We start from the raw sequence: 121,896 nt of genomic DNA on the forward strand, positions 1-121,896 counted from the left end.
TGCACTCAATATACCAGCAAATTTGGAAAATTCAGCAGTGGCCACAGGACTGGAAAAGGTCAGTTTTCATTCCAATCCCAAAGAAAGGCAATGCCAAAGAATGTTCAAACTACTGCACAATTGCACTCATCTCACACACTAGTAAAGTAATGCTCAAAATTCTCTAAGCCAGGCTTCAACAGTATATGAACCGAAAACTTCCAGATGTTCAGGCTGGATTTAGAAAAGGCAGAGGAGCCAGAGACCAAATTGCCAACATCTGCTGGATCATTGAACAAGCAAAAGAGTTCCAGAAAAACATCTACTTCTGCTTTATTGACTATGCCAAAGCCTTTGACTGTATGGATCACAACAAACTGTGGAAAATTCTTAAAGAGATGGGAATTCCAGACCACCTCATCTGCCTCCTGAGAAATCTGTATGCTGGTCAGGAAGGAACAGTTGGAACTGAACATGGAATAACAGACTGGTTCCAAATTGGGAAAGGAGTAGGTTAAGACTGTATATTGTCACCCTGCTTATTTAACTTCTATGCAGAGTACATCATGTGAAATGCTGGGCTGGATGCAGAACAAGCTGGACTCAAGATTGCTGGGAGAAATATCAATAGCCTCAGATATGCAGATGACACAACCCTTATGGCAGAAAGCAAAAAAGAACTAAAGAGGCTCTTGTTGTAAGTGAAAGAGGAGAGTGAAAAAGTTGGCTTAAAACTCAACATTAAGAAAACTAAGATCATAGTATCTGGTCCTATCACTTCATGGCAAATATATGGGGAAACAATGGAAACAGTGACAGACTTTATTTTCTTGGGCTCCCAAATCACTGCAGATGGTGACTGCAGTCGTGAAATTAAAAGATGCTTGCTCCTTGGAAGAAAAGCTATGACCAACCTAGAGAGCATATTAAAAAGCAGAGACATTACTTTGCCAACAAAGATCCATCTAGTCAAACCTATGGTTTTTCCAGTAGTCATGTCTGGATGTAACATTTAGACTATAAAGAAAGCTGAGCACAGAAGAATTGCTGCTTTTGAACTGTGGTGTTGGAGAAGACTCTTGAGAGTCCCTTGGACTGCAAGGAGATCCAACCAGTCCATTCTAAAGGAGATCAGTCCTGGGTGTTCTTTGGAAGGACTGATGCTGAAGCTGAAACTCCAATATGTTGGCCACCTGATGCAAAGAACTGACTCACTGGAAAAGACCCTGATGCCTGGAAAGATTGAAGGCAGGAGTAGAAAGGGATGACAGAGGATGAGATGGTTGGATGGTATCACCGACTCAATGAACATGAGTTTGAGCAAGCTCCGGGAATTGGTGATGGACAGAGAAGCCTGGTGTGCTGCAGCTCATGGGGTTGCAAAGAGTCGGACATGACTGAGAAAGTGAACTGAACTGTACTGATTGAAGACAGAAAATGCAGCTAGTTAATAGACTCAAACCACTAAACAAATACAACTTGTTTTCACTGAGGTTTGTTGAATTTTGGAGTGAATTTCCCTAAATACCCTAAATGTTTCTAGTTTCTAAAATGTGTACATATATTAATAAATATATTTCTTTTAAAAATAATACAAAGAGGAGACAAAAATCTGTGTCCTAGATTCCACCCAGGAAATGGCCAAAGAGCACTGCTTCTGCCTGGAAGCGTGTGGGCTTTTCCTCTGGTGCCTAAGTTCCGTGAGCAGCCTTCTGGTGACTGGGTCATACTTGTTGAGCAGTCTGGGTGTCAATGGCTTTTCTCTACTCTACCTGGGTCATCAGTGACAGGCTGGGGCACTTGAAGGAGGCATAGGGTATAGCAGGCTAGGAAGTGAGAGCTTCATGCAGCTGGGGACATCAGCCCAGGCAGCCCAGACCATGGTGGGGTGACAGATCACCCTCCTATCTGGCTTTCTCTTAGCCTTGAAATGCAGGTTAAATTACCACGAGCCACTGATCTCTTCATAGGCATCACCTTTGTCTCATGTGTGTGTGTGTGTGTGTGTGTGTATGCACACACTTTCCCCCTAACTTCAGTTCAGTTACTGAACTTATATACTCTGCATATAAGATAAAAAACAGGGTGACAATATAGGCCTTCACGTACTCCTTTCCCGATTTGGAACCAGTCTTTTGTTCCATGTCCAGTTCTAATTGTTGCTTCCTGATCTTTCCTCAGGCATTCCCTTGGAATTATTTGTGTACATATCCATCTCCTTCACCTCCTTCTCATCCTTGGGCACAGCAAGTGTCTCTATGACTAATGAATAGATACATGGCTAATGCACCCTGATGGGCATAAGGAGAACATGCGAAGTTGCTCCCCGATTGTACATGGCACGACCTCTATTACAGCCTTCCGCCCTTCCCCCAGCTCCTCTACCGTTTCTCCTAAAGTCAGCGATACAGATACTTATAATTTCCTGAACACACCATGTTATTTCATGCAGCTCTCTGCCTTTAAATTTTCAAATTTACACATGCCCCTACTTTGGGGAGGGGAGGGCTTTCTAGTCTCAGTTTATGTATCATTTTTGCCAAGGAAAAACCTCGCATCTCTCTCCACTCTCCCTCCTTTCAAAGTCGAACTGGATATCCCCTCCTCTGTGCCCCCACAATATCCTTCCTTTTCATTTACTGGCCAGTTTAATCTGTGCTCTCCATTTCTTCAGGGAAAGATAATGACCGATGCCCACAGCACACTCTCAGTGCTCTTTGACAATGGGACACCCACACACTTCAGCACTTGCACTCCCTAGGAGCTGGGTGCTGGCTGAGATCCACTGTGTTTGTTCCCAAACTCATTTATGCCACTTGTACCTGTTAGTGTAATTAATTTACTTAGATGCGACTTAAGTGAATAGTATATGAGTGGGGAAAAAAGAGATGTGTTTTCCATGAGCACAGATGGATGCTTTGGAAAGACGAGCTGCTAAAAATGTGTCCTGCTGAATGAGGGCCAGGCAAGAGAACAGATGAAGATGGGGGAGGAGTATATAGACATCTTGAAGAGGTCTTCTCTCAAATTATTTCCTCCCTTAGTATTTATAAAATTCCAAACTGGAAATTGTTGAAGATGCCTTTGGAGAGTGGTTTTGGGAATTCCCATCAGTATACCCACACCACAAGAGAAGCCTTTAGCCCTACCTCAAAGATTAGTGAAGTGCATGTGTTTTTAAGTTAAAATGTCTAAGTTATCCATGTATCCTTGTACCTGTCCCAGTAATATACTGTGGGCTTCCCACGTGGCACTAGTGGTAAAGAACGCACCTGCCAATGCAGGAGATGTAAGAAGCATGAGATCACTCTCTGGGTCAGGACGATCCCCTGGAGGAGGGCATGGCAACCCACTCCAGTATTCTTGCCTGGAGAATCCCATGGACAGAGGAACCTGGAGGGCTACTGTCCATAGGGTCCCAAAGAGTCAGACAAGATTGAAGTGACTTAGCATGTACCCATGCAGTAATATATTGCAGTGTATTGGGGTGGAGTTGGGAGGCAGAGACTGTCTCCTTTTGATTGTTTCTTGAAGACAGGGACGGTGTCTTGCTTGTCTTGGTATTATCTGTGCCTAAGACTGGGAAGAATATTTGAATCCTAGAGAACTTTCTGTAAGGATTTCTTGACCCAAGGGGATTGCTGTTCTTATTATTGTACAGGTACTTGTGTGTGCTCAGTTGTGCCCAGCTCTTGATGACCCCATGGTCTGCTGCATACCAGGCTCCTATGTCCATGGAATTTTCCAGGCAAGAATACTGGAGTGGGTTGCCATTTCCTTCTCCAGGGAATCTTCCCAACCCAGAGATCGAACCCAGGTCTCCTGCATTGCAGGCAGATTCTCTACCATCTATACCTCTCCGGAAGGCTTAGGAAGTGCTTAGTCGCTCAGCCATGTCCGACTCTTTGCAACCCAAGGACTGTGGCCTGCCAGGCTCCTTTGTCATGGGATTCTCCAGGAAAGAATACTGGAGTAGGTTGTCATTTCCTTCTCCAGGGGATCTTCCCCACCCAGGGATGGAACATGGGTTTCCTGCAGGCAGATTCTTTTACTATCTCATCCACCAGGGACGTTTCAACAGTAGGTTTCTTTTATGCATTACAGCAGGAGAAGGCAATGGCACCCCACTCCAGTACTCTTGCCTGGAAAATCCCATGGACGGAGGAGACTGGTAGGCTTCAGTCCATGGGGTCGCGAAGAGTCGGACACGACTGAGCAACTTCACTTTCACTTTTCACTTTCATGCATTGGAGGAGGAAATGGCAACCCACTCCAGTGTTCTTGCCTGGAGAGTCCCAGGGATGGAGGAGCCTGGTGGGCTGCCGTCTATGGGGTCGCACAGAGTCGGACACGACTGAAGCGACTTAGCAGCAGCAGCAGCAGCATGCATTACAGCCACTAGGCGGCAGTGCAGCTGCATTCCTTGGGAAAGGCCAACCCAGGGAAGATGCCTCCAAGCTAGACCCCCAAAATGTGATGAGCTTCCCTAACGTGTATTGGTGGACAAGGCAATGGCACCCCACTCCAGTATTCTTGCCTGGAAAATCCCATGGACAAACGAGCCTGGTGGGCTGCAGTCCATGGGGTCGCTAGGAGTCAGAGATGACTGAGCAATTTCACTTTCACTTTTCACTTTCATGCATTGGAGAAGGAAATGACAACCCACTCCAGTGTTCTTGCCTGGAGAACCCCAGGGACGGGAGAGCCTGGTGGGCTGCCATCTATGGAGTCGCACAGAGTCGGACACGACTGAAGTGACTTAGCAGCGGCAAAGTGTATTGGAGAATCTGTGGCATAAACATCTCACTTTGTATATGTGTTTCCCTTGTTTATTTGGGGAAGTTGACTCCATTGTTTCTAAATAATGAAAAGCCCAAGTAGTAATCACCACCTCATTAAGTTAGTTATTAAAGCCAAGCCAAGTCCTGGAAGGGAAAAAAAAAGAAAAGAAAATAGGAAGAAAAGCTTACTATCCTCGTGCAAATGTCACGACCAGCATCAAGGATTTTAAATTGATACCAGCAGGCCACAGTGTCTTACAGTGGAGTCTCACAGGCAACACTACTGAGAAAGTTACGGAGACTGGTCCAGATGACTAGACAAATCCCAATCCTGCCTTCCTTCCCTGAATGAGTCTTCTCCAGTTCTGATGTGCTAGAGTCACAGATTCCAAAACTTAAGTGCTAGTTGCTCATATCTTTGTGAAGCAGTGTCCTCTCCCAGAAGAAAGAGCATAGTAAGATGAAAAAGAATTCCAAACATCACCATTAAAAGAAAGACCTTGGAAAAATAAAAAAGAATGATTATTTTACTTTTCAATGGGTTGTCAGGCTGAATTACAACTACACTGATGATCTGTGAAGTGAAAGGATCTTAATGCAGTTTGGGTCCAAGGGAGCTGAGGCATCCTATTTCCACAAGTCTTTGGAAGCAATGAAAGAATATCTGTTCCAAAGTACTCTGAGAATTAAATAAATCTGAAACAAGATAAAACAGTCCAGTTTATAATTATCATGCGGGCTTTGAAATAATTGACCTAGAGGCTAAGTGATTCACTGCATCTGGGGAGCCAAGTGACCGAGATTTGAGACTGAGCACGGCCCCTGATGGTGACCAGACAGCTCACCTTTCCTCTCTCAGCATGGAGAGGGAAACTGGACAAATGATCTCAAAACCTCCCCCGGGTCTAAACAATCACATATTCCTTTTCCGGGAAGTTACCCTTACAGTTACACTTGACTTCCTTCTGTTTCAGCTTAAAAAAAAAAAAAAAATTTATTTATTGGCTGTGCTGGGTTTTGGCTGCTGTGCAGGCTTTCTCTAGTTGTAGCGAGCAGGAGTTATTCCCTAGTTGTGGTGCCAGGGCTTCTCAATGCAGTGGCATCTCTTGTTGCAGAACACAGGCTCTAGAGCCCATGGGCTTTAGCTCTAGAGAGTGGGCTCAGTAGGCATGGTGCACAGGCTTAGTTGCCCCTCAGCACATGGAATCTTCCCAGACTATGGATTGAACCCATGTCTCCCGCATTGGCAGGTGGATTCTTAACCACTGGACCACCGTGGAAGTGCTGTTTCAGCTTTGAAAGACGTAATATGAAATAAACCAAACATAAAAATTGCTATTTCTCTATCCAAACTTAGTTTTCTTTTAGGGCAGGATCTGGCAGAGTTCAAAATACGGTTGGAACTGATACCAAAGGATTTTTTCAATAAAATTAGAATGAGATGTTACAGTTTAAACCCCATAAAATCCAAACATGCTAGCTCGTGTGCAGAACAGAAACTCAAACCCAGCATTTGCCCTCCAGTTGCTCACAGTTGAAGGGAGTGGTGGCAGCTTACTCTAAATGAGTAAGAAAATAAATATACTGATATTTCAAGACTGGACAAACATACGAGTTCCCATTTAGGTTTCTGACTCCTGATTTATTTTCCCACTTCCCCATGGAGAAGGGCAGTCAATGAACGAATACTCAGATCTTCAGTGTCTGTCTGGAAAGCTGGCAGTCTTCCAGAAGTACAATTGGATATGAAAGCAAAGTTCCAGTCCTCACCTCCTTAGGCCATCACTTCAAGCTTTTGACAGAAGGAAGACCAAAGTTGGAATGGGCAGTGTGGCCCTCATTGATCTGTTTGTCACATTGTGCACAGACTTAAGGTACAAAGGGTTGGCCTTGGGACTGCCCTCAAGGTGTTGTCCCTAATCCTAGCTTCTTCCTTCCTTTTGACTGTCCCAGATATTTGAGTTAAAAGAGCTGCCCTCTGATAAAACTTTAAAGCCCTAGGATGTAGTCCATAAGCCAAGACAACTGGGCCTTCTCCTACTTTTCCTCCTCAGGGCCCTTCCTGGTTGCTGACCACAGGGAAGTACTATAAGAAAAGGTTTGGAACAGGGATTGAAACAAGCCGCTGGGCTACTATTTACCACTTTCAGGGGCTGGGCTTGCTTACTCAACTTGGTAAATAGGAGCAGCGCTTCAGCCCGCCCATCTGCAGCAGGAGGAAAATATTGTGGGCTCCAAAGGAGTGATTGCATGTAGACCCCTCAGTCCCAGGCCTGGCGCAGAAGATGCAGGCCGGCCTTGCCCGTCGACATTTCTTCATCAGCGTCATCGATGATGATGCTGGTGCAGAAAGACTTAACAGTGGAGGCTGACCTGGGCCTGGGCGTGAATCCCCTCACTTGGAATATCATCTTGAGAAAGCCTGAAAGCCTCCACTACTTCATGGGAGAAGGCAGGATTCGATGCCTGGGGGGAGGGGTGCAGGAGGCTTAAGGCAAAGGTCAGCGGAGCGCAGAGTGAGGACGAGAAAATGTTAACTCTCGCTGTGATTACTGCCCAGGAAGACGAGCTGGGGCAGCGGTGCCCACGGAGGACCCTGACGACCAGCTTGGCGGTTTCAAGCAGGTCCCAGAGGCAGGAAGCCTTCCTTGAGAGGCGCACGGGTGGGGTGAGAGGTGAGGGGACGCTCAGGCACCCGCTGGGAGTGGGAACTGGGAGAAGTGAACTTGACCTCCGACTACGCGCGGGGCGTGTCTGTCCGCGCCTTCGGCTGCAAGGTCCTGCCTCCAACCTCGGCGGGCCCAGCGGAGCCGCTCCCGGGAGTCGGGGGCTGGGCCCGGGACCCCGCCCAGGCGGCGGCAGGGTACCCTGGGCTGGGCGCTGCTGGCCCAGCCGACGGGGCGGAGAGGAGCGCGGCGGGAGGAGGAGGAGGAGGGGGCTGGTCAAGGGAAGTGCGACGTGTCTGTGGAGCCTTTTTATACCTCCTTCCCCCGGAGTCCGGCAGCCGCCGCCGCCGCCACCCGAGCGTCCTAGAGCCTCCGCTCCAGGGGCTGGGCTCCGAGTTCCAGCGCGCCGGGCACCGCCGTAGCCAGCCAGCATGTCCGAGGTTAAGAAGCAGAAGACGGTAGGCTGCCAGTCGTCTGCCTTCCTCCTCCGCTCTCGGCCCCGGACGCTCGGATCCCATCCTCCCCGGGAGGAGGCGAGCAGCCCCGGCGCGGAGGCTGGGGCGCGGGGAGGAGGAAGGGGTGGAGGGAAGCAGGAGGGAGAGGCTGAGCCGGGATTCCCGGGGCAGCCCTCGCGGGGCAGTCCCTCCCCGCCCCGCGCCGCAGGGAACCTGCGCCCGGTGGGGTCTTCACGACCGAGCTAGACCTCCGGAGCCGGAGACATGGGTCCCCATCCAGAGAAAGGTCCAGAGGTGGGAAATTTCCTTTCTTCCCCCGAGAACTTTTTCTAGACCCGTCTTTTCTTTTGAATGAACTCCGCACGGGTCCACGCGGTGGGGGTTGAGGGACTGAGGGGACCCCGGTACTGCCAGGTCTGGACGCTGGCGACACGTCAGGGACAGTCATTGGGGTTTTGTCCACGGAACCTCCTTGGAGTGGACTTGAGTGACAGACGTTCATAAAGGGAGAAGGCAATGGCACCCACTCCAGTACTCTTGCCTGGAAAATCCCATAGGCGGAGGAGCCTGGTGAGCTGCAGTCCATGGGGTCGCTGAGGCTCGGACACGACTGAGCAACTTCACTTTCACGCATTGGAGAAGGAAATGGCAACCCACTCCAGTGTTCTTGCCTGGCGAATCCCAGGGACTGGGGAGCCTGGTGGGCTGCCGTCTATGGGGTCGAACAGAGTCGGACACGACTGAAGCGATTTAGCAGTAGCAGCAGCAGTACGAGGGAGGGAAATTGCCTTTCTACATACTGGCAGGGTTCTAGTTCCTTGTTGGGATCGGATGGCACCTTAAGTTCAGCCATGGGAGGTGGGGTGGCGTGGGGGGCTCCTCAGCTTGGGGGAGTGAAATGAGCGGACTGTTTTGAGGAGGTTCAGTTTTATCCACAATGAATCCGGGCCATCCCCATTTGTAGGTAGGAAATAGAAGGTTGTTGAAAAATGCCATTCCCACTTAGTGATAGGGGCTCCTGTAAATTCTACATCCTTAAAAATGGCAGCGATGATCACAGACTCTTTTAAAGTTGGAAAGAGCCTCGTATAGACAGCACTGGGGCCACACCAGGGGTGGTGTGCAAGCCAGCCTCTGATGGCTGAACACTCATCTTTTTTTAACTACCAGACTGAAAGCCTCAGGTGATTATGGAGATCAGGGAAGGGGCTGACCTCTCTCAAACAGATTTGTGCTCGGCACATAGTAGGTGGTCAATAAATGTTTTATTACTATTATGTAATACTTAATCACTGAAATCTCTTTGAGGTGTTTTTGTGGCAGAAGAGATGAAAAAACGTAAATTGGGGAAGGGGAGTGGAGGGGGCACACACAGGCTGGGAGTGTGGGCTTGAGCGCAAGGGAAAGGGGGGCTCTGTGGTTTCAGGGGCCACACAGCCCTCAGGAAGGCCCAGGAGGAAGGAGGCATCTATTTGAGAAGGGAGAATGGTCAGGATTCTGTTGCCCTTTATAGGAGCAATTTTAAAGTGGGGAGTCTCTTGGTATTGTATTTGAAAACACTTAAGTGCAAATCACTTGTGTTTTATTCCTATTTAATTTCTGTATTAATTTCTGTAACATTCTAAATGGTGTCTTCTAAGCGACAAGCTGCTGAGGCACTTTGCAGTGAAGTGAAGTGGCTCAGTTGTGTCCAACTCTTTGTGACCCCATGGACTGTAGCCTACCAGGCTTCTCAGTCTATGGGATTTTCCAGGCAAGAGTACTGGAGTGGGGTGCCATTTCCTTCTCCAGGGGATCTTCCTGACCCAGGGATCGAACCCCCGTCTCCAGGCAGACGCTTTACCCTCTGAGCCACCAGGGAAGCCCTTCTATCAGTGAGGTTTCAATTATTACCTCCGGCTAGCATCAAGAATTCCTTCCAAATGAGATTGCTTTCTCAAGCATCAGTAATGAAGGGGCAGGTGATCTCTCCCTTTCTTGCCTCCAGTCTGCAAGAGCCTGTGAAATGAAAGGCTTGAAAACAGAGGCTTTACACACAAATCACGGCAACTGCACAGACAGAGAGAGTGAGAAACTTGAGGACCAGAGGATTTGGTTTTTGTACTTAGGCATTTAGAACCCTCTGTTTTTTTTTTTTTTTTTTTTTGAGGTGTGTTTGTGTGTTCTGCATAGGATTAAATTAACACCTAAAACAGCTAGCACAGCTTGGGAACTTTTATATAGCTGACATGATTATAACCCAGGGGACCAGTACAAGTCCCCCAAAGCGCCAGATAGATCCTATTGGGTAAAACGAGGCAGCTGTAAATGCATCTGAAATCTCTCAAGCTTTAAATGTTCAAAGCAAACTGTGTTTTGAAATTTTGCAGGCCAAAACAAAATCTGCCCACATGTGCGACCTCTGAACTAATCAATTATTTGAGAAATGAGTCTTGCTGATCTAGGAAGCTTTCCTGGAAGTGAGTCTGTGATCTGAGTTTCTGATCTTTTTCAGAAACTCACAGAAATCATTGCCTTATTTTCTGTATTGTCAACTGAGGATGTCAATTCACACCCCAGTGACTGCAGTCACTCTAAATATTTGTTGAGCCCCTACTGTGTGCCAGACAGTCTACTAGGGTGAACACATTGTCCCCAGATTTTTTTTTTTTTTTTGCCTCACTCTCTGGATGAATATAGCCTTTCAGTTCAGACTACTCTAAGAAGAGTAAGTAGTTCTGGTTTAAATGTGAGAATGTAAGATAATTTTCTCACAAACTTGAAAAAATAAAAAAGGAAAAGTTCTGTTATGAGGGAAGGTAGTACATTCCTGCTGAGTTAGGCATCTTTACCATGGAAACCAAAGACAGCTAGGTGTCACAGCCCTCCCCGCTACCCTTGACTTCCCTCCGAACTTGGCCACCTCCCATCCCCTTGACACACACATCAATCCCAGGAGAAGGAAGGAGGCAGACAGCAGCCAGAGGATGGAAAGAGACGCAAAGGCCTGGTCCTTTCTTCTTGAATCATTTCCTGGATTAGCATTTTTCAAGGTCCACAGACAATGTTATTATGTCCTGGAGACAACCAATCTGAAAATTCTGAGAAAGTCAACTGAGATATTAAAGTATTTCCCAAAGGGTCAAAGAAGCCAGTGTTTGGGAGGGAGTGAAGAGCTTTGAAAAGTTAAAACTCCCCATAAATGTAAGCCATTATTCATCTTTTATTATTTTAAAGATTCTGTACAATATCACATTATCTTCCTGGAAGTGGCTACTTTTAAAACTATTTGAAGATACTGTGTGAGGCAAGACATGAATTTCCAACTGGAAGGAAGGAGAAACAAGTACTTCCCAGAGGCCAGGCCCTTTGCCTCATCCTTACAGCAGCCTTTACCCAGAAAATGGAGCCTCACCTCTAGGAGAGGAGAAATGCCAGCAGCAGTTTAGGATTTAAATTCAAGTTTGTCCAGGGACTTCAATAGTGGTCCAGTGGTTAAGACTCCATGCTTCCATTGCAAGGGGCACATACGTGTTCGATCCCCGGTTGGGAAACTAAATTCCAGTTTGTCCAACTTTGAAGTTCCTGCTCCTTTTAGTCCCTCTATTTCTCAGGCCCATAAATTTTCTCATCCATAATGACCTGCCCCTTACAGTCACTGTGAGGAGTAAATAGCTCCTAAACACTGGCTCGCTCAGTCCTAGACCCATATGCAGTAGCTACTGTTACTATTTTGTATTACACCATATTGTCTTGGTTTGCCCAGCAAGGAGAAGAATGTACAGGTCAGATCATTCCAAAGGCTCAGTAAATGACAACCACCAGAATATCTAATGACAGCAAACAAATACAGAAGTGGAGAGGTGATGACTTGAATTCTAATTGTAAAAAGCTGAATAGAAGATACTCGATGGACATGAGTTTGAGTGAACTCTGGGAATTGGTGATGGACAGGGAGGCCTGGCATGCTTCAATTCATGGGGTCACAAAGAGTCGGACATGACTGAGCTACTCAACCAAACTGAACTGATGATTCAGTTCTTTCTTCTGATTTTTGCTTTATGTATCTTTGTTTCTTTGTTGTTAAGGTATCTAATGATTTATCATGTCTATCTTCTTTGTGAATTGTACCTTTTATGATTAAAAATATTCATCTTTGTTTCATTTAAAATAAATAATTAATTAAAAAAAAGAAGAAGAAGATAAAGGTTGATGATCAGTGCAGACTTACCAGAGAAACCCAAATAATCAGCAAGATTTTGTCAACAACCTTGGCCAAGAAAGGCAATCTTTATATCAGTAAATATTAGACCAACTCCTCTCCACCCTTCCTGCAGCTTCAGCTATTTCCAGATTTATCTTAAAATTAATGTTGTCCGATTCATGCTGTTATTCCACGACCATCTCTTTGGACTTTTGCCGTTAAAGATAAATGTAGCTAACTATGAGTTTTATGTCTCTGAGATAGTTATCTTTATCTTTCAGCCCTTTGTCTTCCTGTTCGTGTGCGTGGTTATCTGGTTTGCCGAGGGGATAATTAGACTGAACTCAAGCCTGGAAACCTGAGGGAATGAGAGTCTGAGAAAGGAATCAGTGATGTCAATCTTGGCCTTAGATTACTGTTTATTTCAAAACCTGTCACTAAATAATAATGGGCACTGTCTTCGTGTTTGGAAGTCTTCAGAAAACACAAAAAGTGAAAGTAAATATACATATAATACCATTTCAACTAACCTTTCATCACTTGGGTGCTTTGCTCATGACATGTGAAATGACATATTATCTCGGCAATCTTACATACAGCCTGGCACAGAGTAGGTGCTCAGTAAATATTTTTTCCATATTAGGCTATAAAATTGATTCGTGGATGAATTTGTTTTTGGACATCTCTATTGTTAGATTTCTCCCAGCCCCTCTTGTCTGTCTGCTCTCATGTGCTGGCTCATTTTCGCCTGGAAATCCATCATTACCACTGAAAACTTACCCGTAGGGATTCTTGAGGCTGAGAGTGAATTACCTCCCCACCCCACCCCAGAGGAGCTACTTTTGTTTCTGCCAGATGCCTGGTGACACTACTACTCTGGCACCACTTTGGGGATTCTCGGGGAAAGAATACTGGAGTGGGTGGCCCTGCCCTTCTCCAGGAGATCTTCCCAACTCTGGGGATCAAATCCGCGTCCCCTGTATCTCCTGCAATGCAGGCAGATTCTTTACCCACTGAGCCACCTGGGAAGCCCCCTTTAACCTAAAGGTACCACTTAAAGGTTTTTAGGCCACCCAGGTGATGACAATTTGAGTTGCACTTTTACACACAGGGACCGACTTGTGCAGGCGAGTTCTCATGGCCCACCAACCCCACCCCTCCCCTTTTGTAGCCTTTCCGTGTCAAGGACACGGTTCAATCTTATTTTAGGGGGTGACTCTTAGGAACCTCAGCTTACGGTAGACAAAAGCCTTTTTATTCTCCGCACTTGGGTATGTTCGAGGCTTTGTTGTCTCTTTCACCTCCCCCGTGAGGTTGTCAAAATCAGTGCAGAAGCCCCCTGTGCTTGCTTACATCTGAGGTTCTGGCTTTCCTGCAGATTTTGGCCAGGTGGTTCCTTACTATCTTATTGGCTATTTGATGTTTCTAATTAGGTTATTTTATATTATAACCTGAATTTTATTTTTTAATTTTTCTGAAGCCTTTATTGAATTTGTAACAATATTGCTTCTGTTTTATGTGTTGGTTTTTTTTGCCACAAGGTATATGAGATATTACCTCTCTAACCAGGGATTGAACCCACAGCCCCTGCATTGGAAGGGAAAGTTTTAACCACTGGACTATTAGGGAAGTCCCCATAACCTGCATTTTAAATTTGTTTTTATGGAAAGTTTGGATGGTTTAAGCTAAAACCAGCATTGGTGGAAACAAAAATCTCTGCCTTTTCTCAATTCCTGATTATCATTAACTTATGATGTGTATATAGAGAAGGCGATGGCACCCCACTCCAGTACTCTTGCCTGGCAAATCCCATGGACAGAGGAGCCTGGTAGGCTGCAGTCCATGGGGTCACTAGGAGTTGGCGACGACTGAGCAACTTCACTTTCATTTTCACTTTCATGCATTGGAGAAGGAAATAGCAACTCACTCCGATATTCTTGCCTGGAGGATCCCTGGTGGGCTGCCATCTGTGGGGTCGCACAGAGTCAGACACTACTGAAGCGACTTAGCAGCAGCATGATGTGTATAGCATACCTTTCCCTTCTACCTATAACACTTATAAAAGGAGTACTTTCAGAACAAGTAAACTTAAGTTGGGTTGCTAGTCAGAAATATTTAATTGAATCCTTTCTTCCCCTACAAAGTGCTAAAGTCTGGGCTAGGGAGAGAGGGGGGTTGGTGCTCACCTTATCTTAAAGTTTCTGCCTATATGGACATCCTTAGAGCTGTGCATTGTCCTGTCTCATCCTCAGTTGCTGGTCCAGGTCAAGTGCATTCCTGTCTGAAAGCCCCCTCAGTTCAACACCTCTCTTGGCTTCTCCCATGCTCTTGTGGGTACCCTGAGGTCACTACACTGCAACTCTTGGGGTAACTCAGTGAGGCTATCTAAGATACTTGATGTTGTCCCCTGACTTCCAGCAGGGTGAGAGCTGTGCTCCTACTCCGGTGTGACCATGCTGGGACTTTGAGCAGCTCTAGGGGCTCTCGAGTCTGTCCCTGCTTCCTCTCCCTAGGGGGTCTGTCGAAGGTCAGAAGCACAACCAGTGCCCGCTCCTCTCAGAGTCCCCAAAGCTAGTTGATTCCTCTTACCCCAAGCCCAGCACCGGGCCCAGAACACCACTCCCCTTCTCAGACTCAACTGGCATCTGAGCTCCTTCTGCTTCTAATAAATATTAAATAGAGCTTTTCCAGAAAGGTTATTTAACATTAACATTGGGTTCCTTACAAATGTGGTCTTCTTGTTCCTCTTTCCTGCCTTTTGATCATTAAATATTTCTTTTCAATTTAGAATAAATTGGCACACAAGATGGAAATATCTTTTTCTATCTGCAAAAGAACCATTGTATTAAAACCTGACCTCTTGCCTCTGATAACACATGGTGTGTAAACTGACGTTCACCAGTTGGCTGATGTGACTTCCTTTAAAATCTAATCAGAAGCTCTTTCTGCACTTTACTTTTACTCCTAAAATGGATTTTGCTATTACTGGTATTGTGAAAACATGACTGCAGCATAAACATGGCAAGCTCAATCTGTCTAGCACCAAATAAATTTTGGTTAAAAAAAAAAAGTTACCTGTTATAAAACTTCCCCAAAATATATCAAATGCTAATCATGAAAAGTGATCATTTCTATGCTAGGTTAGTATTTGTTTTAAATATATAGTTAACATCTTTGTATGTTTTATTAAAAAAATACGGATTTTTATCTACCAAGCATCTATGTCCAGTCTAATAGTACAATTACTTTTTCTTTTCTTTTTAATGTGTGCCAAGTGTGGGCTTGAAAAATTATTTGCAGACTTTGTTTGGAGACTTAAACCACCTGCAGTGAAGATTCTGTCTCCATTACCTCATTCATCTACACCTTCCCCAAACATTTATTTGTGGGTAATTCGTGCTTTCTCAACTTTTAGCAAAATAAGCAACTAAGATGTTGGTGATGACTTTTATTTTCATATATTTCTTACTGTTAAAAACCTGAATTAACTTTTGGTCCTCTACTATGATCCCATTTTGTTTTCCTTCAAGGGCTCTGAAAACCTTTCTTTTTATTTCCTGTCTGATCCTCACTTATGAATTTGTTCACTTCATTTACTCAACAGATATTTTTTAAATGACCCAACCAGGACCTGTGCTTGCCATAATTTACCAGAGCTACCAAAGCCTTATATTCGTTAATTATAGTTTTTTAGATTGTTCAAATACAGTCTTTAAACTACTCTAAACATAGCATTTACTTTTTTCTAATTGCAACACCCCACCCACAAACTTTATATTCTTCCAACCTTCTGCCCAGTCAGTATTACAGTGGCCTTGAGCCAAAGCAATAAAATTCTCAACTGATTTTTCATACATTTTTAAAAATCTTTTTCTCCCCCAAATTAAAATTTTATATTATTTACTTTTTATTCAAGTTGTTTCTACTTTAAAAATGTATTTTTTTCCCTAAGACCCCTAGCATTTTCCTTCTGGGAGGAAAAATGAAGAGCTCATCTCCAAGCCATACAGGTTGAGACACAGAGCTTTGCTGAGGCACATGACCATCTTCCTGGCCAGCTGGTGGTGATACCACCACTGAGCTGGAACTCTCCTCATATAACTACAGGCCTAACACTTTTCTCTTTTTGGCATGCCCTTCAAAAGAGGCCTTGCCCATTTTCTGTAGCTCTGTCTTTTCTTTTACATACTGGGTACTATTTTCCATAAATTAAAAAAAAAACACAAAAAACTTCCAAGTTGGTTATCAGTGAATCACAGTTATACTTTAATTTAGCTGTAGCATCTTGTTCTGATAATCTGAAGATGGAAAGCATGGACCAGAGAGAAGTGTTTGAAAAATGAACTACCCTGTTGGTCCAGTGGTTAAGATTCCATGCTTCCACTGCAGGGGACACAGGTTTGATCCCTAGTCAGGGAACCTAAGATCTCACGTGCTGTGAGGCATGGCCAAAATGAATGAATAAATAAATTTTTAAAAAAGAGAAAAAAATGTAATTGACCATTTTGGAATATGTTTAATGGTCCAGTCTGTTTCTCTTTAGAAAATTCAACTTATACCCTCTTCAGCTCCTCAACCTCATTCACTCTTTCTTAAGCCTTCTCAAATAGTTTAACCATTTTATCAAAAAAAGATAGTAATGATTGCATAGTGTGCAATACAGATAAATTTATATTAGGCAAAATTTCAGGCAAATTCAGTTGTACACTGAATCCTCAGTTCTTGCCGTAGAATTTCCAGTTTTATCTCTTAATCCATTCATTTCCATTGTTTTCTAAGTTCATGAAGTACCGTGAAGTTGGTTACACCTAACTGTGTGGTTCAGCCAACTAAATCTACCAACTAAATTGCTGAGTTCCAATATTCTTTTCTTAAATAGTATGAATAAGTACAGCTGTTGGGCCATTGTGTCACTAATACAACAATGCTTTAAGTAGTTGCTGCTGCTGCTACTGCTAGGTCGCTTTAGTCGTGTCCAGCTCTGTGCGACCTCATAGACGGCAGCTCACCAGGCTCCCCCATCCCTGGGATTCTCCAGGCAAAAACACTGGAGCGGGTTGCCATTTCCTTCTCCAATGCATGAAAGTGAAAAGTGAAAGTGAAGTCACTCAGCTGTGTCTGACTCTTCGCAACTCCATGGACTGCAGCCCACCAGGCTCCTCCGTCCATGGGATTTTCCAGGCAAGAGTACTGGAGTGGGGTGCCATTGCCTTCTCCGAAGTATTTACTAAAAAAAAAAAAAACCAAAATAAAATAAAAAACTTACATTCATCTGTTGTGTTTAAATTCACCATGTGAATGAGAACTAATAAACATAGATATTAAAATTCTCTCTATGGAATTTGCATATTTACCAGGAGTTTCAATTTTTAGAACATGTTTTGTTAGAAAATTCCTACTGTGTTGTGACTTGTTTATCATCTGAGTTGACCCCTTATGATGTGGCAGGCACCATTTCACAGCTTGGCCTGTGCATTAACTCATGTAGTCCTCACGGTCTCCTGAAGGAAGTTAGTGAGCAAATAGTCAGGAGGGAACTCATTTAACCGAAATAAGGCTTTAGAGAGTTCCCCACAGGAGAAGCTAAAATCTTATTAGCTGCTCTGTAGTTAATAAGTTGTTTATTTCATAGAGGGAATGAGACAAACGCCGAGAAGCAAACGCAGCAGGATTAGGCAACTAGTAATATACTACTGTTTCATTTGTGAAATGTTTTGGCAGCTGCCTACTGCTAATATCTCAAGATAGTAATAATGAATTCTATTAAGAGACATGCCCCAGCACTTTTGTAAAAAGAGGAAATGGCACATATTTGCAAACGCATGTTACCCTTGTGGTCACACACATTTCTTTCCTTATGGTGACATAAAGCGAATAATTGGAAAGTAAATTTTCTTTGTGCTCAGACTCAACAAGTAGGGGTAATAGTTTTTATTGCCTAGTTTTACCACTGGGTCAGTATTCAACAAATGTGAACGGAATGATTTGTTTCCACTAAAGCTCCTAATACCTGAGCCAAGTTGTAAATGTGATTTGTCGATGATAAAAGGAAACCAGGCCACCCGTGTGTTTTTCACAAAATAAAAATTTGACCTAGCTGGAAGTCAAGGCTTAAGGATGTTGGCAAACCAGATAATGCTTCCATTTTCACTGGGGACCAATGAGGAGTGCCTGGAAATTGTGAGATCGTGAATGACAGTTTCCAAGATGTTTGGAAGGAATGTTTGGGGGAGTTTGTCTCATTCTGTCATCATAAGTTGGAAAAGTTTAAGATTTCAGCAATCCTGAGCCATAGCCACAGTGACCACTTCTAGGAGGGCCTGGATTCAGACTGTCAGAAGACCATGGTGTTAAGAGGGCCAGAGCCCATGCTCACAGGGAAGAGAGCAGCATTGGCTGCCTGTGATTGTAGTGGCTGAAATGGAAGTCTTTTAACAGAGAGAGGTCACCTCATTTAAAGGAGAAGGAAATGGCAACCCACTCCAGTATCCTTGCCTGGAGAATTCTATCGACAGAGGAGCCTAGTGGGCTATTGTCCCTGAGATTGCGAAAGAGACACGACTTAGTGACTTCATTTAAAGGGGACTCCCAGATGGTTCAGTGGTAAAGAAACCGCCTGCCAAGCAGGAGACTCGGGTTCGATCCCTGCCTTGGGAAGATCCCCTGGAGAAGGAAATGGTAACCCATTTCAGTATTCTTGCCTGGGAAATCCCATGGACAGAGGGGCCCATTGGGCTTACAGTCCATGGGGTCTCAAAACAGTTGGAGGCAACTTAGTGACTAAACAACCTTATTTAAATAACAGGAGTGGTAGTAACAAATGGAAATTAAACCACAAAATCCATTGTTTCACAGTGTGAGACACCTTGGATACAAAATTCTGTCTGAAGGATGTGTTGTCTCTGCTTAGCTGTTCAGTGAATGGAAAAATCCGGTCATAATAAACACCGGGTTTCTTTTATTTTCTTCTCAGTGTTGAGGCTCTGGTTTAATAAGTCCTTTACACTTCCCACTATGATATGTATTCCTTTTATTTTTTTTTTCACTCAAATCTCCATTTTATTGACAACATGAACAGGCTAAAAAGATAAAACTTCAGAGATTTCCCTTTATACAAGTATTTTTCTTAGCTCTCAAATACACCAAACATTTTAAAGTCTCTTTGAAGAAAGAATACAAAATATGTGTTATCTCCCCCTTTCTTTTCATTTTTGACATTATTTTCTTCAAAGATAAAAATTTTAAAGTATCTTATTTTGGAATATAGCCAATTAACAATATCATGATAGTTTCAGGTGGACAGCAACCAGATTCAGCCATACATATACATGTATCCATTCTCCCCCAAACTCTCTCCCATCCAGGCTGCCACATAACATTGAGCAGAGTTCCCTGTGCTATACAGTAAGACCTTTTTGGTTATCCATTTTAAATATAGCAGTATGTACATGTCCATCCCAAATTCCCTAACTATCCCTTCCTCCCACCCTTTCTTCCAGCAACCGTAAATTCATTCCCTAAGTCTGTGAGTCTGTTTTGTAGAGAAGTTCATTTGTATCGTTTCTTTTTAGATTCTGTATATAGGGGGTGTCATAACGATATATCTTATTCTCTGACTTATTTCACTCAACATGACACTCTCTAGGTCCATCCATGTCACTGCAAATGGCATTATTTCACCCTTTTTAATAGCTGAATAATATTCCATTGTATATGTGTACCACATCTTCTTTATCCATTCCTCTGTCAATGGACGTTTAGGTTGCTTCCATGTCTTGGCTGTCGTAAACAGTGCTGCAATCAACATTGGGCTGCACGTATCCTTTCAGATCACGTTTTTCTCTGGGTATATGCCCGGGAGTGGGATTGCAGGGTCATATGGTAGCTAGATCCCTCAAGGTTGAGGAAGGAAACTTGTTGGTCCAGCTAGGTTTCTAAGTAGGAGGAGGGAATAAGCATTTGTTCAGGGACTTTCGATGCAGCCCCTCATGTCCTCCTCATAGTAACCTATGGAGTAGTTAATGTTCTTATCCACATTTTATAGTTGAGAGCAGTACAGCTTAGTAAGTATGCTAAGTCACTTCAGTCGTGTCCGACTCTGTGCGACCCCATAGATGGCAGCCCACCAGGCTTCCCTGTCCCTGGGATTCTCCAGGCAAGAACACTGGAGCGGGTTGCCATTTCCTTCTCCAATGCATGAAAGTCAAAAGTGAAAGTGAAGATGCTCAGTCGTGTCTGACTCTTAGCGACCCCATGGACTGCAGCCCACCAGGCTCCTCCGTCCATGGGATTTTCCAGGCAAGAGTACTGGAGTGGGGTGCCGTTGCCTTCTCTGGCAGTAAAGCTTACTGATATGAAATAACTTGCCTTAGGAGGTGCCAGTGCAAGTGGCAGGGCTGGCTCCCTCCTAATTCTAAGGCCCTGTTTTCAATCATTCTTATCTCTTTCATCTGTTAATGTAACAGATGTCATGTACGCTACAATTGTCAAAATGAAGATTATTCTGATGATTGAAACATACATGTAAACTGTCTTTGTGGATGCAGATGAACGCAGTGAAGAAACTGAGAAGATGAGGCAGTCGCTTTGAAAGTGACTTTCCTCAGGGGCTTTTTGGAATGTTGTGTGTAATCTTTAAAAGATGTGGATTTGAGCAAATGCTGTTAAAAGGCAATAAATGTTAGTCTGGAGGAGGCTCTGCAGCCATTTTTAGAATGGTAGTGTTTGGAACTGAACCCAGCATTTCACCTCAATAATACAAAGCTTCAGTGTTCTAGTGGGTGAATGCATATACTCAGGAATAAGTGTCCTTAGAAATAATCACAGTGACTTACATGTAACTCGACCTGGCCTTGTTCATTATGTGGGAGCTGCACAGTTGAGCATTCATGAGTTACAAGTTCCCAAAGCCCCACAAGCTACGGGCCTGTTCTCTAGACGTACTAGAGGTTTCACTGACATTTCCCCAGCTCAGCACAGAATTTTAATCTTTCATGGTTCAAGGAGCCTGTGTCGTATACACAGGCTCATTACCAGAACAAATTGCAAAAGAATATGAAGAAAATACACTGAGGTAATGAAACACAGCCTTCAGCGGAACATTTACAGGGCTGGTGTTTAGAAGGGCAGCTAAGACCTGTGCTGAACACTATACTTGTGTGGTTCAGAGCGTCTTCTGAAGGTAGTTACACATTTCTAGGGGACTCCATTTGGTATGTGTTGTGTTTCCATGAGGGTAATCGCCACCTCCCAGAATTACAGCGAGGTTCCTCTGGGTATTCATGATACCTTTCTTTCATCATACTCATCAAGGCTTTTTCATGAATTCTTCTTAATTATCCTAGCAACTCTCTGGAATAGGTGGGTATAAATATTATAAATCTTTACTAAAATAAAGCGATGTTAAAAATTCCCTAAGGCCTTCTTGTGAGCCCATATAATAATAGAGACAACCCAAGCTTGCCGAGTTTAGTTGGCCTAGTACTTCATTTAGTCTCAGAACAGAGAGAAGCTCAGGGACACCTGAATGATATTTGGAATGAAATCTTTCTTATTGTGATCACACAAGATGATTGTGTGCTGTGAAACACCATATAGCCTCATTTTCCTTTTGAAAGCTGGTGCTGTAAACACTATAATAGATGAATTAAGTGATTCAGCTCATTATACCCATTTTTTTTTTACATTTACCTACAAAACTAGCATGTGATCCCTGAAATAGAGAAGGTTATACGTTAAAATTTTTCTACCTTTATTTTGATGTGATGTATATGTTTATTTTAATGAGACTGGAAACTAAACCATTTCTTTGCAGCTAATTCATGCTGGATTACCTTCTTATTTCCATGAGACATAAAAATTTTGAAGTATGTCTACATGATAGCACCCTGCTTGGATCTGTGTATAGTTGCTATAAAATACAGAAAGAGTTATTACCTTAAAAAGCTGATACAGACAGGGGCTTGAGGAAAGTGAAGGATACAAGAGTCAAGGAGATATCTAACTTGATCCTGTAGACCAGGAGTTAAGAAATTCAGTCCTGTGGCCAAATCCAGCCCACACAATTTTGGTATAACCTGTAAGCTAAGAACGATTTTAAAAAGTTCTGGGGAACTCATTGTTATGTCTCCATTAATGATACCATTGAAAATATTGTTCACTAATTACAACACATGATATACTCTTTATAAATATCTGTGGAAGAAATTTCTATTCAGTCTTGGTATCAATAGCAGAAAGGTTGTATTTTTTCTGAGGTTTTTTTTTTTTTTTTGTATAATCCTTTGGGACCTGTACATTCCATGACTGTCCAGGTCAGTCCGCCTGCCAGAAAGCTCGGAAGTGGGTTTGTGGCTCATTTTCTATTTTTGTGCCAGTTTCGTGCTTGGTATCACTCACTTTATGGCCCTGTGTTGCTTTTTCTTTTCTTTTCCACGTCCACTCAGAAGTGAGGCTGTGCTATACTATATGGATCTAGTAAGTCATGAACGTATATTAAACATGACACATATATTAAGAACATTAAAATATATATTAAAGGGATTTACCTAGCAGTCCAGTGGTTAAGACTTTGCCTTCCAATATAGTGGGTATGGGTTCGATCTCTGGTCAGGGAGCTAAGATCATCTATGCCTCATGGACAAAAAATCCAAAACATAAAGCAGAAGCAATATTGTCACAAATTCAATAAAGACTGTAAAAAAATCTTTTAAAAATATATGTATATTAAATTAAAAATAAGATGTACTGAAACTTCAGCTCCAGAAACTCACAGAGCATTCCTTATGGTCTCATCTAAGAGAACTCTTCACCTTTTCCCTACTGTTCTATGACTTTCCAGGGCTCTGTGTCTGTAGGACCTTATGGAAACCAATCCTGAAAATGCTTATTAAGTGCTTTGTGGCCTAATGATCTGTCCTTGCTGCAGGCTTATCAGCAAACCCCCTGAAGTTGGATAAAGACATAGATCAGATGTTCATCTAGAGTCCAGAGGACTTAGGAGGGTTGTGAACTTGGATGGAGAAATTATTTTTATAACCTATAATAGAAATTTATCACCTCCTTCAGTGATGATCACAGACAACAAATCATCACATTATTAATAGTGCTTGTGATTATGTCAGCAATAGAAGGCACAGATATTTTCAGATCCCATAGGTTGTTGCTTATGTGTCTGATGTCATGAAAATTTCTGTGTTCTTTATTTCTCTGAAAATAAGATAATTATTATAGCTGCCCATCTAAACATCAGGATCTTTTTATTTAATATCCTGATAAAGAAGTGTATTTATTACCACCCTGTAATTTTTTCTTAATTGATAACTGTAATTCATTTTTTCCTTTGCAATCCTTTGTGTTTTATTTTATGCATTTAAAAACATTTTTCTGAGAAGGGGCAATAGACCACCAAAGGAATTCTTCTAAAAGGACAAGAAAGTTCTGTACATGGGCACACCCATGTAGGCCCACACACACAGTTTTTACAAGCAGTTCCAGAGGGTTCACAGAAGTCCAGACAAGGTTCATGTCTAATAAGCAGTTTAGAAACTCAGGCCCTTGTTAGCTAAAATCCATGATAGAAGATCCATATGAGGGAAGGGGTTTATTTTATTTTTTATTTTTTTGAGGCTCAGTTCAAATGAATCACTTTTAGGAATCAACCTGCAGTGCTTAGTCCTAATCTTAGACTTAGTATTGATTCTGGCTGTCATCATTTAGAATTATCTCTTTCATCAATTAAGCAAGGAATGTACAAATCTTCATAAAAATAATCTCTTGGCTTTTGCCACATCAACTCTTGACATTTTTCAGTGAGGAATTACAAATTTGCTACTTCGGGGACTTCCCTGGTGGTCTAGTGGTTAAGAATTCGCCTTCCAATGCAGAGGACTAAAGTTTGATCCCTGGTTGGGAAGTTAAGATCCCACATGCCAAGGGGCAGCTAAGCCTGCATGCCACACGCAGAGATCCCACAGGTCACAACTCAGACCTGAGGCAGCCAAATAAATAAATAAGTATTAAAAAAAATCTACCGCTTCGCACTCTTTGATTTTTAGTTTGTATTGGAAAGAGCTTTGAGTCTTTGAATGGCCAGAGGTGGACATGTTCATATTTCATAAATTTGGAATTGGATAAAAAATACAAATGCCGCCAGATGTTAAGTACATAATACTTTTCCTATTGTTCTGTTCTGAATGTTTTTGTTGATGGTGTCTGTACTAATGAGCATATTTTTCTGTTCATGAAGCCACAGTTCATTTGAAAGTCTCATTCTGTGCTAATATTTGTGTGTTGTACATCCCTGGTTAGGAGTTGCTTTACAATGCATGACTTTTATGTTTTCTTCTGTTCCTTTTGTTGTACTGGAATTCTGAATTCTCTCCTTATTTTATTGAGATCTGAGGAGGACCTTAGAGATTATCTAGTCTGGTGTTTCTCAACTCTGCTAAACTTTACAAAATATTGATGCCTAGACACCACTCCCAGAGAACTGGATTGAATTGGTCTGCGTGGGGTTCTTCAAAACTTGGGTAAGAGGTTCCTTGGTCTGGCCTGTCTAGAGAACCATCACCTAGCTTACTTCCTACCCCATACAAATGTGGAGCATGGAGACATGCCTGAGGTCCTCCAGCTGGCTAGTAACAGATGGGTTTTCCCTACTTCAGAATGCTATTTGCTCTTTAAAGATTTTTTTTTCCCCAAAAAATGCTAGGCCATTTACGAGCTAACTCGGACTTTTGTGATGGCCACATTCCTCATGGAATATTTAAAATTAAATAGTACAGCTGCAATATTTAAAAACTTAACCATCCTTGTCCTATTTTAACATTACCTAATGAACAGACAGCTTTCTGGAAAAACCTGAAGATCGTTCTTTCTTAGTCAGTTGTTCCTGGCTGTGGTTACAATTTATCCCTGGACATTTGCCCCATTCCTGAATCACAATTAAGAGAGTGGCTTATTTTAGTAAGTAGCTTATAATTCTTAATAATACAAGTCTCTAGACCTTACTGTTGAACCTAATGTGTCCCAATGGGAATAAATCTAAAAAGAGTCCCTTGTCACATTTGATGGCTTTGAATATTAAAGATCCATGTTGGAAGAACTCTCCAAAAATAAGCCTGCCTTTCCATGTGATTTGCCAGCATAAATCCAACATTTCTGGGATATACATATAAGGACCTCATCAGCAGAAATGCTGTTCATTTATATATTTCATGCCTATCATCTGAACTTACTAAAGAAAGAAAGTGAAGTCACTCAGTCGTGTCCGACTCTTGGCAACCCCATGGACTGTAGCCCACCAGGCTCCTCCATCCATGGGATTTTCCAGGCAAGAGTACTAGAGTGGGTTGCCATTTCCTTCTCCAGGAGATCTTCCCTACCCAGGGATTGAACCTGGGTCTCCCGCATTGTAAGCAGATGTTTTACCATCTGAGCCACCAGGGAAGTTACTAAATGAATCAACTTACTAAAATGAATCAAATTAATTTATAACCATCCTGACTTTTTCACCCACACTAATAAACTTCTTGCCTTGTTTTGTCTGATCAAGGATTTTGATCAACTTTATATATCTCGGAGAAGGCAATGGCACCCCACTCCAGTACTCTTGCCTGGAAAATCCCATGGACGGAGGAGCCTGGTAGGCTGCAAGCCCTGGGGTCGAGAACAGTCGGACACGACTGAGCAACTTCACTTTCACTTTTCACTTTCATGCTTTGGAGAAGGAAATGGCAACCCACTCCAATGTTCTTGCCTGGAGAATCCCAGGGATGACGGAGCCTGGTGGGCTGCCATCTATGGGGTCGCACAGAGTCGGACACAAGTGAAGCAACTTAGCAGCAGCAGCAGCATATATCTCATTGAGCTTAAAAATTAATAATGCTTTGCCTTATATAACACATCTTCATAAAGATTATTCATTCTTAATGCAGTAAATGAGAGGGGGAAAAAACAGATTTAATATAGATAATAGGTTTAAAAAGATTATATGACTCAAGCTAGTGCAATTCTTTTTTTCTAATTTATTTTTTATTGCAGTATAGTTGATTGACAATGTTGTGTTAGTTTCGAGTGTGCAGCAAAGTGATTCAGTTTTATGTGTATATATATATATATATATATATATATATATATATATACACACATACATACAGCGGCGGGGAAAGAGAGAGAGAGAGCCACCAGGAAAGCATATATATATATATATATATATATATATATATATATATTCTTTTTTAGGTTCTTTTCCCATATAGATTACTACAAAATATTGAGTATAGTTCCCTGTGCTATACAGTAGGTTCTTGTTGGTTATTTATTTTATATATGGCAGTGTATATATTCTAATACTATCACTGAGTCATGTTTGACTCTTTGCGACCCCATGGACTGTAGCCCACCAGGATTCTCTGTCCATGGGATTGTCCAGGAAAGATACTGGAGTGAGTTGCCATTTCCTCCTCCAAGGGATCTTCTTGACCCAGAGATTGAACCCATATCTCCTGGGTCTCCTGCATCATACGTGAATTCTTTACCTGCTGAGCCATAGAGGAAGTATATATTTTAATCCCAAATTCTTAATTTATCCCTTCCCCTGCTAATGACAATTCTTCAATCAATGGCAGGTTTTCTGATCTACAGTTGGTTTCTTTATGACAGGAGCTTCCATGTACCTTCTTTTTCCTTCTGTCTCATTTTGAAATAAGTTTGGTTATAACATTTTGAAAAAGACCCTGATACTGGGAAAGATTGAGGGCAGGAGAAGAGGGTGACAGAGGATTAGATGGTTGGATGGCATTACCAACTGAGTTTGAGCAAACTCCAGGAGATAGTGAGGGACAGGGCAGCCTGGCATGCTGCAGTCCATGGGGGTGCAAAGAGTTGGACACAGCTTAGCAACTGACAACAATTTTGAAAACAATGTGTCCATATATATTAAACATAACAAAATTCAAATTCTCCTTTTCCTATAATTCTCTTTAAAACTATCAGGACAGAAAATAAACTTCACCTATAGCAGGTCAGAATATCTTAGAATCAAAAATGACATAGATTAACTGGCTTGGCCTCTAGTAACCAGGATAGAGAAGAAAAGGGAATTCTACACTAAGCCCTCTCACCATCCCTGTGTAGAATCAGCATGGAGAATTGCCTCCCCAAGAAAGAGCCGTGTTTCCCTTCTAGATCATCTTCATTTTTGCAGGCAATATAATTTCAAAGTTTTGTAGAGTAGAATCCCTCTATCAAGTTACTCTGGGAGAGCTATCTGCTATCTGTTTATGGGACAACATTATCTATGCAGTGTATAAGGTTTATGTTATACACAGACATGTGGATTGCACTTTGAACCAGTCCGTATCTAGGGCTGATTCTAGATCTGTACCTGCCAAAGGATGAACGTTTTAAAAATGTGATCACAGAGTTGAGAAAACAGTCTTTTATTTGACCCAGAGGGATGGTATGGGGAGGGAGGTGGGAGGGGGGTTCAGGATGGGGAACACGTGTACACCCATGGATGTATGGCAAAACTAATACAATATTGTAAAGTAATAAGCCTCCAATTAAAATAAATACATTTATATTAAAAAAAATAAAAATAAATTTAAAAATAAAAAAATAAAAGCTATGCTTAGCCTTATGAATATAGATAAGCATTTTAATGAATTAATTTTGATAAGACTTCATGGAGCAAAGGTTTAAGCGTAAAAAATAAAACCAAAAAGCTACAAGAAAAAAATATGAATCTTATGATTTCACCTGGGAAGACGTTTCTAAGTGTGACACAAATTCAGATACCACACACACACAAATACACATACAAAATTTTTTTTAAATTAAAATAAAATCAAAAGACAAACAACAACCTGTGGGAAATTTTATAACTCAGAGAAGACATAGTTCTGTTTTTCAAAATATACAGCATTCCTACAATTCAATATTTTAAATTATTGACAATCTAATAAGGAAAAAATTGTGGGAAAAGAATATGAAGTTCACAGAAGAGGAAATGCAAATGATTCTTAAATACATGATAAGATGCTGAGTCTCATTTATTATAAGAAATACCAATTAAAAGTATGAGATTGAATTTTTCACCTATCAGATTGGCACAGGTAAAAACTTAACATGTTATATTGGCAAACGTGTGAGAGATTCTTCTTCAACATTCTTATATATTGCTGCTGCTGCTGCTGCTGCTGCTAAGTCGCTTCAGTCGTATCTGACTCTGTGCGACCCCATAGATGGCAGCCCACCAGGCTCGCCCGTCCTGGGATTCTCCAGGCAAGAACACTGGAGTGGGTTGCCATTTCCTTCTCCAGTGCATGAAAGTCAAAAGTGAAAGTGAAGTTGCTCAGTCGTGTCCGACTCTTTGCGACCCCATGGACTGCAGCCTACCAGGCTCCTCCGCCCATGGGATTTTCCAGGCAAGAGTACTGGAGTGGGTTGCCATTGCTTTCTCCAAACAAAGAGTTGGAAACAGCCTAAATATCAATCAATAGGAGGATTGTTTAAGTACATACTATGTACTCTTCTGTTATTACTATAATATATACATAGTACAAATTAATTTGCCACTGTTTAAAAAGAATGAGGTATCCCTGAATTATACCAATCTGGAAATATTTCTAAGCATTTTACTAAGTAAAAAGGGCCTGATACAAAAGAGTGTCTGGTTACATTTGGGAGAAAAAGGAAAAAAGACGTATATAGTTATAAGCACATAGAATATCCCTGGAAGGATACATAGTAAATTAATAGTATTACTGCCTTCAGCAAAGATAACTGAGTGTCTGGGTAGGAAATTTACTTTTCAAAAGGAGAAAGCTGTATTTATCTATCTTTCTAGATAATGTAGATATAGTCAGGAACTGTGAAGGGTCTGTGATTTTATCCCACTTGCAGTCTAATTACTTTGCCATAATTTCATGGACAGTGGCAGGAAACAGCTCCTGAGTCAGAGACCAAGGGCTTTATTACTTACAGCACAGCAATCATGAATATCAGCTTTTGTGTTGGTTTCTCTTGCCCCCATCTCCCAAAAGGGGCATGCATCTAGATGGATACCTGCACAAGCAGTGAGTTGTATTATAGGAAAGAAACTGTAAGTGAAGGGAACCTGAATCTTTTTTATGATGGGCAGTAGCGAGGCTGGGCTTCCCTGGTGGCTCAGTGGTAAAGAATATGCCTGCTGATGCCGGAGACACAAGAAACTCAGTTCAATCCCTGGGTTGGGAAGATCCCCTGAAGTAGGAAGTGGCAACCCACTCCAGTATTCTTGCCATGAGATCATGGACAGGGGAGCCTCGCTGGCTACAGTCCATGGGCCGCAAAGAGTTGGAATGACTGAGCACACACACACACAAAACTCGCCCTTTGTTCTGGAGGGGATGTTATCTCTCTCAACCAAGACTATTCACTATACAAACATCAATGAAAAGATAATCTGAAATAAAAAGCAATTAACACTCTGCACAGCAAAAGATGGGCAGAGACACAAGAGAACAATGGAGAATTATCTGAATCTCTTATTTATTTGTAATATTGTGCATTCATGTACATTTATGGGCTTTTTTGGGGGGGTTAGATATTTTATATATTTTATAAATGTATATATACACACATACATTTGGCCACTCGGTGCGGCATGCAGAATATTAGTTCCTTAACCAGGAATGGGACCTGTGCCATTAAGTCTTAACCACTGGACCACCAGGGCAGTTCCCATATATGAGGTCTGAAGACTAACAGTAACTCTTGATCATTTGAGCCTCTCAGATAAATTGTGTGGAGTGTGAACTCGTTAGTCATTGGTCACATTACTAGGCCCAGATCTGGTGTTATTTAACTACCTCAATCAAAGAATGCAATGGCCACAAACTGCACTCTGCACCTGGTCCCCTACTATAAGGGTAAGTTACTGGTCAGGAGGAGCCCCAACCAAGAGTAAGAGCGTGCATGAATCCCAACTGCTTCTCCCCCACTGCAACAGACGACAGGACCTGCCACTTTGGGCATTTGTAGTACTCTCAGTTTGGGGGATTAGACCCATTATTTTCTTTAGCACTGGAGTGAATGCTAAAGAAAGTGCTTCCTTTATTTGGCTTCATTTAGCTCAATTTCACACTGAAATCAGTTTTAGGCCTTTCCTTTGCAAAGTATGAATTGAAAATGGGTGATGAGGAGGGAGAGACGTTCTTGGCTTTGGCACCTGGATATCAAAGTAGCCCAGGAACAAGCTTTCATTCATCCGTGGAACACACTGGACTTGTGTCTTAGAGTTCAGGGTGGGCCCAGAGCAGTCACGGTGGGTCTGTGAAGGGATGAATCAGCGTCCTGTTAGAAAGGTGCTGAGCCCCTTCTCAGTCACCTTGAATGCCCTCTTTTTTGCAGCAGCCACAGCAGTGGCCCATATTTTTAAACTTTTTATTGAAGTATAGTATATGTATATGAAAATATATAAATCTTAAGTGTTCTGCCCGATAAATTTTCATAAAGTGAATATACTTGTGTATCTTAATCCAGCACCTGGATTAAGAAACGGAATACTATCCGAATCCCAGAAGCCCCTTTCAATTGCTAACTCTTCCTCCACAGGTAATCATCTGATTATTTTTGCTTGTACAAAATAGAGTACAAATAGAATGGTATACCATACATTCTTTATATGGCTTCTTTTGCCCCAAGTTATGTTTCTGAGAGTCCTCCATATTACCGTACTGTTCGTGTGGGGTTGGAATTTGTTCATCCTTAGTGCTGCATAGCAGTCATTCTCAGTCAGGGTGATTTTCTCCTCAGGATATTTGGCATTGTTTGGAGACATTTTCTCGAGGTTACAACCAGGGAAGGAGGGAAGTTACTGCTAACCATCTTATAATGCGCAAGACAGCCTCCCGCAGCAAAAGCCCAAAATGTCAATAGTGCTGAGGTTGTAAAGCCCTGCTGTATAATAATAATACCCCATCATGTGAAAATACCACATTTTATTTACGCACATATTTCTTAGAGCCTCAACTATAGCATTCATGAACATTATACAACTCAGGCCTGGCTTCAAAGTTCTTGAAACCATGCTTACCACAGTCTCATCAAAATAAAAAATACCAAATAAGATATGCTTTTTATACTTAGAATAAGTGTTAAAGTCAAAATGAATTCCTATGTATAGTCTTAGTCATAGACAAAAATTGTGCATTTTGGAATCACTACAAGAATTTGAAGAGATTCTGAATGAGAGGACGAGATGTGCCAAATCCAGGTTTTTACCAAAGAATAAAGATCTGAAGGACCGTTGTTAAAAACATCTTTATTGAAATAAATTTACATATCATGAAATTAATATAATTTATTAAATAAGTATACAAGGCAAAGATTCTGAGTAGATTTACAGAATTGTGCAACCCTCACCACAATCCAATTTTGGAACATTTTCATCACACCCAAAAGATCCCCTGTGCCCATTTGCAGTCACTGCTGTTTCTACCCTGACATCATTACTTCATTCTTTTTTATGGCTGCGTAGTATTCCATTGCATGGATATGTCACATTTTGTTTATCTTGTCACCGGGTGATGGACAGCCAGGCTGTTTCCAGTTGTGGCTATTATAAAAAATGAACATGACGGTTTTTTAAGTTGAATTATACTTGATCTACAAAGCTGTGTTAATTACTACTGTACAGAAAAGTGATTCAGTTACACTATATATATTCTTTTATATTGTTTTCCATTATGGTTTATCATAGGATATTGAATATAGCTCTCTGTGTTATACAGCAGGACCTTGTTGTGTATCCATTCTATATGTTAAAGCTTGCATCAGCTAACCCCAACCTCCCTCTCCATCCTTTCCCTAATTCCCTCCCCTTGGCAACCACCACTCGGCTCTCTATGTTTGTGATTCTGTCTCTGTTTCATAGATAAGCTCACTTGTGTAATATTTTAGATTCCACGTATAAGTGGTGGCATATGGTATCTGTCTTTCTCTTTCTGACTTACTTCACATAGTATGATAATTTCTAGGTGCGTCCATGTTGCTTCAAATGGTATTATTTTGTTCTTTTTCTTATGGGTGATTAGCACTCTATCGTATAAATGTACCACATCTCCTTTATCCATTCATCTGTTGATGGATATTTAGGTTGTTTGCATGTCTTGGCTATTGTGACCAGTGCTGCTCTGAACATAGGAATACATGTATCTTTTTGAATTATAGTTTTGTTCTGATATGAGCCCAAGAGTGGGATTGCTGGATCATCTGGTAATTCTAATTTTAGTTTTCTGAGGAACCTCCTTATTGCTTTCCACAGTTCCAATACTTTCCACAGTATTGTTTCCACTTGGCTACACTGAGTTACATTCTCACCGACAGTGTAGGAAGGTTCCCTTTAACATGAAGAATTTTGAAGCATAGCTAGGTAATTGGCAAACACAAGTAGGCTTTTGAAGGAAAGACATGATTCTGGGTCAGATAATCTGTATCATTTTCAAGGATAATTTGACTAATTAAAAGAAAATAGGAAGGAAAAAAAAGACAGGAGAATGGCATAAGGAGTATTAGACTTAAAGGAAAAGGAAATATCTGACATTTAACCATACAGACTGTAGCATTTTTGGAGGATTTTATAAACAAATAGGCTAAACTACAGGGCAGCAAAGCTCTGCCTTAAAAAGAAGGATAAGAATAATTGGTTGTACTCAGAGAAGTCATTAAACATGCCTCATTTTAGTATCCTGTGATAAAATAAATCATAGCTTCAAATGATAGACTATATCCATCTACAGAATGGATATGCAAGGGACCACTGTATCCATTAATAAAAAATGATGTAGAGAAAGAGCACTCAGATCAAGTCAGGCTTATACTTCATAAAATTGTGAAGATCACAGACAAAAGCAGAAAGAAAGTGTTCTTTAAACCATAAGACTATCTCCAGGCACATGGGATCATGTGGCTTCATGGAATGAAAGTTGTTCATTTTATTAGACCTGCATAATTACCCAGTAGCTGTGCTTGTGAAGTGTCAGGTGAGAATGAAGAGGGTCAGAACACTTGCTGATGGGTTCCCTCTCCTTTCCTCCCCTTCTCCTCCCTCATTCCTTCCAGGGGATAACTTAAAAAAAATAATATACAAAATTCTTAACATAGCAACTCAATCTCTTTTTTGCAATAGGATAAACAAGATAAGGGACTTTTCACATTACAAAAAGACATCCTTTTCAAGGATTTGTTTATACAGCTTACATATGCAGCATTATATATTCCAAAAGGCAAAATGAAGCTGAACTGTTTAAAAAACTAAGATAAAACAAATCTTATAAGTTTTTCCCCCTCATTGTACTAGAAAGGTAGTTAAGCTATATCACAAATTCAAGCTCATATTTTTGGTGAACCTGTTTAGTGTTTTCAAAGTTTATTTGGCCAATGCCCACTTTTTTATTCCCACAGATGACATAGTATCCCAAGGGACAAGCTGAAGAATGCAGTTTGTGAAATGTTAATGTGGCCAGACTTCATCATTTATGGCTAGTGCCTTATTTACATTACAGATTGAACTCGCAAATGAATCTAGTTTAGATGAGAAATTGAGTAGTCCTTCATCCCCATTCAACAAACTACCAGATTTTTCTAGTGCCTCCAATGAGGTGGATTGGCTCTACTTTTCCTGACCATAGATAATATGATATCCAGCACCACTCATCAGTCACTGCATTGCTGCACCCAAATGAATTATTTGTCATGAAATCTTATCCTCCAATCTAAGCTGAATAAATATTTGTTGTCTTTAGTATGTTTACATTCAGGCTTAGTATACTCTGGCTGCCAGAAAGCATGCAACCTTTGTAAATAACAGAGAAAACAAACTTAAAGTCTAATATTGGAAATTGTAAATGACATTCATGCTTTTTAAATCATGTTTTTATCATGTCAATTCGAAGAAATTCAAGTGTACATTTCTATCCAGGTTCAACAAATGTCTTAAACAAGAAAGAAAGGAAAGAGAGAGGGGGATAGGGGCAGAGAGAAGGAAGAAAGGGAGGGAGTGAAGGAGCAGAGGCAAGAGGTGGGGAAGGAAAGGAAACGCAAAACTGTAACTTTTGCTTACCTGACCCAGGTTCCCATCTTGATAGTTATGTCCATAAAAGCTCTGTGTTTGCTTAAGTTTTGCTGAGTTAGTTTGTTCCTGTGGATCTTGCAGAAGAGCAAAGCTTAACGCCTAGCACCCCACCCCCAGTCTTGCTGGCATGAATCAACAGAGGGGCAGCTTGTAAGGTAAGTACACAGAGTCCAGTTGGAACAGCCTCGAGGCTGATTTTCCCCAGTGGAACCAAGAAGACCCTTGTTTCTGTGGCAGATTTAATAACTAGTATTCAAACAGGACATCTTTATAATTTACATTCTGAGATGATTTCCCTAGGCTATAAAACCACCTTAACTCAATGAAAGTTGTTCTGTATTCTTGCACTGGAGTTTTAAGATGAAGTCCTTAAGATGGAAGGTTACGTACACGATAACCACTCAGAATATTTATAATAGACAAAAGTTATAAAACATGGCATTAAAAAATATGTTGGGAAAAGAAAGAAAATATCTAGAAAAACAAGCATGAAATGATAAAAAAAAAATAGTCCCACCATCAACATCAAGCCATCTGCCCCAAATGAAGCTATGTGGACAGTGTTACTATGGAAGATGTGCAGGGTGTGTAAGTGGGGGTGGCTACAGGGCTCCCTTTTAGCCTGGGCGACATAGGTAAACGCAGGGAACTGCGTGAGTCAGAAGGAGGAGAAGCATAGAGGAAAAACACAGTCAGGCTGAGAGGTTGAGCTGAGCCAATTGACCAAGCCCAGTGTGAGGACAAAGCATCTGGACACCTCACTCATCCATTCAAGGAATGGGGTTAGAGGGTAAGGAGGTTTTTGAGCCCTGAGACGCACTTTGTGCTTCTTCCACAGATTCTGAGGGTAGTGCGGATTATTCCTAATTGTGTAGTTCCTACATGCAAACTAGGCCCAGAAGCATGGAAGTTCAACAGTGTGGGTCTTGTGTCTAAGGGAATAATGCCTTCCGCCTTACATCTGCTCTGTTTGCATCACCTGACAGGAACCAAACAGAACTCTGTGGTGTGAAGTTGTGTTAGTGTGCAAAGTTCCTGTGTGGAACCTGCAGAACTTTGCTTGGAAATATTTTGTCTTGGTGTGGATTCATGAAAGTTTAAAGACATGGTCAGGCATAGAGAATAAGGGAGAGGGATTGGGAGTTTGGGATTAGCAGTGAACTAGTATAGATAGGATGGATAAGCAACAAGGTTCTACTGTATAGAATATACTGTATATTCGAGATCACGTGGTAAACCATAGTGGGAAAAAAAAAAAAAAAAAAAGACTGGGTTAGGCAACCCAGCTGCAGTTAAGAGCCACTTTTCACTTCTACTTATTCAGAAACATCTTGCTTGTACTACCTAGTAGCAAAAAAGTAACAGTTGATATGCTGCCTGCCTAGCCAATTTGAATCCATTTATGGCTACACTGTATCCATACAGTCTAAAAAATGCAGCAAAATAGGGTTGTGGGGTGATCTTAATGCATGACCAGTGAAGACTGGTTAATCCTGTTAATCAAGTTAATCCTGTGTTTAAAAAAGAAAAAAATCATAGTCTTTCCCCTCCAGACCTAGATTTTTGCCTTGACTTAGCTGGATCATTGTTGCAAGAGTCTTTTTCTGTCTGCTTGTGTGAAAGCAGCCGGGAATATAGTTGCATGTGAATCATTTGTCATTCAAGTTGTAGTTGCAAAGGTAAACCATGCTCTGTGTGAGTCCTCAAGCAACAGTTCAGCTGTGCTCATCGCAGGTCTGATTCATGGCATGACATGTCAGTTGCACAGTCAGCTGTCTCAGGAGGTCTGCCTTGTCTTTGAACACTACAGATTATTTGTTTTGCCTGTTTTGAGCTCTAGATAAATGAAATCACTCAGCATGTACTTCTTTGGTGTCTGATTTCTTTCAGCATTGTGTTTGCAAGACCCTTCCTTATTGTTGTGTGTCATTGTACATTGTTCATTCTCATTGTTGGGTAGTGTTCCATTTTAGTGAAACTCCATGATTTACTTACCAGGCTGCTGTTGAATGGCAGTTGGGTGTCTTTCAATATTTATAACAACTTGTGAGGTAGGTGCTTTATTCTGTCCATTTGGGGGAGGGGAAACTAAGGCTTTGAGCGGCTTTGGAATTCATTTATCTCAGGTTACATAGGCCTCTGTGGTCGAGCCAGACCTTGAGGCCAGGTCACTTGACCTGTTGTCTCCCCTCTCATTCTGTTTCTTTAGTGAAGCGCTTCTTTGATCTGCTTTTTGGCATTCTTCTGTCCTTTAAACTGATTCGATTGTGAACCTGTAGGACTGGTTGGTGTTTAGTCCCTAAATCATGTCTTTTTTGCAACCCCATGGACTGTAGCCCTCCAGGGTCCTCTCTCCATGGGATTTCCCAGGAAAGAATACTGGAATATGTTGCCATGATGTACTCCAGAAGATCTTCAGATCCAGGGATCTTCCAGGGATCAAACCTTCCTCTCCTGCATTAGCGCACAGACTTTTTATCACTCCTGTCACCTGGGAAGTGCCTGTAGGACTGGAGCAGGAGACAAGTCCCTGTCACCAAGCTACATGTGGACTCATCCCTTCCCCTGCTGCTGCTGCTGCTGCTAAGTCGCTTCAGTCGTGTCCGACTCTGTGGGACCCCATAGACAGAAGCCCCCCAGGTTCCCCCGTCCCTGGGATTCTCCAGGCAAGAACACTGGAGTGGGTTGCCATTTCCTTCTCCAATGCATGAAAGTGAAAAGTGAAAGTGAAAGTGAAGTCGCTCAGTCGTGTCCGACTCTAGCGACCCCATGGACTGTAGCCCACCAGGCTCCTCCGTCCATGGGATTTTCCAGGCAGGAGTACTGGAGTGGGGTGCCATTGCCTTCTCCGATCCCTTCCCCTAAGACTAAATAAAGCTTTGTTCACGGGTCTGCTTTACTGAGCTTAGAGTAAAGGCTCTCCCAGGTGGTTCCAGTAGTTCACCCGATGTGTCCAAATCCCTATAAATCCTGTATGTGGACCCAAGCTGGGCTCCCCACTTCAAAAATATATTTAAAAGCTGAATCAACTCTGGAGAGGAGAGTTTAGCACATCTATTTTGTTTGTATATCTCTGGCTTTAACTGTTTTGGTTCTATGATATATGAAGAAGTCTGAGGACTGTTTGGGGGGTTTTATTTGTATTTTTCTATATTGAGGATTTTTCCCCCCTGTATTGAGCCTTCCCTGGATATTTGTAGGGAAACAAATGTCAGTTCATGTTTTATTTTTTTAGAAACATTTCACAAATGCATTTTTCTTCCTGTTGCTTCCTGGGAGACATTCAAGGGAAGGCTACAGATTAACACTGGAAAGAAAAACCAATATTCTAGCCCTGGGGTCAGGAATCCAGTATGTTTATAGGGTGGACATGAGAGGCATAGGCAGGACTCCTCACTCCCAAATTCCATCATGCATCTCTTCCCTACTATCTTAGAACAATGCAGAAGTTTGCTATATCTTTGCTGTGATGACAGGATAGAGTCAGAGGAAGCCTGCATCTCCTCGTAGGGGACAGATAATTCCACCCAGAAAGGCAGCTCATTCATTTTGTTTCCTACTTTGGAATGGAAGGGGTAATTTTGACAGCCTTCAAATCTTGATGGAAGTTTTGTCTTTAAATAACAAAGTTAATTGTGCATGTATGTATAGATAGGTTTTAGAAAAACTTTTAAAGGCCTTTAATAAAAGTTAAATGTGCAGTCCGTCCTTTGTAGAATTTCATCATTTTCTTCCAGACCCTTCTTTCTACTGTGGAATCTGTGAGCTGTGCTAGCCAGAAGAGCAGCAGGTTTTTGTTTTGGGGGGGTTTTTTTCTTTTTGAAAAGGGTAATTTAACTGATTGGTAGATAGAGGGGGAGGGGAAAGCTCTTTAAGTGTGTCTGAACTCAGTCTTTCTCCACTTGTGAAATTGCATTCTCTTCTCCCCAGTGTCTTCATGTAGTCATCCTCTTGCCTTACCACACACTCCCTTGCCACACCAGGATTCTGTATTCCATCTCAACCACCTTCTTAGCCAATGAACCTACTCACAACTAGTTTAAGGCAATGTGGAAAGCTGTTATTTCTTAATATAGGGTATTAGGTCTTGCTGGAAAAAATTATCTAAACTTTGAAAAATATTATGTCTGACATTTCAGAACTGGTTGTAAAACTCTAGTCTATTAAGACAAAACAAACCGTTCGCCTATAATGTAGTTGTCTTTAGCGGCTAACAGTTTGGGACCCAGACTTTTAAGCCATCCTTTCCCCCTGGTTGACACCAAAGAAGAAGGGCATTCCTTTGGAAATACTTTATAAAGAGAGAATTTTTAAATGGAGTATTGAAAAAAGAATGAGGCACAAAGATAAATATCTTCAGTGTTCAAATGGCTTACGTATATAATAAAGGCAAGGCTAGAACTTTTTTTTCTGAGATGTAAACTGCTCGTAGTGTGGTAGATAAAATACAGGATGTCCAGTTAAATTTGAACTTTAGATAAACAACACATAATTTTTAGTACAGCCATAGCCAAACTATTGCATACTATATTTTTATTTGTCAAATATGGCAATTCACAGACGGTTAAATATGGTTTCAGCACAATTTCAATCAATATTTTTTGAGCGCTTTCTGCATGACGGTTAAGCTCAGGTAGCCTTAGGCAGGTCTTGTGTGTGTCTTTTATCATTGTACCCACAGCTCCTAGCACAGCTTTTGGCATATAGCTGGTGCTCAATGAACATTTTTTTTTAAATTAATCAAAAGGATAACATAAACTCTAGAATATGATGAATTTATGACACATATAACCTAGGTAGGAATACAAGCTCACACATATAACAAGATAATATGACTTTGTTGTTGTGGGTCAGTCACTAAGACTTAATCCAACTCCTTGCGACCCCATGAACTGCAGCACCCCAGGCTCCATCCAGATTCTGAATATATAAAGGTTTAATCCTACTTCAAAAGGAAGTGATAACTGAACAGGATATTGAACAATAGTCTTATCTGAATTTGATGCAATCTTAATTATCTGATTTAAAGCCACTCTACTGGCATATTACTGAAACAACCCTTTGTTTTTCTCCCTTGCTTGAAGTTATACTTACATTCAATTATTGCAGCAGTTGCATCCAAAGAGTAAAATGGGAGAAAAATTGAAGTTCCAATTGAAAGACTGAGAAATTTAACTACACTAAAAAAAAAAAAAGTATGACAAGCAACACCATAAACAAAGTTATAAGTAACATGATTTATAAAGTCAAAGTACAAAAAACCAATGGGAAGATTACCTACTATATAAAGAGTTTCTATAAATCAATGAGCTAAAGACCAACAATGCAATAGAAAAATGGAGAAAGGGTATAAATTTGAAGAATAAATAAAGAAAATACAAAAATTCCTAAACACAGTCAAAGGTCTACAATCACTCATAATAATAGAAATTCAAACTAAAATCATATTGAAATACCATCATTGTCTATCAAATTGGAAGAAATCCTAAAGTTTTGATAATGCACTCTGTGGCAATGCCATGGGGAATCTGAAACTCCCATGTATTGCTGGTGAAAGTACTGGTAAAATCTTCTGTTGATAGCAATTTGATTATGTGGATCAATATCAAAAATGCCCATACTGATTGACCTAGTAATCTCACTTCTAAGAATTAATCTCATAGACATATGTTCACATGTGAGAAATCAAGGTAATTAATTGTTGCATTGTTTGCAGTAGTAAAAGTTTGGAAACCTTTGAAATGTCTGTCAAAAGGGAACTAGTTAAATAAATTACAATATACCCATACAGTAAAAGCCCCACTCCGGTGTTCTTGCCTGGAGAATCCCAGGGACGACAGAGCCTAGTGGGCTGCCATCTATAGGGTCGCATAGAGTCGGACACAACTGAAGCGATTTAGCAGCAGCAGCAGCATATAGTAAAACAATTTCCAGGAATAAAATGAATAAGAAATCTCTCTGTATTGATGTGGAAAGATTTGCCAACATAGACCAGCAAGGTGTGTCATAGTGTGGAAAAGTGGATTAAACAAATAGTATATACACATTTTAAAATTTACTTCTACTTGCATACAGAAACCGACAGGAGGATTTCCCTGGTGGTCCAGTTGAGATTTTGAGCTTTCACTGCAAGGGGTGCGGGTTTGATCCCTGGTCATGGAAATAAGATCCTGCATGTGGTGTGATGTAGTAAAAAAGAAAAAAGATTCAAGAAACCGACAGGATATAGAAGAAACTAATAAAAGTGGACACCTGTTTGCAGAGGTAGGGAAAGTGGAGATGGGGCACCTGAGTGATGGGGGTGAAAGCAAGACTCTTCCATGTACCTTTTGTATATACCTATATATTAATATTTAAGGTTTGTGAGTCATATAGATAATTACTTATTCAACAACTAAATAATAAAAAAAGAGAATGGCTTGTGTATCAGCCCAGGAGCAGAATACAGCTTAAACTCTGAGGGGAACTTCAGGGATTCAGACTGACAGGTGTGTAGACTATGAAAGTAAAGAGTGTAAGAGATGAGAGGAAACCTGGGAGCTGGCCTGACGCTGAACTAGGTCAGAGCTGGCAGGAGGCAAGGAGTCCAACCAGGCTAGTAAAGGTGATTTCTGAGAAGTTTTAGAACAAATAGACTCCCTTCAGAGGAGGGAGCCCAGGAATGGATTTGGGAAAGGGCCCAGGTGATCTCTAGGAGCCAGATCTAAGTAGAAAGGAGTCAGGGTCAGGAAAGTATGTCATGAGATAAGCAAGATACACATTGTCTAGAGTCCAGACTATACACTCTAGGGTGTGTGTGTGTGTGTGTGTGTGTGAATAGGGGCAGGGAAGACTTCTGTTAGGCAGCATTTGTGTGTTTTAGTGTTTTGTTGGTCAGCCCCAAACACATCTTTATCAAGAAGCTATAGTAACTTCTGACAGTTTATTTGCCTGCTATGGTCTTATTTCTAAACTGAGCTTTTACGATCCCCAAAGACCGCTCAATTTGGAGTAAGAAGACGGATTTGAGACCCTAAGCGACCAGCTGTATGACCTTGGGTAAAACACTTAACTTCTTTGAACCTCAGTTTTCTGTCCGTGAAATAGACATGAAACAAACCATACCCTGCTGTGTTTTGTGAAGCTCACATGCAGCTTTAGAAATTCTGAAGTTGTAGGACAGGTGAGGGACTGAACACTGGTGCTGTTTGTGTCTCTGCTTTAGTTAGTAGACACAGCTGCTCATTCTGCCCTTAAATGGAATGGCCACACACTGCTTGCTCAGTGCTGAGTTAGAAATAGCAGGGTACAAGGAGCTTTCACAGCTGGACAATAAAGGAGAATGCCTTTAACAATATTGCTTAACTCCTTTAAACAATAAAGGAGTTTTGCGGGAAATCAGATTTCTTTCTACACTACATGTTTCAGGGAAGACTGAACAGAGGGAAGCAGTCTTCATAATTTTAACTATCATCATCTGCTTAATTATTATTGTTGTCATTATTCATTACCATGAGTTAACAACTATTTGTCTCATTTTAGCTAACATTTAGTGAGGCCTTGACTACTGGCCAGGCCCCCATGCTGTTGTATGTACATTTCCTTATTTCATCCTCATATGACTTCCTTATGGCAACAACTGTTATGAAAACTATTTTACAAAAGAAGGAACGGAGAGTTTAAGGAATTTGCTCAAGGGCACACAGCTGGGAGCCGTAAGAACCAGGATGCAGTACCAGTCACTCTGACGTGGAGCCCATGCTCTTAACCTTTACACCATCTGTTTCTTTAAGGCAATGCAGCGGAGGCAGGTGGGGTGGGGGCAAGAGCATCCGTCTTTCTGCTTGGTGAGTTTTAATTCAGGTTGTTAATTTCATCAGACAGTACTAGCAGGTTTGGCTGCCTCCAAATCTGTGACTCAGCCAAGATTTTGAAAAAATGTGTGACATCTTTATTGCCCAATCCTACCACCTGGGCATGCATGTTCTTCCAAGACTATCACAGCCCCTGGCCCTCTACCTTGGCCCGTGATAGAATCTGAATAATGAATCAAATTTTATCAAATATCATGGGAATGAAAAATTAGTTTACATAAAAATACTAAACATTCCTTCAGTAAATTCTAAACTTCTCCATGGGCAGAGCAGACTATAGAGTTCCTGGTAGAGCAGACTATCGAGTTCCCAATCAGTGAAGTAGATGGACATGGCAGCAAAGAGTTTGCTTATTTGCCAACCCCCTCATCTGCTGTTTCCCTTCCTGCAGTTTTAGTTTCCTGAAGTGAAGCATAATGTGAAAATATTAAATGAAAAATCCCAGAAATAAACAAGTTATAAGTTTTAAATTGTGTGCTGTTCTGAGTACAGCCTTCCCTGGTGGCTCAGACAATAAAGAATCTGCCTGCAATGCAGAGGACTCAGGTTCAATCCCTAGGTCGGGAAAATCCCCTGAAAAAGGAAATGGCAACCCACTTCAGTATTCTGGCCTGGAAAATTCTAAGACAGAGGACCCTGGTGGGCTATAGTGCATGGGCTTACAGAGTCAGATGCAAGTGAGTGACTACAGTACTGTAGAGTAGCATAGTGAAATCTCACATTGTCCTGTTCCATCCCATATGGGACATGAATCATTCCTTTGTCCAGCATGTCCACACTGTATATAAGCTACCTGCCTGGCACCCCACTCCAGTACTCTTGCCTGGGAAAATCCCATGGACGGAGGAGCCTGGAAGGCTGCAGTCCACAGTGTCTCGAAGAGTCGGGCACAACTGAGCGACTTCACTTTCACTTTCCACTTTCATGCATTGGAGAAGGAAATGGCAACCCACTCCAGTGTTCTTGCCTGGAGAATCCCAGGGATGGGGGAGCCTGGTGGGCTGCCGTCTATGGGGTCACACAGAGTCGGACATGACTGAAGCAACTTAGCAACAGCAGCCTGTTAAGAGGAAAAAGTATAGTCTATACAGGGCTCAGTATCTTGTGCTGTTTCAGGCATCTGCTGGGGGTCTTGGAATGTATTCCCCGCAGATAAGGGGAAACTACCATGACCACAATTAACATGAGTTCTCTAATATTACTAGTGTTTCCTAGATATGCCTGAGCATTAAAATCACCAAAGGCACTTTAAAAACAAACTACAGGTTCCTGGGTCCTAACCCAGACAAAATGAATCAGAATCTCTTGGAGAGGGTACTGGGATTTGTTTTTTAAAAATCCTGTGCTTTTAACAAATACCCTCTGAGTCTTATGTCAGAGTCTTGAGTAAGTTTGGGAAATGAGCTATCAGTAGAAACAGGATACTGTGGGGTCAGAGGAAGAAGCTAAGTCTGTCTGTGTGTGGGGAGATTAGTCAAAGCCTCAGAGCAATGTTTATGCCACACCTTCATGAGTGAGTAAGCAGACATGAGAGAAGGGCACTCGAAGGGCACTCCAAACATGGAGAATATGGGTCAAAGCGCAGAAGCACAGGGGAAAAAAATGGTTGTTCTGGGGTTTGCGTGACTGGAGTTCATGGAGTTCAAGGCCACAGAGGGCAGTAGGTAAAAAGCAAGTCATGGCCCAAAGTGAGGCCTATGTACTTTACCATAGAAGCCAAAGGATTTAAGCAAGAGAATTTTACTGTGGAGGCAAAGGAGAGGATAACTTGATGAGGAAAGAGGTGAGGGGTCCAATTTGAAGGCTGCCAGGAAGGTTCTCATGAGTGATTAGCTAATAACAGGTAGTAAGTTCTTTGGAGAAGGCAATGGCACCCCACTCCAGCACTCTTGCCTGGAAAATCCCATGGACAGAGAAGCCTGGTGGGCTACAGTCCATGGGGTCGCAAAGAGTCAGGACTGAGCGACTTCACTTTCACTTTTCACTTTCATGCACTGGAGAAGGAAATGGCAACCCACTCCAGTGTTCTTGCCTGGAGAATCCCAGAGATGGGGGAGCCTGGTGGGCTGCCGTCTATGGAGTCGCAGAGACTCCACATGACTCCACATGACTGAAGTGACTTAGCAGCAGCAGCAGTAGCAGAAGTGCTTAGTCACTCAGTCATGTCCAACTCTTTGAGACCCCATGGACTGTAACCTGTCAGGCTTCTCTGTCAATGGGATTCTCCAGGCAAGAATACTGAAGTGGTTACCGATTCCGTTCTCCAGGGCATCTTCCCGATCCAGGGATCAAACCTGGATCTGCTGCACTGCAGGCAGATTTTTTACTGTCTTTGCCACCAGGGAAGCCCAACAATAGTGAGGTGATTTCTTAGCTAAAGTTGACAGGACTGAGTAATATATTGATTTTTTTTTTTTTTTAAATGAGGGAGGGAACAGTAGGATGTCTCCTAGCTTAAATAATAGAAGTGTGGGCCATTACAAGTGATGAGAAATATGGGAAAAGGAGTAAGGGGCAATGACAAGAAAATGAATTCTTGATGATTCTGAGTTTCAGTGGCTCTGGGGCAGTATACCTGCTAAGCATTTAATACTTGAAAACAGAGATTTTGCATAGCATTTTGATAGTAAACAAAGCCTTGGAAACAGATGAAAGTCACTGAAGAATGTACAGGGGAAGAGCAGAACCCCAACATTTAAAGGGACATGAGGATCGTGTGAAGGAGCCTATGGAGGAGAAATGAGAAGGCAGAAAGGCACAGGAATAGAATGATATCCTGAAAGCTAAGGAAAGAGAGAATTTTCCAGAAAAGAGTGGTCATAGGGATAAAATGAAAGGGAAACATTGTTTTAGGAATTCTTGGCTGCTCCGTTTCTGTTCCCAATGCCTTGAGTTGGCAGCTTTTGTACAGGTTGTACATGGATCTCTAATCTAAGAAGTGCGTATGTAACTGGCTGGGTGTTTTGTATAGCTGCTTGAAGAATAGGCAGTGTATTGAGGGTGTGGAGAGATTGTTCCAGGTAGGATGGGCTGAATGAGAAAAGTTGCAAAGCCAGAACGAGCTGTATTCAGGAAACCTTGAGACCTCCTGCTCAGAGAAGTTCTGCAGCTCAGAGTAGCAAGCGTGATTGAAAAGGTCACTGAAGCCTGCCAGCGGGGGGCCTAAATTCCAATCTGAGTCAGGACTTTATTCTGTGGACGGACTTTATTCAATGGGGAGCCATTGAAAGCTTTGAATATAAAAGTAACATGATTAAAATATAACTTTAGAAAATTCATCTGATTGTCTGTTGGAAGAGGAAGTGAGAGAACTAAAAACTATTAAAGGAATTCTGAGCCAAGGGGTGGATGTGATGGATGCTTTACAATCCTGGGGAGATCAGAAAGAGCAAGATTCACAGGCAGCTGTGACAAGGAGTAAGGTCTGAAAAGCAGGGCCATTTATTCACAGAGATATTTATTCACAGCAGTGGAGGGTAATCCAGCAGAGGGGACTCCAGATCATGGTCAAGAAGACAAGTAAAGGTCAGATCTGGAGAAAGAGGTCATAGCATCCAGAGATCTGGGGACTGAAAGGTGATTATATTTGAGCAGCGAGCCAGGAGGACCCAGAAAAGTTCTATTGGAGAGAATGACACCAATGAGGCCACTGGTTCTGGACCAAAACTGAAGACCATATGGAGGCCTGCTCACCACATAATGTGGAAATAGGCCACCAAAGTGGCCATGCTGAGTCATGCTAAGAGTCTAAGTCAGGGTGTTAACAATAGAAACTGGAAGAAATATCCTTATATGAGAGATACTATGAAGAAAAACAGGACTTGTGGATGGATGATGCTTAATTAGAGAGGAATGAGAGCAGTGGCTCCTTTAAGTCTTGAGTCATTTTAAGAACAAGTCACCTTCCAAAGATTAACTTGGAGATGAGTTATGTAGGCCTTAGAAAAGTTTCATCCTTAAGAACCTTTCTCCATCATGAAATGGTTTTTTTTAAAATGTCAGTCTAATGTACTAGTCTAATACTGCTGCTAAGTAGCTTCAGTCGTGTCCGACTCCTAGCGACTCCATGGACTGCAGCCTACCAGCTCCTCCGTCCATGGGATTTTCTAATACTGCTACCCGCAGTATAACCATGCGATCTAAACTTCCCCTGGCCTCACGCACCACCTTTCGAGCGGTTTCTCAGTGCCGGTGTGAGCTGTCCCCCTCCAACTAGCTGAAGGAGGCTTTTTGGTCCACATGTGAACATTTGTGAGCATCTGTGGGTGTGGGACTCCCCTCCCTTGGAGGTTCTGAAAAGGAACTCCACACACATACATCCCCAAATTTCAGCCACATATTTTTCCAACCTGGGTACACTCTAGGACTGTAAGCAATTTCAGGATTCTTCGATCCAAAAATATTAACTCTTACCTTGCAATAAACTTCATCTAATAGCTTCTCTTCCACTTTCCTGTTTCTGAAGCAAAAACATAGCCTTTTGAAGGTTTTTTTTTTTTTTCTCCTCCCCTAAGGAGTTTCAGACCTCCTTTTTTCTCCTGTTTTTTCTTTATTTATTCTCCTCCCTCCATATAGAAAATTAAGAGCTATGTGTGTCAAAACAGGAGGTTTGGAGACATAAAGCGGGCTGAAAGAAAATTAATTCACCTTCATTTTAGAGGGACAAAAGGAGTTCAGAAGAGAGAGAACACTGATAGATTTCATCATTTTCCTCTAAAACCAAAATCTCACTTATAATATTTTAGAATGTCCCCATAAACCATGTGGGTATGTCACAACTTGTTATCTATGTATTTAACTCATCAATGTCTTACCTATTTTTCTTTCTGTCCTTCCTCTTTACTCCTCAATATGCTTATAAAAGGATTTCTCAAAAATGCCAAGCAATTTTAATACTTAAATTAGAAGTAAAATAATAAGAGTTGGTGATTTTTAAGAAATATGATCAGGACAGATAAAGAATCCAGCAATGCAGAGGCTAAGGTGATTATGAAATGTACAGGTTTTCACAGATTTTTTATTGCCAAATCTTGTAAAAATGCACTCTTTTAAGAAATAGATTTCTTTTTTTAATAACAGTTTTAGATTTACAGAAAAAATTGAGAAGATGATAGAGTTCCCAAATACCCTGCTATTAGGTTACCCTATTATTAACTTTTACCTTAGTGTGGTACATTTGTTACAGTTAAGGGACTGAAAACACATCATCATTAACTGAAGTCCATGCTTTTTTTCTTTTTTCAGATTTCCTTAATTTTTACCAAATAATTTTTCTGTTCCAGGATCCCATCCCACATTAAATTTAGTTGTGATGTCTCCGTAAGCTCCCCTTGACAGTGACAGCTTTTCCAACTGTCCATGATTCTGATAGCCATCACACTCTTCAGGAGTGCTGCTCAGGTATTTGGTAGAATGCTTGGCGTCTGCCTAGTGTTTTTCTCATGTGAATGGGAAGTGACCCCACCTGGTTGTTCTGCCAAACGTGAATGTCAGGCCATGGCAGGGATCCTGCTGGTCTGCCTACTGTGCACCCTGCCCCATGGGCAACTTCTAACAATTGGACCCAGGACTTCCCAGATGGCGAAGTGATAAAAGAATCTGCCTGCCAATGCAGAAGACACCGGTTCAATCCCTGGTCGGGAAGATCCCCTGGAGAAGGAAACGGCAACCCACTCCAGTATTCTTGCCCGGGAAATCCCAAGGACAGAGGGCCACAGTGGTGGGCCATAGTCCATAGGATCACAAAGAGTCGGACACGACTGAGCACACACGCAAGCAATTGCACCCATAGTGGCTCAGGCCGGGCCTCGCGGCGTCAAGGGGGCGTGGAGAGGCCGGCAAGGGGACAGAGCTGGCATCCTGGCACGTGGGTTCACTGGGTCCCACATTGCACCGCGGTGGGCGTGCAGCCAGCTCCCGGGCTCCAGGGGAACCCCTCTTCCCCTCGCGGGTGGTGAAGTCCAGTCCCGCGCAGCATGGACCTCGGACGCAGACGGCACCAGGGAGCTGCTCACGCTGGTGCCTCCCGAGCTGCAGGAGAGGCTGGGACCGAGTGTGACGCAGGGAGTCGGGTGGAGTCCAGAACCTGAGGAAGAGCCAGATGGCTTTGCAAGCGAGCGCCACAAGGGGCTACAGTCAAAGGAAAATCAGGCTGACTCAGGGGCACATGAGCAGAAGTAAGACCTAAAGCACAGAGCATGTTACGTTCTTGCAGTCACTGGTGTATTAGACGAGTGGAAAGATTCTGTGACTATACAAAGAGAGCTGCAAAGCGTGGAAGATGGTGTCAGAGTTCTCCAGTGTCATAAACTTGTGCCTGCAGAGTATCTGCTGCTGCTGCTAAGTCGCTTCAGTTATGTCCGACTCTGTGCTACCCCATAGATGGCAGCCCACCAGGCTCCCCCGTCCCTGGGATTCTCCAGGCAAGAAGGCTGGAGTGGGTTGCCATTTCCTTCTCCAGTGCATGAAAGTGAACAGCAAAAGTGAAGTCACTCTGTCCTGTCTGACTCTTCGCAACCCCATGGACTGCAGCCTACCAGGCTCCTCCTCCATGGGATTTTCCCGGCAAGAGTACTGGAGTGGGTTGCCATTGCCTTCTCCAAGCAGAGTATCTAGAAAAGCCAAAGCTGAGCTGTTCCCCAACCAATGGACGCTCATAGTCTCTTTCCTTCCCTTCCAGATGAGACGCCACCTCTTGACTGCTGCACAGACTCTAGGTTGCTATCTAGCTGTAGCTTTCCAGGCTTCTCTGTTCATGGGATTTCCCAGGCAAGCATACCTGAGTGGGTTGCCATTCCCTTCTCCAGGGGATCTTTCCCATCCAGGGATGGAACCCGAATCTCTTGGATTGCAGGCAGATTCTTTACCGCAGGAGCCGCTAGGGGAGCCCATCTAGCTGTTAGATGCCCTGAATGGAGAGGACCTCTATCTTCAGGGAGGGGCTTCTTTATTTTCTTTTACAAACATCTGAATGATGCTTGCAGATTGTCTGAACTTGCCACCCAGAATTTCCAAAAAATAGCGTTTCTCAGATGCTTTGAAAAATTATGTAAAATATTTTAATAAGCAAAGCCATGTGATTTTTTTGTTTGTTTGTTTGTTTTTTAAGAAACTTGAACTATACCCTCTCCTTGTACTTTTCCGGTTGTCTTTTTTTTTTTTTTTTTTTTGCATACAAATTCTTGTCATTTGACCTCAGTCTGTGGTTTTATTTCATAGTGCTGGCTTCTAAAAGTCAGACCAACCTAGTTGCAGGTTTATTTTCCCCATAAGTTGTTTTCTCATTCACAGCATTAGCTTATTCAATAAATCCTTCAGTGTGGGAACTGGTGAAAAGTGATCATTTTGGATTTTAAAGAAATTTGATATACATTCTTCTTTTATGGGGCCAAATTTTAATTTATAAATTTCAAATTTGGATCATTTCTATATTGCCCAGTGACTGTTTTTGACAAATGATTTAGTTTGGTCTTTTCAGAAATTTGCCAACTCATTCACTTCCTTTTTCACAACTGGTTGTTTGTCACTGGCTACATGATATGGATATTTCCCTTGTAATTCAAGAGTAGTTTAACACGAAGTATAACCCTATGGAGTTAGTGATTTCATACCATCTCAGGATGGTATGAAGCAAATACATCTTACTGTGAAAACTGTTCCTAGAATTGGATTTAATGTGCTCAGATGTCTAATCCTATCATCTACGATCTCTTTATGCACAATAATTTAGAACAATATTATCTTCAGTATTAGAGAAGGAAATGGCAACCCACTCCAGTATGCTTGCCTGGGAAATTCTATGGACGGAGCAGCCTGGCAGGGCTACAGTCTATGGGGTCACAAAAGAGTTGGGCCCAACTAGTGACTTAACAACTTAACAACAGTCTTTAATATAAACTCCTTTTGAAAACATATTTTCAGTTTTGAATTTAGTGACACTTTTTCAGTTAAAACTTCCTTATCTACCAATAACCACAGGACTGGAGCTGAACCTTAAATGTCATATGGGTAGTGATTGCACTGAAGTTGAGTTAGATGGCCTTCATGATTTTCAGCTGTTTACAGATCTTAGCCCAAGATTGTTGAGGCACCTTTTTCTGGGAGCTTCCCACAAGGGAATCAGCTGACCTAGACTCCGCCTTGTAAATAGAATGTATAGAAGAGTGAACAGAGATTCCCACTTGTGATATCAACTTCCAAAAGCCACAGTTATCTTCTCTATGGGCATTTTTCCTCTGCATGAAATAATGGTATGCCAAAAACAACCATCACTTCTGATCAAGTGAAATAGATTGTACTTTAAAGTTTATCTGTTAGAGTGCAGTGTACTTTATTAAGTATTTTAGGGAGACGTCTCAAATATTTAGTTTCTTAATTTGATTTTGTCTGGTTATTGTTGGTTGTAATGTACCTTGTAACTCAGGTACACAGGTCTGTTAGCCTTCAAGCATCAAACCATTTAGTTTTACCATTTTCTGGTTGAGAAATCCTTTATATTTAAAAATATTTTTATCTCAAAGTTCAATGTAGAAAAATCAGAATGTAAAGATAAGAAGAAATATAATTACTTAGAATTACCTGACCCTCAATGAAAGAGACAGAAAAGACATGAGTTCAATCCCTAGATTGGGTAGATCCCCTGGAGTAGGAACCAGCAACCCACTCCAATATTTTTGCCTGGAAAAATTCCACAGACAGAGGAGCTTTGCAGGCTATAGACCATGGAGTCACAAAGAGTTAGACATGACTGAGCACAACAGAATTTGACAATTACTCTTAGCATGTCCAGATATTTTTCTTTGTAGCCCTCTACATATAGATACATATATTTTATTTTTTTCCTTAAAATGTTCATATTTATTTTTTTAAAATTTTTATGCAAAAGAGACACACAAATATGATAAGTAACTTACCATGTGAAAAAAAATATATATTCTTACTAGTAACTAAATAGGTACAAAGTAATCTGGCGGGGGGGATATTAAAATGCAAACATAACAAATCAGTTGGAATATTTAAAAACAAATATACCATGTAGCCTGGCAACTTGACTTTATCTTACTAAAAAATGAACTGGAAGTACATAATGAGACTTATGAAATAGTTCACAACTCTTCATACTCAGTTGCTTCACTTTGGGTTATAGACCCAAAGGAAATACTCTGAAAGGAAAGAAACATAAATAAGTATCTGTGATTGTAAAACATCTGAAGCTACTCAGGTTAAGTAATGACAATGGTGTAAAAATAATCTTGTGATTCTTTACATTTTTTATGTAGTATCAAAAGCCATAATGGACATGATCTCATTTAGTCCTCATTGAAGAAGCTGTGCAGAGAAGGAAATGGCAACCCACCCCAGTATTCTTGACCGGGGAATCCCATGGAGAGAGGATCCTGGTGGGCTGCAGTCCATAGGGTCGCACAGAGTTGGACATGACTGAAGCGACTTAGCATGCATGCATGCATTGGAGAAGGAAATGGCAGCCCACTCCAGTATTCTTGCCTGGAGAATCCCAGGGACAGAGGAGCCTGGTGGGCTGCCGTCTATGGGGTCGCATAGAGTTGGACACGAGTGAAGCAACTTAGCAGCAGCAGCAGCAGCAGCAGAAGAAGGTTTGACACGGAGGTCACACAGCTGGGACCTGGAAACTAGGGAGTTCTGTCTGGGCAGAGTAAGACCTACACTGAGAGTTGGAAAGCCTGGCAGTGTGTCTTGCGCCTTCCAGGTGTGGGACTTCAGTTAGTAGTTTGATGATCTGTAAATGGGTCACAACGCACAGCCTCCACAGCTCCCAGGCTTTGAGCAATGAGTAAGATAATGCCTAGGAATGCTCCTACTGTGAGCCTGAGAGGGCAGTTACTGAGATCACTGCTTTCGGCACCTGAATCTTTAAATGAATCTTCAGACTGCACATTGAAGTCAGAGAGGTTTGGAGCACTTTTAATAGCAAGAGAGCAATGAAACCATAGCCCAGTAGCTGTGAGGGCCAAGTTCAAAGGCGACAGTGGTGTTGTCTTCAGAGAAGTTAAGTGGATTTGTGTGAACTGTGTGGGAGGCAGGAGGGTGTAGAGAGAATTCAAATCCAGTTACTTGTTTTTGACTGAAAACATTAGGCACATGCCAAAAAACCTTTGAGCATTGAGAAACTCAGAACCTGGCATGTGGTTTCCAGCTTCCTCATTCCTCCAGCGTCCTCTCTTGCATAATCCTGCTCACTGTGACACAGGCTGCAACTTGGCTCCCAGGATGCCCTGCCCTCCATCAGTCATCTGAAGTCCTTTCCCCATGTAGCTACTTTTCTTCCAGTCACGAAAAACCAGGGCTGAGGCAGTCTGCCATGACCCAGAACCCCGAATTCCAGACACTCCCTACTTATTTCCCTTTCGGCATTGCCAATGGGAGTGAGGAGTGGACCTGGCAGAGACACACTCTGCAACCCTGGGCTGGGAGATAAAGTCCCAACTCGATAGCTCATGAGGCTGACTGGGGCAAAGGCCATTTTCGTGCTGATGACGAAGGTTTCATGACTGAAACTGACGCGTGTCAGAGCGACATATTACAGGCTGGGCTTTGGGTCAGAGAAAATGGTAACTGGAATAGCAGCAACATCCTCGTGTGTGTGTGTGTGAGTGATGTTTCAGCCCTACAAAGTGTTCTCCTAGCCATTGTCTGACTTGATCAAGAGCCCCACAATCCCTAGACTTCACTTAGAGTGGACATAAGCCTTAGAACACTCCTAAATCTGGTAACTTCAGCCTCTACCATGCTGTGTCCATAGTAGATTAATGCCACTTTGCTTCACCAGCCTCAACATCTCACCGTGTCCTATGCTTTCTTTGGTACTTTATATAGACAATTATTTAATCCTTTCAGCAGCCCTACAAGTAAACTATTCTTAGCCCCATTTTACAGTACAGGAAATGGAGGTTCAACAATGTTCATCATTGGCCCAGGCTCACTGAGCAAGTAGGTTATGAAGAGGGTTTCAAACCCATATTTGCTTGACTCCAAAATCCATTCTCTGTGACTCCTGTTCATGCTGGAGGGTATTTTTCTGTGTCAGTGACCTGAAAGAAGGTAGGGATTTTTGCCCTTTTTTTTCCCCCTTAGGGATCCAGAATAGAAGTATGTCACCAACTTTGTGGTTTCTGGACCACTTCCTGCTAAGTGACAGTGTTAGACGAGTTGCAGGGCAGAGGGAAGCAAGCATTTTTTTCTTTAACATGTGCTTTGCTTTCCGTAGACAGAATCCTTTTTCTGGCAGCCACTTTCTTTCCAAAGCTTAGAACACCATATGCTTTCAAGAAGGGAGGAAACGTTTCATTCAAGGAAAAATTTTCAGCTGCCCTGCCCCTCTGCAGTTCAAATAGTCTTCAAAACATCTGTTTCTATTTTATTTGTTTGTCTTTTGGAGAAAATCAAGAGTAAATTTGAGGTTAATAAGAAGCAAGATATCTTCCTCCTGAAACAAACGACCCCCCCACCCCACCCCCCGCCACCCCTGCTCCCAGTACCTGGCAATCTGAAGATTTTGTTTGTTTGAAACATTGTTGGAGTAATAGAAAATCTGGACAAACACCCATGATTCAGATGCAGTTAATAAGAACCATAAATTCAGAGATTAACTATTAAATACCATAAGAGAACAGGTCCCTTCCAGTGGACTCTGATGTTTTTGAAAACCAAGCACTTGTTGGGGAAGCAATTAACAAGATCATAACAAAGTTTCCACAGAAAACTAACATAGCCTGGAGTTTATTCTGGATCTCAGCCTGTAGGGAGAGGGAACCACTAAAAGACAGAAATTAAAAAAAAAATCTCTGTGGGCAAACTAAGCTCTGGTGGGCATTCACGTGCCTAGGTGGACAGGAGCCCTTTAGGTCAAACATATTGTGATGGGATCAGAGCCCTCTTCTACAAATGCAGCAGAGTTGAACAATATTATTCCACCATCTGACTCTCTGACTCTCATTAGGTATTTTCTTATTTGGTTACTTGAAAAAAAAAAAAAAGGGGCTGTTTTTTTGAATGTCCCTGGCAGCCCATTGGTGAGACTCCATCTTCCGGTACAGGGGGTGTGGGTTTGACAGCTGGACTGGAAGCTAGGATCCATGCGTCATGGCCAAATAACCAAAACAGAAAAAAAAAAAAAAAAAACAGAAGCAATACTGTAGCAAATTCAATAAAGGCTTTAAAAAAGGTCCATATTTAAAAAAAAATCTTTAAAATGGCTCATTTTTGCATGTGGTAAAATTTACATGTAACGAAATACCCGTCTTAAGAGTACATTCTGTGAGTTCTGGCAAATGCAAACACCTGTGTACCTCAAACCCTTATCAAGATGTACATCATGGCTTTCACCCAGAGACACCTCTTGTTCAGATTTGACAAATTAGTTTTCCCTGATGGGGGATGTCATATAAATAGAATCACATGTAGTATTGTGTGAGGTTTCTTTGACTCAGCAAAATGTTTTCATTTATTATCATCTTTTTATTGCTGACTAGTATTCCATTAGAAGAGTATTCTACAATTTGGGAGTTTTGTTTTGTTGTTACCTATTTTCCTGTGGATGGACATTAGGTTATTTCCAGTTTTTGTCCCAAAAAATCACTAATCATATTCTTTGTATAAGTCTTTTTGTGGATAGAAGTTTTCATTTCTCTTGAGTTAATAGCTGTGAATGCAACTGCTGAGTTATAGGGGATGGTAAATGTTTAATTTTATAAGGAACTTACAAGTTTTTTTTTCTTTTTTCCAAGATGGTTGGATCACTTTACACCTCCACTACCAACATATGAGAACATATCCTTGCTAACATTAGATGTTATCAGTAGCATCTCGTTTTTATTTTAATTTGCATTTCTCTCATGACTAATAGCATTGAGCACCTTTTCATGTGCTTATGGTTCATCTGTGTATCTTCCTTTGTGAAGAGACTGTTCAAATCTTTTGCCCATTTTCCAAAAAGTGGGTTGTCTCTTTATTATTGAATTGCAAATATTCTTTATATATCCTCACATCAGAGGATGGAGGGAACATGAAGTGCCCACTGAACTGAGAAGGCATCTTGAGACCAAAAGAATGAGGCAGGCAACTCCAAATAATCAATGGATCACTTTATTATACGGCAGTTTACAGGGTGGGATCAGGGTTGAGTCAACAGCGATCCAGAGGCATTCACAGCTGTACTTTGTGCCACTGAGGGGCCATTGGGTCAATTTTATAGTTAACCTAGAATGTGGGGGTGGGCACTTGGAAATAGGATATGCATTTCTATGGTAAGATTTATGAATGGGTAACTTTGTGGACATCAGGAATATGTCAGTGCAGGTTTTCATCATTTTTGGGGGACTAATAAGGCATAGAGGTCACCTGATTCTAGTGATTCTTAAACAATATCTGTTAACTAAAAGCCCTTGAGGATAAAGAATTCATTCACTACAGTACAGTTCTGGGTAGGGTCAGCAGAAGAACAGGAAATACCATAAGGGCCCAAGATGGCTGCGGTTATGCTAACAGTCATACACTTCATATAGTAGAGAAATATACATGTCTCAGACCACCCCTCCTCCTCTGATGGGCCCAGGTACATGAATTTTTTTGTCTGTGTCTGTGTGCATGCTAAGTCTCATCAGTCATGGCTGACTCTTCGACCCTATGGACTGTAGCCCACAAGACTGTCTGTCTGTGGGATTCTCCAGGCAAGAATACTGGAGTGGGTACCCATTCCCTTCTCCAGGGGATCTTCCAGATTTAGGGATTGAACCCACATCTCTGTGTCTCCTGCATTTGGCAGGCAGGTTCTTTACCAGTAGCACCACTTGGGAAGCCCAATGTAGCCAGGAATTCTGCTTCGTTTTTTTTACTGTATTCCCAGTATGGCCTCTGGCACTTAGTAGGAGCTCATTTACACAAACATTTACTGAAAAAAAAAAAGTCAACGAATGAACAGATGAATGGACTTTTGGGCCTGATATCCAGACACAGTGTTCTTAAATTTAATGGCAGTGATTAACAAGGAAATGGAGAGAGAGAAAATCTTAATGTTATCCTTGAGTCATAAAGTGTGCTTGACACAAAAGACTCAGGGTACCTTCGGGGGGTTTGTTCACCCAGGGGAAAGACGGCTAGAATATCTCGTGGAGCAGGCTCATTTGCCCCCGTTTCTGAAGCCTCTTGTGCAAGCCAACCCTGCTGACTAGTGTGCTGCATTCTGTGACTGTGTCCCAACCCTTCCAAGTCTTGGATTTCAACTGGGCTTGTGTGATGGATGATTAGAGCCTCTCGCCTTGGAGAGTTTTAGGTAACTTAATGCAGCTGATCCTGGCTTCAACACCTTCCCCTTGGCTGCTGCTGACACTGATAATGCCGTTTCCTGCCAACTGTTCCCTCTGCTGGGCTCTGTGCCTCACTAGCATGCCCACCTCTATGGGTGTGCACTGTCTTTCTGAGCCCCCAGGGGCCAGCAGGGGGCTCCTTCCTCCTTGGTCTTGAAGTGGTTTTCCTGGTCCTAATCCACCTGTCTCCAGACTCTCCTGCTGGGACCATCCACTGAATGATCATGTCAGAATCCACATCTGTCGGGAACTTGGCCATTTACAAAGTATGTTCCCGTCCACTATCTATGTGTGTGTGCATTAGTTGCTCAGTCATATCTGACTCTGTGTGACCCCATGGTCTGTAACCTGTTGGGCTCTTCAGTCAATAAAATTCTCCAGTCAAGAATACTGGAGTGGGTTGCCATTCTCTTCAGCAGGGGATCTTCCTGACCCAGGGATCAAATCTGGGTTTCCTGAATTGCAGGCAGATTCTTTACCATCTGAGCCACCAGGGAAGCCTATTATCTATAGAAGCCTCCAAATAGCCCGATTTGTATTTCCCTTGATTCCCCACCCCCCAAACCCAAGGAAAACCATAAAGAGGTGATTTAATTTGCTCCAGAATATAAAAGTTGCTCATGTGACCCAGAGCTTTCTCAGACTCTCTGGGTCTTGCTCAAAGAATATTGGAGTGTTTTTTTTTTTTTTTTTTTAGCTCTGATAGGTGTACATGTTCAGTGTTTAAAAGGCTTCATAGATTTTTACAATTTTGGCAACTTGGATTACATCTATCATTGTTGTTTAGTCATTAAGTTGTGCCCAACTCTGCGATGCAATGGACTACAACTACAGCACGCTAGCCTTCACTGTCCTTGGATAGCCTTCACTATCTCCTGGAGTTTGCTCAAATTCACATCCATTGAGTTGGTGATGCTATCTAACCATCTCATCCTCTGCCACCCGCTTCTCCTTTTGCCTTCAATCTTTCCCATCATTGGATCTTTTCCAATGTCATTAGAAATATAATTACCATATCAATAACACATACGGGTGGTTCTCAACTTTTAAATTTTTATGTGACCATCATTATGAATTTCCCTGGCCCACCTCCTTTTCTCTCCTTGGATCACATATTCACATATTACTTTTTTAAATGTCCACTACAAACTGTATTTACTGACTCCTTTTACCTTTTTTATTCATCAGACATGTATACCTTCCAGAGTTTAGGGTCAGGATCAGATAATCTGTGCCCTCAAGGGGCTGATTTTATTACAGCCAAAATAAAGACATCTGAGATTTGAGTTAGCCTCCAAGACTAATAAGTGGTACATTTCCATTTCTACAGGGCTTTTTGTAGATTGAAAAGTTAATGCACTGACCCTTGGGAAAGTGGAAGCAGATTTTAGTGCTTGTGAAAAACGAGTCCTATTTCAGGGAGAAACTCTCTAGTCACTAATGTCTATGTCTAGGTGGCAGAGGAAGCAGTATAAGGGTCTTTAACACTTCCCTGTGGCTCTCTAGAGAGTGAAGCTCAACCAGCCTCACCCTAGGACTTCCTCAGTAGCTGGAGTATTTGGGATGTTCATGCTCGGGACTTGGGAAGAACTTGGATTTATAGAAACAAAGACATTCTGCTAACCATTGGCTAAAGGTAGACATTTTAAAATGGTCCTGGGACCAGAAGTTTTACATTGAATCAATAGTTGTCTCTTTCAAATTTTACCTTCCAAGGGCTGTGATGGTTCTTCTAAAGGCAGGGTCTGTTTCTAAGTGAGTACAATTAATTAATGTCACTCTGTATGCCTGTTGAGGTCCTTTAATGGACTGGAACCTGGTGGTCTGGAGTCGATGATAAGAAAGTAAAAAAGAGAAAGAGGCTGATATTCCTTGGTTTACACAGAAAACCAATAAAACCCTTGACACGGGGCTTGCACTGCTTCATATAGGCACCGGGCACCCTCTCGAGGGGGTGAAGGCACTGTGCACCTTCTCGAGAGGGTCTTAGAAGCCCGAGCAAGAAAGTGAGCTCAGTGGGCTTCTGCGCTCCAAAGAATTAGCCTGAGAGAGAGGGGGAGAGAGAGAGAGAGAGAGAAAGAGAAAGAGAGAGACAGAGAGAAAGAGAGAGAGAGAGAGAGAGAGAGAGAAAGAGAGAAAGAAAGACAAAGAAAGAAAGAAAAGACACAGAGACCTGAGAGAGAAAGAAAGAAAGAAAAGACACGGGGACCCAAGCTCTGATGGAGCAAAGGTGTTTTCTTCAACATAGTGTGGGTATATATACAGTCTTACAAGGTAACTATTTTCAGCAAAGATAAAAATCAAAAGTCCAGACTTACAAATTATCAAGGAAACATAAGGCAATCCATATCAAAGAGAGAGGGTTGTAAATAATCACTTTTACCATACGGTTCATAAAAAGGAAGAGGGTCCCAAATAGTTACTTATCACCGAATGGAAAAACTAATGAAGGAAATGCATGCGTTCCTCAGCCCCAGGAGCAGTTTACCAACTACTATTAATTCCTGAATATTCAGGAATTGATAAAGGTCAGAGGATTCACGACAGATCCAATACAGCACACAGGAAGCCTCCTGTTAAATGCTTCCTGACAATTCCCCCCATTGTATTATATTTGTAAAAAAGGTCCTGACCAATTGAGTTTGTTTAGTATGGCAAAGATAGACGACAAATATAATTACCAAGACAATCACCAAAGTTACAGTTCTAGACCCGAGGCAGTGGGTAATACTTTGAAACCATCCTCGTGGGTCTAGCCCAGATAATTGATCAGCTAGTTGTTCAGCTAAAGTTTCCAAGACCTAGAGCCAGACATCCTGGAATGTGAAGTCAAGTGGGCCTTAGAAACCATAACTATGAACAAAGCTAGTGGAAGTGATAGAATTCCAGTTGAGCTATTCCATATCTTGAAAGATGATGTTGTGAAAGTGCTGCACTCAATATGCCAGCAAATTTGGAAAACTCAGCAGTGGCCACAGGACTGGAAAAGGTCAGTTTTCATTCCAATCCCAAAGAAAGGCAATGCCAAAGAATGCTCAAACTACCACATAATTGCACTCATCTCACACGCTAGTAAAGTAATGCTTAAAATTCTCCAAGCCAGGCTTCAGCAATATGTGAACCGTGAACTTCCTGATGTTCAAGCTGGTTTTAGAAAAGGCAGAGGAACCAGAGATCAAATTGCCAACATCCCCTGGATCATGGAAAAAGCAAGAGAGTTCCAGAAAAAACATCTATTTCTGCTTTATTGACTATGCCAAAGCCTTTGACTATGTGGATCACAATAAACTGTGGAAAATTCTGAAAGAGATGGGAATACCAGACCACCTGACCTGCCTCTTGAGAAGTTTGTACGCAGGTCAGGAAACAACAGTTAGAACTGGACATGGAACAACAGACTGGTTCCAAATAGGAAAAGGAGTTCGTCAAGGCTGTATATTGTCACCCTGTTTATTTAACTTATATGCAGAGTACATCATGAGAAAAGCTGGTCTGGAAGAAACACAAGCTGGAATCAAGATTGCTGGGAGAAATATCAATAACCTCAGATATGCAGATGACACCACCCTTATGGCAGAAAGTGAAGAGGAACTAAAAAGCCTCTTGATGACGGTGAAAGAGGAGAGTGAAAAAGTTGGCTTAAAGCTCAACATTCAGAAAATGAAGATCATGGCATCCGGTCCTATCACTGCATGGGAAACAGATGGGGAAACAGTGGAAACAGTGTCAGACTTTATTTTTCTAGGCTCCAAAATCACGGCAGATGGTGACTGCAGCCATAAAATTAAAAGACGCTTACTCCTTGGAAGGAAAGTTATGACCAACCTAGATAGCATATTCAAAAGCAGAGACATTCCTTTGCCAACAAAGGTTCGTCTAGTAAAGGCTATGGTTTTTCCTGTGGTCATGTATGGATGTGAGAGTTGGACTGTGAAGAAAGCTGAGCACCGAAGAATTGATGGTTTTGAACTGTGGTGTTGGAGAAGACTCTTGAGAGTCCCTTGGACTGCAAGGAGATCCCATTCTAAAGGAGATCAGCCCTGGGATTTCTTTGGAAGGACTGATGCTAAAGCTGAAACTCCACTACTTTGGCCACCTCATGCGAAGAGTTGACTCATTGGAAAAGACTCTTATGCTCGGAGGGATTGGGGACAAGAGGAGAAAGGGACGCCAGAGGATGAGATGGCTGGATGGCATCACTGACTCGATGGATTGAGTCTGAGTGAACTCCGGGAGTTGGTGATGGACAAGGAGGCCTGGCATGCTGCGATTCATGGGGTCACAAAGAGTCGGACACAACTGAGCGACTGATCTAAGCTGATCTGAAAGTTTCCAAATTAGTGGAAGAGGGCAGATGTTTAGAAAAAGTTTCAAAGATTTCCTTTTGCAGTAATTGTACATTCAAAGAGGCATTATCATGTATATTTTGTAAATGAAATTTGATTTGTTCCCAGTTGTAGGCACTATGGTTGAAATGAACAGGAGTAACACAAAATTGAGTAGAATTCCAATTGCATTTTAGTATCACTTGGTTTTGCAAATCTATTAATTGATCTCCAACCCCTTTGCTGGCTGTTTTTAGTTCCTGTATTTCCTCTTGAATATCCTCATCTACCTGAGCCTGAGTAGCCCACGTATTATGAGCATCTTCAGTCCAGTTTTGGATAAAATTATGTGTTTGAATCGAGGTATGTAAAGCAGGGCCGGCGACAGCAGCAGTGGTGCAAGTAGCTATTAACCCTAAAATGCCAAGGATCAGCCATCCAACAAATCGTTTCGATCGTTGGAGCAGTTTAGTAAGTAGTCTGGAAGCAAGTCCAGCCATGGGACCTTCTTCCCAGGGTCGTTGGAGATGTGTTGGTAACCACAAATTACATCGAGATCGAAGAATCAAAAGCGAATCATTTCTTGAAGAAATAGAGGAGTTAAGACAAGTATATAGTCTGCAATTAGCACAAGTTACAGAACGTAAAGCCTTATTAAATTGTAAATTTCCTATGGCTATAACAAAAGGAAGTGGGACACAGGCCTGTATAAAATATGATTGCTTATAGCAAAAGAAATAGTTACTGTGACTACGACTGGTCCCTGTGAAATGTCCGGTCCAAGTTCCAAGTTCTTCAGTGCTCACAGCAAGTTTCCAAATGTCCCATTGTTCAGGCCCACTCTGTTTATCAAGGACGATCCTAGGACGAGGTGGGGCTAATCCACCGTCAAGCCACCCAAGAAGTCCTTTGTCATGGTAATGCTCCATCGCAGTGTCATTAATTTTCCATGCCATGAGTAGCATAGACACACACAGTGCTGTTAACATCTTCTGAGCACTTAGATAACCACATACCATAGGGTCCCCAATCAACAATTGTACGATTAGCCACAAACATTTGGCTTGACATTTGTCCCAACAAACAGGAGTATATGGAAAGTTCTTATAAGTAAATCCTTTGCATAATGTTCTTTGTTCTTTCCCTAACTGTTTCCCTAAAGCCTCTGCAGTATAAACATGGTTCACAGACAAGGAAAGGGCAGTAAATAATCCAAGCAACATCCAAAAATCCTTTTTGGGAGGCAGGGTGAAAGCCCAAGTTTGTCGGCTAACGTTTATGCATAATTCTGCTGGGCCCTTGCACAAAGGAAGGACCTCATAACCTTGAGAAATATTAATTAGTTTTCCTTCTTCTTCAGCCTGTGAGGGCCCTTTAATGCTCCAGAGAGAAGGCATATGTATAGAGTCATTAGTTGAAACGATTGGTCCTCTCTCAGTCCATTCGACCACCTGTTGTAAAGGGGAGTTAGGTATGTAAGCCCAGTAAGTGTGATTAATTAGAGCTCAAACGAGGGAGGTACAGGCTAGGAGACTGAGCATGGCCAGGAGAATGTATTCAGGACTCTGAGGCACTCCCTGTTGAGAGACCAAATAATCAGCTCAATTAGTAAGGGTTTTTATTTGTCCCCAAGTGGGGAGATCATAGGGTTGATGCCACCAAGGGCGGTGCTTCCTAGAGATCTTTAGAGCCACCATGTCCCATATTGGAATTTCTTCCTCCTGGGATATTTGTTGTTTCATCTCTATTTTGAAGGCCGAGGGCCCCCTTGGGTTGAATCTTCCAAAGAGGAAGCCATGCGAGTTCGGTGGATCCATCTGGGAAAATACAAGCATACCCCTTTCCCTGTAAGATTAGTTTCCCAGATTTCCATTGTTTCTTTAACCCGGCCTGGTACCAAATGGGCAGAGGAAGAGAAGTATCCTTCAATGCCTCGAAATGCTTTTCTGCTCTTGTTAAAATATCTCCCTGTGGTAAGTTAAAAAAGTTTAAAACAAATAAAGCTGTATTAACAATAGTTATAGGTTTAGAAAATATCTTATGTTGGAATCTAGTAAAGTCTGCTTTAGATAAGGAAGACAGTAGTGTTCCTGTGTATTCCCCCTTTTTAAATTTCTTATTTGCAACTCAGTGTGTGATGTGCTTGTTCGACTATGCCTAGTGCCTGTGGATTATAAGGAATACCTGTAATATGTTTAATAAAAAGATCATAAAAATTGTTTAAATGTCTAGAAATACAGGCGGGCCCATTGTCTGTTTTTATAGAACCAGGAGCTCCCATTACAGCAAACAAGGTAATAAGTGAGTTATAACGTGTTGTGTAGCCTCACCGTGAAGAGGTGGGGCCCAAACAAAAGAATTAGTGTCGATACAGACACGCAAGAGAGAAGAGGGAGAAAGTTCAGGGCAATGCTTTACATCCATTTGCCATAGTTCATTAGGTTGCAAACCGCGAGGATTAATACCTTGTGCCATGGGTCGAAGATGAATGGGTCTACAGTAGAGCAATTACTGATAATTTCTTTAGCCTGGTGGTATGGGATTATCCATAGCTGGTGTAGGGAGCCAGAATTGTTACACATCAGAGCATGCTGTTCCTCTGGAGTAGCAAAGGAAACCAGTTTATCAGCCTGCTCATTGCCATGAGTCTGGGGCTGGGAAGGCAAGAATGTGCTCGAATATGTGTAATATAAATGGGAGAATTGTGGTTTCTAACAGCAGATTGTAGTTTGAAAAAGAGTTGTTGAATAATAGGTTGATTGGAATTTATGGTAGAGGTTTCTATATTTTTTAATACAAAACCTGAATATATAGAATCAGAGACTACATTAATGAGGTAAGGACGTAGGCAAATAACTTGAATAAGAGCATATAATTCATTTTGTTGAGCAGAATGAAATTTAGTGTAAAAGACGTTATATTCCTTAAGAGACCAGAATGAAGCTTTGGCGTTTTTAGTCCCATCTATATAAAAAAACCTCAGCTTGTGGTATAGGCTATGAGCTGATAATGTGAGAAATAATAAATTCAGTATTTCTGAAGCAATCCTGTAGGTTACCAGAAGGCTAATGAAATGAAATTTCTCAAAAATATTCCAGAAATGCTATTTGGAAATTGGTAGAAGTTTGTAGGAGAAGTTGATGGCACCCCACTCCAGTACTCTTGCCGGAAAATCCCATGGATGGAGGAGCCTGGTAGGCTGAAGTCCATGGGGTCGCTAAGAGTCAGACACGACTGAGCGACTTCACTTTCACTTTTCACTTTCATGCATTGGAGAAGGAAATGGCAATCCACTCCAGTGTTCTTGCCTGGAGAATCCCAGGGACAGGGGAGCCTGGTGGGCTGCCGTCTATGGGGTCACACAGAGTCGGACACGACTGAAGTGACTTAGCAGCAGCAGCAGCACCATTACAATTTTATGAGGATCAGAGCCAATTAGAGTTTTAGTCCTATTTCTTCCATCGATGATGATTAGAGCAATTAAATCAAGGTAGGGTGACTTTATTTCCCTAAAACGTATAGATCCATTCAACTGGGTGTTCTTGTTTGGCAAGAAGTCCTGTGGGGGAATGAAGAGAGGGGAGTATAAATAATTCTAGAGGCAAATCTAGTTTGATGCGAGTAAGAAATTGTTTTTGTAATTTATTTTGCACTAAATAGAGTTCCTCTCGTGCCTCTTGAGAAAGTGAACGAGGGCTATTTAAATAGGATCTCCTTTTAAAGTATTAAATAGGTTATTCAGTTGATAATTAGCAATGCCTAAAGAAGCAATGCCTAATCCAGTTTATGTCACCTAAGAGCTTTTGAAAATCCTTTAAGGTTGAAAGTTTATCAGTACAGATCTGAGTTAGTTGGGGAGTAATATGTTGTCTATTAACAACGAACCCCAAGTAATGGTAAGGTGTAGAGGTTTGAATTTTTTCAGGGGCAATGATTAATCCAGTTTTCTAAGCATAGTTGAGCTATATCAAACATGTGTTGAGTTTTTAAGATAGATGGAGCTGAAAACAGTATATCATCCATATAGTGAATACCAAGAAAGTGAGGAAATTGCTTTCTCACAGGCTCAAGGGCTTTGGCTACATAGTACAGACACGTGGTGGGAGAGTTCGTCATCCCTTGTGGCAGTACAGTCCACTGGCACCGTTTATGAGGTCCGATACGATTCAGATAAGGGAGAGAGAAAGCGAATCCCTCTCAGTCTAAAGGGTGTAAAGGTATATTTAGAAAGCAATCTTGTAAATCAATAATGATAATATGCCAATTTTGAGGAATAGTGGTAGGTGATGGGATTCCTGGTTGTAATGCACCCATAGGTTTCATAGATGTATTAACTTTTCTAAGGTCTGTTAGGAGATGCCATTTGTTAGACTTCTTTTTTATAACAAAAATAGGAGAGTTCCAATGAGAACAAGATTCCTGAGTATGCTTTAATTCTAGTTGTGTGTCTATAAGTTCCTTCAGTTCAGTTCAGTTCAGTCGCTCAGTAAGTTCCTTAGCTGCCTGTAATTTCTCTTTTGAGGGGCCACTGCTCTGTCCAAATAGGCTCGTCATTCTTCCAAGTTATTTTAATAATTGTATTATTTGTTAAATGAGCGGTGGCCCCTAGGAAAAATGTGGAACGTATATCTGAGTTTTCCATTGCATAAGTAAGTCCCTTCCTATTAGATTAAGGGGTGCATCTATCACAGAAGATCTTAATGTTGCAGGTTGGTCTTCTGGTCCCTCAAATGGATAAATTTGAGTACTCTGATAAACCTCCTGTACTTTGGTTTGAGAAGTCCCTGCAATTTGGAAAGAAATTTTGTGTACAGGCCAAGATTTGGACCATAAATGTTTGGAAATAATAGTAATATCAGATCCAGTGTCGAGGAGACCAGAAAATCTTTTACCATTAATTTTGATATTTATAGTCAGTCAGCAAATTCAGATACTAATGATGTCCAAAAGGACTGTTTCTGATCTATACTGCCCAATCCGCCTGTCCGTACATCATTAGAGGAGTTAATAGAAATGTAAGGTAAAAGAAGTAATTGAGAAATTTTATCCCCCTGATTGAATTGCCATAAAATCTGAGATGACATCATAATTTGAATTTCTCCTTTATAATCTGAATCAATTACTCCATGGTGAACAATAATTCCTTTAGAAGTCAAGCTAGGTCGGCCAAGTAAAAGACCAAAGGTTTGTGGGGGCAGGGGTCTGAACAGTCCGGTAGGTATTCTAGAGGGGACTGCTTGAGGGTAAAGGAGAAAGTCACTTAGGGCTGGTGTACCCACGGCAGCACTGACGGATGTTGAGGATTTGAGGGAGAAGATGGAATTTGCCCCTGGTTTTTGTTGAAGGGAGCCTGGGGGGGTCCCCTGCTTGGAGTTTCCCGGAATAGGTTTCCCTTCAATGTAAAATTTAGATTTACAAGCTTTGGCCCAATGCATTATCTATGGCAGGGAGGGAAGATTTTTGGAGGTTTTTTTTTTTTTTTATTAGTTTCCATTGGGCAGTCCCTTTTAAAATGGTTCTTATCTCCACATGTAAAGCATCTTTCATTTCCCTTTCTTAAGGCAGCAACCATTGTTTCAGCTAGCATTTGCATCTTTTGAGTTTCTGATCCCAGATTGCGACAAGCCTTCTAATAATCAATAATAGTCCCTGTCACACGAATTGGAGCTATCTAGCCTTTTGACATTACTGATTTTCATTTTCATAAGCAAATAATTTATCTAGTTGCCTTTTGGCTTCTTCTCCAATTACAGTACAGGAAATAGCAGTTTGTAATCTAGCTAAAAAATCAGCATACGTTTCATTAGGTCCTTGCTATATTTTAGTGCAGCTACCTGTAGGCTCCCCTTGAGGAGCAATTCGATCCCAAGCTTCAAGGTCCACTGTTTTTAATTGTCCATGTAACAAAGGAGGGCACTGTATTTGAGCTTCTATAGTGTCAAATTGTCCTGTACCAGTTAGCATCTCAAAAATAATTTGATTTTGGGGAGCGCCAGCTCGAGCATTTCTGTTAGCATGATCTCTGGCTATATCATGAAACCACATTATCCACTGAAGATATTCTCCTGGTTTAAGGAAAGCTTTTATTAAAGTTCGCCAATCATGGGGAATAAAATTTCCAATAGAGGATGTTATAGAATTTAGAAGTGCTTTAGTAAAAGGTGAATGTGGGCCATACATAGTTATAGCTTTTTAAATTTGTTACATGCGAACAAGATTAATACACTCATATTGAGGTATTATGTGCCCTTGAGCATCAGGATTTCTAAAAACTGGAAAGGCAGAGAGACCATCGTCTTCAGAGACTTGTGATTGCAAGGCCAGCAATTCAGAGAGCCTCTGTTGTTAAGGAGAGTGAGTAGATAGCAAATTCTTACAATTAAGAGTATGTGGTAATAACGTATTATTGTTATTCAGAAAGGTGGTGTGGTAATAACGTATTATTGTTACTCAGAAAGGTGGTGTCAGTTTTAATGTCAAAAGTTATCTTAGGGGAGTCGTTGCCAGAATCATTAGGTTCTAGCAAAGGAGAGACTTTGGGATTTGTGCCCGCTGGCAGGGGAGGAGCACTTGGAGCAACCGGGGCAGGACTTGTAGGAAAATTCTGAAATATTTTATGTTGTTCTAATTGGGCCTTTTGTAAGGTTTCATCATCTAATTCATATTCATGTAGTAAGTGTTCTGCCTGTTGCTGAATATCAGGAGGGCTAGAATTACCTTGAAATGGCAAAATCACAGCTTTAATGAGAGCCCACAGGGGCCAGAAATCTATCAGAATATTTTTTCCCTGTCTGGTGGCTCATTCAACATTCTCTTTGACCCAGTGCCAAATTTCTAAATCAAAACTACCTTCATCAGGGAACCAAGGGTTACATTCAACCACTGTCTGAAGGCAAGCCTCTATTTGCTGGCGTGAAACTAAAGTTCCTGAACTTTAAGTGATGAAGTAAAGTAGAAAAGTGATGGGGCTTTCCAGCCTTTTTACCCATGTCTTAGTACTTGCCGACCTCAATAGGCCCTTGGAGTCACTCCATCCGAATCTGCCACGTGTACCAGGCCCCTGTTCTGGGCGCCACTTGTTGAGGTCCTTTAATGGACAGGAACCTGGTGGTCTGGAGTTGACGATAAGAAAGTAAGAGAGAGAGAGAAAGAGGCTGATATTCCTTAATTTATGCAGAAAACCAATAAAGCCCTTGACACGGGGCTTGCACTGCTTCACGTAGGCACCAGGGGCCCTCTTGAGGGGGTGAAGGCACAGTGCGCCTTCTTGAGAGGGTCTTAGAAGCCCAGGCAAGAAAGTGAGCTCAGCAGGCTTCTGCACTCCAAAGAGTTAGCCTGAGAGAGAGAGAGAGAGAAAGAAAGAAAGACACTGGGTCCCAAGCTCTGATGGAGCAAAGGTGTTTTATTCAACATAGTGTGGGTATATATACTGTCTTACAAGGTAGCTATTTTCAGCAAAGATAAAAATCAGAAGTCCAGACTTACAAATTATCAACAAAACATAAGGCAATCCATAACAAAGAGAGAGGGTTGTAAATAATCACTTTTACCATACGGTTCATAAAAAGGAAGAGAGTCCTAAATAGTTACTTATCACCGAATGGAAAAACTAATGAAGGAAATACATGCATTCCTCAGCCCAAGAGCGGTTTGCCAACTCCTCTTAATTCCTGAATATTCAGGAATTGATAAGGGTCAGAGGATTCATGACGGATCCAATACAGCACACAGGAAGCCTCCTGTTAAATGCTTCCTGACAATTCCCCCTGTTTTATTATATTTGTAAAAAAGTTCCTGACCAATTCAGTTTGTTTAGTATTAACCAACCTTATAGAAAGGCAATGATAAACAACAAATATAATTACCAAGACAATCACCAAAGTTACAGTTCCAGACCCGATGCAGTGGGTAATACTTTGAAACCATCCTCGTGGGTCTAGCCCAGATAACTGATCAGCTAGTTGTTCAGCTAAAGTTTCCAAATTAATGGAAGAGGGCAGACATTTAGAAAAAGTTTCAAAGATTTCCTTTTGCAGTAATTGTACATTCAAAGAGGCATTATCATGTATATTTTGTAAATGAAATTTGATTTGTTTCCAGTTGTAGGCACTATGGTTGAAATGAACAGGAGTAACACAAAATTGAGTAGAATTCCAATTGCATTTTAGTATCACTTGGTTTTGCAAATCTATTAATTGATCTCCGACCCCTTTGCTGGCTGTTTTTAGTTCCTGTATTTCCTCTTGAATATCCTCATCTACCTGAGCCTGAGTAGCCCACATATTATGAGCATCTTCAGTCCAGTTTTGGATAAAATTATGTGTTTGAATCGAGGTATGTAAAGCAGGGCCGGCGACAGCAGCAGTGGTGCAAGTAGCTATTAACCCTAAAATGCCAAGGATCAACCATCCAACAAATCGTTTCGATCGTTGGAGCAGTTTAGTAAGTAGTCTGGAAGCAAGTCCAGCCATGGGACCTTCTTCCCAGGGTCGTTGGAGATGTATTGGTAACCACAAATCGAGATCGAAGAATCAAAAGCGAATCATTTCTTGAAGAAATAGAGGAGTTAAGACAAGTATATAGTCTGCAATTAACACAAGTTACAGAACGTAAAGCCTTATTAAATTGTAAATTTCCTATGGCTATAACAAAAGGAAGTGGGACACAGGCCTGTATAAAATATGATTGCTTATAGCAAAAGAAATAGTTACTGTGACTACGACTGGTCCCTGTGAATTGTCCGGTCCAAGTTCCAAGTTCTTCAGTGCTCACAGCAAGTTTCCAAATGTCCCATTGTTCAGGCCCACTCTGTTTATCAAGGACGATCCTAGGACGAGGTGGGGCTAATCCACCGTCAAGCCACCCAAGAAGTCCTTTGTCATGGTAATGCTCCATCGTAGTGTCATTAATTTTCCATGCCATGAGTAGCATAGACACACACAGTGCTGTTAACATCTTCTGAGCACTTAGATAACCACATACCATGGGGTCCCCAATCAACAATTGTATTGGCCACAAACATTTGGCTTGACATTTGTCCCAATGAACAGGAGTATATGGAAAGTTCTTATAAGTAAACCCTTTGCATAATGTTCTTTGTTCTTTCCCTAACTCTTTCCCTAAAGTCTCAGTAGTATAAACATGGTTCACAGACAAGGAAAGGGCAGTAAATAATCCAAGCAACATCCAAAAATCCTTTTTGGGAGGCAGGGCGAAAGCCCGTTTGTCGGCTAACATTTATGCATAATTCTGGTGGGCCCATGCACAAAGGAAGGACCTCATAACCTAGAGAAATATTAATTAGTTTTCCTTCTTCTTCAGCCTGTGAGGGCCCTTTAATGCTCCAAGGAGAAGGCATATGTATAGAGTCATTAGTTGAAACGATTGGTCCTTTCTCCGTCCATTTGACCACCTGTTGTAGAGAGGGGTTAGGTATGTAAGCCCAGTAAGTGTGACTAGTTAGAGCTCGAACAGGGGAGGTACAGGCCAGGAGACTGAGCATGGCCAGGAGAATGTATTCAGGACTCTGAGGCATTCCCTGTTGAGAGACCAAATTTTCAGCTCGATTAGTAAGGGTTTTTATTTGTCCCCAAGTGGGGAGAGAATAGGGTTGATGCTGCCAAGGGCGGTGCTTCCTGGAGATCTTCAGAGCCGCCATGTCCCATATTGGAATTTCTTCCTCCTGGGATATTTGTTGTTTCATCTCTATTTTGAAGGCCAGGGGCCCCTTTGGGTCGAATCTTCCAAAGAGGAAGCCATGCAAGTTCGGTGGATCCTTCTGGGGAAATACAAGCATACCCCTTTCCCTGTAAGATTAGTTTCCCAGATTTCCACTGTTTCTTTAACCTGTCTTGGTACCAAAAGGGCAGAGGAAGAGAAGTGTCCTTCAATGCCTCGAAATGTTTGTCTGCTCTTGTTAAGATATCTCCCTGTGGTAAGTTAAAAAAATTTAAAACAAATAAAGCTGTATTAAAAATACTCACAGGTTTAGAAAATATCTTATGTTGGAATCTAGTAAAGTCTGCTTTAGATAAGGAAGACAGTAGTGTTCCTGTGTATTCCCCCTTTTAAATTTTTTTTATTTGCAACTCAGTGTGTGATGTGCTCATTCGACTATGCCTTGTGCCTGTGGATTATAAGGAATACCTGTAATATGTTTAATAAAAAAAGATCGTAAAAATTGTTTAAGTGTCTAGAAATACAGGCGGGCCCATTGTCTGTTTTTATAGAACCAGGAGCTCCCATTACAGCAAACGAGGTAATAAGTGAGTTATAACGTGTTGTGTAGCCTCACCGTGAAGAGGTGGGGCCCAAACAAAAGAATTAGTGTCGATACAGACACGCAAGAGAGAAGAGGGAGAAAGTTCAGGGCAATGCTTTACATCCATTTGCCATAGTTCATTAGGTTGCAAACCGCGAGGATTAATACCTTGTGCCATGGGTCGAGGATGAATGGGTCTACAGTAGAGCAATTACTGGTAATTTCTTTAGCCTGGTGGTATGGGATTTTCCCTAGCTGGTGTAGGGAGCCAGAATTGTTACACAGCAGAGCATGCTGTTCCTCTGGAATAGCAAAGGAAACCAGTTTATCAGTCTGCTCATTGCCATGAGTCTGGGGCTGGGAAGGCAAGAATGTGCTCAAATATGTGTAATATAAATGGGAGAATTGTGGTTTCTAACAGCAGATTGTAGTTTGAAAAAGAGTTGTTGAATAATAGGTTGATTGGAATTTATGGTAGAGGTTTCTATATTTTTTAATACAAAACCTGAATATATAGAATCAGAGACTATATTAATGAGGTAAGGATGTAGGCAAATAACTTGAATAAGAGCATATAATTCATTTTGTTGAGCAGAATGAAATTTAGTGTAAAAGACGTTATATTCCTTAAGAGACCAGAATGAAGCTTTGGCGTTTTTAGTCCCATCTATATAAAAAAACCTCAGCTTGTGGTATAGTCTATGAGCTGATAATGTGAGAAATAATAAATTCAGCATTTCTGAAGCAATTCTGCAGCTTACCAGAAGGATAATGAAATGAAATTTCTCAAAAATATTCCAGAAATGCTATTTGGAAATTGGTAGAAATTTGTAGGAGAAGTCGATGGCACCCCACTCCAGTACTCTTGCCTGGAAAATCCCATGGACGGAGGAGCCTGGTAGGCTGAAGTCCGTGGGGTCGCTAAGAGTCGGACACGACTGAGCGACTTCACTTTCACTTTTCACTTTCATGCATTGGAGAAGGAAATGGCAATCCACTCCAGTGTTCTTGCCTGGAGAATCCCAGGGACAGGGGAGCCTGGTGGGCTGCAGTCTATGGGGTCGCACAGAGTCGGACACGACTGAAGCGACTTAGCAGCAGCAGCAGCACCATTACAATTTTATGAGGATCAGAGCCAATTAGAGTTTTAGTCCTATTTCTTCCATTGATGATGATTAGAGCAATTAAATCAAGGTAGGGTGTAAGTGACTTTATTTCCCTAAAACGTATAGATGCATTCAACTGGGTGTTCTTTTGGGGAAGAAGTCCTGTGGGAGACTGAAGAGAGGGGAGTATAAATAATTCTAGAGGCAAATCTAGTTTGATGCGAGTAAGAAATTGTTTTTGTAATTTATTTTGCACTAAATAGAGTTCCTCTCGTGCCTCTTGAGAAAGTGAACGAGGGCTATTAAATCAGGATCTCCTTTTAAAATATTAAATAGGTTATTCAGTTGATAATTAGCAATGCCTAAAGAAGATCTAATCCAATTTATATCACCTAAGAGCTTTTGAAAATCCTTTAAGGTTGAAAGTTTATCAGTACAGATCTGAGTTAGTTGGGGAGTAATACGTTGTCTATTAACAACAAACCCCAAGTAATGATAAGGTGTAGACATTTGAATTTTTTCAGCGGCAATGATTAATCCAGAGTTTTTAAAGCATAGTTGAGCTATATCAAACATGTGTTGAGTTTCTAAGATAGATGGAGCCGAAAACAATATATCATCCATATAGTGAATACCAAGAAAGTGAGGAAATTGCTTTCTCACAGGCTCAAGGGCTTTGGCTACGTAGTACAGACACGTGGTGGGAGAGTTCGTCATCCCTTGTGGCAGTACAGTCCACTGGCACCGTTTATGAGGTCCGATACGATTCAGATAAGGGAGAGAGAAAGCGAATCTCTCTCAGTCTAAAGGGTGTAAAGGTATATTTAGAAAGCAATCTTGTAAATCAATAATGATAATATGCCAATTTTGAGGAATAGTGGTAGGTGATGGGATTCCTGGTTGTAATGCACCCATAGGTTTCATAGATGTATTAACTTTTCTAAGGTCTGTTAGGAGACGCCATTTGTTAGACTTCTTTTTTATAACAAAAATAGGAGAGTTCCAATGAGAACAAGATTCCTGAGTATGCTTTAATTCTAGTTGTGTGTCTATAAGTTCCTTCAGTTCAGTTCAGTTCAGGCGCTCAGTAAGTTCCTTAGCTGCCTGTAATTTCTCTTTTGAGGGGCCACTGCTCTGTCCAAATAGGCTCGTCATTCTTCCAAGTTATTTTAATAATTGTATTATTTGTTAAATGAGCGGTGGCCCCTAGGAAAAATGTGGAACGTATATCTGAGTTTTCCATTGCATAAGTAAGTCCCTTCCTATTAGATTAAGGGGTGCATCTATCACAGAAGGTCTTAATGTTGCAGGTTGGTCTTCTGGTCCCTCAAATGGATAAATTTGAGTACTCTGATAAACCTCCTGTACTTTGGTTTGAGAAGTCCCTGCAATTTGGCAAGAACTTTTTTGTACAGGCCAAGATTTGGACCATAAATGTTTGGAAATAATAGTAATATCAGGTCCAGTGTCGAGGAGACCAGAAAATCTTTTACCATTAATTTTGATATTTATAGTCGGTCAGCAAATTCAGATACTAATGATGTCCAAAAGGACCGTTTCTGATCTATACTGCCCAATCCGCCCATCCGTACATCATTAGAGGAGTTAATAGAAATGTAAGGTAAAAGAAGTAATTGAGAAATTTTATCCCCCTGATTGAATTGCCATAAAATCTGAGATGACATCATAATTTGAATTTCTCCTTTATAATCTGAATCAATTACTCCACAGTGAACAGTAATTCCTTTAGAAGTCAAACTAGGTCGGCCAAGTAAAAGACCAAGGGTTTGTGGGGGCAGGGGTCCAAACAGTCCGGTAGGTATTCCCTTGTATTCCCCCTTTTAAATTATTTTTTATTTGCAACTCAGTGTGTGATGTGCTCATTCGACTATGCCTTGTGCCTGTGGATTATAAGGAATACCTGTAATAGGTTTAATAAAAAAAGATCGTAAAAATTGTTTAAAGTGTCTAGAAATACAGGCGGGCCCATTGTCTGTTTTTATAGAACCAGGAGCTCCCATTACAGCAAACGAGGTAATAAGTGAGTTATAACGTGTTGTGTAGCCTCACCGTGAAGAGGTGGGGCCCAAACAAAAGAAGAATTAGTGTCGATACAGACATGCAGGAGAGAAGAGGGAGAAAGTTCAGGGCAATGCTTTACATCCATTTGCCATAGTTCATTAGGTTGCAAACCACGAGGATTAATACCTTGTGCCATGGGTCGAAGATGAATGGGTCTACAGTAGAGCAATTACTGGTAATTTCTTTAGCCTGGTGGTATGGGATTTTCCCTAGCTGGTGTAGGGAGCCAAAATTGTTACACAACAGAGCATGCTGTTCCTCTGGAATAGCAAAGGAAACCAGTTTATCAGCCTGCTCATTGCCATGAGTCTTGGGGCCGAGAAGACAACAATGTGCTCAAATATGTGTAATATAAATGGGAGAATTGTGGTTTCTAACAGCAGATTGTAGTTCGAAAAAAAGTTGTTGAATAATAGGTTGATTGGAATTTATGGTGGAGGTTTCTATATTTTTGAATACAAAAACTGAATATATTGAATCAGAGACTATATTAATGGGGTAAGGATGTAGGCAAATAATTTGAATGCTGCTGCTGCTACTGCTAAGTCGCTTCAGTTGTGTCCGATTCTGTGCGACCCCATAGATGGCAGCCCACCAGGCTCCCACATCCCTGGGATTCTCCAGGCAAGAACACTGGAGTGGGTTGCCATTTCCTTCTCCAATGCATAAGAGCGTGTAATTCATTTTGTTGAGTGGAATGAAATTTAGTATAAAAGACTTTATATTCCTTAAGAGACCAGAATGAATCTTTGGCATTTTTAGTCCCATCTATATATATAAAAAAAAAAAATGGAGAAGGCAATGGCACCCCACTCCAGTACTCTTGCCTGGAAAATCCCATGGACAGAGGAGCCTAGTAGGCTGCAGTCCATGGGGCGGCGAAGAGTCCGACACGACTGAGCGACTTCACTTTCACTTTTCACTTTCATGCATTGGAGAAGGAAATGGCAACCCACTCCGTGTTCTTGCCTGGAGAATCCCAGGGACGGGGAGCCTGGTGAGCTGCTGTCTATGGGGTCGCACAGAGTCAGACACGACTGAAGTTACTTAGCAGCAGCAGCAGCATAAAAAAAATCTCAGCTTGTGGTATAGGTTGTGAGCTGATAATGCGAGAAATAATAAATTCAGTATTTCTGAAGCAATTTCACAGCTCACCAGAAGGATAGTGAAATGAAATTTCTCGAAAATATTCCAGAAACGCTATTTGGAAATCGGTAGAAGTTTGTAATGCTTTCTCAAATTGAGATTTATGGATAGGTATTACAATTTTATGAGGATCAGAGCCATTAGAATTTTAGTCCTATTTCTTCCATTGATGATGATTAGAGCAATTAAATCAAGGTAGGGTGTAAGTGACTTTATTTCCCTAAAACAGGTATAGATCCATTCTACTGGGTGTTCTTTTGGGGAAGAAGTCCTGTGGGAGAATGAAGAGAGGGGAGTATAAATAATTCTAGAGGCAAATCTAGTTTGATGTGAGTAAGAAATTGTTTTTGTAATTTATTTTGCACTAAACAGAGTTCCTCTCATACCTCTTGAGAAAATGAATGAGGGCTATTTAAATTAGGATCTCCTTTTAAAATATTAAATAGTTTATTCAGTTGATAATTAGCAATGCCTAAAGAGGGTCTAATCCAATTTATATCACCTAAGAGCTTTTGAAAATCCTTTAAGGTTGATAATTTATCAGTACGGATCTGAGTTAGTTGGGAAGTAGTATGTTGTCTATTAACAATGAACCCCAAGTAATGGTAAGGTGTAGAGGTTTGAATTTTTTCAGAGGCAATGATTAATTCAGTTTTCTAAGCATAGTTGAGCTATATCAAACATGTGTTGAGTTTCTAAGATAGATGGAGCCGAAAACTATATATCATCCATATAGTGAATACCAAGAAAGTTAGGAAATTGCTTTCTCACAGGCTCAAGGGCTTTGGCTACGTAGTACAGACACGTGGTGGGAGAGTTCGTCATCCCTTGTGGCAGTACAGTCCACTGGCACCGTTTATGAGGTCCGATACGATTCAGATAAGGGAGAGAGAAAGCAAATCTCTCTCGGTCTAAAGGGTGTAAAGGTATATTTAGAAAGCAATCTTGTAAATCAATAATGATAATATGCCAATTTTGAGGAATAGTGGTAGGTGCTGGGATTCCTGGTTGTAATGCATTCATAGGTTTCATAGATGCATTAACTTTTCTAAGGTCTTTTAGGAGATGCCATTTGTTAGATTTCTTTTTTATAGCAAAAATAGGAGAGTTCCAATGAGAACAAGATTCCTGAGTATGCTTTAATTCTAGTTGTGTATCTGTAAGTTCCTTAGCCGCCCGTAATTTACAAATTATCAAGGAAACATAAGGCAATCCATATCAAAGAGAGAGGGTTGTAAATAATCACTTTTACCATATGGTTCATAAAAAGGAGGAGGGTCGTAAATAGTTACTTATCACTGTATGGAAGAACTAACGAAGGAAATGCATGCATTCCTCAGCCCCAAGAGCGGTTTGCCAACTCCTCTTAATTCCTGAATATTCAGGAATTGATAAGGGACAGAGGATTCATGACAGTTCCAATACAGCACACAGGAAGCCTCCTATAAATGCTTCCTGACTTATGCCAGTTATAAAGGATGAGTTTTAGTTAGCAAGACTATGTATTCTATTATTTTATTGTATGTATACATATGCCAGCAAATTTGGAAAACTCAGCAGTGGCCACAGGACTGGAAAAGGTCAGTTTTTATTCCAATCCCAAAGAAAGGAAATGCCAAAGAATGCTCAAACTACCGCACAATCACACTCATCTCACATGCTAGTAAAGTAATGCTCAAAATTCTCCAAGCCAGGCTTCAGCAATACGTGAACCATGAACTTCCTGATGTTCAAGCTGGTTTTAGAAAAGGCAGAGGAACCAGAGATCAAATTGCCAACATCCCTTGGATCATGGAAAAAGCAAGAGAGTTCCAGAAAAACATCTATTTCTGCTTTATTGACTATGCCAAAGCCTTTGACTGTGTGGATCACAATAAACTGTGGAAAATTCTTCAAGAGATGGGAATACCAGACCACCTGACCTGCCTCTTGAGAAATCTGTATGCAGGTCAGGAAACAACAGTTAGAACTGGACATGGAACAACAGACTGGTTCCAAATAGGAAAAGGAGTACGTCAAGGCTGTGTATTGTCACCCTGCTTATTTAACTTATATGCAGAGTACATCATGAGAAACGCTGGACTGGAAGAAACACAAGCTGGAATCAAGATTGCTGGGAGAAATATCAATAGCCTCAGATATGCAGATGACACCACCCTTATGGCAGAAAGTGAAGAGGAACTAAAAAGCCTCTTGATGAAAGTGAAAGTGGAGAGTGAAAAAGTTGGCTTAAAGCTCAACATTCAGAAAACGAAGATCATGGCATCCGGTCCCATCACTTCATGGGAAATAGATGGGAAAACAGTGGAAACAGTGTCAGACTTTATTTTTCTAGGCTCCAAAATCACTGCAGATGGTGACTGCAGCCATGAAATTAAAAGCCGCTTACTCCTTGGAAGGAAAGTTATGACCAATCTAGATAGCATATTCAAAAGCAGGGACATTACTTTGCCAACAAAGGTTCATCTAGTCAAGGCTATGGTTTTTCCTGTGGTCATGTATGGATGTGAGAGTTGGACTGTGAAGAAAGCTGAGCGCCAAAGAATTGATGCTTTTGAACTGTGGTGTTGGAGAAGACTCTTGAGAGTCCCTTGGGCTGCAAGGAGATCCAACCAGTCCATTCTGAAGGAGATCAGCCCTGGGATTTCTTAGGAAGGAATGATGCTAAAGCTGAAACTCCAGTACTTTGGCCACCTCATGCGAAGAGTTGACTCATTGGAAAAGACTCTGATGCTGGGAGGGGTTGGGGGCAGGAGGAGAAGGGGAGGACAGAGGATGAGATGGCTGGATGGCATCACTGACTCAATGGACGTGAGTCTGAGTGAACTCTGGGAGTTGGGGATGGACAGGGAGGCCTGGCGTGCTGCGATTCATGGGGTCACAAAGAGTCGGACAGGAATGAGTGACTGAACTGAACTGATACATATGAGATTTATTATTTTATTTTCAAATATTGTTCTTTTTCTTGTTTTGTAGGAGAACCAGCAGAAATCCACCAATATTGTGTATCAGGCCCATCATGTGAGCAGGAATAAGAGAGGGCAGGTGGTTGGAACACGGGGTGGTTTCCGAGGATGTACCGTATGGCTGACAGGTATGCTGTGCTGAGATTTAAATGTATTTTATTTTGACTAAAAATTGGTGGTAACACACAATTTTAAGGAAAATAATGTGACATGTTTTATGTGTCACATATACATATTCCATGTGTATTTTAACATTAGAAGGAGGCTGAGAGCTGTAGTAGAAAGCTTGGGTGTCATTCCTAATTCTACCCATCTGTGAGAAATAGGACTTACGTTAGGTCATAGAATGTCTCTAGTTCTGTTTCCACCTCTTTGACAAGAAAGGATGGACAAGTTGATTATGACATTCCCTTTCAGCTCTAAGGAATTCTGTAATCCTCAATTTCATGCCTAAGCACATTTCAGTTCAGTTCAGTTGCTCAGTCGTGTCCAACTCTTTGTGACCCCATGAACCGCAGCACGCCAGGCCTCCCTTTGTCCATCACCAACTTCCGGAGTTTACCCAGACTCATGTCCATTGAGTCAGTGATGCCATCCAACCATCTCATCCTCTGTCGTCCCTTTCTCCTGCCTTCAATCTTTCCCAGCATCAGGGTCTTTTCAAATGAGTCAGCTCTTTGAATCAGGTAGCCAAAATATTAGAGTTTCAGCTTCAATATCAATCCTTCCAATGAACACCCAGGACTGATTTCCTTTAGGATGGACTGGTTGGATCTCCTTGCAGTCCAAGGGATTCTCAAGAGTCCTCTTCAACACCACAGTTCAAAAGCATCAATTCTTCAGTGCTCAGCTTTATTTATAGTCTAACTCTCACATCCATACATGACTACTGGAAAAACCATAGGCTTGACTAGACAGACCTTTGTTGACAAAGTAATATCTCTTCTTTTTAATATGCTGTCTAGGTTGGTAATAACTTTCCTTCCAAGGAGTAAGCGTCTTTTAATTTTATGGCTGCAATCACCATCTGCAGTGATATTGGAGCCCAAAAAAACAAAGTCAGCCACTGTTTCCACTGTTTTCCCATCTATTTTCCATGAAGTAATGGAACCAGATGCCATGATCTTAGTTTTCTGAATGTTGAGCTTTAAGCCAACTTTTTCACTCTCCTCTTTCACTTTCATCAAGAGGCTCTTTAGTTCTTCTTCACTTTCTGCCATAAAAGTGGTGTCATCTGCATATCTGAGGTCATTGGTATTTCTCCCAGCAATCTTGATTCCAGCTTGTGCTTCTTCCAGTCCAGTGTTTCTCATGATGTACTCTGCATAGAAGTTAAATAAGCATGGTGACAGTATACAGCCTTGACGTACTCCTTTTCCTATTTGGAACCAGTCTGTTGTTCCATGTCCACTAGCAGTTAAAAATGAGGCTTTCCTAATTGACATCAAGCTTTGGCTGTCCATTAGAGATGTTCTTTATTCTTTTCAGATGTTTTAACATTCTAGGGGGATATTTTTCTTATTAAAAATATTAAAATCCAGGCAAGAAGAAAAACTCTATGTTTTCTATGTAGCTGAGGATGGTCGCTTTTGTATAATAATAACTCATTCCCACCTAAGTAACCAAATGAATCTTCTTTTACTTGTGTTTTTATAACCCCAGAATGTCAAAGCTAAGGGTTAGTGACAGAACTGGAATTAGTCCGGGGTGTTACCTATATTTTCTGAGTATAGGTAGAGGAAGCTGATGCCTGGAAATGCAGGTCTGAGATAGGCTGTACTCAAAAGAAAAAAAAAAAACCATGTTCATTTTGTAGACGTAATATTTCACATCAAGATTAGCTTAGATGCAAAGATATTTTTGTCCAGGTTATGAAATCAACTTATGTGTTACTGTTTGCTCACAAATGTGGGTTTATTCTAACCTGAAGATAATTCTAAAAAACACAGCAAGCAAGGATCTGCCTTGCGTCTTTTCTTGCCCTTCTGAGTCTTCCTGTTCCTGTCTAAAGCAGCTTCATTCTTCTTTTTCAAGTTATTTCCTAGTGCCTGCAGCACTCGTCCTTGGCTTCCTGGTTTCGTCCATGCCTGGAACAGCAACTTTTCCCACTTTCCAGGGTGAGGCTACACAGTGGGCCTGCTTTGTTCCAGAAGGCAGGTTCACTGGTCTCAATGCCTGATGTTTCCCCAGGTTCCCTCTAAGAGACGTGTTGTGCAGCAGTGGATAAAATGGCTACACTCCAGACGTTTCCCTCTTGCAATGTGTTTGCCTTCGTGTGTTCATTTAAATTTTGAATCAAAATATATACAAGGACTTCCCTGGGGGTCCAGTGGCTAAGACTTGGTGCTCCCAATGCAAGGGGCCTAGGTTCCACTCCTAGTCGGGGAACTAGATCCCACATGCCGCAAGCGAGTTCTCATGCCACATCTAAAGGAAGATTGAAGATTGCACGTGCCGCAACTAAGACCTGGCACAGCCAAATAAATAATAAATATTTTTTAAAAAACTATATACACAGAGTCCATTTTTCCTAATTTGAAACACCCTTGAAAAGAAAAAAAAAGAACTAGTGGAAGAGAAAAACAAAATCTCATCCATCTTTTCTTAACTTTCAAAAAGTCTTGTCCTCATTTATTTTTTATTCTCAAATTACAGATGTTGGATGCTGACCAGGCAAATCAGGAGAAACCAGATTCTTCAAATCTAGGGAATTGAAGTTGGGCCTCAGCTTCACCTACATTAGTTGTGTGATTTGGGATCAAGCTTGCTAAGCCTCCTATTTGTAAAATGAGAATGAAGATAGTACCTCCTCATAGAGGTATAGGTAGAACTGAATGAAATAATGGCACCCCACTCCAGTACTCTTGCCTGGAAAATTCCATGGACGGAGGAGCCTGGTGGGCTGCAGTCCATGGGGTCGCTGAGGGTCAGACATGACTGAGCGACTTCCTTTTCACTTTTCACTTTCATGCATTGGAGAAGGAAATGGCAACCCACTCCAGCGTTCTTGCCTGGAGAATCCCAGAGACGGGGGAGCCTGGTGGGCTGCCGTCTATGGGGTCGCACAGAGTCGGACACGACTGAAGCGACTTAGCAGCAGCAGCAGAATGAAATAAAACATGTATGTGCTTAGCAGAGGTCCTGGTCCCTAGTAAAGCTCTCAGTAAATATAACTGGTGTTACTTCAATGTATTAAAATAAATATTCCAATGATCTATATTAATACAGTTAACTGTATTTGGAAATTTCTACTATTTCTCTCATTTTCTGATACAAAAGAATGTACCAGAGACTCAGGAATCTCATTTCTCCTGTCCTACAACTGCACATGTTTTAAGAGGAATTTATCACATTGCATGCTAAGTCACTTCAGTCGTGTTGCACACTTTGCAACCCTATGGATGGTAGCCCACCAGGTTTCTCTGTCCGTGGGATTCTCCAGGCGATAATCTGGAGTGAGTTACCATATCCTCCTCCAGGGGAGGGGACAGGAGAGGAGGGGCAGGACGGGCTGGGGGTATGGCTTAGGTGATCAGCTGACCCTCTTAGCAGTGCTGTGTGTGGGGAGCATGCCACAATACCCTGCTTTTGCTCCCAGGCACCTCAGAAATGACCCTTGGTTTGTGGGGTTTTGTATCTTTTTCTTTATGATTTGCTCCAACTATGCCAGGGTGTAGTGACTTTGAGTCCCTTAGTATCTGTTTGTATCTGTTTGTATCTCTTTGTATCTGTTGCTTCAGGAGACCTTTGTTGAGGTGCAAGCTCTCTAGTAAAGGGTCCCAGGTCCCAGCCTGTCTCAAAAGCAGAATCCCCAGGGACTATATGGAGCCTGCGAAGGTCTCCCTATTGACAAACCTCTTCTGCTCTGAAAGGCTATAATCCTAATAAAGGACAAATAGCTATTTCAAGATTTGAAAGAAATGCTAGTACTTAACTTTCAGTAAGTTTCACTTTTTCTAGATTTGAATGGTTTGGATTTGAGGTCAATCAAATGATTGTCATGAGGGTTTTAATTACTCTTGAATTAGGTGAAACTGAGAATCAGTCACAATTTATCATCTTAAACAGAGACATCTCCAGTCTTGTCTTGACTGTTCTCAACAGGTCTCTCTGGTGCTGGAAAAACAACGATCAGTTTTGCTCTGGAAGAGTATCTCGTCTCCCACGCCATCCCTTGCTACTCCCTCGATGGGGACAACATCCGTCAAGGCCTCAACAAAAACCTTGGATTCTCTACTTGGGACAGAGAAGAAAATATCCGCCGGATTGCAGAGGTGGCCAAGCTGTTTGCCGACGCTGGTCTGGTCTGCATTACCAGCTTCATTTCTCCTTTTGCAAAGGTAAAATGACTTGGCAACATGCAAGATTCCCACACACAGCACCAGAGCTCTCCAACTGCCAGGATGAGGAGCTGGCGGAGGGGAACAACAGAGAATGTCATACTTTGTATCCCCCACCCTCCCTCACCGCTCACTTGCTCCCTCATTTCCTCTCTTTAATATTGGTTATATAAAGAGAGTCCCTTCATTTCCAGATGCCAGGGCACCAGTTGACATAAACCCTTCCACTTTCACAATGGTAAGTACACTTGGCCAGAGTTGAAAGGAAGAAAAAGTTAAACAAGAAAACTCCTAAAGCTCAGTAATTTTTATTTCTCCAAAAAGTCAGAGGGTTTGCCTGACTACAGAAAACAGCAGTTCATTGACAAGGCATCAGGTTTTCTGTGTTTAATGTTGAAATCAACAAGGTGGAGTATCACTTCTCTTGTTTTAAAGCACAGGATTGCTGTGAGCGACAAATAAGACACAATGACTTTCAACATATCCTTCGAATGAAATACCGTCATTATGCCAGCCCTGTCTTTTAGTTGGGATTCTTTTCCGTGTTTTTTTTTCTTTTTCTTTTTAAAGTCCTTGGGAGAGTTGTTTACTAGAGTGAAACTTCTCTAAAGGGCTAATTTCCTACCACCTATGCAGAGCTCAAACCCTAGTGTTATCTTAAGGCCATGGAAGACCAAAGTACAGTGTTTGTGATGAATTTCATTGTGAAACCCCTTCTTACTTAATTTTTTCAATATTCATTTATTTGGCTACGTCAGGTCTTAGTCATCCTACACGGTATCTTTGTTGTAGCATGTGGACTTCTCTAGTTGTGGTGTGTGTACTTCTCTAGTTGTGGTGTGTGGACTTCTCTAGTTGTGGTGTGTGTACTTCTCTAGTTGTGGTGTGTGGGCTCTCTAGTTGTGGTGTGTGGACTTCTCTGGTTGTGGTGTGTTGACTCTCTAGTTGTGGTGTGTGGACTTCTCTGGTTGTGGTGTGTTGACTCTCTAGTTGTGGTGTGTGGACTTCTCTAGTTGTGGTGTGTGGGCTCTCTAGTTGTGGTGTGTGGACTTCTCTAGTTGTGGTGTGTGTACTTCTCTAGTTGTGGTGTGTGGACTTCTCTAGTTGTGGTGTGTGGACTTCTCTAGTTGTGGTGTGTGGACTTCTCTAGTTGTGGTGTGTGTACTTCTCTAGTTGTGGTGTGTGGACTCTCTAGTTGTGGTGTGTGGACTCTCTAGTTGTGGTGTGTGTACTTCTCTAGTTGTGGTGTGTGGACTCTCTAGTTGTGGTGTGTGGACTCTCTAGTTGTGGTGTGTTGACTCTCTAGTTGTGGTGTGTGGACTTCTCTAGTTGTGGTGTGTGGACTTCTCTAGTTGTGGTGTGTGGACTTCTCTAGTTGTGGTGTGTGGACTTCTCTAGTTGTGGTGTGTGGACTCTCTAGTTGTGGTGTGTGGACTTCTCTAGTTGTGGTGTGTGGACTCTCTAGTTGTGGTGTGTGTACTTCTCTAGTTGTGGTGTGTTGACTCTCTAGTTGTGGTGTGTGGGCTCTCTAGTTGTGGTGTGTGGGCTCTCTAGTTGTGGTGTGTTGACTCTCTAGTTGTGGTGTGTGGGCTCTCTAGTTGTGGTGTGTGGACTTCTCTAGTTGTGCTGTGTGGGCTCTCTGGTTGTGGTGTGTGGACTTCTCTGGTTGTGGTGTGTTGACTCTCTAGTTGTGGTGTGTGTACTTCTCTAGTTGTGGTGTGTGGACTTCTCTAGTTGTGGTGTGTGGACTTCTCTAGTTGTGGTGTGTGGACTTCTCTAGTTGTGGTGTGTGTACTTCTCTAGTTGTGGTGTGTGGACTTCTCTAGTTGTGGTGTGTGGACTTCTCTAGTTGTGGTGTGTGGACTCTCTAGTTGTGGTGTGTGGGCTCTCTAGTTGTGGTGTGTGGGCTCTCTAGTTGTGGTGTGTGGACTCTCTAGTTGTGGTGTGTTGACTCTCTAGTTGTGGTGTGTTGACTCTCTAGTTGTGGTGTGTGGACTTCTCTAGTTGTGGTGTGTGGGCTCTCTAGTCGTGGTGTGTGGGCTCTCTAGTTGTGGTGCTTAGTAGTTGCGGCATATGGGATCTTAGTTCCCCAGCCAGGGGTCAACCTGTGTCCCCTGCATCGGAATGCAAATTCTTAGCCTTTGGAACACCAGGGAAGTCCCTTTTCTCACATTCTTACATGTAATTTTTTTCCCAGGATCGTGAGAACGCCCGCAAAATCCATGAATCCTCAGGACTGCCCTTCTTTGAGATATTTGTAGATGCTCCTCTAAACATTTGTGAAAGGAGAGATGTAAAAGGCCTCTACAAACGGGCCCGAGCTGGGGAGATCAAAGGTAAGATGGCCAGCTCAGTAGCCCCTTTGCCACTTACTTATGCCACCAATTCATATGTCTGTCCCCAGAAATCTGTCTGAAGTTTCAAAGACTGTTTTTCAAAACTACATATAGCACACACAGCTGTCTATCAAACCGTAATATCTTCAGTGTCTCCATGGGCTTATGAAAATGTGGGCTTGTATCTCTGAAGAACTGTCACCCCAGCCATAAGCAATCAAGTTCGGAGAACTAAAACAAATATATGTATGTGACTGTGTGCGTAGGAGGAATCTTTCAGAGTTTTCCTCCCTCTGGTCCTCCTTTTCCATTCTAATTCACTGCAGAGGGCTTGGACTCAGGGTTTATGAAAACACAGGTGTAAGTGTTCTTACCTATGGCTGGAGGTCAAGGAAGGCTGTTTGACCTTTTCTGTTTTAGTCTGAGTACAATGGTTGAAAACATTTATTCCAACATGTGCTGTGTCTTATTGAGTCAAAACATTGTTCTGTTGGTGCAGACGTTCCTTTCAGCCTTCTGCTTTGCAGGGTTTACGGGTATTGATTCTGATTATGAAAAACCTGAATCTCCTGAGCTCGTGCTTAAAACCAATTTGTCCTCTGTGAGTGACTGTATGCAGCAGGTGGTAGAGCTTCTGCAGGAGCAGGTGGGTGGACTGAACTTTAAAAAATAATAATGATAATTTTACAAAGTCATGAGAGATCATCTATTTACTGAAGTGTCCTTTATATAGTTTTCATTCCAAATGGTTACCAAGTCTGCTTCCTTTCAGAACATTGTACCCCACACTGTAATCAAAGGCATCCATGAACTCTTTGTGCCAGAAAACAAACTCGACCAAGTCCGAGCTGAGGCCGAAGCACTCCCTTCATTATCAATTACTAAGGTAAGAGGATGCAAACTGGCTGACGGAAAATTTGGCTAAATATCAGTTATTATAATCCATTTACAGTTACTCTCAACAATAAGGTAGGTACGCATAAGGAAAATTCAATTCCTATAAAGAAAAACATTTGCTTTCACCAACATTTTTTTTTTTTTTTTTTTACTGCTTTTCCAAGAATATCTCTCACCAAGAGTTGCTACAGAGCAGCTGATCAATTTTATGTTCAGGAAGTTAACTTCTGTACTTGCAGAGGACAGTTATATATAGTTGTTGTTATACCTTCAGTTATGCCAACATACAGGCATTGTGTGCTAAGTTGCTTGTGTCCAACTCTTTGTGACCCTCGGGACTGCAGCCTGCCAGGCTCCTCTGTCCATGGGATTGTCCAGGCAAGAATATGCGTGGGTTGCCATTTTTTACTCCCGGGGATCTTTCTGACCCAGGGACTGAACCAGTGTCTCTTGTGTCTCCCGAATTAGCAGGTGAGTTCTTTACCACTAGCATCACATGGTAAGCACTGGGCAGTAATTATTTGTTGACAGTTGCCAAGAAAATAGTTTGTCCAGAATATAAGTGTTTCTTAGACCACTGAAAAGTTTTACTAAAACAAAAAGCAACCCTAATCTAAAGTGATATGAATGCCTTGATCTTTTTCTACACTGCACATCCCACTTTTCCTTTATCAGGGAGAGTCCAGTATAAGTAGAGGGAGTTTTAGTTACATGGATTTACCACCTGGATGATACCACCTGCCTGCCAGTGCAGGAGACAGAAGGGATGTGGGTTTGATCCTTGGGTTGGGAATATGCCCTGGAAGAGGAAATGGCAACCCACCTCAGTATTCTTGCCTGGAGAATCCCATGGACAGAGGAGCCTGATGGGCTACAGTCCATAGGGTTGCAAAGAGTTGGATATGACTGAAGCAACTTAGCACGCATGCTTTGTAGATTAGGGTTAGTTGGTTCATATAAGGTGATCAGGTTTTCATTGGTAACCTCTTGGTATCCATTAAAACCCTGGATATTTTTATGAGGCAGAGTACATTGGGAATGTGCTTCAGCTCATGAACACCCCAGGCTGTAGTAAGTCATGACAAATTTATAAACAGAGCTCCCTGACTCTACACAATAAATTCTGAGTTCTCCAATGCTTCAGGCAGATGAGAAACACATAATCATAATTGTGGAATTTGAGTTCCAATAACAGAATGGTCTGCAAGGTACAGAGGAACTTCAGAGAATCTAATGATCAATTTTTTTGATCCTAGGGATGACAGGGAAGATTTCAAAGCAATGGTCCACAAGCTGGGTTTTATTTTTTTTAATTTTTGAGATGGATTTTCAATGATGAATAGGGTTTTCAGGTAAAGCAGGGGATGGGCTTGAAACCATGTGTGTGTTCAGACTATGCATGGGCTGGCACCATTGTTGACTAGGCTCCTGGGTGGGGAGTCGTGGCAGGTGAACATTCCTACAGGAGCCCCTAGGGCCAGAGCTAATATCATGCTAAGAAGTTTGGACATTTATCTTAGAGTCAATGGTTTGCCCAGTTCAATCAAATAGCTAGCATATTGGTGAAAACAGTGTAGCCAAACCATAATTATTATGGAATAAAGAATGTACAGTGAATCTTCAACATAGTCGCAAATTGTAAGAATAGACACAGCCCAAAGTGCTCAAAGAAATCATCCCCATTTGGAATCCTTTTGCCACCCTCCCAGTAGAAGGTTCTAGACTTACACTTCTCCAGGTCCTAGATCATGGGCCAGCATTACATCTGGGAACGCTTAAAACATAAAGTGTTCTGCCTTCATTCTCTTCTCAACTGAGTGAGAACGGACTGCCCTGGGACCGGACGGCTGGGACACAGAGCTCATGGAAATGTTCACCTGTTTTTTTTGTGTTTTGCAGCTGGATCTTCAGTGGGTCCAAGTTTTGAGTGAAGGCTGGGCTACTCCCCTCAAAGGTTTTATGAGAGAAAAGGAGTACTTACAGGTTGTACACTTTGGCACCCTGATAGATGGTATGGGTTTTTGTTTGTTTCTTACTCTTTATCATTAGAAAAATATTTCTCATAAGTCTTCACAGGAACAAGAAAAGCTAATCGTTGCTTTGTAAAACATACTGTGAAAATATGTATTTATGATATGTCCAATTATGTATAAGCTTCCATTTTTAGGATTTTTTGTTGTTGTTATCCTCAAAGGATTATTGATTACCAAAAGCGAAGAAACCAAAAAATGAAGGTTTAACTTCCACACAGTCAAGAGAAGGTTAAGTCTGTTTCACCTCCACTTGTCCTTTGCTGGCCCTGATATCAGAAGGCAGTGGACAGTGAGAAGCACCATTGCCAGCTGCCTGGACCATCCTTGGGGAGCCAGGGTGAACTCCGTATCACTGCTGACTTGTGGGATGCCTCCCATCCTCCAGCAAACATTACTGCAGCAGCTGCCTTCTTTGGTGCATAAAGTGTGGCTATTCATGTCCATACATGAAATATATTAGGATGACTTCATCCACTGAATTCTACTAGGGGTTTTAAGGCAGCTTTCTGGGCAGAAGCTGAATGGCTTTTAGAGAACTGCTCTTGTCAAGGTCGGAAGGATGTGTTATTTAGAACACTTCCGGATCCTTCTATGATCATTTCCTTCCTAGAACTGTCTTAACCTTATCAATTAGCATTTATCTATTTCAAGATCTTGGGGTATTATTGATACGTGGGGAAGGGATGGTGATAGATGCACACTGAATGTATAATACTAAGCAGGGCTTCAAACCTTTTAGGAAGAAAAATCAGGTGTTCTTTCTTGAGAAAGATGTTTGTGTTCTAGGCTTGTGTCCAGGGAATGGGACATAAAGCAACCCCAGCTGTAGTTAGGCTTCAAACCTCCCCATACTCTCCAAAAGTCTCCTTAATTCCTACATAATTAATAAAAATAGTTACCAAGGATATAATAGGTAGCCCACCTCTGCCTAAGCAGAGGCAGGATATCATAGTGGATAAGAGTGAGCCATGGAGCCCGACTCTGGGTTCATTTACCAGTGATTAGCTATGAAGTTGGAACACATTACTTAAACACTCTGGGCCTCAGTTTTCTCATCTGTAAAATGGGGATGTTAATAACAGTACCTACCTCATTGGGACTTAAAAGACTTAACCTTCTCATTGGGATGCTGAGCATTTAAAAGGATACCTTGTCCAATACATTCCATATATTATATTCCATAAAATATATTCCATATATTAACACCTCCCCGCAACCCCCATGTACAATTAAAAGGCCATGAAGGTCTTGAACAGACTAAGAGGCTTATCTCTAGTAACATCCATTTGGAAGTAGCACAGATAAGATGTTCATCAGCTAGCCAACAAATATTCATTGAGTGTCCTTGGATGTCAGGTTTTGTTCTAGCTGCCGGAGATAGATAAGGAAGACAGATATGAGCTTGCTGGGACAGGCAGTGCAGTTCATCTGAACTCTATGGAAGGGTTTTCCAACCACATTCGTGGTTGTCAAGCTTTTTTGTTTTTTTTTTAAGTTATTGCTGTTTCAGTGAAATCTGAGGCCACGTATAGAACAGATGAAAATGGAACTGCTCCTGTAGAAGGGGTGGGCTCGGCCTTTCTCCTACCCATCTGCAGCCCTGGGGGCATTTACTAATTGCAAGGCAGTTGAAACACTCTGTCCTCTACCATACCATGTTAGTCTCATGCAAGAGCTTGGCTCGGTGGATTTTGAACTGAGTGAAAAGTGAAGTCACTCAGTTGTGTCCAACTCTTTGCCACCCCATGGACTGTAGCCTACCAGGCTCCTTCCTTCTCCAGGGGATCTTCTCAACCCAGGGATCAAACCCGGGTGTCCCACATTGCAGGCAGAGACTTTACCATCTGAACCACCAAGGAAGCCATTGGACTGAGTAGACAGGGTTACATTTCAAAAATGACGTATTTCTACATCAGAAGGTTGAGCAAGATATTATTATACAGATATCATTTCATTTTAACCAGTTTATGAAAGTTTGAGTCACCACCATTGAAAATTTGAAATAACTTTGGTAGTCACAGATGTGGCCATTTTCATCCACCATTAAACAATTGTACATCTTGATCACCTAACAGTCTGCCAGTAAGGTTTCTATTCTGACTCTGTCTCCCAAAACGATTTTTTGGTTTTAATTTTCTCAAATGGTCACAATTTACCCCATAGTTAAAACAAACTAGTTTGTTATAAAAAAAAAAATTAGTTCATGTACTCAGTCCAAAATCAAAATAAAAACTCACTTTTTAGTGTTTTTGATGATTATATGAGTTACTCCTTATATTACTCAAGGATCTGTTTTCATGTCAGTGTATTATCACTTTATTTCTCACTGGATATATAGTTTCGAGGTTGTCACAGATTCTCCAGTGATAAATGTCACATCTAAATTTACAAATGGAACCTTAAGCTTGTATTCTTGACTGGTGGCATCCAAGTAGGGTTAAGACATGGCAGCCTTGTGTGACCTGATCATTTAATGGCAAGTCTTCCGTGGCTTTGACTTTCTAAGGCAGGGCTTGAGAGCTTTCCTACATATTGCCAGCATTTATTCAGCACATAAGATGTTCTGACCCCGGTGCTTGACATTGGACATCACATTTAATCTGGATTAACGCCACTGTAAAGGTGTTTTGTCCATATGAGGGAATAGTATTGGGAAGGTTAAATAACTCACCTGAAGTCTGGATTCAACTCCAAGTTATCCTGGTTCTAAATCTGCATTTTTTCTACTGGGCACACTTTCGTGTCCTCCAAACATCTGGAATTCTAGGATATTCTAGAGCAGCTTGCCTCCACACCTCCCAAAGGGCAACGGTAGTTATTGCATCGCTTATTTATAAGAGGCAACTGAAGTTGGAGGGGCTTTTGACATATGTTATAATTATTTAAAAACATAATCATTTAAACAATACTTTTGGATTTTATTGGACAGTATTCAATACAAATTCTGTTTTCTCCAGCTTTTTGCTGTCTTATATTCTCTACTTTTAGAAATGGCTGTAGCAAAAATCTCAGTAATTTGTCTGTTGTATGTATAAAATTTCATAATAGGAATTTGTTCTTTGACATTGTTGCTTTACTATTATTTTGATGGAAAGTTGAAAACAATATTTTTCTTAACTGTGTTTGTATTTCTCTAGGCATGTTCCTTCCTGGTATGTACTTTAACTTCCCAAGTAGTTAAATTATTATAATTAAATGTGTTATATTAACTAGAAATGGTAAGAACATGACTTAAAAAAAAATCTAAATGAAACAGTTGGAATTGCTAACAGTTTATGATCCAACCAGTTTTAAGAGAATAATACTGCCTTCTGTTGATAGGAGTCCAAGTAACAGGAAATTTCTGGATCAGATGCAGCTGTTGTTTATAATGTATTCAGCTGACAAAAGTAAAGTTGTTTCTAAATTTTTATTGCATATTTGTTCTTGAGATTTTAAAAACTTATTATCCTTTATGCTAATTACTTCTACTGAGTGTTTGTCCTCATTTAGTTTCACAAATCTGGAATTTTTTTCCCATTGCATTTATAAAACATTTTTAATTGATGAAAGATAAGTCAATTTTAGATGCAATTTAAAGTGGATGCACCTGGTTGGATTGTGGATGATTGTACTTCATTTGTTTGTGATAAGTGATTATGCATGAATTTAATTTCAAGCTATGATGATTGATAGTTATAAAACTGGGAATAAATACATGCCCACTGTGATTGTAAATGTCTGTGCTGTACCAGAAGAAAAAGGTAAAATTCTAAAGATATCATTTATCTTGAGTATTATTTTCATCATTGTTATTTTTCCTTGAAAAAAGATTAGTCAATAAAAAGTATTTTAGTTTTTGCCTACAAACAGTCCCAAACAAATGATAAACATATCTGCAAGGTTAAAACAAGAAGCTTGACAATTATTTAAAGCAAAAGCAAAATTATTCAATTAAACATGAAGTCAGTGCTGGACTAACTATAGCTAAAAAACCACGATATTCTTTTTCACAGTGATTTACACCACAGTGAAATAATCAGGGTGGTTCCCACCAGAGTTGAAGTACATAATGGAAAAGGGCTGAAAGCCCGAGTCAATGTCTAAAGCTAAGGAGGATATTTCAGCACAGAGTTAAATAGTAGGATAATTTTATGTATTATCAATGGAAAAGTTGATTAAGATAGGGGAAAGACAGTAAATTTTTTACCTGTGTGGAGTTGTAGCTACAGGTGTATGAGATCAGTTGGCATTTCTCCTTGGTAGAACTCCCTTCCACAACATCCCACAGATTAGCTGTCTTGACAACCTATCAGGGAGTGCTGTGTCCTTAGTCGGGATTTTTCAATCAAGGCCAAGATGAAGGTGGATCAGAGGCTACTCTGGGCTGGAATCTAGTAGACCAGAAGAGCCAATGGCAACAGAAGACTGGAGCGTTCTTTGGAATTCAACCCAGAATCATTGATGGAAGGCAGCACTGCAGGTGCATTGCAGGCAAAGCTGGGTTTCCTCCAGCATACCACCAACCTTTTGCTCTGCATCTTGTCTTACTTGACTTTAGTCAAGCTACTCTTCATAAGCAGTGTGGTCAGTAATCCACAGTCCACAGAAAGCATGATTTCTAATGAGATCATCAGCATCCTCAGAGGAGTGTTTCTTTGCAGGCCTCCTCTTTTTATCAACTATACCATGCAGTGGGCTTAATGATCTTTCATCATAAACTAATAGAGTGCTTTACAGTATGGCTCTTCCCAGTAACCCAGGGATGTACATGTTATTTATGATACTGTTTTCCAAGTGGAGAAACTGAGCACAGAGGTGACTGACACAGGTAGTAAATAGGAGATTACTTGGCTTTGAGTTTAGTGCTCTCTGTAGAGGGCTTGCTTGGACTACTTTTATTGTCTCTGAACTTTGAAACAGAGGAGTTGTTTGAGCGACAAAAATCATTACTTTCTGTGCACAGTTATCTTCCTTGTTTAGAAGGCTCCTGGAGCAGATTGCAGGATTTTATGATGGACATAATTTCTTTATTGCCGGAAGTTACCATCTATATCTGGTGGCATGATTTATGTCCTAGTAACTTTTAGAGAGTATTTTAAATGTGCAAAGTGATATGCCTGCAAACTTTTGTTTCATAGCTAGCAGGAGAGTATTATGCCCCAAGGGGATAGAACTCAGACCTCAGACCTTTATCAGAGATGGTCTAAAGTTGGATTTTGACAGGTAGATTTACAAGACTTCATTAATCTATGGTACATTGCCTCCAATGCATAAGTAACAGTATTTGCTTCCTGTTTTGAATTCCTGAGTTTGTAATGGGGAAGAACACATCTGACTCCATATCTCCATATTTGATCTGTTTCTTTAACTTTTGTATTCTATTGTTTTAAAATTTATTTATTTTAGTTGGAGGTTAATTACTTTACAATATCGTAGTGGTTTTTGCCATATACTAACATGAATCAGCCATGGGTGTACATGTGTTCCCCATCCTGAACTCCCCTCCCACTTCCCTCCCCATCCCATCCCTCTGGGTCATCCTAGTGCACCAGCCCTGAGCACCCTGTCTCATACATCGAACCTGGATTGGCGATCTGTTTCACATATGATAATATACATGTTTCAATGCTATTCTCTCAGATCATCCCACCCTCGCCTTCTCCCACAGAGTCCAAAAGACTGTTCTATACATCTGTGTCTCTTTTTTCTGTCTCACATATACGGTTATTGTTACCATCTTTCTAAATTCCATATATATATCTATTGCTTTTTTTACAAGTTAATCAATAAGGGGATGTTGCCCATAAGCTTACATTATACATAATGCCCCATCTCTAGGAACCCTGGCTTTCATGAAATACTTTTGTTTAGCTAAAATACCTTTAAGCTAAAATACCTTTGTTTAGCTCACAGGAAACCTCCCGACCAGGCCCAACCTGAGAATAGCTGCAGTAAGGAAGATATTAACACATCCCCCTCGGGAGTCTGACTGCAATTAGGAAATGTTTGACTTTATCCCCTCCCCTTTGGGTATAAAAAAAGCCTGGATTCAGGAAAGATGGTTCTCTCAGATGGAGTCTACCAACTTCCTGGTCTGCTGACTTCCCAAATACAGTTGCTATTCCTTGCCCAACAACTCATTTCTCATAGACTGATCTGAGGAGCAGTGAGCAGTCAAGCTTAAACTGGTAACAAGTTGAATGTTTTCTTTATTCACCTTTCTTTCATTCCCTTCTGAGTCTTGAACTTGGCAACACCCCCCAAATTGCCCAAATATTCTTTAGTGTTACACCCTTAATTCTGTGCCCCCATTTTCTAACTGTAAGTACAACAGAAAGTCTGACATACTTGCTGGAGTGTTGGGGCACCATTACAAAAGCGGGGAAACAGCTGTGTAATCTCTTATGTTCTCTGGCTTCATTAAGGAATCACAGACCTCCCTTCCCATCTTCAGGGGGTTGGTTCCAGGAGCCAGTGCATATAGCAAACTTTGTGCATGCTCCAGCCCCATGGTCCAGCCTCTGTATCTGTGGATTCCTCATTAACGATTCAACCAAAGGTGGATCCTGTATGAGGCTTGCTATCTGCAAGGTGATTTAATATGCAGGTGCAGGATTTGCAGAGATGCCAGGCAGTGCCTTTATTTGGTCTAATTGGATTTTTAAAGACTAAGCTCCCTAGTGTGTGGAAGTCAGGACGGAATTTTCCAAAGGGAACTCAGAAGGGAGACAATCCCTCCTGGGCCTCCCAGTCACTTACTGAAGCCATCTCCACAATTTGAAACACCCCACTTTTCACAAACGCTCCATCTCTTGCTTTGAGAAGCCTCTTCTTAAAGGATTGATCACAGATTCTAGAAAAACTAGTGCAGCAGCACAGCTATGTTAGAGGAAGGTCTTGATGCCTTTTGCAGGAAATGGCACACATGGGAGTCCCCTTTAAAGGAGCACATGCCTCGTACCCCACGTTCACACACCACATGGCTCTTTCCACAGATGGAGTGATCAACATGAGCATCCCTATAGTACTCCCCATCTCTGCGGATGATAAGACACGGCTGGAAGGCTGCAGTAAGTTTGTCTTGACACACGGAGGACGGAGGGTGGCTATCTTAGAAGATCCTGAATTCTATGAACATAGAAAAGAGGAGCGTTGTTCCCATGTGTGGGGCACAACGTGCGCAAAGCACCCCTATATCAAAGTAAGTGGCAAAACCTTCAGAAGGCTTTCTTTCAGCTTGGGGTAAAAAAAAAAATCTTTTCAATTCCTTCACGAAGGACTTAGAAAAACTGTGGTGAGATGGAAGAATGTGTTTCTAAGGGAGGTATTGCAAGCTTTGCCTGGGGAGATCCTTTTCATTAGGGAAAAGAAATGACTTTCTGTTTGAGGGTTGGTCTGAATGGTCTCTTGTGATGGCCAGTCCCCTCAGCTAAATGGGTAACAAATGGACCGGAGAGAGAATTTTGTCTAGCATCCTGAGGAGAGGACTAAAATCATAGCTGTGCTATGCAAAAAAACCACAGTCAGAGCTTGCAGCCCTGTTTATCTTGAAATTCACAAGGGAAGTCAATTTCTTCATACAGACTGGATCCAACTGATCTCTGGAAAGAGACTTGGAGTTCATGCTCTGTGGCCATTGTGGGGGAGGAGGGTGGTGGTCAGTGACATTCTTCAGTAGACAAAAGCACAAATAGCAGCAGTTTCCCGAAGGAAAATGCCACACTTTCATTAGCGGATATTTTTAAGATTGAAAAATGTGTTCATCTGATTAGGATTGTTTTGGAGTCAATCTGCCTAAAGGCAAAACAGACTAAAAGTTTTCAGATTCCTTTACAGCTTCTAAATGTTGGCAGTGATAGGGTGGGATGGCAAGGAGTGGAATTGCTAGATGTAGATGTGGTTCATTTTCCATAATGAAAAATATGTGAAATTGAATGCAAAAGCCATCCTTCATCCAAGATTAGAGCATTAGAGCAAAAATAAGAAAAGACACATACTAGTGATTTCAGAAAGTTCACAGGAATAAAGAACCATGTGCAACCCAGGAGACTCTAGAAAGCCTTGTGATTAAACAAGGCAGTCCTCTCTCTGGCCTTCTGTTTCTTCATTTGTAAAAGGAGCGGACCAGATGTCTTCCGAGATGTCTTCCCGTCCCGTGACTGCACACAACGGATGTGTGAAGAAACCTGTCCAAATCTGTTAGACAAACTTTTTCTTTATTTTGGTTGTGAACTGTTGCAAGCTAGAGAGAGCTTTTTCAAGGCCCCTGGTGGAACACAGAGGTCAGTGGGTGAGCAAAGCAGCTTTTCACTTATTGGACACAACTGTTCACCCTGCTGATAGGCTCAGAGCCATCTGAACATTTTCTCTCCAAGAGGCTGGCAGACAGTCTTTAAAATAATTGGACAACAGCTATTTGAGGAATTATGTTCCAAGCCTTAATTATGCCTTTATTTCATTCCTTCTCTGATCATAATCCTATAGGTTTAGGATCTGACCTGCACTCAGTGACCTAAAGAGCAGTGATCCTGCTTCATGCCAGTTCAGATACTTTCACTTTGGGGCCCTAACATTCACATACACACCGTTAGCACTAAAAAGAAAAAAAAAAATCCAAAGAATTTCTTAAGCAGTTACTTCTTTTTATCTTGTCTTGCATCCGGTGTTGGCAGTTGGAGGTCAGAATTTCTTAGATGGTGGGGAGAATGGTGGTGTGATTCATGGCCTTGACAATATAGTCAGTGACTCAGTACCATTAGATCATTAGAGGGACTCTGTCAACATTCCCAGTGAGCTCATGGTGAGAAATGGGCCGTGGATAACCAGAGAGAGAGAACCACTCACCCTGTATAAGCTACACTTTGAGTGCTGAAGGTGTGTTTATGGGAAAGGAACTCTCCTTAATGCACATTTTTATTTTTTTCCTTTAAAGTTCTTTTTTAAATTTTTTATTCATCTTTATTTTTGTCTGCACTGGGTCTTCAGCTCGCAAGCTTTCTCTATTTGCGGCGAACGGGGCCGGGGGCAGCGGGGTGGGGGGTGGGGCGGGGTGGGGGGGCGGGGCGGGGGGCGGGGAGTGGGGGAGGATGCGGGGGCGAGGGCTACTCTCTAGCTGCGGTGCACCGGCTTCTCATTGTGATGGCTTCTCTTGTTGCGGACCCCGGGCTATAGGTGCATGGGCTCAGTAGTTGTACTGCATGGGCTTAGTTTCTCCGCAGCATGTGGGATCTTCCCAGACTGGGGATTGAACCCGTGTCCCCTGCATTGGCAAGTGGATTCTCAACCACTGGACCACGAGGAAAGTCCCACTGCAAATCTTGTAGCACCTTGAAATTCACAGAAATTAAATTTTTTTTTTAATTTTCAGAACCCCAAATTTTTCCAACAGTAATTCCTTCCAAAAGTATTCATAGGCCTTCTTGTATTTCCATGTGGCCCTGGGAGTTATATTTGCATGGAAAGTGGTCAGTCACCAAGGAAACGGTCTGCCCCTGTTACACAACCCCTCACTGCAGTTTGCCCTGACCTTCCATCCCAATCCTCCCAACCCTCCCTCTCACTAATACGGAACCACAGATGAGATCATGAGGAAAAGCAGGTGAAACTTGTAAAAGTAATGCTTAAAGGAATCCTGTTGTTTTTTATCCGTGGCTCTCAAAGCTTTTCCAAATGGTAATTGTTTCTCACAACGCTCCTGTGAAGCACCTAAGAATCATTATTCCTCTTTTATGATGTAGAAACCAAGAGTGAAGAATAGGAGGGAAGATTTTTATATCCTTTAGCCCTGCAGTGAAGACCATTATGGTCAGTTCGCCCAGCAGCATTGCCTGTTTAAAAATTACCCATGACCAGAGCCCTCCTTCACACTTTGATTTCATTGGCCTGGGCTCAGTTCTGCCTGTCCTGGGTTTTGAAGCTCTTTGTGACTCTAATGTACTATGAAGGTTGAGAACCATGGCATTAGATAATCATCCGGAGCTGTTTCTCATGGGGCTCCATCAGGGTATATCCTGCAAGCACCTCAACTCAACATGGGCAACTTCACCCCAGCATGGTCCCCCGCCTGTGTCCCCCAAGGTCCACCATCCAAAGCATGGTCCATGTCCAAATCCTGGATATCATTCTTTTTTTTTTATTTTATTTTTTCAGAAATAAAATCAACAACATTTGTTTTCCATAATGAATTTTCTGTTTTTAATGTACATCTTCTGGCATTCTGAAAAAATATATTCCTAATTTTCTGTGTTATTTTCAAAGTATTATTTTTATTTAAGTTGAAGTATAGTTGATTTACAATATTATGTTAGTTTTAGGTGTACAGCAAACTGGTTCAGTTATATGTGTATATACACACACACACACACACACAAAGACACACACACACATATATATCCTTTCTCAGATTCTTTTCCCATATAGCTTATTACAGAGTATGGAGTAGGGTTTCCTGTGTTATACAGTAGGTCCCTGTGATGATCTATATTATATATGCTGCTGCTGCTAAGTCGCTTCAGTCATGTCTGACTCTGTGTGACCCCATAGATGGAAGCCCACCAGGCTCCCCCGTCCCTGGGGTTCTCCAGGCAAGAACACTGGAGTGGGTTGCCATTTCCTTCTCCAATGCATGAAAGTGAAGTCGCTCAGTCGTGTCCGACTCTTTTCGACCCCATGGACTGCAGCCTACCAGGCTCCTCTGTCCATTGGATTTTCCAGGCAAGAGTACTGGAGTGGGGTGCCACTGCCTTCTCCGATATTATATATAGTGGTGTGTATATATTAATCCCAACATCCTACTTTATCCCTCCCCCTTCTATGTCTATAAGTCTGTTTCAAAAGTAAGTTCACTTGTATCATTTTTTAAAGATTCCACATATAAGTGATATATTTGTCTTTCTCTTACTTCACTTACTACAATAATCTCTAGGTTGACCCATGTTGCTGCACATGGCATCATTTCATTTTTAATGACTGAGTAATTTCCATTGTACATACATACCACATTGGATGTCATTCTTGCTTCTTTCTTCTCCCTTGTCCATTCAATCACCAGTCCTAGCAGTTCTGCTTCCAAAGTATTGCTTGGAGTTGTTCACTTCTCCTCTGTTCCAACTTGGGCCAGGACACTGAATTTCTTCCCTGTCTCTTGCCTTACTCCCTTCAAATCTTTTCTCCATTCTTCAGCTGGAGCAACTATCAGGCTTTATTTGGAACTCATACAGAGATATAATTCATCTTACTACTCATTACTTCCACCACTGAAAATATTCTTTCATGCATTCTCAGCTGGTCATTGTAGCATCTCTCTCATACTTTTGCGTATGCTAGTCCCCCAGCCTAGGACACTGTTCCTTCCATTCCTTCCTCCTCACTGTGTTACACCTTCCCACCCTTAGCTGCTCCTTTCCTTCTTATGTGCACATCCCCTCTTCCTCTCTAGGTGGTTTCCTTCTCCTCTTCCTCACCTTGCCCTCTTGTTCACCGTAGCTTTCTTAGCTCTCATCCGAGTGCTTGGGCTCCTCCTCTTATCCTTTATACATTCCTGCTATCTGTGACTCTGAGCCCAGTTCCTCTTTCACTGTTTCTCTAGACTTCCTTAAAGCTTGTTACTTATACCCCTCTGTGTGTCCAGTTCTGAAAACTCTCTAACTGTGGTCCTACACCTGCCTTTGGTAGGAGGCTTGGAAAGAAGTGGGGACTTATGGGCCAGAAAGTCCTTGGAAATGGGGCAGAGCCATTGGACCTCCTTTCCTAATAGGTGGACCACAGTTCTGGGATCACCTTTCAGAGAGATGCCCTTTGTCCTTCCTGATCCAAGATATACCTAAAGCTTGGTTTCAGCATCGCTCTCCATATATATTTTTAGGCTGGGTGGTGAATTAAACAGGTTCAGGATTGCCTTCACTAATAGAACAATGTAGGGTGGACCCCTAGCGTCCAGAATGAGTTACTCCATGCCCAAGGATTTGAGGTCTCTCAAAATTTTATTTGTAGTTTAAGCAATGAGGAGAAAGTAAATGTATAGGTATGGGTATTTGACAATATTCTTAAGTCATTTTCCTGAGCATGGAATTTAGGAGGTGGGCCATGAAAAACAACCAAATCCCTTGCAATAACCCTTTGTCTGCTCAGGGTTTCTCAACCAAAGCACTATTAACCATGGGGCTGGGTAGTTCTTTGTTGTGGGGCTGTCCTGTTCAACACAGGATATTTAGTAGCATTCCTGGCCTCTATACACTGGATTCCAACAGCACACCCTTCCCCACTCCAGCTGTGATGATCAAAATTGTCTTCAGATATTGTCTGATGTCCCCGTTAGAGGCAAAATCGCCCTCTGTTAAGAACCATGGATGGCTCTAATCTCCCATTCCCTGAAGAGCTGTGAAATGCAAGTCATTGTAAACCTTAACATCTGACCATGACAGGAAATTGAACCAGGGTGCACCGTCACCACCTTGATGTCTTCTGGCTGGGTGTTAAAAATTAATCAGCTTTCTCTCCCTTTTTCTTGCCTCTCTCTTTTCTGCTAACAATACAGGCTGATTGTTAGTGTGCTAACAATACACACTATCTTTGGATGGTGCAAAAAGCAAGTCTGGAATCTGATAAGGGGAATGGTTGCACAACTACGATGTGGCTGAGGAGTACACCTTCCATAGTGTTTGTCTTCATGACTGACGAGAGACACCTGCTCTCAGGTGTGATGTATTGCATTGCAGCGTCATATGGAACATATTTAGTTCAGTGCAGTTGCTCAGTTGTGTCTGACTCTTTGTGATTCCATGGACTAGAGCATGCCAGGCTTCCCTGTCCATCACCAACTCCCAGTGTTTACTCAAACTCATGTCCATGAGTCGATGATGGCATCCAACCATCTCATCCTCTGTCGTCCCCTTCTCCTCCTCCATTCAATCTTTCCCAGAATCAGGGTCTTTTCCAGTGAGTCAGTTCTTCACATCAGGTGGCCAAAGTATTGGAGTTCAAGCTTCAGCATCAGTCCTTCCAATGAATATTCAGGACTGATTTCCTTTAGGATAGAGTGGTTCGATCTCCTTGCAGTCCACGGGACTCTCAAGAGTCTTCTCCAACACCACAGTTCAAAAGCATCAATTCTTCAGCGCTCAGCTTTCTTGATAGTCCAACTCTCACATCCATACATGACTATTGGAAAAAGCATAGCTTTGACTACATGGACCTTTGTTGGCAAAGTAATGTCTCTGCTTTTTAATATGCTGTCTAGGTTGGTCATAGCTTTTCTTCTAAGGAGCAAGCATCTTTTAATTTCATGGCTGCAGTCACCATCTGCAGTGATTTTGGAGCCCGCCAAAATAAAAGACCAATGCAAATAAATAGAGGAAAACAATAGAATGGGAAAGACTAGAGATCTCTTCAAGAAAATTAAAGATACCAAGGGAACATTTCGTGCAAAGATGGGCACAATACAGGACAGAAATGGTATGGACCTAACAGAAGCAGAAGATATTACGAAGAGGTGGCAAGAATACATAGAAGAACTATACAAAAAAAATCTTCATGACCCAGATAATCACAATGGTGTGATCACTCACCTAGAACCAGACATCAAATGCGAATGTCAAGTGGGCCGTAGGAAGCATCACTATGAACAAAGCTAGTGGAGGTGATGGAATTCCAGTTGAGCTATTTCAAATCCTAAAAGATGATGGTGTGAAAGTACTACACTCAATATGTCAGCAAATTTGGAAAACTCAGCAGCTGCCACCGGTCAGGAAAAGGTCAGTTTTCATTCCAATCCCAAAGAAAGGTAATGCAAAGAATGTTCAAACTACCGCACAATTGCACTCATCTCACACGTTAGTCAAGTAATACTCAAAATTCTCCAAGCCAGGCTTTAACGTGAACTTCCAGATGTTCAAGCTGAATTTAGAAAAGGCAGAGGTACCAGAGATCAAATTGCCAGCATCCATTGGATTGTCAAAAAAGCAAGAGAGTTCCAGAAAAACATCTACTTCTGCTTTATTGACCTCGCCAAAGCCTTTGACTGTGTGGATCACAACAAACTGTTAAAATTCTTAAAGAGGTGGAAATACCAAACCACCTTACCTGCCTCCTGAGAAATCTGTATGCTGGTCAAGAAGCAACAGTTAGAACTGGACATGCAACAGCAGACTGGTTCCAAATCGGGAAAGGAGTACGTCAAGGCTGTATATTGTCACCCTGCTTATGTGGAGTACATCATGTGAAATGCCAGGCTGAATGAAGCATAAGCTGGAATCAAGATTGCTGGGAGAAATACCAATAACCTCAGATATGCAGATAACACCACCCTTATGGCAGAAAGCGAAGAAGAACTAAAGAGCCTCTTGATGAAAGTGAAAAAGGAGAGTGAAAAAGTTGGCTTAAAACCCAACATTCAGAAAACTAAGATCATGGCATCTGGTCCCATAACTTCATGGGAAATAGATGGGGAAACAATGGAACATATTTAAGTTCATGGGAAAAACAAAGGTTGTCATGTTATTCTGTTTCCAGGTTAATTGAGATTTGATGAACATGTAACAATGTGTAAGTTTAAGGTGTACAGTGTAAAAACTAAGGTTAGATGCCACAAAGTAGATGGCAAGGCATTAACCGTATGTGTGCTGTCGGGCCTGGGGCCTCTTCCATCTTCATCAAGGAAAGTGCTCACCCTCTCATCAAACACTGTCATGGTTTTCTTTTTCATTACTTGGCCGTTCTTTACACCACATTCACACCTAATATTTGTGGAATCCAGGGTAAGAATGAGCTGAAGCCCAGTATTATATTTAAAAGTTACTTATCTAAAAAATAAATAAATAAGTTACTTACCTAATAAATTTAAATAAAATGTTTCATCTTTCTACTTTGACAGTATGCCTTGATCGCAGTCTGGAAGGCCAGGCTCAATTTTAGCCTTCTTGGCTCTGCATCAGGATAAGGTAGTGTGTGGGTAGTTGGCTCTTCGTTTGCAGCCACCCCCTCCTCTTCCTATGCTTGGCCTTGCTGCATGCCCTGAGAACCTCTGGGTCTGCTTGTGGGCACCCCAGGCGGAATGTCCCAGGTACACAGATCATGGTCTAGAGAGTACATACAGATTTCAGGCGGGTCTGCTCACAAGAGGTTCTTTGCCCTGCCAGAAGGGGCGCAGTTCAAGAGGACCAGAGTTGGGCCATCTAAAGTATGGGATGATGCACAGATGGTTCTTTCCAAGTCTCCTTGTTCTGTTCCTCACCCACCCTTTACTGAAGTCACTTTTTCAACAGAGACTGGGTGTTGAAAAGAGAATATTGATAGTAACTTTAGAGAAAACTTCAATGAAAAATAAGTTTTGTTATCAATCATCTATTTATCTACCATCTATCTATTTTGGGCTTCCCAGGTGGCTCGTTAGTCAAGAATCCGCCTGCCAATGCAGGAGATGAAGGGGACGCAGACTCCATCTGAGTCAGGAAGATTCCCTGGTAGAAATGGCAACCCACTCCTGTATTCTTGCCTGTAAAATCCTATGGACAGAAGAGCCTGGCGGGCTACATACAGGCTATGGGGTCGCAAGAGTCAGATATAGAGACTAAACAACAATTCAGTAGTGTTAAGTAATTCACCTTGTGAAACAGATCTCCAAAACTTTTTTCATCTTGAAAATCTGAAACTCTGTACCTATTAAATAACAAGTCTCCTTTCCTCTCCCCAGCCCCTGGTATCAACCATTCTATTTTCTATGAATTTGACTACTTTAGATACTTCATGTAAGTGGAAAAATACAGTATTTATCCTTTTGTGCATTGCTTTTTCACTTAGCTTAATGTCTTCCAGTTTCATCCATGGTATAGTCTGTAACAGGATTTCCTTCATTGTGAAGACTGAATAATATTCCATCGTATGCATGGCATTCATGTTCATCGTTGGTTCATCTTTTGAGAGAGATCTGGGTTGCATCCACCTTTTAGCTATTGTGAATAGCACTACTATGAATCAGTTCAGTTCAGTTCAGTCGCTCAGTCGTGTCCGACTCTTTACGACCTCATGAATCGCAGCACGCCAGGCCTCCCTGTCCATCACCAACTCCCAGAGTTCACTCAGACTCACGTCCATCGAGTCAGTGATGCCTCCAGCCATCTCATCCTCTGTCGTCCCCTTCTCCTCCTGCCCCCAATCCCTCCCAGCATCAGGGTCTTTTCCAATGAGTCAACTCTTTGCATGAGGTGGCCAAAGTACTGGAGTTTCAGCTTTAGCATCATTCCTTCCTAAGAAATCCCAGGGCTGATCTCCTTCAGAATGGACTGGTTGGATCTCCTTGCAGTCCAAGGGACTCTCAAGAGTCTTCTCCAACACCACAGTTCAAAAGCATCAATTCTTCGGCGCTCAGCCTTCTTCACAGTCCAACTCTCACATCCATACATGACCACTGGAAAAATCATAGTCTTGACTAGACGGACCTTTGTTGGCAAAGTCATGTCTCTGTTTTTGAATATGCTATCTAGGTTGGTCATAACTTGCCTTCCAAGGAGTAAGCGTCTTTTAATTTCATGGCTGCAGTCACCATCTGCAGTGATTTTGGAGCCCAATATGAATATGGATGTGCAAATTTCTGTGAGACATTGCTTTTAATTCTTTTGGATATATATCCAGAAATGAGATTACCAGACCATGTGTCAGCTGCATTTTTAATTTTTTGAAGAAACTCCATACTGATGCACCATTTTATAATCTCACCAACAGTCCATGAGGGAGTTCTCCACATCCTTGCCCACCCTTCATATTTTCTGTTTGTGATAGTACCACCCTAATAGGTATGAGATTGTATTTCTCCAATAACTAGTGATGTTGGATATCTTTTCATGTCCCTGTTGGCCATCTGTATATCATATTTGGAGAAATGTCTGTTGAAGTTCTTTGCTGATTTTTAAATTTGGTTCTTTAATTTTTTATATCAATGAAGAATATCCACAATGATAGAAAAAGGCTATTCAAGTACTCTTCCCTTTTCCAACCATCTACCTGAAGTTGAATTTTCTTTACCTGTTTCAGTCAAAATAACATATTACCACAGAATAAGTTAAAAACTAGATATGAGAATCGAGCTGCCTTCTATTAAGTCAGATAATGAAGAGACTTGCAAACATGTAAAACAATGCTACTTTTCACTTATATTTTTGGACAATATTATTTTTCACCAAAAAATAAAATGTTTATGTTAATATTTAATGGCTTCATTATTGTTAGTTTTAGGTCAGTAAATATTTTTAAGGATTCTCAGTTTGTTTAAAATTAATTTCATTTTTGGCTGTGCTGGGTCTCCATTGCTGTGTGGAGGCTTTTCTCTAGTTGCAACAAGCGGGGGATATTCTGTAGTTGCAGTGCCAGGTTTCTCATTGCACTGGCTTCTCTTGTGGAGAACAGGCTCTAGGGCTCAATAGTTGCAGCTCGTTTGCTCCAGAGCACAGGTGCACACACAGGCTTAGTTGCTCCAGGGCATGTGGGATCTTCCCGGATCAAGGATGGAACCCATGTCTCCTGTTTTGGTAGGTGGATTCTTTACCACTGGGTTACCAGGGAAGCCCTAAGGGTTCTCACTTTTAATCTCTAAAACAGAAAATAATGATAGATATAATCAGTATTTTTAAAAAGTTCTTGTTTATCCTCAATAATTTTTAAGAGTAAAAGGATTTGAGAAATGAAAAAATTTGATATATACTGTGCTAGAAATGTTGAAGAACTGAAAGCAGTTAGTTCAAGTGGCCCAAGACTGGTTCAGAAAAAGAAACTTTCTGAGATAAAATAGAAAACAATATGTATCACTAAGAATTTTAATAAATTCTTTCTAGATGGTGATGGAAAGTGGGGATTGGCTGGTTGGTGGTGACCTTCAGGTGCTGGAAAGAATACAGTGGAATGATGGGTTGGACCAATACCGCCTGACACCTCTGGAACTCAAACAGAAGTGTAAAGAAATGGATGCTGGTATGTAGGCTGACTCTCCTGCATTTGTTAATACTCCTAATCATCCTCTGCTTATAGAATTAAGGATATCAGGAAACAGCATGTTTACAGGTTTGAAAAGTTGAAAACCTTTATCTATTGATATGTCTCAGTTCAGTTCAGTCGCTCAGTTGTGTCTGACTCTTTGCGACCCCATGAATCGCAGCATACAGACCTCCCTGTCCATCACCAGCTCCCAGAGTTTACCCAAACTCATGTCCATCGAGTCGGTGATGCCATCCAACCATCTCATCCACTGTCATCCCCTTCTCCTCTTGCCCCCAATCCCTCCCAGCATCAGGGTCTTTTCCAATGAGTCAATTCTTCACATGAGGTGGCCAAAATATTGGAGTTTCAGCTTCAGCATCAGTCCTTCCAATGAACACCCAGGACTGATCTCCTTTAGGATGGACTGGTTGGATCTCCTTGCAGTCCAAGGGATTCTCAAGAGTCTTGTCCAACACCACAGTTCAAAAGCATCAATTCTTCAGCACTCATCTTTCTTTTTTTTTTTATTTAATTTTATTTTTAAACTTTACAATATTGTATTAGTTTTGCCAAACATCGAAATGAATCCGCCACAGGTATACACGTGCTCCCCATCCTGAACCCCCCTCCCTCCTCCCTCCCCACACCATCCCTCTGGGTCATCCCAGTGCACCAGCCCCAAGCATCCAGTATCGTGCATCGAACCTGGACTGGCAACTCGTTTCATACATGATATTATACATGTTTCAATGCCATTCTCCCAAATCTTCCCACCCTCTCCTCTCCCACAGAGTCCATAAGACTGATCTATACATCGGTGTCTCTTTTGCTGTCTTGTACACAGGGTTATTGTTTCCATCTTTCTAAATTCCATATATATGTGTTAGTATACTGTATTGGTGTTTTTCTTTCTGGCTTACTTCACTCTGTATAATAGGTTCCAGTTTCATCCATCTCATTAGAACTGATTCAAATGTATTCATTTTAATGGCTGAGTAATACTCCATTGTGTATATGTACCACAGCTTTCTTATCCATTCATCTGCTGATGGACATCTAGGTTGCTTCCATGTCCTGGCTATTATAAACAGTGCTGCGATGAACATTGGGGTACACGTGTCTCTTTCCCTTCTGGTTTCCTCAGTGTGTATGCCCAGCAGTGGGATTGCTGGATCATAAGGCAGTTCTATTTCCAGTTTTTTAAGGAATCTCCACACTGTTCTCCATAGTGGCTGTACTAGTTTGCATTCCCACCAACAGTGCAAGAGAGCTCCCTTCTCTCCACACCCTCTCCAGCATTTATTACTTGTAGACTTTTGGATTGCAGCCATTCTGACTGGTGTGAAATGGTACCTCATAGTGGTTTTGATTTGCATTTCTCTGATAATGAGTGATGTTGAGCATCTTTTCATGTGTTTGTTAGCCATCTGTATGTCTTCTTTGGAGAAATGTCTATTTAGTTCTTTGGCCCACTTTTTGATTGGGTCATTTATTTTTCTGGAGTTGAGCTGTAGGAGTTGCTTGTATATTTTTGAGATTAGTTGTTTGTCAGTTGCTTCATTTGCTATTATTTTCTCCCATTCTGAAGGCTGCCTTTTCACCTTGTTAATAGTTTCCTTTGTTGTGCAGAAGCTTTTAAGTTTAATTAGGTCCCATTTGTTTATTTTTGCTTTTATTTCCAATATTCTGGAAGGTGGGTCATAGAGGATCCTGCTGTGATGTATGTCGGAGAGTGTTTTGCCTATGTTCTCCTCTAGGAGTTTTATAGTTTCTGGTCTTACACTGAGATCTTTAATCCATTTTGAGTTTATTTTTGTGTATGGTGTTAGAAACTGTTCTAGTTTCATTCTTTTACAAGTGGTTGACCAGATTTCCCAGCACCACTTGTTAAAGAGGTTGTCTTTTCTCCATTGTATATTCTTGCCTCCTTTGTCAAAGATAAGGTGTCCATATGTGCATGGATTTATCTCTGGGCTTTCTGTTTTGTTCCATTGATCAATATTTCTGTCTTTGTGCCAGTACCATACTGTCTTGATAACTGTGGCTTTGTAGTAGAGCCTGAAGTCAGGTAGGTTGATTCCTCCAGTTCCATTCTTCTTTCTCAAGATAGCTTTGGCTATTCGAGGTGTTTTGTATTTCCATACAAATTGTGAAATTATTTGTTCTAGCTCTGTGAAGAATACTGCTGGTAGCTTGATAGGGATTGCATTGAATCTATAAATTGCTTTGGGTGGTATACTCATTTTCACTATGGATTGATTCACATGGATTGATTCTTCCAATCCATGAACATGGTATATTTCTCCATCTATTAGTGTCCTCTTTGATTTCTTTCACCAGTGTTTTATAGTTTTCTATATATAGGTCTTTAGTTTCTTTAGGTAGATATATCCCTAAGTATTTTATTCTTTCCGTTGCAATGGTGAATGGAATTGTTTCCTTAATTTCTCTTTCTGTTTTCTCATTATTAGTGTATAGGAATGCAAGGGATTTCTGTGTGTTGATTTTATATCCTGCAACTTTACTATAATCATTGATTAGTTCTAGTAATTTTCTGGTGGAGTCTTTAGGGTTTTCTATGTAAAGGATCATGTCATCTGCAAACAGTGAGAGTTTTACTTCTTCTTTTCCAATTTGGATTCCTTTTATTTCTTTTTCTGCTCTGATTGCTGTGGCCAAAACTTCCAAAACTATGTTGAATAGTAATGGTGAAAGTGGGCACCCTTGTCTTGTTCCTGACTTTAGAGGAAATGCTTTCAATTTTTCACCATTGAGGATAATGTTTGCTGTGGGTTTGTCATATATAGCTTTTGTTATGTTGAGGTATGTTCCTTCTATTCCTGCTTTCTGGAGAGTTCTTATCATAAATGGATGTTGAATTTTGTCAAAGGCTTTCTCTGCATCTATTGAGATAATCATATGGTTTTTGTTTTTCAATTTGTTAATGTGGTGTATTATATTGATTGATTTGCGGATATTGAAGAATCCTTGCATCCCTGGGATAAAGCCCACTTCGTCATGGTGTATGATCTTTTTAATGTGTTGTTGGATTCTGATTGCTAGAATTTTGTTAAGGATTTTTGCATCTATGTTCATCAGTGATATTGGCCTGTAGTTTTCTTTTTTTGTGGGATCTTTGTCAGGTTTTGGTTTTAGGGTGATGGTGGCCTCATAGAATGAGTTTGGAAGTTTACCTTCCTCTGCAATTTTCTGGAAGAGTTTGAGCAGGATAGGTGTTAGCTCTTCTCTAAATTTTTGGTAGAATTCAGCTGTGAAGCCGTCTGGACCTGGGCTTTTGTTTGCTGGAAGATTTTTGATTACAGTTTCAATTTCCGTGCTTGTGATGTGTCTGTTAAGATTTTCTATTTCTTCCTGGTCCAGTTTTGGAAAGTTGTACTTTTCTAAGAATTTGTCCATTTCTTCCACGTTGTCCATTTTATTGGCATATAATTGTTGATAGTAGTCTCTTATGATCCTTTGTATTTCTGTGTTGTCTGTTGTGATCTCTCCATTTTCATTTCTAATTTTATTGATTTGATTTTTCTCCCTTTGTTTCTTGATGAGTCTGGCTAATGGTTTGTCAATTTTATTTATCCTTTCAAAGAACCAGCTTTTGGCTTTGTTGATTTTTGCTATGGTCTCTTTTGTTTCTTTTACATTTATTCCTGCTCTAATTTTTAAGATTTCTTTCCTTCTACTAACCTGGGGTTCTTCATTTCTTCCTTTTCTAGTTGCTTTAGGTGTAGAGTTAGGTTATTTATTTGACTTTTTTCTTGTTTCTTGAGGTATGCCTGTATTGCTATGAACTTTCCCCTTAGGACTGCTTTTACAGTGTCCCACAGGTTTTGGGTTGTTGTGTTTTCATTTTCATTCGTTTCTATTCATATTTTTATTTCTTTTTTGATTTCTTCTGTGATTTGTTGGTTATTCAGCAGCGTGTTGTTCAGCCTCCATATGTTGGAATTTTTAATAGTTTTTCTCCTGTAATTGAGATCTAATCTTACTGCATTGTGGTCAGAAAAGATGCTTGGAATGATTTCTATTTTTTTGAATTTACCAAGGCTAGATTTATGGCCCAGGATGTGATCTTCCTGGAGAAGGTTCCATGTGCGCTTGAGAAAAAGGTGAAATTCACTGTTTTGGGGTGAAATGTCCTATAGATATCAATTAGGTCTAACTGGTCTATTGTATTGTTTAAAGTTTGTGTTTCCTGGTTAATTGTCTGTTTAGTTGATCTATCCATAGGTGTGAGTGGGGTATTAAAGTCTCCCACTATTATTGTGTTATTGTTAATTTCTCCTTTCATACTTGTTAGCATTTGTCTTACATACTGCGGTGCTCCCGTGTTGGGTGCATATATATTTATAATTGTTATATCTTCTTCTTGGATTGATCCTTTGATCATTATGTAGTGACCTTCTTTGTCTCTTTTCACAGCCTTTGTTTTAAAGTCTATTTTATCTGATATAAGTATTGCTACTCCTGCTTTCTTTTGGTCCCTATTTGCATGGAAAATCTTTTTCCAGCCCTTCACTTTCAGTCTGTATGTGTCCCCTGTTTTGAGGTGGGTCTCTTGTAGACAACATATGTAGGGGTCTTGTTTTTGTATCCATTCAGCCCTTCTTTGTCTTTTGGTTGGGGCAGTCAACCCATTTACGTTTAAGGTAATTACTGATAAGTATGATCCCGTTGCCATTTACTTTATTGTTTTGGGTTTGAATTTATACACCGTTTTTGTGTTTCCTGTCTAGAGAATATCCTTTAGTATTTGTTGGAGAGCTGGTTTGGTGGTGCAGAATTCTCTCAGCTTTTGCTTGTCTGAAACGCTTTTGATTTATCCTTCATATTTGAATGAGATCCTTGCTGGGTACAATAATCTGGGCTGTAGGTTATTTTCTTTCATCATTTTAAGTATGTCTTGCCATTCCCTCCTGGCTTGAAGAGTTTCTATTGAAAGATCAGCTGTTATCCTTATGGGAATTCCCTTGTGTGTTGTTTGTTGTTTTTCCCTTGCTGCTTTTAATATTTGTTCTTTGTGTTTGATCTTTGTTAATTTGATTAATATGTGTCTTGGGGTGTTTCGCCTTGGGTTTATCCTGTTTGGGACTCTCTGGGTTTCTTGGACTTGGGTGATTATTTCCTTCCCCATTTTAGGGAAGTTTTCAACTATTATCTCCTCAAGTATTTTCTCATGGTCTTTCTTTTTGTCTTCTTCTTCTGGGACCCCTATGATTTGAATGTTGTAGCGTTTAATATTGTCCTGGAGGTCTCTGAGATTGTCCTCATTTCTTTTGTTTTTCTTTTATCCTCTCTGATTCATTTATTTCTACCATTCTATCTTCTAATTCACTAATCCTACCTTCTGCCTCTGTTATTCTACTATTTGTTGCCTCCAGAGTGTTTTTAATTTCATTTATTGCATTATTCATTATATATTGACTCTTTTTTATTTCTTCTAGGTCCTTGTTAAACCTTTCTTGCATCTTCTCAATCCTTGTCTTCAGGCTATTTATCTGTGATTCCATTTTGATTTCAAGATTTTGGATCAATTTCACTATCATTATTCGGAATTCTTTATCAGGTAGATTCCCTATCTCTTCCTCTTTTGTTTGGTTTGGTGGGCATTTATCCTGTTCCTTTATCTGCTGGGTATTCCTCTGTCTCTTCATCTTGTTTAAATTGCTGAGTTTGGGGTGTCCTTTCTGTATTCTGGCAGTTTGTGGAGTTCTCTTTATTGTGGCGTTTCCTCGCTGTGTATGGGTTTGTACAGGTGGCTTGTCAAGGTTTCATGGTTAGGGAAGCTTGTGTCGGTGTTCTGGTGAGTGGAGCTGTATTTCTTCTCTCTGGAGTGCAATGAAGCGTCCAGTAATGAGTTACGAGATGTCTATGGTTTTGGGGTAACTTTGGGCAGCCTGTATCTTGAAGCTCAGGGCTGTGTTCCTTTGTTGCTGGAGAATTTGCTTTGTATGTCTTGCCCTGGAACTTGTTGGCCCTTGTGTGGTGCTTGGTTTCAGTGTAGGTATGGAGGCGTTTGATGAGCTCCTGTCAATTAATGTTCCTTGGAGTCAGGGTTTGGACTTAAGCCTCCTGCTTCCAGTTATTGGTCTTATTTTTACAGTAGTTTCAAAACTTCTCCTTTTATACAGCACCATTGATAAAACATCTACGTTAACGATGAAAAGTTTCTCTACCGTGAGGGTCACCCAGAGAGGTTCACAGTGTTACATGGAGAAGAGAAGAGGGAGGAGGGAGTTAGAGGTGACCCGAATGAGATGAGGTGGAATCAATAGAGGAGAGAGTGGGCTAGCCAGTAATCACTTCCTTATGTGCACTCCACAACTGGACTGCTCAGAGATGTTCACAGAGTTATACAGAGAAGAGAAGAAGGAGGAAGGAGGCAGAGGTGGCCAGGAGGATAAAAGGGGGGAATGAAAAGGAGGGAGACAGATCCAGCCAGTAATCAGTTCCCTAAGTGTTCTCCACCGTCTGGAACACACAGAAATTCACAGAGTTGGGTAGAGTAGAGAGGGGTTAGGGAGGAGACACAGGCGACCTGGTGGAGAAAAAGGAGAGTCCAAAGGGAGACAGCAGTCAAGCCAGTAATCTCGCTCCCTAGTGAAAGATGGGTACTGAAGATTGGGTTCTTAAAGGTACAAAATTGGTAACAAATACATAAAAGCAAAAAATTAAAAATCTAGAGTAGAGTTTGGAATTTCAAAAATACGATGTTAAAGAAAAGAAGAAGGAAAAGAAAGAGAGAAAAAACGAACAAACAAAAACAAACAAGGTCGCAAAAATTATAAAGAAAATATAGGTACAAAATTTATAACTAATACCAAAAAGCAAAGGTTAAAAATCTAGAGTAGAGTTTGGAATTTCAAAAATATAATGTTAAAAAAAAGAAAGAGAGGAAAAAAAAAAAAGTCGCAAAAATTATAAAGAAAATACAGGTACAAAATTGGTATCAAATACCAAAAAGCATAAATTAAAGATCTAGAGTAGAGTTTGGAATTTCAGATATACAATGTTATATAAAAGAAGAAGAGAAAGAAACAGAGAAAGAAAAAAAAAAGTCACAGAAATTATTAAAAAAACTATAGGTACAAAATTGATAACAAATACCAAAAAGCTAAAATTAAAAATCTAGAGTAGAGTTTGGAATTTCAAAAATACAATGTTAAAGAAGAAAAACGAAAAAAAAACAAGGTCAAAAAATTATTAAAAAAAATATATATGAAGTTTGCTGTAAAAAAAAATAGGGTCTTTTTTTTTTTTTTGCAAAGTAATGGGTTATAAAAGTGAAAATTAAAGGAATAATAAAGGACTTAAAATTTTTTTTTTAAATTAAAAAAAAAAGAAAGAATGATTGTAAACATAGTAAAAATATATCTAGGACTTTCTCTGGTTTTGTTGTGAGTATTGTGGGTTCAGTTCATTTTTGGCTCATTCCTTGGTCTGATTTATATTTCTCAAGATCTATAGGCCCCTTCCTATGTAGTCAGTAGGAACCACAGGGTTTTAATTTATTGCCTGTAGCTTCCAAGGTGGTTCCCTCTGTTATAGCTTCTTCTGTTTGCTGGTCTCTTCAGTGTCTGGTTTCCGCCCTGACACAAATGGGACGGTGGCGGACACTTTTTTTTTTTTAGGCTCACTTGTTCAGTGGCACTGTGGGGAGGGAGGGAGGGATGCTGCAAACAAATAACACTGGCGTGTGCTCGCAGTGCCTCAGCCACACTGGGTCTGCCCCCGCTCACGGCACGTGTAGCCTCCCTGCCCACACTGCTCAGGCTCTAGGTTGCTCCGCCGGGAACCATCCGTGGCCAGCCCTGGGCTGCCTGCACCTCCCAGGTCCAAGCTGCTCAGGTTCAGGCACTCGGGTAGTCCTCAGAGGCGCAGACTCGGTTAGGCCTGCGTTTTGTGCCCTTCCCAGGTCTGAGCAGCTCAGGTGATGAGGTCTTTGGTGAGTGCGATTGCTGCGACTTATCGCCTCCCCGCCGCTTGGTTATCTAGGTGTACAACCAGCGCACCTTCTCAGGCAGATGTTGACCGTCCAGACCCCCATGAAGTTTTAGTTAGCAAAGAAGCCTGCTTACAGTTTTGTAGATAATGTCTCTCTGGGGCTGTGATTGCCCCCTTCCGGTTCTGGCTGCCTGTCACCGGAGGGGGAAGGTCTGCAGCCGGCCATCTCTGTTCAGTCCTTTGTTCTGTGCGCAGGCCTGGCGGTGTCTTAGGTTAGGGCTGGCTTTTCGCGTGGTAGATATCCCACAGTCTGGTTTGCTAGCCCAAATTATTTCGCTCAGATAGCGCTCAGGGTATTCAGGCCAGGTCCTTACTCTAAGCGATGCAGCCCATGCTGCGCCTCCCTGCCCAGCCCCTGCTTGCTAATGGCATGTGCAGGCGTCTGCGCTGCTTCTCCACTGGGGGAGTTACCGTAGGGCTCGCAATCTGCGGGTTTTAATTGTTTATTTATTTTTCCTCCCTGTTATGTTGCCCTCTGTGCTTCCATAGCTTGGCACAGATTCGGCAGTGAGAAGGTTTCCTGGTGTTTGGAAACTTCTCTCTTTTTAAGACTCCCTTCCCAGGACGGAACTCCATCCCTCCCCCTTTTGTCTCTTTTTTTGTCTTTTATATTTTTTCCTACCTCCTTTCGAAGACTTGGGTTGCTTTTCTGGGTGCCTGATGTCCTCTGCCGGCATTCAGAAGTTGTTTTGTGGAATTTACTCAGCATTTAAATGTTCTTTTGATGAATTTGTGGGGGAGAAAATGTTCTCCCGGTCCTACTCCTCTGCCATCTTGGCTCCTCCAGCACTCATCTTTCTTGATAGCTCAACTCTCACATCCATACATGACCACTGGAAGAACCATAGCCTTGACTAGATGGACCTTTGTTGACAAAGTGCTGTCTCTGCTTTTGAATATGCTGTCTAGGTTGGTTATAACTTTCCTTCCAAAGAGTAAGTGTCTTTTAATTTCCTGGCTGCAATCACCATCTGCAGTGATTTTGGAGCCCCAAAAATAAAGTCTGACACTGTTTCCACTGTTTCCCCATCTATTTCCCATGAAGTGATGGGACCAGATGCCATGATCTCAGTTTTCTGAATGTTGAGCTTTAAGCCAACTTTTTCACTCTCCTCTTTCACTTTCATCAAGAGGCTTTTTAGTTCCTCTTCACTTTCTGCCATAAGGGTGGTGTCATCTGCATATCTGAAGTTATTGGTATTTCTCCCAGCAATCTTGATTCCAGCTTGTGCTTCTTCCAGCCCAGCGTTTCTCATGATGTACTCTGCATAGAAGTTAAATGAGCAGGGTGACAATATACAGCCTTGATGTACTCCTTTTCCTATTTGGACCAGTTTGTTGTTCCATGTCCAGTTCTAACTGTTGCTTCCTGACCTGCATATAGGTTTCTCAAGAGGCAGGTCAGGTGGTCTGGTATTCCCATCTCTTTCAGAATTTTCCATAGTTTATTGTGATCCACACAGGAAATCATAAAGCTTAAAGCTTCCAATCATAAAGATATGGAAAGCTTATAAAGTTGAACTACTGTAATATTATGCAGCTATTAAAAAAATAAACACTGACACATAAAGATACCCAAAGTATATTTGTTAAGTAAAAAAGCAAATTTCAGAACAGTATGTATAGAATAATCTCGGAAAACAAAGTAAAATGGGATAATTGCTTTTAAAACCCAAACCTATTTCTGTGTGTAGAAGTGGAAATGTCTGGCAACATGTGAACCAACCTGCCGATGACAGCAGCTACCTCTAGGGATAAAGTGGGGCCAAGGGGAAGGGAAGATTTTCACTTCACATATTTTGAAAAAGAGAGAAAAAGTAATGATAGGATGATGGATGATTTTTATATTCTATTTTGGGCTTTTCTGTATTTCCTAAGTTTTCTATAATGGATGTACATTAATCCATTTCATAACCAAAAGAAAAATTAAGCCTCCCAGGACTTCATCACTAAGTGAAGTAGCTTTGAAGATTTCCATAAAGTGAAGAAGTGTTTTTATATCTTTAAGTTGTTAGATTTCGCAGATTCCAGAAATTGTTCCTCATCAATATTCACACTCTAGGCAAATGAGGCTGGAGCAGGGCACAAGGGGACGGATCAATACCAGCCCCTGCCTGAGCTGTGGTTTGTAAGAAAGGTCTTGGCCACTGATGTGTTCATTTCTGAGTCAGGCTCTCCCTTTAGGGCTTCCTGCCTGTGTCCTATCCCTGTCTAAAAAGTCTGCTACTGGTACCTTTGGAGTAAGACCCCTAAAGATCCAGGTGGCTTTCCAGCTGGTTCTTAAAAGCAAGCAGTTATACTCAAATTCGTTTTTTTTAAATGGCTGAGTAATATTCCATTATATATAGGTACCACACCTTCTTTATCCATTCAACAGTCAGTGGACATCTAGGTTGCTTCCATGTCCTGGCTATTGTAAACAGTGCTGCTATGAAAACTGGGGTCCATGTGTCTTTTCGATTGTGGTTTCTCTCAGGGTATATGCCAAGCAGTGGAGTTGCTGGGTCATATATGGTAGATTTATTCCTAGTTTTTTAAGGAATCTCCATACCATTTTCCATAATGGCTGTATCAGTTTACATTCCCATCAACAGTGTAGCAGGGTTCCCTTTTCCCCACATCCTCTCCAGGATTTTAGTCAGTTCTAGCGAGGTGGATGAACCTAGAGCCTGCTATACAGAGTGAAGTCAGAAAAACAAATATAGTATATTAATGCATATATATGGAATCTAGAAAATGGTATCAATGAACCTATTTGCAGGAAAGGAATGGATGGACATGTGGATGTAGAGAACGAACTTGTGGACACAGTAGAGGAAGGAGAAGGTGGGATGAATGGAGAAAGTAGCATCAACATATATATATATACGATCAGGTGTAAGATGGATAGCTGGTGAGAAGTTGCTGTGTAGAACAGGGAGCCCAGTCTGTCACTCTGTGATGGACCTGGAGGGATGGGTGGGCGGGGGCTGGGGCAGGCGGAGGTGAACGTGTGTATAATTATGATTAATTTTGTTGTTGTGTGGCAGAAACCAACACAACACTGTAAATTTTTTTGAAAATTTAAATTAAAATAGAAGAAAAAGCAAGTGGCTATAACAAGTATACTGAACAATAAACACAGCTGCGTCTTTTTCTGTTCTTGAAGGCATTGCATGTCTTTGATCCTGGTGTTCTGCTTTCACTTCCCAGATGCAGTGTTTGCATTCCAGCTGCGCAATCCTGTCCACAATGGCCATGCTCTGTTGATGCAGGACACCCGCCGCCGGCTCCTGGAGAGGGGCTACAAGCACCCGGTCCTGCTGCTCCACCCCCTGGGTGGCTGGACCAAAGATGATGACGTGCCCCTGGACTGGCGGATGAAACAGCACGCAGCTGTGCTCGAAGAAGAGGTTCTTGATCCCAAGTCAACCATTGTTGCCATCTTCCCATCTCCCATGTTATATGCTGGCCCCACAGAGGTGAGCAGTTCCCTGCTCTGGGCTCTGGGACTCACAAGTGCAGGGTCAAGTCTCACTTAGAAAAGCAAGAGTGCTTCTGGGATTCTTCTTTATGAGCAGATTCTGACATCTTTTGGTCTCTTTTTATCTGACCTGATCATGTTTCCATATAGTATTTGTGGGGCTTCCCTGGTGGCTCAGAGTCTGCCTGCAATGCAGGAGACCATGTTCCTGGGTCAGGAAGATCCCCTGGAGAAGGGAACGGTAATCCACTGCAGTATTCTTGCCTGGAGAATTCCATGGACAGAGGAGCCTGGCAGGCTACAGTCCATGAGGTTGCAGAGTCAGACACAACTGAGCCACCAACACTTTTCACTTTTCATTTGTAAAAATACTAGCAACACCAAATCAAACCTATCATATACTGCCTTTGAGACTCTGAAAGTTGGTATGTGAACGAGGTGGATAATACAGCTTACCTGGGTTATAGGGCAAGATGTATCTAGCCTGATATTTCAGAAGTTACCACTTACTCTTTTAAGTGATTCACCATGCTCAGTGAGCTACATTAGAAGGGAGAGGGTATCTTTAAAAGCTTAATGTCTCCCTTTCATCATAACACATTGGGCCTGTCAAGTAGACTTTCTTCGTCGCACAGCACCACCCATGTAGTGGATATGAACAAATTTGCAGTGAGAATGATAAATTGAAAAGGTCGTAACGCTTTGGAATGCTCCAAGGTGAGTTTAATGAATTATCTTCAACCAGATCAAATTTCCAGGCCCCTAGCTCTCTTCCCTATCCTATTTCTATCTGAGCTTGAAAGAGGGCAACTTGTTTTGAAATCCCAATGCTGTGTTGAAATGGAATCAATGTGTGCATATGAATGTTAATTAGCTCATTACTGGCAGTTACATGGAATTCCATGGTAAGAGATGGAGTTTGTAATTTCCCTTAAACTGTGATTTATTTTGAATAGGGAGGAACTGAAAAGTAAAATTCACATAGTTCTATGGAACAGCAAGATCTGAGTGTTTGTCATCTGTTAGTCTGGAGAGATTACGAACTATAACCCCAGGTTCTAAGAGGGAAGGTTCTTATCTTTAAAGCTCCTATGTTAATTGCTCAGTCATGTCTGACCCTTTGTGACCCCACGGACTGTATGTAGCCTGTCAGGCTCCAGTTTCCGTGGAATTCTCTAGGCAAGAATACTGGAGTGGGTTGCCATTTCCTTTTCCAAAAACTCCTATCTTCTTCCCAGTAGGACAATACAGATGAGCTAAGAGCAGCCTTGGACACCTCACTGACTTTCTTACAATTATTAGTTGACCCACATTGCTGAATTACTTTTGAAGCAGAATAAAGGGATGTCTCCACAAACCAGGGCCCAAAGGATTGGCCAGTGGTGATCAGCATGTCCTTGCTGTGGTATTTCCTAGGTCCAGTGGCACTGCAGAGCCCGGATGGTTGCAGGGGCCAATTTCTACATTGTGGGCCGGGACCCTGCAGGAATGCCCCATCCTGAGACCAAGAGAGACCTGTATGAACCCACTCACGGGGGCAAGGTCTTGACCATGGCCCCTGGCCTCACATCTGTGGAAATCATTCCATTCCGAGTGGCTGCCTACAACAAAGCCAAGAAAGCCATGGACTTCTATGATCCAGAAAGGTAGGTTTTCTGAGGAAAATTCTTTCATCAACATTTGTACGACTGGAATGATGAGAGAAAATTTTGGGAAAGCTCCTAGCTGGGGTGACAGTCCCTTGTAAGCTTAGACCTGGTCTTGCACATTCTTTGTCCCCCAAAGATGTAGCTCATCTTGTGGTAAATGGTCCTTAAGTATTTCCTTTCCAACACACATTCCTTGGGCATGCTTTGAGTGCCTGGCACGTTACATGAAAGGGTTGTATATACAGAAAAAGATTTCATGTGTTAATAGAGCACTCAACCGTGCTCAGAGCTCACCAAGTAGTCAGAGCTATAGGAGACATGCCCTATGAACTGAGGGTGCAGTGAGCGCTGACTGCAGAGCTGCTACGATGTCCGGGCCTTCTGCAAGTTCCTTTACTGAAAATTTACTGAACTGCTTAACTTAGATGCATTTTACAGAAAGAAAAAAATGTAGTTTCAGAACCCATAACATCCTCCTGGGGTCTTTGAAGTAGATGTTATTTACCTACGCTGAGTTCTTTGTTGCTACCCTATGACAGGCACGACGAGTTTGACTTCATCTCAGGAACTCGTATGAGGAAGCTGGCCCGGGAAGGCGAAAATCCTCCAGATGGCTTCATGGCCCCCAAAGCATGGAAAGTCCTGACAGATTATTATGCGTCCCTGGAGAAGAACAACTAAATGCCCTTCAGAGCCAGTTTCTTTTTGAATTGCTCTTTGATTTCTTTTTCTATTTTTGTGATTACTTTTCAGTTGCTTTTATTTACAGTTTATATATATGTATATACACCACACACATGTGTATGTATGTGTGTGTATATATATATAGTATATACAGTAAAACTGAAGACCAAACTTTAGCAGGTAAAAGAAATGTTATCATTTCAGAATGAAATTACTTTTCTACTGCATCTGAGCAGTAGCTCCTAGATTTCTTAAAGCTCTGACAATGTGTCTCCTTTACTTGCCAAAAAGCGTTTTTTTCCAGCTGAAGTCTTGCCAGCTTGCACTCTCCCATGTCATATACCAGTAGAAGAAATCAGACGGGCAGCTTTCTATATAGCCGTCAAAGAAAAAGAAAAAACACAAAATCTCACCCTAAATGAGGGGTTGCTCATGTCAAGATTCTCCTTTGTTTCTCTCATGCCCAAATCCAGCCTTAATGCTCAGTCTCTTCTGTACGATTGGAGAAACCCAATGAGTGAAAATGTGAAGTTAATCTCAGAGAGATATGCAATCTAGTTCTGCCACGAAAATTACATGGTCTAATAAGTCTTTTTTGTGTGAATAATAGAACTCCAGTTAAATGGTGACTTTTAATTAAATGGTGACTTTTAATTAAATAGCATACAGGACTTTGATGAAAAGATTTGCACTCAGGCCTCAATCTGGCCATGTGGAGACTTAATACTTTCTCCTCTTTGCTGTGGTCATTGTGTTCCACGGAGATGCTGCACCTATTAACTGCAGTGGCATCGGCTGGGACCAGACTCCATTCAGACCCATCAGACTATTGAGCTGCTGGAACCGGACAAAAACACAGGAAAAGTCCAACCTTTTCATCTTACAGGTGACCAGACTAAGATGATGCACAAGCACTGGCTTGATGACAGCACTGTAACTGAAGTGCCAAACTGGCATTTTGGAAGTGCTGGTGGCACAGGAGCACCCAGCTCTCCCATCTCAGGCTGATATACCTTCTGCACTGTCCGACACAGGAGCTGGGTCTCGTTCCTGTCAACTGCTCAACAAAACTCCTTAACAGAGGGCACTTAACCAGTTTTCTTGGATGCTGAAAGGCCCAGAGGTTTTTAAGACCCAGCTGATTTTATTACACTTGAAAAAATTTTTTTTTTTTTCCCAAAGACTCAGCATGCTGTTCAGACATCCAACCTCTGATGGCTTTACTCTCTGGGAGGCAGTCTGGCCCCTTATGTGTAATTCCGTGTTGCTTAGGGATATATGAAAAAATAGTACCTTTTGTAAATAGGTCTCTCTGGAAGAGACTCTGGAAAGAGAAAACTATGTTTTTCATATTCAGTTTTTTTTTTAAAGAAAATGCTAATCCAAGCTAATGAAACTTCTTTTGAGAAATAGATCACAATGGCCACAGCAAAGTATGACTGTCTTTAATAGTAATAGTGCCTATATTCATGTAATCAGAGGTCCTACTGCCTTAAAAACAGCATGTTTATTGAAAACACGAGACAAGACACAGTGCCTTAATCAATATATTTTGTGAGTTTTTAATATATTTAAAACTGCTCTTCTGCTTCAGTAGTATTTAGTGCAAATGACTATTTCTATGTACAACTGATGCATATTCTTATTTTAATAAATTTCCAAGATAAAGGCTGAGTCTTTCCTGCCTGTCTTTTCAAGGATTGGGTGATATGTGTTGGTTGAAGCCCCTGTGAACCAGCGTAATTGGAGAGAAACAGCAGCTCTTCCCAGGGACGGGGGAGCCCGGTGGGCTGCTGTCTATGGGGTCACACGGAGTTGGACACGACTAAAGCGACTTAGCAGCAGCAGCAGCAGCTTTTAGACCATAATTAGGAGGCTGTTTACCTCTGTTTGTGTCATTTTTAAACTGTGCTCTCGACGTGCAGGCAATCTCAGCCAACACTGCAGTTCCTCAGGGACCTCACCCTGGGATTTCAATGCAGTGGGAGCTGGTGACCTTTAACTTTTCCTTAATTTGTTCCCTTTTCTTCAAAGTGCCTCCAACAAGCTTACGCAGTTCCAGCAGGGTCAGAAGTAGCTATGCTTTTCCACAGCACCCACTGCTCCACTCACCTCAGCAGTTGCTGCTGGTATATTCAGCAGCCTTGACACAGTCCTGCAGATGTGGGGTTCTTTCCCTCCTAGAGTCCCTCCATCTGTTCCGTCTTGAAGGTTTCATGCAAATTTTTGTTCCTGAACTCACTCTAAACAAAACTGGTGTAACA

General features: G+C 41.5%; 1 protein-coding gene and 1 pseudogene across 3 annotated transcripts; one reads left to right on the forward strand and one right to left on the reverse strand.

Moving 5' to 3' along the window:
• The first annotated feature begins 7,762 nt into the window (after nucleotides 1-7,762).
• Nucleotides 7,763-121,301, forward strand: PAPSS2 (3'-phosphoadenosine 5'-phosphosulfate synthase 2). Of its 3 annotated transcripts, none has more exons than NM_001076075.2 (12): nucleotides 7,763-7,884; nucleotides 78,276-78,393; nucleotides 82,370-82,605; nucleotides 84,803-84,941; nucleotides 85,469-85,587; nucleotides 85,714-85,827; nucleotides 87,738-87,849; nucleotides 94,849-95,054; nucleotides 105,676-105,811; nucleotides 117,029-117,297; nucleotides 118,716-118,945; nucleotides 119,488-119,645. In NM_001076075.2, exons 1-12 carry the CDS (start codon nucleotides 7,858-7,860, stop codon nucleotides 119,627-119,629), a joined length of 1,848 nt encoding a protein of 615 aa, NP_001069543.1. In that variant the 5' UTR covers nucleotides 7,763-7,857; the 3' UTR covers nucleotides 119,630-119,645. The 3 variants fall into 3 exon arrangements, with proteins under 3 accessions (NP_001069543.1, XP_024841498.1, XP_059737901.1); XM_024985730.2 differs by lacking the exon at nucleotides 7,763-7,884 and adding an exon at nucleotides 7,911-8,175 and having other exon boundaries at nucleotides 119,488-121,301; XM_059881918.1 differs by lacking the exon at nucleotides 7,763-7,884 and adding an exon at nucleotides 40,023-40,448 and having other exon boundaries at nucleotides 119,488-121,301.
• LOC112444565 (uncharacterized) lies at nucleotides 102,416-102,533 on the reverse strand (annotated as a pseudogene).
• Nucleotides 121,302-121,896: the final 595 nt, after the last annotated feature.

This window comes from Bos taurus, chromosome 26 (genome assembly GCF_002263795.3).
Source record: "Bos taurus isolate L1 Dominette 01449 registration number 42190680 breed Hereford chromosome 26, ARS-UCD2.0, whole genome shotgun sequence".
Taxonomy (NCBI): Eukaryota; Metazoa; Chordata; class Mammalia; order Artiodactyla; family Bovidae; genus Bos; species Bos taurus.

Excerpts from the sequence above, each read along its gene's own strand:
- PAPSS2 (XM_059881918.1), top strand. The coding sequence starts at position 40,341 with ATGGAAATAAGATCCTGCATGTGGTGTGATGTAGTAAAAAAGAAAAAA. Across the intron at positions 78,394-82,369 it reads ATGTACCGTATGGCTGACAG|GTCTCTCTGGTGCTGGAAAA; the intron begins GTATGCTGTGCT and ends TGTTCTCAACAG. Across the intron at positions 82,606-84,802 it reads TCATTTCTCCTTTTGCAAAG|GATCGTGAGAACGCCCGCAA; the intron begins GTAAAATGACTT and ends TTTTTTTCCCAG.